This window comes from Dermacentor variabilis, chromosome 7 (assembly GCF_050947875.1).
Source record: "Dermacentor variabilis isolate Ectoservices chromosome 7, ASM5094787v1, whole genome shotgun sequence".
Taxonomy (NCBI): Eukaryota; Metazoa; Arthropoda; class Arachnida; order Ixodida; family Ixodidae; genus Dermacentor; species Dermacentor variabilis.
The window spans coordinates 121,269,067-121,413,245 of record NC_134574.1 but is presented as its reverse complement, the minus strand read 5'-3'; the positions used below and the strand labels follow the sequence as shown (position 1 = coordinate 121,413,245).

Here is a 144,179-nt window from a genome sequence, read left to right as displayed (position 1 = left end):
CCGTCAAACACGCATTTAACATTTTCCAGCGCTTCTATCCCCACTAACGGCTTTGCTGTGAGACATCACTGTACCATGCCTAATGAATGATGAAGTTCGACACACCAATGCAAATTACACTTTTTGATAAATTTCGAACTTCCATAGCGCTCTTGCTCTTACCACATCCACAGGAGCAGTTTGTGTGGCTTTGGAAACAGCAAACAGTATATCCTTGAGAGCAATGAATAGGTTGGCACACACCGCGATCTGAAACACCAATTTGAATTGATAAGTCACTTATTCTTACAGAAAGCTATATTTGGTGCAGATTTCATAATTGAACAAGGAAAAACATATTTTTTCTCGAGATTTCATAAACTAAGATGTACGTAAATTTTTTATACTGACTTAAATATTCGAAGTGTTGGAAATCAGTACTGCAAGGCTTTCAAAATGTTTGTAGTAATGTAAAAGCTCTCTTCTCTTTTAAGTCGGAGTTTACAAACTTCTCTCCTGAAACCAAAACAATGCTTTTAATTCGTTATAACGCCAAATTAGTTTCATTCTAAGAGCACACTAGCTCACCAAAGGGTAGAAAAATGCGTTCCCATAACTAAGGGAGCTTTCATCATGTCACACGAAGAAATTACTGACGCCTCCTCATCGGAGACGAGATGAGGAGGCAGACTAGATATTGCAGCTAACTGCATTTGCATCGCTTGTTTCAGACCATCCCAGAGGGTCCCTGTTGGATTTATTTCTCGTGGTAATATGTCCTCCGTAGTTTTTTAAATGTTTGTTTAACAGTAAATAAATATAGAACGCCAAAAATTTCCCGCAATTTCCATGCTGAGTGCTTTTATTGGAGCCTACTGAAGCGTCCGGCACAATAACCAATTTGAGATTAGGTCACAATGCTCACTACTGCGTGAGCTGTTATACGTGGCCAACATTCGTTATTGCTTATCACGATCAGGCACATGTATTTCAATTCTTAAGCTGAGAAATTATATGTTTCAAAAATTTCTCATCAACGTTGCCCTTCGCCGCCGCCCCTCCCCCTCCCCCAAAAACATTATGCAAGAAAGGAGGCCCGGGTTGCCGCAGTGTCTAGTGCAGGGCAACTTCATGTTCCTGGTAGTACTATGGATTCACTATTTAATTACAATGGACAACGAATTGAGCCTCATTAATGTAGCAACCACCATATGACGGCATTGAATGAGAGTTTAACAGCTGTTTTTATGACATCTTCAGTTAAACAAATTTGCAGTATTGCCCGAAAAGTGAAGCATTGACAGCGATAACAAGGTTTATGGTTGTGCTTGGCTCTTCGGACAGTGTTTTAAATAGGTACGGCAGCGAGGGTTGAGCCCTGGCCGCTGCCAGGCGTCTCACGAAGCTCGCGTTATGGGGACAGTCACTGGTGTTGCAGGCATCGCGCTTCGAGCTACAGGAAACGATCAGCCTTAGTCGGCGCCCCATAAATTACTACATAACGTAAGCTTGACGTGTATTTCCCGTCCCGCTCGGAGCAGTGTTTACACGCAGCAGCTCAGCAGGAACGCTGGTGTTTTCATGCACGGTGATATCATGTTCACGTCGTCCACGGAGGTATATATATATTTTCAAGATTTCCGCTATCGGCAACAATGAATTGCAGCACCTGATATTCGATAATATGTAATTTGAACCAAAATGAACAAAACAAATAAACAATCACAAAGAAAGAAATGTTTCAATGTCACCTGTATGAAGTTGTATACTTACATTTTGAAACCGGTGATCCGTATACGCAATAAAGAGAGGCAAACAGGATACCAGCGCAAGAAATGTGAATTCCTCTCATAGCAACCTGTGAAATGCTTTTATAACTTAAATGAACTCAGCGTTCATTTAAAAGCAATTTTTAATATGTCATAGATTGAATTTGCAACATTACGAGTGTGCATACTTATGCAAACGAAAGGTTTATGGAAACACGTGTAGTTATGCTGCTAGATATTTACCCTCCCCACCATATTCGGTCATTACTAATGCAAATGTCCGCATACCAGATACCTCTTGGAGATACGTATTTTCGGGAAGTCACTTAGCCGACTATGTCGGATAATTTTTATTCAAGGCTGAAAGCTTAGTTAGAACCATCCGAACTCAAAACTACATTATTCAGACGTTAGCATTTTCTGGGAAGAAGAGCATGCGTGCAGAAACCTGCCAAATACCTGATATATTCAGAACGCCTCATCACGTGGTTCTGGAATTCAGAGGAATGTGACTGCACTTTTCGTTTATGTCAATAAAGCAGTCTGAAATACATTGTTTTTACCATTTTTCAGGTTATCTACCGATAACTTGAAAAATGGTAAAAACAATGTAATAAATTAATAACGAATATTTAGATAGAGCTAAAGCACAGCCAGACATGTATTTTTCATATTGAGTTACCTCTCCGCATAAATATGAACCCTGTCATGCATACGGGCCTCATATGAAGACATATTTATCCTGCTATAGAAGTCGTCCAGTTGCTTGCAGCGAGTCACTAGCCGCGCGGTGTCCTCATTTGGGGACATGCCATGGTTTCTAAACTGTTACACAGATGGCGTTTGCTGTCCATGTTTTTTGAAGCGCCAGGCTCTAAAGGGGAGTAGGCTTGTTCGAGGTCACTGAATGTTCATAGAAAAGAAAAAATAATTGCTCGGCAGGTTCTGGTGCTCTTGGACTTTAAAAAATATCTGCGCAAAGAACAACTTTTGATCCATATGATGTGCTTTTGTTGCTGTTTTTTCTTGGCTATGAGTTCGGTACAAGGAAAAGAACAAGTGTCCTCAATTGGGGACATTATGCGTGAAAAGTGTAGCCTTATCTGCAGCGCCACCAAACAAAAATGTACCCGCAAAAAGCCATACCTGGGCTGAAAGCGCGTGTATTTTGCCGCGCTTTTCGTGTGCGGTGGAAGCGGCTTTTGCGGCAGTTTTTGGGTGTGTATAAGTTCCGCATTTCCTTAGACCGTGGGAAAAACGATACTTTTCCTAGATGTCTTCAAAGCGAGGACTGTCCGGAGAGGAAACCGATGCTCTTTTGGACCTCTCATCTGAATCTGGTGACGATTCCGTGGCGGATGATTGGGAGCAACTACTCACCGACCTTGACACTTCAAGCAGCTCAGAAGAAGGGAGTGATGATTAAAGCACTTGTTTGGCACGTTAACCTGAGAAACAATTTACAAACTACTCAATTCTGGTTTTAACCCACTTCTGGCAGTCGCAATTTCAGTGACAATTTACCTGTGCAAAAACGGAATCGTCGCTCTTCGCGAAGCTGTGTAACCGCTCATAGGTACCTTTCCGCAGTTTTCTGCAAACCACCTGCACTTATCGATATATATAAAACAAATACTTAATAAATGCCTTACCACATTGTAAATGATGAGCAAAAGGAGAACACTGTGAAACCGGGATCCAATGTTTTGACAAATGGACTTGTATTTTTGAAGGCGGCATATGCTTTACAAAAAAGCATAAGTCGCCTTGAAGAAGACAAGCCCCATTGTCGAATCATTTGCTCTCACTTTTATCTGGTTCTCGTTTCGCTCATTGTCTTAAATTTCTGTCTCCTGCTTTCCCCGTGTTTACCCACAATGTAGATGGTGATTTATCAATAAATTACAGCCTCTTTCTAACTACGAGGGCGATATTAAGTATATATATATATATATATATATATATATATATATATATATATATATATATATATATATATATATATATATATATATAAACCACATTTGTTTAACCGCTGGTGCAAGACATGAGAGGGCTTACGACAACAGCAGAAAAAGAAACACTCCTTTCTGGAGCTATCGCATTCGAATGCAACGAGAAGAACGAACGCAGATGTTGCCGTTGTTCATAAAGCAGCGGTTCCGCATTGAAAATAGACAACAACGTGTCTAGATTTTCTCCTTTTAGACAAAGAGCTGCAATACTTATAGCGCTAGGCTTTATAGCGCGAGCGAAGGTGTAACGACAGTTCTTGCTAGAAAATTGTTACAAAACAATCTAAAGATCGAGTCTAGTTGTAGTTCGCCACCACTTGCACCAAGGAATTCCAAAGACGAAGCTTTTGGCGCACTTCATTAGGTAGTCGAATCCTTTAGGAAGGAATATTTTGCAAGTATTCAGCTTCCGTGTTCGATCGACTAAATTAAGGAACCGTTCTTTTATGAAACTAGAACACCATTCTTAGAAATGGTTTTCGGTGCAATCCTTATAAGCTAAACCTAATCTTTCGGAATATCTTTGTCCCGCTTCGATACATTGTACTTTTAAAGCCATTCGCCTTTCATGGAGTGATAGCTTCACAAAATAAAATTCGTGGAGATCCTTTCTCTATAGTCTAGTAAAAATTATTTTTATTCTAGTATTTGAACAAACATTTCCGCCTAAATTACCACCTATAATGCGGCAACGTATAAAAACTTCACGAGATAGTCAAACTCTCACAGGTTTATTCACAGTGGCCTGCGCAGAAATGGTACAAACACTTATTTTCCATTAAATGAAAACTGGGTTGTCATTTGGACCTAAATTGGCGCCAGTAGCTAGACTGGGCCCGAAAGACCTTATATAGCACCGTGAGCGTAATATATAGTATACATATTTTACGTGACAATGCAATAGTATACAATACAAAATACATATTGTTACGTCACGAAAGAAACGGGGTTTATTTAAGATGAATCAAGGCGAGCCGACACTTCTTCCAGTCATGCGCTCAACTTACCGTAATATTTATTTCCTTCTACATGAAGTATGCCGGGCGAGTCTGTTAAGTTCTCGGAGTAAACGGCTGGAGACGAGCGGCATGTACAACCTCAATCTTGGCGGCGTGTCGTTCAGTTATGGTGTGACGCTCCCGCCGATAATTTACCCCACTGAGCTGGTCAACAACAACGTACGGGCTTTTATAGCTCCCGAGGAGAAATCACTGACACAGGCCACGTTTACGCACTGGACACCCCAGCAAGATTAGATCTCCTGGAGAATAGGTGCTATCCCAATGGTGCCTGTCATACCGTGCTTTGGACCGGTCTTCCGAAGCCAGAGTATGCATGCGGACCAAGCGTCGATCTTCTTCAGCGAGACAAGGATTCTCGCCGATGGAGAGAGCGTCGTGGCTTTTGAGAAAGAAAATATGCTGTCAAGTGTGTGGTGTAGAGGATGAGCGTAGATGATGAGCGGGTGGTGTGACTGCTCAATCGTTAATCAGCCTTTAATTAACCAGCCCCTAGGCTGGGATAAAGCTGCGTAACTGGTTCGCGGCCTGCAAAGTACTCCGCTATCACACCAGTCAGGTGGCGTAGCGCAAGCAAATTTTCTCGAAGTGTGCTGACGTTACCGCACGCTCACGTACTACAGTAGAACCTTTAAAAAGATTAGTTCTAAGATTTAACGAATATATTTCTTTAAACATTTTAGTCGCACTCCGTCAACAGTCCACCACCGACTTGGATTGAAACTGTTATTTAAAACAAAGGGCTTGATTGCTGAGTATGTCATGTATCAGCATTATTGTGTGATGGAAAAATTTATCGAAAACTCTCAAGTTACTTCCTATTTGGAATATTTTTCCACAAACTGTACGAGCTGTGGACGTTCTGAGGATACATGTCCTTCAGAGCAAGAATATTTTGATGATGTATATTAAAGCATTCTTTACACAAAAGCAACGAGCGTTTTGACGGAGTGCTAAAGTTGTTATTTACACAAAAGCTATGAAGTTATGTTGACGGGGCACTTAAAATATCTTGAAGGGGCAGCGCGAAAAAACGACGACAGAAGGCAGGAACACACAGGACGCGTTTGGGTAGACATCGCATTTTCCCTTTATTAATTACTTCTCTCCACCTTGCGGGATTCCGCAGAACTATTACGTCAAACTTTTACCTTTGCTTCGACTTGTTGATAAATTCGACTTCGCCTTCGTTTTTTCGCGCTGCCCCTTCAAGATGTTGAACCAGTACCAACTCGCCCAAATGTCGATCCTTCTACACTTAAAATATTGTGTGCAAAAAAGTAGGAAGGAAGTCTTTTTACTGTGCACTTAAAATATTCTTTATACAAAAGGGAGAAGGAAGTCTTTTAGCGGCGTAATAAAAAGATTATTTATACAATAGTAAAGAGGAAGTCTTTTAAGGGTGCATTTAAAATATTCTTTATGCAAAAGTAAAAGAGAAGTTTTTTAACGGTGTACTTAAAACATGCTTTACCCAAAAGTAAGAAGGACGTCTTTTAACGGTGTATTTAAGATATTCTTTATGCAAAAGTAAAAAGAAAGTTTTTTTAACGGTGTATTTAAAATATGCTTTACCCAAAAGTAAGAAGGACGTCTTTTAACGGTGTACTTAAAACATTCTTTACACAAAAGTAAGAAGAAAGTCTGTTAACGGTGTATTGAAAATATTCTTTACACAAAACCAAGAAAAAAGTATTTTGACCGTGTATAAACAAATGTTACTACAATGTAAATACACTCTCTGTAGAGTAAAAAGAAAGTCTGTCGGGGTTCTAAAGAACGTTAATGGGCATTTTTGTAAGGGATGTTAAACACACAATATATTGCGTTCTGCCTATATGAGGAGCAGCTAGTAATTTTCCAATAATATCTTCCGTCGTTTTTCTCCGAAACAACCAATCAAATAAGTGAAGGCAACATCAACGGGAAATTCTCAATCACCTCCACCTGTGCACGTCACTCTCCCACATTTCATTTCTTGTGCTTGTGTGTTCTTGAGAGTTTTTGAAAGGAAGAAAAAGCACGCCATATCGTACAACATTTCGCTCTTAATAACGCAGTCCTTATTTTTTATGTTATAATTTAGGATACACAAAAAATTTAGCACTTCGTTTATTATACAAGGAATGCGCAGTTTTTTTCTTTCAAGAAGTGCCCAGGTTCTACTGAGATGGCAGAGCGGCTGCCGCGGAAAGGCGGTGGTGCCGGCCTTAAGCGCTGGACCAGCATGAATTCTTTTTTTTCAACATCTAGGCTTTTCTTTCGAGGAACCCATATGGGATTCCTTTGTAGCACTTAGATGCGTTTGGGTAGACATCGCATTTTCCCTTTATTAATTACTTCTCTCCACCTTGCGGGATTCCGCAGAACTATTACGTCAAACTTTTACCTTTGCTTCGACTTGTTGATAAATTCGACTTCGCCCTGCCATCTGAAAGCCGCCTGGTAGCTGAGATGGCAGAGCGGCTGCCCCGGAAAGGTGGTGGTCCCGGGTTCGAGTCTTGGACCAGGAGAAATTTTTGTTCTGCTGCGAGGCTTTTCTTTCGAAGAACCCGCATGGCTGTCCTGTGTAGCACTTAGCTATGTTTGAGTTGACTTTCTCCTAATAAAAATATAAATTCTTGTGAAACATTTCCTTTTCTCTTATATTCATATGAAAATGCTATTTGATATAAACATTTGTGAAACCTGAATACCAATAAATGTAAGCAGGTGTTCACCACGCTGCTTTAGACTAAACTTAGGATAATCTTAGTATTATGCCCAAGAACGAACACTTTCGCATCAAGATCGTGCCGAGGATGAATGTCATGCCTCTCTTGCAAGGAGCTGTAGGATAGTTCTCGTATGACGCGTGTAGGATACATCTAGTCACGTGACTCGTATTTCCAGCAGACAAGCCACTCTGAGAACATCAACTCATAATCCACAAAAGAAATAGACCCTTCTTCTCAGCCTTTGTCTCTGGTACCATGCTCATCGAGTAGTTGCAACTTCTACATTTGGGGAGTGTAGAAATAATGCTTACGAATGTGTTGCAGAAATTGTGAGTCTGCACGGTACAAGGCAGCTTCCCGATGCAGGTGCGCCGCCTTGAGAAATTCGGTTACTCTGCCGCGCTCATAGTATCTATCGTGGAGCCGCTACCACAAGCCATCAAGCGTGCTGCGCGCAATATTATGCCGACAAATAGCCGATAGCAGCAAAAGGCAGAGACATAAGAAGGCTGTCATCGCGTGCTATCAACGCATTTCCCACCATCTATAAATGATTGGCAAACGCGCTGAAGTGTTGATGGTTTTGCAGTGTCTCACACATGGTATCACTATGCAAGGCATGCAGTGAAGTTGGTTAAGAAGTTCTGGAGTAAGCAAAAAAGAAAAGCCCAAAACATTCTGCACATGAGCATCTTATTATGGGGCAAAAGGTGCATGCGTCACACAGAGAAACGACATCTAAATGATAGGCTTCGCGAGCATGGCTATAAGATTCGTAGGACAATGGCACGGCCCAAGGCAATTCATTGCCAGCATTGTGGTATGTAAACTGCTTTCGAAGATAACGCGACGATCATCAAGAACGCCAACCAAGCTACAAGAGAAATACTTGAGGCTGCAGAGCTTGTTCGCATGGGACTGAACTACGTCAGAGCACCCTCAGTTCGGTTCACAAAAGAAGAATTAGTCGATCCATCGCCAGATCCGTGGCCATACTAGCTTATCTCTGCCCTTCGTGCTTGGCAAGACAACGTTTTTTTTAAATATGCGAATCTTACCGACACACGCAATCTTTATTTTCATGCCACTCACCGGGCCTACGGCTTCTGATGTCTGTGTAACTCCACTCAGCCCAGCAACGAAATTCACTTTCAAGTTCGCGCTTGCGTATGTCTTGTCATCTATCGTGTCCACTGTTTTGTGCTCCAAATCTGGCCTCATACAATGCGTATTCTAACTCGCCTAAAGCAATACCCTATGCCGAGGCAAAATACGTATGTGAAACCAAACGCATGGTACTCTCAAGATAAATGAAGACATCAGCGAACAGCATCGTCATAAGGCTTGTTCTTGCTAGTTTGCTCTTACTGAACCCTCTAGTCCTTGAAGTCCCAAGCAATGGTGCCTTAAAATGTGCTATAATCTTGGAGTTGTGCCAACATAACCGGTCTTAGGGTAACCGAAGCTGAACAATAGGTTTTCAGTCTGCATCGTCGAAATTTCCACCAGATGTCCGTTGTGGAGTTCATTGTGTACTCGTGTAACTTGAGTATCCATGCCTCCACAATGTTGTTACAGGAGCATTTCCGCAAAGGTATTTACTTACCACAAAAGGCATTTCAGGGAACACTTTAAATTTTTTTAAATTGCTTATAGCAGATAGCACAATTCAAGCTTGTGACCTGGTCTACACGCAGAAGCGGCCATTACTTGCTCAAGAAATTGAAATGCGTAGTAGATTAATTAACAAAGATTCACTAAATAAGTTTTAACTAATTCCATTATGGCACATATTGCACTGTACAAATTACATATATACAAGGCATATACATTTGAAGATAACTGCGTGGACGACACGATTTAGCAGATATGTGTCGTCAAACTTGCGGTAAAAATGCACCTGCCGTTCTACTTACTTTCTTAAGAAAACGTTGTTTTATATATTGGAGTGCAAAAGTAAATGGAACGCGAAAGCATTCCAGAAGGTCTGTCTGAATGACCATAAGAATTAATGTCTCGAACTTGACCTAATTTTGAAAATTCCTTCCAAGCGGATCCACCTTATGAATGCCCAGGCTAGAATTTTTATATTGAAATAAGTGACATAAGGCACTAAGTTAAAAACTTAATGCTTTTTGCTAAATATTCCAATATGCATTTTAACTTCTTCTGCAACTAAAGTACGCCTAGTGAAGTAAACCATTTCATGGGCTAGAATGCCACAGGCAATTTTAAACATTTTCGAAAGTGTTCGCTGAAACACTTGCTACATACATTAAAGTAAAACGCGGGGAAGCAGCAACAAACGTCGCGGTACAAGAGACCCTTTCCTTCCCCTTCCGCTGTATCTGAATGATTTTTTTACGTGCGCAGAATAACTACATAAAAATATTTGTTTGATTTTCTAGATGATTTTATTGATACATTTTTGCCGCTTTATATTTATATATGCGGAAACTGTTATTGTTATTATTCGGGTCAGCCATAGGTTAAACAGCGCAACCCGCAAAATCCAGCCAAACAGGGGAAAGGCGGGAGATTTAAATTGAATACGGTGAGCAACACGAAAACAAGCTATAAGCGGCAGCCAACATTTCGAATAGTGGACTTGTCTTTTTCAAGGGGGAAAAAGACAAGTTCACTTGTCGAAGCGCTGGCACCTGCTTTTACCTTGTCCTCGTTTTTCTGAAAAAGAAATCATTTATACGGATTGTGTGCAAAGATGTTTCATGTTATACCTGTCGCAGATTCATTTTTTATAGTGCCTGTAGAGCAACAGTAAAAAAATGGATGAAGGCTTAGCTTGGTTAAGCCAGGAAGATTACGAAAGCAATAACCTTGGCTGCGCCTTGGTTCGGCTGATGGTGTGGACATGGTTGCCCTTTGTTAAACTTATGGCTATACATCATCCGACATAGCGCAAGGCAGCGCGCCGACCACTGCGAGGAGCCGAGTTGCAGCCCCATTTATCCTTCTAGCGTGACGTGACACCAGCGAGCGCCCTCTCTCGGTAGCGCCGCAGCAGCAGCGCGCAAGGCTTCGCCTCCACCATCGATGCCGCGAGCTGGGGCCCGGTCTCTCGGTCTGGCGTGACGTCACACCAGCGAGCGCTCTCTCTCGGTAGCGCCGCAGCCGCGGCGCGCAAGGCTTCGCCTCCACCAACGATGCCGCGAGCTCGGGCCCCGTCTCTCGGTCTGGCGTGACGTCACACCAGCGAGCGTCCTGTCTTGGTAGCGCAGCAGCAGCGGCGCGCAAGGCTTCGCCTCCACCATCGATGCCACGAGCTGGGGCCCGGTCTCTCGGTCTGATGTGACGTCACACAGTCACGTGACGCGCAGCTGTGTAAGGAGGCGCCACGACCACCGATGGGCCGAAAGTGCGAGCAGTATTGCTTTCGCGATAAAAGTACTTTTGTTTGCGGTTCAGTAAGAAGGCCTCTTGGTGCATTTTGAAATTATAGTGTTCGTATATTCGTACTAGGGCATAAATCTGCAATACAATCGGCAATATGGAGGCATAGAAATGCTAATCCATAGGGTATTGCAACGCTGAAAAGATAACATCGATGTTCAACGTGCTATTGTTTTGATTTAAAAATTTGATACACGGGTGTAAATAACGGCTCGAAACACTCCCACGGGAATATTGAATATCGTATATTACAGCCCTTTGAGAACAAAAAAAAATGTTTCAGGTTTCACTTTTGCTATTGTCGAGTTACTGCTAAATAAATAAAAATATTTTACCGAGTTAAAAAAACATGACAAAGCCAAAGCCAGAAGGTTTATTTAGCGTTTTATCAACCTTTGTGCATACATTCAAACCTAATGGAATGTTGCCAGTTCGATTCAACCGCATAGACGCGTCATTCTATTTGGATAAGCCCAGCACTGCATGGAATCCGGCAAAGTCTGCAAATTTAAAGGGGAAGAAAGCACATCAAGGACGAAATATATATAAAAAGGCAAAATGTGTGCACATGACTTTCCGCTTGTTAAGTGCACTAAATACCATCACAGTTTTGTCTCGTATAATTTGTATGCGCGCTCCTAGGCGACATGACGATGTAATCACTATTGTAGTGTACCTCAAGGGCCACCAACTATAGCACCAAATTACATTCTTGAGACCGCGCTGTGCAGTTGCTTGCGACACACCGCCCAGTGCTTTACTGAATAATTATGTAGTTTTATCATGTGCACGGCAGTTTTCCAGTTGTCATAAAGTTACAAAGATAAGAGCCAATGCAGCCAAAGTAAGGTAGATGGAACACATAACTCATAAAGCGGCTAGTTTGTGTGTCCTTGTCATGAATTAAGTGCTCATGCTTCGCAAGGCTTCCACGTTAAGGAGCGTGAGTATAATTATAAATCATATTTTTGGAGACTGCTCATGTCCTGACGCAGATATCACCAACGTTTAGTGACGACGCTGGAAGTGGGGAACCGTTCGTAAGGTTGCCGTGATCATGCACCTTACAGCTACGCGATCCAAAAATCCAACAAAAAGGTATTCAAAAACTGAATGAACCTGGCCGCTCAGGTTTTTATGGAGGGCCAGCCTGCCATTCCACGAAGCTTGAGCACATGTCAAATTCAAGGAATGTGCTTTCCGGTATCGCTAATAAAAAATAAGACACTTACCATATGCAGTGAATAAGCAAGATATCATACAACGTACTCAGACATAATGGAAGGTCTGACAAGATTTTACTCAGTAGTCTTCTGTGAATGATGCCTAAGTCTAAAGTTTCACACGACGAGAGCCGTTCTTGTGCATTTTGCATACATTGGTAGAATACGCAACAATCCCTAAGACGTGCTGCATGAAATGGAAATAGTAGCCTATATTATCTCAACAGGAAAATCGAGGCACCACACACTCGAGACCTGCTTGTAGCTCGTGAAACACAATCTCTGAGAATAAGAAATATGGCAACCCGCTGTTTTCTAAGCAGTTTAAAGCTACTAGTTTCAAGCTAAAAGTCAGAACTGACAGCGCAGCGCTGTCATTTCTGAACGGGAATGCTTTTCGTCAGACGGGACGCGTGCACCACATATATGCATATATATATATATATATATATATATATATATATATATATATATACAGGAGCTCCGAGATTGCCTCATATATGTTGCACAGCTCACACACCAAGCATTCTCGCCAAGCTGTTCCGTGATCGCAAGATGTCCCTCATATCTTGCACAATCCAGTGTGTACTCACCGCAGTGGCAGAGGTCTTCTGCGTCTGTATGCGCACAGTTAGGGCGATGTGGCAACGGGCATTCATCTTCCCATGCATAGCTGCAGTGGTGGAGCATTGGCACTGAAATTAAAAGCAAAAAAATAACTTAGGCTCTTGAGTATTCAAAGAACTTTTTGAAAAAAGACAGGCATGCTTTATTACTTAACGCGTCATTAGGAACGTTAGGTTCCTCAAATTACCAGGGATGGCATGAGTTAATAAAGATCACACGTTATGCAGGGTAATATCTCACATCTTCTTTGTAGAAATTTCTGAAATACTTGGTGTGATATCTGGTACTGAGGCGTTATGTACCTCTCCCATTTTGCATCCTGAAGCATCCCCCTGATATGACTACCGCATTAAGACATGGAAGACAATGTTGCGCGTAATAGACAAATTTTTGGACGTCGCGCTTGCTGAGCGTGCTTACCGTCGTTGCGGTATACGAAGGAAACGAAGCGCTGACTGCGGTGTTTAGGTTCCGCCGGTCAAGCTTCCGTGCTGCATTGACTCGTTAGGAGAAACGAGGACAATTGTGAAACGTAATGAGGCTAGGCGGCCAAGGAGGGCGTTAGATTTTTAGAGGTTTATTCTCCAATCCGCATTCTTGAAATCGCAGCTTCAGTACCTTTATCGCATGGAAGTAATCCATTCACCTACCATGGTCAAGGCTCTGTACCTTACACGAACGCATTTAGGCTTTATTTCGCCATTGTGTATACATACTTGCGCTCATTTCCATAAATCTAAGACTCCAGGGAATTGACTTACGTCTACTTGCATCAGGGCTTTAACAGTAGGCTAACTGGAGACGCATTTCCATGCCAAACAAGCGCATCGTTTACCATGAAATGAGGCGATGTCACACAAGTCTAGAAGAATATCAGGGATCTAAGACAATTTATAAAGATTTGGTTATCTAAAACTTGGAAGACACCCAAGCTTCGCATTTACGAGTGGAACGCGATACCTTTCAAAGACTGCTTCTAACGCTTCCCGGCAACTGAAGTTTAAGTGACCATAATGTTTTCTTGGAGACGCAGGTGGTGAACGCTATGCACGTAGGCGAGCTTTCTGATTCTTTCTTCTAACACTGCCTCCCCCCCTCCCTCGCTGGGCACCGCCGCGCTCGCGGACTGGCGAGAGGCGAGCGCATCTGGATGATGCTGCGGCAAGAAACCGAGTGAGGGCGCCACTCCTGCTACGACAGGCCCCAAACGGCAGCTCGAAAAGTTGTTTGCGTTTGAGTTTCCGCGTCATTGATTTATGTTCTTTCGTATATTTAAATTACAAACCGACAGCATCATCTCTGTAGTTTCTGTTTAAGTCGTACTGAACAAATTTTCTAACGCATTTTAATTTGAGCAATTCAGTTAGTTTAGTAAAGCCTCTGCGCCACCAGGAGGGCCTGTCAGGTTCGAGATCCATGGTTCGGGATTATTTTCTCTAACAGACAACACCCGACGCCGACACCGTATGTTCCGTAACACGGGGCTCTCAACGCTATCGCATTAAATATTGTGCACATCCCTCGCGCTCTTGTAATCTATGTTGTGAGGAGTATTTAGGAAGTACCTGGCCATCCAGCATTGTTTGCAGTTCTTCAAACAAAACCAGGTGGGCCAACGTGTTCCTGTGAATTGAGTAGTTTCTTGCGTAGGTCACAAGCGTGTATGTGTTTGTGACGACACCAGCACGACGAGAAGCTCGTTGTAAGCGATCGTATGACGGCAATGGCATGATTTTTACGCCGCCTTCTACATACGCCGCCGGCATGAATGTTATTGGGTCCTAGATAGGTGGTGGATCTGCTAGCCGCCTGATTAGCGCAGATGGTAGAGCGGCTGCCCCGGAAATGCAGTGGTACCGTGTTCGATTCCCTGACCAGGTGGAATTTTTCTTCAACTGCAAGGCCTTTCTTCCGAGGAAACCGTATGGGTTTCCTTTGTAGCAATTCCTACGAATGGTTGGATATCTCATTTTCTCTTTAATAATTGATTTTCTGTACCTTGCGGGTTTCCGCAGAACAATTACGTCAGATGTCATTTGTATTTCGGAGAAGAAATGCAAATACTCGTTAGCTTTGATGATCATAAAGGATGATGAAGTCTGCACAACATTGAACAGTTTTTACATAGCATAATTTGCAACGATGAAATTACTGTGCAAATTGGGTTGTTCCGCAAGATGGCGCGGTCTAACACGGTGCTTAAAGGTGCAAGCTGTCGCAAGCAAGAAGAAAGACAAAAAATTGGCGCGAGGTCCACAGGTCGAGTGTTCCGAAGAGTTGGCTGGTTTGGAACGACGGAAGCGTTGGTGTGAAACTAGAAGGTACTTCTTAGCTCTTTTCTTTGTTTGTTTTCCGCAAGAGTCATGCTGGCCTCAAACAAACACCGGCATAAAGAAAGTGGCCTAATGGGCAGCAGCAACCGACTACATTGCTTGACGGTAGAAGCTCGATTCAAACATTGATTTCTTTTTTTAGAAAGAGAGGGAAAACAAGAAGCTACCTACCTACGTCATACCAAAGTACGAATCAAAAGGAAAAGAAAACTTCGCCTTAAAAATAAAAATGTTGAAGAAAGCTTTTTTATTACTGTAATGTTACTGCTTTGCTGACATCCCGCGCGATATACGGAGCGTGCTGTTATGACCTGCATGCTCGGCACTGGACACAGCTTGAGGTACTCCATTGATCAGCTCTCCGTGTTATCACAGGGTTCCCGAAACACACACGTGTCGAGGACGTACATCGATACGCGAAGTTGCCTACCCTCCCTGCAACCATCGAATCGTCGAAGGCAGGACACGAGGAACGCCTGAAGCACACCAGACAAGGCAGGACTTTACTGGCCTACATGGGAAAGGATATATCAACTTTGCCGCAACTGCCATCCGACATCTCACCGTGGGATGACATTGCTGTCGTCGACACTACACCAACGCCTCGAAACATGGGCGCCCAACATGCTCACCGCCGGGCAGCATTCGCTGCGCGTCAAGTGCAGACATTGGCAGACGCACCCCCAAGCCATGAAGAAGCGTACACTGACGCAGCTTACGACCCACGCACGAGCGAGGGAGCAGTCGCCTACCAGTGCGTTCTTGTGAGACATTCTACTTTTACAACTGCTGATGCCCACGACCCAACGGAACTTGAACTTCGCGTAATAGTATGGGCCTTAGATTGAGTTTCAAGCACCGCGCAAGCAAAACACATCGATATGTACACCGACTCTCAGTATGCGCTGCATGTCTGCAAGTCGCGCCACACAGCATCATCGGAAGTACTCCTAGTCAAGCAGGGCTTCAGTCGCGCCGAGGCCCACAGGGTCACTGCAACACTTCATTGGATCCTTGGTCACCAGGGCATGGAGGGAAATGAGAGAGTCCACGAGGCGGCGCGCGCCCTTCTTTCCAACCGCGTAGTCTCCCCCGATCCTTGAGAAACCCTCGCAACCAGAACAAGTAGCACGACAAATGGAGCCCCGTATGACCCAGGCAGAGCTATGAGAGCAGCAGCAAACCGACGCAAGAGGGAGCTCCGTGCGAGTGTGCCCTCAGACACACTCACTTCCCGCGAGTCTTCCCAGGTCGGGGTAGGTGCTGCTGCACAGGCTCCGTTCCTGCTTTGTCCTCACACCGGATGTGCTGGAGCGGTGGCGGCAGTACTGGCCACGCCAGGAAAGACACCCTCCATCTCCCTCTCCGAACTCCCTTCAATCGCAGGAACACGGCGCTCCCACAGCCTCCGCGGACCAAGAAGCACTCCAGGCGCTACACAGGTGCCCTGACTGCGACATGGCCACGCGGCCATCCGCAGCCCCTTTGTTTTGGGAGTGCCAGCGACACGCTCAGCAGCACAACCACCACCTGAGGGCGGTGCGAGTGTCGTCCTACGAGGAGTGGATTAGACCGGCAACTGGCTCGATGGATTCCGACAGGGTCATTCTCGACTCGCTCTTATAGAAGCTTATAGAACGGCTCTGAATACGCCTCCCCCTTCCTCTTCCTATTCCCCATTATAGGCCTTCGAGCCACCCCTTAATAAATATATTTGTCATCGACATCATTACTGTATTGTATATTCATTGCGCCAAATAATTGATAAAGCATCTTTCGTTTCCCTTTTCGTTATCAATTCTACATTTCAAAAATTACAAGTAAATTTTCCAGTTCTCTCCTCAGCTTTATTTTGTGGTTGTTTAATGTGACTTCACATGAATTTTCGCGAGAATATTTTGTTGAACGTAGCGCATCGTGGGGGCGGACGCGTGGTTTTTGTTCTGATCTGCTTCCGCTTAGCATTATTCACTTATTGTTATGGAACGTTTTGGAAGTTGGCCAACATTCCCACATTGTCGAAGAGATATTTCATGCCTCCAACGCGGTAGATGTCTGCCTCTAACGATATCCCATTGGAAGTTACCAACGCGACGTATTATGCATTGAGAGTTCAATAGGGGGAAGGTGTGCGTCTTCGCGTTTGGGAATGTAACATGTGAGCAATATTTTTGTATTGCTTGCTTCCGACATCTAAATTTTTGTGCCCAATATGCGACGATGATACCAAGACTAGCTTGCTATGCGGCCGGACAGATTGCAACTCAGCTAACGCCTGCAGCTTCCGCGTTGGTGTGCCTGCGTGTTGGTGTCTATTGTGATTTTTTTCTCGTCCTTTTAAACAATATTGCGTGCACTGTTCAATGCAATTTCTATTGCGATGCATGAAAATTCCAGTTGTCTTAAAAATAACACGAGTATATATATTTTTTTTTCATAAGGAATGCACTGACTAGTAAAACATCACTTTTTCTAGTGGAACATTTCCGTGCTCTGACTTCAGCTTTTAAATTATTCCTTGTCGTGTACAGTCATTGATGAGTGAAGCCAACGAGGTATCGCTGGAATTGCCACTCTCTTCCACAAGCCATCTGCACTGAAAAAGGGGCTAAAATATGAGAAGCCCATCTGCATAAATTGCAGAATTTTTAATGGTGCCAGTAGGCAACCGTTGCTTGAAAAGCGAGCACTTCCCTACCATAACAAACGTAAGAAATCGGTACACATTACTGCCGGAAGCACGGAAAGCTCCACTGAGAAAGCTTGAGTCAATAGCTGGCTGTATTAGTTCCCCATTTGAGCGTCATTTTGTACCCACAACTTCGCTCTCAATGAAGTTTGAAGTGTCGATATTGTTTAAACATATCTGTTTGTACGTCAAAATCTACTTATGTCAAACGGTATAAACAATAATAAGGTACATTTACAAAACTACGATGTACTTACCACATTTGCACCCGCAATTGCCCCCGATTAAGAGGCAGCATATCTTATACCCTACCGGGCACTCAGCTGATTCACAGGCGTGGTGGAATAAAGGGTGGAGAGGGTAGTCTCGAAGGTGCGTGGGCACGCCATGTTGAAGAGGATGGTCCACGAAAGGAGGAAAGTCTGGCACTGTAGAATATACGAATTGACCATGCGTAAAGAAGTCAGAATTATTAAATACCTATGGGGCATAAATGATTTTTGCATTCTAGAAGAGTTGAATGTTGGGCTAGTTGGTTTTCCATAATGGAACAAACTAACTTAGCGCAATAAAAACCGGAGATGCAAGAAAAGTGGACATAGACTAGCGCTCGGCTTCGTCCACCTTTTTTGAGTCTGTAGTTTTTATTACGCTAAATTACTAGTTCCATCAATTTATACATGTATTTTATAAACATACAAAAATACAGGATGTGTTTTTGAACTTATTGCGCTCAAAAAAAAGCATATCGAAAAAATATTTGTTCTTTGCTATTTATGTTCATGGTATCTAAGAAATTTGCTCGTTTAAATACACTAATAACATTATAAAATACGAAATATGAATTTCTTAATAAAAAAGCCAAGAAGCAATTGACGGTCTAGCCGGGTGCGCGAAACTTGGTGTAAGCATTTCGTACTCCTATATATATTCTGTGGCTGAGATCTACACGGCCTCGTGGCGTTGACAGAACGATTAGCGTATTACGAACTCTACTCGTGAAAATACATCCGTCAGCTTAAACCGTACTCAAAGTCCTGGCTACCTTTTAAACATATGTCAAAAATTTTCAGCATGACTGTGACTTTTCGTGTATAGCAGATACGACGCTGAAGAATCACGTTGAACACTGGCATATTATTATTTCCAAATACTGTTGGCCGTCTTGGCCGTAACAGGGTGGGTACAGCTGGTTTGCACATAGCGTAAAAAAAATGAAAACACTTTACAAACGTAAATTGGACATGAAGCAATGAATGTTGGAAATACAATGCGAAACAAATAATGAAATACAAAAACGATAGTTTGGCTAAGAAATAGATGTTTCTAACATTGTGACAGTGATATTGGAAGCAGCACGAAAGAAAGACTATTGTATGTATTTCTAGAATAGTGTGACAATGTTTGCACGGCACCACTAAGATTAAAATTCATAAAAGGTTTTTAACGTTTTCCTCAAAGATTTCAATGCTACTCGACTGCAAAACAGACGCTGGCAAACTGTTCCATTCCTTAATCGTTCGCGGAAAAAATGAGTAAGCCTACATGTCCAGATATGCTTTTGGAATGGAGAACATGCAATGATTGCTTGATCTGACGTTTCTAGCCTGCCCGGGAGCAAGATAGGACGTGGTTTGAATATTGAAGTGGCCTTTCGACAGCAAAAAAAGAAATTTAAGTCTAGCTAACTTCCGCCGTTGAGCCAGCGGAGGCAAAGCAAGCAACCGAAGCATTTCGGAAACAGAGTCAGTACGATAATACCGGGAAAGAATGAACCTTGCAGATTTTCTCTGTATCTTCTCAATGCGGTTTATAATTCCGGATTGAAACGGATCCCAAATGACACTGGCATACTCTAACGTTGGTCTAATGTAAGTTAAATATGCAAGTAGTTTGACGGGTGTCGTTGCTAGTTTTAATTTTCGGCGAAGGAACCATAACTTTTTTTCTGCAGCTCCACAAATTCTGTCTATGTGCGATTTCCAACTTAAGTCTTTCAAAATTGTTAAACCTAGGTATTTTGTCGTTTCAGCTTCGGTAAGAATTGTTGAGTTCATCTCATAATTACACTCAATAACATGCTTTGTTTTGTTTGTAACTCTGAGCATGACTGATTTAGATTCGTTAATCTTCATTTTATTTTTTGCGCCCAGACTTCTACAGCTTTAAGGGCTTGACTAAGTGACGCCTGATCGCTTTGGTTATTGATTTCACGATATAATAAACAATCGTCTGCAAATAGCCGGATGGTTATGTCTTTACTTATGTTATGAGCAATATAATTTATGTAAACTAGAAAAAGAAGTGGTCCTAAAACGGATCCCTGTGGAACGCCTGAAGTTATTTTTAATTGGTTAGATTTGTTACCATTTACTTGAACGTATTGTGTCCGATGTTTACATATGCTTACATATGTAAACATATGTAAGCATATGTAAGCATATGTAAACAAATATTTGCTGAAGTCGCGCTATCGTTAATTTTTTTAGGACGCAGGCTTAGCTAAACAAAAGATCATCGTTTCCATACCCGTTTCTTTTCTCGTTTGTGTTTTCATTAAGAAATATGTCTCACGAATTCTCACTCTGAACTTGCACAATGCCTTGCGGGGATATATTTCTCAATTCTGTGTTGCCTCAAGTACATTTTATGATAAATATATTGTAACCCCATTTCTGTGCATTACTAGAAATGTATTGTTTACTTACCATTGTGTCCTTTCTGAGACGTGGCCGTACTGGCAAAATATCCAAGAAGCACGATGAAAATGTAACTCAAAGTCATTGCTGTGTACCTGCGCAAGGACCCAGAACATTGTTATCTTTTAATGAATACTGTGCTATCTAAACTAAAGATACCTGACAAAATATTAAGCTTCTCGGTAAACGAGTAAATTTCCAAAATAACATGAATATAAATAATAAAAAACTAATCTTCTTTTGAACTGCTTCTTTTGAGTGCGAGAAGTTCGAAATCACATCCTGTATTCTTTTTCCTGCTTTACTAAGACATTATAGAATAGTGTGGCACATGTCGCTGCAAGATATCTGGCTTTATGCTTGGAATGAGTTTTGGTGCATATCTGCCTGTTAGAAAGACCAGGTCCACAATAAAAGTTCAAGCCTTCTCATCATGCACGGTTGTGCTCTTTAGTGATTATAGCCTGTTCAGTACTAGATTGAACATTTCCGTGTTAAATATGCTTGAAACGTGGCCACGGCTCTTTGCTGTTTGTGAAAAGTCAACGTTGTCCACTATTGCGCCCCAAATGTCTTAAAAGCTTTCAATAAATATCGCGGCAACAAATTTAGCACCATTGGCTGGCTATACACCAAAAATTTCATTCTTACCTCAGATATCGTCGGAGTAACTAAAATTCTGAAACACGTACTCGAGCCAGTCAAGCCAGGTGGTTTTTCTTTCAAATTCAGTTAAAATGTGTCATAGGAGAAAGACACTCGTTTACATGTTCATTGTGTTTTCAGCCAAGAACAGAAGATGGCGCGTGTTTGTCCAGACGCACTTTGTGACCTTGCCAGAAATTCAGGTGTTCAGGGCATGTTTTCTTTGTTCTCGACATTTCTGGACATCCATCTTCCATTCTCTTCAGGATCTATCGAGTACGATGCCTTTTTTTCTTCGTGTACTGATGAGAGCGGAGTTTGACGAGCAGATGTCGTCGCAGAAAAGCTGGTAGCAATGGGTTAACGACACAAATATATTGGGTTTCTTTTGTTCCACACAGACAATAGTGCGAAGGGGCCCAAGCATGTCCGAAAGCCCGATTATTTCGTAACCACACAGATTTTGGAGGGGAATTTCGGTGTTGCCGTGCACATTGCCAACTTTACTACCCTGCTCCAAGATCTCCGTTTGCTTGCGACTTGCTTATTACTTTTGTCTTATCGATAGTGTTTTTCGTGAAAGCGGCCTGCCGTTTCTGTGTTTCTTTTTTGTTTACTTTCGTTCGTGCCTATATTGTAGTTGATGTTGCCTCACCTACGCATGCCTAAGGCATTTGTCCACAAGCCAAGTACCACCATCAGGACCAGCAACCAATATAGCTTTTCCTTAATTTCATTTAAAACGATGCTCGACGCGCATCTGTGCCGTTGCCACTGGTGCCAATGTCAGCACCGTCGTGCTATTCTGCTATTCTCGGCACCCACGCGGCCCATATGCGCAGGGTCTTAACGGCACGCCCCCAGACGTACTGAGTGTTTGTATACAAAGCCGACGAAGCTAAGAAGATGCACCGTCATTATCCGCTGAATTGGCGGTATCTCCCCAGGGGCACTATTCTTGCTACAACTGCTTACATGAGTGCGCGGTAGATACACGGGCCTTAGTGAAACCGACAGCAGATGTCTAGCTAGACCTATGTATTTTTCTATTTGGCCGCTTAAAAATGCATACGGTTTTCCTTTATTCTCTAAATCTCCCACACAAGTCAATGGTGACGCCTGCAACGCCGTTCGCATAACGTATTGTTTATTTTCATATTTTTCATAATTTGTAACCGATGTTCCTAATTTTGTGTTATATTGAAGCCAAGACCAATTTTCTTGATTTATTTATGAGTGCTAAATTTGAATATTGACCTGAATTGTGAGGCTTGCAATCTGCCCATCAATTCGACTTTGGTTGTGGTTAGAGTTTCGTTCTGCATTATTGTGACCCGTGCGTAACAGTAGACAACACGCGAAAATATGACAAAGAACTTTGGTAGACATAAACACGCTTCACTTGCAAAAACTAAGGAAATTGTTGATAATTTCTACAGTTTTTTCAAGTAGGCATTGAAAGATACTCAAAGACATAAGTGATACGACTATTCTTTGCCCCATGATGAAAGATTGCGGTGAGTATAGGACATTATCGACTTACTTAATCAGTGTCTGTCGCTAACTTCCTACAAAAACTGTTCCTTCTTTTTGCTCTACTCCTCTGCGCATGGAATGGGAAAGTATTTATCAAAATCAAACGTGCTTGCGTAAGCGCTTGCATTGCAGCTCCTTGCTGTATGTAGATCTCTTTATAGTCTAGTCATACTGAAAACCAGCTAAAAAATCCTTGGACGCGATGTATCGCTCTTGTTGAAACTTTATCGCATAGGTGTAAAACTTCAAGCGCCCCCTCCCCACCACCAAACAATTCATGATAATAAATGAATGAGGTTCCAAGACCTCAAGACTTGCTCGTCGATCACGTCTTGACAATGTGAACCCTGGGACAAGCCCACTAAGCCATTTTAATACGCTCAAAGTTGGAAAAAAGGGCTATAGAAAACCCTTTCCGTATAAGTGCCTTAACAAATCCTGCAGTCTAGGTTTTCCTGACCTCTTCGAAAGGTCTTATGACTTGCATTGAAAAGTTGGAAGGCGTGTAAACCCCCCTCTAAAGTCGATCAATCAAGAGTCTTACTAAAGGACTTAGAGGTGAGATAGGGATGAAGTGACAGCGCACCTCATTTTATCGCGTCACACTTCGTATAAAGATAATGCGAGGAGCGCCCAAGCATGGCAGTGCGAAGCTATGGACGTAGTACTTCCCTTCAGAAACCTCGCAACAACAGGTATCACGTGTTGGAAAACGATGGAACAAGCGGGCAGGGTCTGCCTGGCTGTATCACATTTGTTTACAACAAACAAAAGCTGTGTGTAACCTGACCTCATAAATACAGCTGCTTCTGTGAACCAGTCAGTGCGATTGAACCACCAGTATGAATGGATGGATGATATAAGCGTCCCCATTGGAACGGGGCGGTGGGTTACGCCACCTAGCTCTTGCTAATATGCTGCCTAATCTCCTACCTACGTTAAAAAAGAAAAAAAAAGAAAAAGAACATTACGAACTGCCACAGCCAAATTTTCTGACCCCCTATTTGCGAACTTTGTTTTTGTACGTCTCCGCTTTTTGCCGTTTCCCTACTTTTCTTCCTCCAATCTCCCAATCACCTCCTAATAATCTCTATTATGGGCATCTTTGGTTATCCACTGCTCTCCTTGAACACAAAGGCTTCAAGGAGGCTAGAGATGGCTAAATCCACTGCTGGGCAGACATCTTCACACTCTAATAAAACATGCTCCGTCGTCGTTTCCCTAGCTTTAACGAAGCAAGCACATTCTTCTTCTTCCTTCTTATATCTTGCTTTATGGGTGCGTCTTCTAAGGCATCCCAGTCTCGCCTCGAAAAGCAATGAGCTTCCCTTTGAATTATCATAAATTGTTTATTTCCTGATTTCGTTTTTAACTCTTAATTAGTTACTCATGACAGGTTTCTTTTCCATTGCCGCCATCCAGCAGATTATTTCAGCCTCTCTGACATTCCGCTTGGTGTTCTTTGTTGCTGTGTTGCCCACCTTACAGGCCACATACTTCCTTGGATACATCTCGCCTCCCTAGAGGGTGAAGGGTGCGAAGGTGAAGCGTAGATTCCACCACACCACCAACGCGACTGGCGATATAAGGACACAGGCTTCGAGTTTTGCTACAGTATTGCTGTCATGTCGCCCGCTTATGTCCTCTAAGTGAAATTACGTGGTGTTGTGAGCCAGCATTTAGCTTCCGAGTTTGTTACCAATCTCGCATCTGCGAGCCGCTCGTTCACGCGAATTCGATTATTTGTAATAGTCGTTACTATCGTCGTCTAATCTTGCTGCAGTCATCACACACATGCACTTGCATTAATTCTAGTTCACTGTACTCATGTCACACATATACATAGTGAATTTACACAAACACAATAGCAAAAGAAGCTTACAGACAACGGTTACGGCGCTAAGCAGACGAGGACGAAGTGAAACAAAAACGACATATACGGGCGTTAACTTCCAACACTTCATTCACCAGAAACCACGCAGTGTTACACACGAAACGTAAGTGCAAAGTAATCACAGTGGAGATAGAATAACAGGGGTGATAAGAGATGACAATGCTCGTAGGCCAGTGAAACAAAATGTTATCGCATGTATAGGGGCATGAGTGCATTACAGGCGTAATCCGAGTATCCAACCAAGTTTGGCCGCTGCGGGTTCCAGTCTGGGCGGTGATTATAGCTATCAATAGTGAGCGACATTTTTTTTCTCACTAAAGTCTATGCTGTTGTAAAAAGACCGTAAAATTACTGGAGCATCCTACGAGACCGCAGCCGAACGAACGCCCTAGCTGCCGCGTCCTGTAAGGGGCTTCAACGGCTCCGAACCCGTTTCACAATGGAATCTTATTTTGGGGTATCATAAAAAGTTATGTTCAGTGTGACTGATGTGGTGAGCACCGCTATTGTCTTCAAGTGCCAGGAAGCACATTCTATATTTGTTTAGCTAATGGAGCAATACAACTTCAATCGAACTAACTTTCTTTTTGCTCGGAAGTAGCGCGACCTGAGCCTGAGAACACGCCACCACGCTGAAGAACACTGCCAGACACACGTAGACCTGCATACTGCGGTGCCCTCGCATGGGCGAGCAACGGTAGCTTCGTACCAAGTTTCATCAGTTTCCGAGGTTTTAGCTGCCGAAAGGCGCAACCGCGCAGCGTTGTGGATTCTGTGGCTCCTGTCAGAAGATTGCACGACAAGTTTGAATGAACGTGAATTGTTCATTGAGATGGAAAACTTTTCATCTGCGAATCAACGATCCACCACCTGGCCGTGCGCCTGCCTTTCTATATGACCCACTTCCTTGCTATAGGTGATTATTCTAGGCTTCATGCGATAGCTTTTGTGAAGTTCAGCCGTCGGCATTCTTTCTGGACATGCGAGTGAGCGGCGTAGATTGCTCTATCGCCCATAAGAATATAAAATGTGTCGCCGGACCGTGGACCCGTGCTTGCTTCTCACTACGTCTCACCGCTCACAGAGCCGGCATATCTAGTTGTTTTGCCTGTGCGGTGGTGATTTGCATAGTGTATCGCTGCATGAGTTTCTTTCGGCATTGGCGGCGTGCTTATGTCTCCTGCATATGCCTCACAACTGCTAAAAATAACGCGCGAAAGTGAGGCCACAGATGCCACTCGCGCCTTGCACTGGCGTTAGATTACGCACCGCTGCTCAGGACGCGTTCGACTAATGCTGCAAAAAAGAAAGTCGCAAGTCAGCTGCGCTTATCACATCACGATTATCTTTTGTTGCGGCTTCGCACATCGTTTTCAACGCTGGCTGCAAACGAGGCGCGGGTAAGACTGCGCTACTTCAGCAAAAACACCATAGTTGTCACGCGTCAGCCAGTACGAATCAGACATCTTGTTTGTTTGCTTTTGTTTATTGTGATAATCTTTTTTATGCCATACGCCTACGGGCGTCGTTGAGCGCAAGGCAAAGCAAGGCGGTGCAAGGCGTAAGGGAGGAGCGACCGAAGGGCATGGCACGCATGGACGTTGTATAGGAGCACGGGTGAGTTTCATGACGTCGCGCTCGAGCTGTCACAAAGAAAGACGAGGAAGTGACATGGGTGCGCACGCCGACCATTTCAGATAGCTTGCTTGCCTTCCAAGGAGAAAAGTATGCACGAAATCGTGGCCTATGGTGCCAGCACCGGGCTGCTGTGCTCGACGGCCAATGCTCCATTCCACTGTGGGTCCCACATTATTTTCCGTTTGCGCGGGAACGTATAGCGAGGCTTCATCCAGACAGATGCTGAATCCAGGTTGATAGGCTAGTAGCGCTTCCGCACTAAAATGAGCAAGGAAGCTCACTGCGTTCTTGATCACTTGCGTCGTTTCTTGGTACTCGTAACACTTTATTTATTGTATTTTGTTTATTTAAGTACTCTGAGGGCCACTAGGGCATTATAGAGAGGAGCGGTTAGCACTTCAATAAACTTAGAAATGGTGAACATGAATGAAGTTTGTCGGAATTTAAGGTGGTGAGGTGGTTCCAGTCGGAGGCTGTCTTCGGCATGAAGGAATTTGCGCATTGATGTGTGCGGTAGCTAAACACATGAACTTTCAGATTTATTTATGTATTTATTTATTTATTTATTTATTTATTTATTTATTTATTTATTTATTTATTTATTTATTTATTTATACCCAATGCCATTGTGACGTTACAGAGAAAAGTGGTGTTACAAGTTCAAAATGGCAGTCTTGAATGATGCATACTCAAGGTCGCTGGGGAAGGAGGTGGGGAGGCAATTGCTTTCGGATGATGTCTTCGGCACGCAGGAGTGGAAGTACGGACCGGTCTGGGAGAACGGCACTTGAACTTTAATGTTATGATCAACGCGTGATGAAAGGTAACAAAGTGGCGAAAACAATCTGCGTTTCAATTCATAATTCGTAAAGAAGATTTTATGAAAGAGACGCAGGCGGGCCTGCTTCCTTCTGATAGAAAGGTTAGGAAGGTAAAGATAAATTTTTATTCCACGATCATCGGTGGTGCTAGAATAATTAGAAAAAATGAACAGCTGCATTCATTCATAGCGAGTATTTCTACTTTGCTGCTACTGTACCGTGTGATCCAGGCGAGCGGAATGGTTGTAAATAAGGGTAAAGAGAAGGCTGGCCGTATGTTGTGAGGCTTTCTTGCTTGACAAGCGAAACAGCTTTGCATAAGGGGTTTTCAGTGGCGCGTGCCTACCGCAATGATACCCGTGCCTACCCCGATATGATAAAGGCGCACCGCTGACGACAGTGGCCGATTCTACCCTGCACGAGGACCAGTAATCAGGGCCAGAAACAAGCGCCGCGCTTACGACCTTGGTCGTCCGCTACCCACGGTTCCAAAGATCTTCCAGCGGCACGGGTTCACGAATGATCGAGGGGGTCAAACGCATCACCGGTGGCCAGATGCGCCTTCGAACCAGCTTGCGCCGTGTATGCGCGTGTTGGGGAAGAGGGGGAGCATGCCCATATTAAAATTATTAGTGCGCACAATTGACAAGGACAGAGTGAAGGGGGACACAGGAGCGCTACTCGCAACTATTTTATTTTCGGAAAGATACAGAACATATATACCCCAGCTATCAGCGCTGAGCATGTGCGACAAGAGTGGTCGACAACAACTATCCGAACTATCAGTTCTGCGGGAGCGTGTCGTTGCGATCGGCCCCAGACCGTGGGACCTATGGAGAACCCCTGTGGGAACTAAGAGGAGCCGAGGAGATGTGGACCGCCAGGAAGTGGTTTACTCGCCATTCCGACACGCGATATACACGCGTGATGAATGGGCTCCACTAGCAGCATTTGGGGACGCATGACTAGCAATCGCAACACCTGCGGAGGATCCAATGGCCTTGCCTGTGCTCGTTCTTGAGACGTGGCGGCACAGCATTTATTTTATCCGGCCGCCTCAGTTTACAAGTGTTTCTAGCTTGTTACCGTTTTATTGCACCTGCTGCGTTGGCCCTCCGATGCTTTGCGCTCCGTTCGTATGGCATTTTTGCGCAACGTACGGTTACTTTAAGCTTGATACCCTCTCCGCATTTTTTTCATGTTTATTCAGGAAGAGGAGTACATACATGTGGCCGTTATAGAGGAAAGGGAGCTGGATGGTTTAATATTCAGTGGGCCACTCCCGCGGCGTTCCTCGTACAGGTTGGCTGATTGGTGTGCTGGTGGACCATCCTCAAAGCCACTCAGTAGCAACTCGATCGATTTAGGGCGAGGCAGCGAGGGAGAAGAAACATTGTCCCGCTGCCACGACCCGTTATTCTAGATGAAACTTAAGGTTCTGTGCACCGCCAGCTCTTCCATGACAGGGTCGCCCTATCGGTATTCCAGTTCCACCTTGCATGATATACATTATTCATAGCAAATTATCTTGGTAAATACAAATTGCCTTCAAGCTTCAAGTGTGGCTGCTTCCTTCCATCCGAATCTTCCAGCGAACTCGTCACCGCCAATCTTAGCAGCAGTACTCGTACCTTTCGTGGGCCATCTCTAGGAGTGCGTCTCCGACGCCCAAGTGGGAAAGTGATGCCTTTGTCAGACGAGCATGCGAAAATTCTTTTAAGTAAGCGGTCTTTTATCAAGTTGAAATACTTTTTAATGGAGAACCGTTGCGCAGCTGACTCACGGTACCAACGAGCTCTCTTTAGCGTTTCCTTCTAGACAAGCCACCGAAAGCGTGGCGCTGGCGTTCGAAACAAAGGCGGGCAAATAAAAGTGATCTATCTCGAAATATATATGCGAAAACCTATTGTATTACACTTTTTTTTCAAATAAGAAACGTTATAGGAAACATTTATTCCCGTACTTTAAAGAGCGCTTACGGGACTACCGAATTGTACAAGTTTGTCTCGCAAAATTGGGCTTGTTTTACCGCGTGGGCTGCAGCGTTCCCACCGTAGGGTGCGCACAAGTACAGGTTGTCTTCCCACACTTTGATAAGCGTCCACGTATTCCTCTCCGACCATTATAGCCGCGGTTTTTTGCGTGCGCCCAGGGCTGTTCTGTCAGCGCGATGGTCGTCGATGCTCCAAATGCCACGCGCGGTTTTCGTCGTCTTATTGACGAACACCTGTTAGCTTCATCATGTGACATCCAAGACCCGTTCGAACTGCTTACGAGAGCACTGAGGGAAATGAGCATTACTGGGCTTACTGCACCTTCTGTAGGACATAAAATATTTTTTACGATGAGCCTAGGTGACGTAAAAAATATGCATTTGCCTATTTATTCAATATATAATTCCTGGCGCCCACTGATTTCGAGGCTACTCCTTTTAGGCTGTAAAATAGATCGACCAACTCTGTTTCCCGAAAAGACCGCTGCTGAAAAAGAGATCGTTCCTTGTCGTATGTCTGCGTGCGAAACTCCTTTTCGGGAAAAGTCTTTCTGTTCAAAAAATATTCGTGTGCCCGTGTGACAGCGGTATAATGTTTAAACCCTCGAGAAGGAGGTATAGGAATCTGATTTTACTCAGTCTGTGTATTCTGATATAAAGATATAAGTTTGCGAGGACTCTAAATGTTACGTCAGCTTGATATACAACACTGCTGACTTGACAGCAATTTAAGCACAACTATGGAGGGGTAATTTTCTCAAATATGTCATCTATTTCACCTTAAGAATGAGCATTCATTGAGTGGAGGAAACTGGAGTGAAAAGAAGTGCAAATACTCAATCCATCCAAGTAACAAATATGAAATAATACAAACATTTTACTAAAAAAATCATTTAACAGATTTTTTCACGAAGACACCCCACCGAGAAGGTAGCTTTAGTGTTCTAGAGAGGGTGCTACCGATATTTCGCACCAACATCACTTTAGGATGCAGTGACTCAAGAATATTGTATCACTTGTATCGTGTAGAAATGCAAGTAAGTTAGGAGAAATGTCATTCATGTTCAAATTAAGTGTTTATTTTCAGTGACTGTGTGCAGCCCAAGACTTGCGCGCACCAAGAACTTTCCCTATCAGCCAGTCATCCTGAGGTCGATGATGCTGCAGAGAGTGAAAAAACGCATGTCAGATTGTTGGTGGAATATATCTGGTGTATTTCTATAAAACATCTGTGTATATGACGCTCAGTATCAGTATCTGAATGAAACCACTTTTTGTCCCACTATGTCAAAAAGCATGCATATGTGTATATCACAATGTTGGCAGAGTGAAAGGATAATTGGGCGTGAACATGCCGTAGAGTGCGTGGAAGGTTTACTCGGGAAACGGTGGCATGCGGAATAATGCGTGCCGCTTCGTATTGTAACACGCCATGTGACCGCTTCTCACCACTTTGGTCAGTATATTCAGCATAGACTATCATCTTTGACGCTGGCAATAGTGTCATATATGAGAACAGCGCTTATGAGGTGATGAGCACTAGCCTAATAAAAAAATTTCGCTGAAGCCAACATTTCGACAAGCGGCAACTTTTCTTCGTCAGGTCACCAACTGTTTTCCATAGCAAACACAAAATAATGTCGATGAAAATTACGTCATAGGAAAATTTTTTCCGCTGACGTAAAAGACGCTTTCTCTCAACTAGTGTCCTCAAAAAACATAATCACTCTCAGTGGCTCTTTATACAGACAATATAGTTCTTATGTCTGTGTTTACTTTTAGTCGAATTTAACATAAATAATTTATAAGGGTTTTAGAGCTTAACTACTGCAACAGAGAAATACATCGCGAATGGGTAAATCATAAACACGCAGCATATCTTAAGTAGCTTTTGCAAGCACACATGTTGCAGTCATTATGAAATATTCTAGATTCAACGATTTCGCGTTCTGGTCTCTTAGTGATGCGTTGAAAATCTGTCTATACAACTGCAAGCTCCGAAAACACTATGCTTACCACAACGACACACTCGTTGCCCAGCATCCTTGTCGCAATCCATAATGCGTGGCGCTTTGCACTTCTCTCCCCACGACATTGAGCACGCTGTCTGATGTGGCACTGTACGAAAATAAAAAAAAACTCATTTGTTACTGACCACACTGCCAAAAAAACTGAGATGTGTAGACATTTACCAGTCATCATAATAATTTTCTGAAGCTCTCTAATGCCTTCAAAAAAGGTGGTTTCGATGTGCTGCCTTCTGTAAGCTCCTATCATTAGCCGCATGAAATAAGCGCACTCCTGCAATTAAATATATCGAATTACCAGAGCTTTACCCTACCTTTACATTCTTGTCCAATAATTGTACCTGCTCATTTTAAGAATCATCACATCTTTCTTTTTTACCTGATATACCAATATTCTCTATTTCCGAGATAAACGTAGCATTGAGTATGATATTTTGGTAAATCTAGTACATGCTGCGCGAGTGCGAATAGAAAAAGTGAACTCTGGAAGATTGTCTAGTTCTATAGAGAAGACATGGGTACCAGGGTGCCATTTCCTAACTATACTCGTGTAAGAATATTAATTTTCGAGGTTTTATGGGCCTCTCAAGGTCTCAAAGTCTCAGGACTCCCCTACCACGCATACGCGTAGCCATACCAGCAACGCTAGTGTCCTGCCATTTACCAGGAGAACCACAATATTGAAGCGCAACAATTTCTGGTGTCTAAATTGCAAGAAGACTCAAGTTGTTTAGAGTATATGAATAAATACACAATGCAATGAATGGTAGTGCTTACCTGTATCGCAATAGAATAGTTGAGGGCATTTCCCTTATAGGCACTTGCCATTATTATTTATTGGTTTTTATTTGGCAAATTTACAAGCATTCCGAATGTTTCCCAGTTGACGTAGTTCTCCAACAATTTATTTATGACTTGCTACCCTTTTAGTAATGCTCCTTTTTAGATACGAGATTTACACTTGGTGATACGAGACGATTTCGCACCGCAGCTTTACTGAAGTATCTACAGCTTGAGCTTCATAAGTGCTCTGAAATGCTTACCACACTTGCACTGGCACTCAGGGTACATCACCAGGCAGCACAACTTCGTAGTACTGACGTCACATGGAGTTGACGGCAACGAACACGAACGACCAGTCATTCCTCCTGGTTGAAATGGTGGTGCAAATGCAAGAATCACAAATTATGTTCCCCACTATTTTTGTGCACATAACAGGGAAGCGTAGGAAGAATAAATTCGTCTGCTCCTGTACCCTCCAAGCCGGCACAAACAGCAGGGTAAATATTCACCCATAGACTTTGGTGGACGCCTAAAAGGCTTCCTTCCATTTTGGCTCCCTGTGTTGCGATACAATTTTAGAAAATATACCATAATTTAAAGTGTAGCAAACTCAGACAGTACCACTACTTTAAGCCGCCGAGAAACACGAGGCATACTAGAAAAGACAGCGGGAGAGAGAGCCAGAGGATGAGATGGTATAAGAAAATACTACTGAAAATCTGTCTGTCACAAAATACTGGGCAAAAGATAACGGCACTTGCCCGCTGAAATCTCCGTTCCTCTTTGCCCTCCGGAACTAGTGGTCGGTGGCAGGCCTTCCACTTGTGGGCGTTGAACTGCTGTATAAATTGGTGAGACAAGGTTACATACGTAGGTGGAGCCCCAAAAATAAAAGTAACATTCCCAAAACCCAGAAATGTGATTTCTCTATAGGTTCGATGATTTAGTAGTATGAAAAGTACTCGCGAAGCTGTAGCCCTGTAGTTAGTAAGTAGTTCCAATCGTAAACTTGACGAAACTTTTACAATAAATGTTTCCCTCCCTCTTTTTTATCGCAGTTGAAAAAGCGTTTTTGGAAGACGCTCAGACCTCGCCTTTAGGAGTGGAACGCGATGCCATTTGACGATTCCTGACTGTTTATCGTGCTTCATGGTAACTATAGCTCGTGTAACCATGTTTTATGGGAAACACTTGTGGCGAACACAAAGCATTAAGGAAAGCTATCTGGTAGAAACGCAGCCTCTTGCGTGGGCTTAGCGTGAGCTATTGTTTCGCGCTTCAGTCTGAGAAAATTAAACATAAAACGCGTGCGCTGTCGTTGTTTTGTTTCATGACTTTTGTTTTTGAGTTGTGATCCTCAAAATTCTGAGCAATCACTTTGTAAATAATGTAACACAAGGTATGAGCAACTTTACTGAGAGAAGAAGAAATTCAGTTTGGTATATATACACGGCAATTTTCGCTCACAGGACACCCGACACCAAACACCGATCGCCGACAGTGGATTTTCGGCTACACGGGACCTTTAACGCTACCGCTTCGAAAAATTGTCCAGGTTGATAAATACAACCTAGGACCAACACCTTGCTAGGGCAGTAGCATTGCAAAGTAAAAGAGGTTAGGAAGATCGCAAGGCCTTGTCGCTATAATCCTCAACTCTATTTAAAGGGACACTCTGGATCTGTATAGTAAATCTGAATCAGTATCCTTCTGAATTTGCCAAAACAGTCCTGTAAAACCCCCAAAGAGGGTGAAAGTTCATGAAATTCACATTTTTTAACCACCTATCTGGACCACGAAGCAACAAAGAAAGCCCCTTTTTCTCTTTTTCACTCCCTCATACACAGAAGTTTCATAACTAACCGAGGGATATTATCGGGTGACTTCAAGCGAATCGTCTGAAGTACACGCAGACATTAACAAAAACTTTTGCGTTCGTTATTGGTTTCTTCTGTAGCAGTGACCATTAAAAGAAAACACCAAAGACAAATGCTTTCGTGTTATCTCAATGACTCCGTTTGTGGATTGTGCCTAATGAGAAAAGCACCACAAAAGTACACAAAATTAGCAAGAACGGCTGTTATAAAAATACTCATAGTTCATAACACCTAAACCTGCATTAATATTTGCTCAGCAAGTAATTTCAGTGCCCGAATTTACACAGCAATGAATACGTCTAGCTCAATATAACAATCAAACTAAAGCACTTTACCTATAGGAAGCGCAGCTAAATTACAAGTTTGTTTTAAGGTTTAATGAGAATACAGAAAGTAAACGAATTGCAGCCGACACAAAAACCAGAAAAGTGACGACTAGCACACCGATATTTGCAGCATCAGTGTCAAACCCTCTCATAGTAAGAGCTGGCAGAGAAGGAACGTGCAGCCTTTGGGCCGAAGGGCCTAAAGGAAATCGTCCACGCGTCACCTATAGGTTTCTCTGCATGCTAGGGTGAATAGTGCTCGTGACAGCTTGTTTCTTTTGCTCGTATTTCTCCATAGAAATACATTACATAATAATAACTTGCATTGTACTCTCTCTAGTACTCGGCATCCCTCATGCTTTGCACTTGAGCTGTATTATTCTATTTCTGTAGTTAGTGTTCATGCCTCTTGATAGTAGTTACTGAAATCCAACCATCTTGGAAAGAAATATGATAGGAAAGAAATATGATATCTATATTACCCCTTTACGTGGTACTCCAACGTGCAAAGATCTCATGCTCGTGTTTGCTGTGCCAGCTATTCCAGGTCGAAAAATTACAACTGTTTTCGAAATGTAGTGACGCTACCAAGAAATACTGGCACGTAGAAATGCAAGTAGAATAAATAAAAAATCTCGCAGGAGCGGTATTGGCGATTGCAGCTAGTGGGGTGACCACGAATTCACCAGAGTTGGATCTTTTCGCAATTTTTTTCTTCTATTGCTAGGTTTAATGACTAATTCCACGGTAAGACAAATTGTGCTCTTTTGAGACACTATAATCTACATCTAAAGCGCCTTTTTAACGGTGTCAATTTCTTTTATTCTTGCGCTTGATACCCTGAAACGTGCATGGTATTCACAGGATAATATTTAGTCGAGTAATTACCAAAATTTTCTATACAACATTGAAATTGATTTGATTGATGGTTTTTATTTAGGAAAAGTAACAGTTCAATTCTCGTCGCATTCAACTGAAACAAACTTCAAGAATGACACTGATTTAGAGATGTGCGGCCCGACAGGGAGCACCCAGACACGACTCTAATGTTGAAGGTAGTCGACTCTTTGTTGCCTCTTTGTTTTATTTGAGTTCTCACATATGAAATTAAAGCTTTCATTTTAAAACTTGCTATTTTTATCATTTAATCCATGTAGACATGCCTTCTGAAATCACTTGGCTAATTTTTTTTAAGTGCAATGTGCGCACTAAAGTAATGAAAAATTTATTGCTGACATATTTTAAAAATCTGTCATGGATCCTTCCTGTCAGGCTAATATTCACCTCTTCGAGTGATACAAATCCTTAATTAGATTTAACTGCATACGGCAAAGGCAATGTTCTTTTTTAACTTCCAGTGAGGAAACATTAAAGTGAAAGCGATTCCCGCTGCATTAGTCAAACATCGTTCTACAATGCCGAAAGGGCCGATCTTAGCGAGAGGCGAGGCTTGATAAGCCAGAAAAGGTATCAAAACAAAAGAAGTGTGTGTCGACGTCGCTTGGCAGTTTCCACACTAGTCAGCCACGACGTCATAGATTTTGATGGCTGCTGCTAAAGTTTACTTAACGATTTGTCGATGAGGATCGACTACATTGTATCTTAAAAGACGCAAAGATGCAGTTTAAAAGCTGTAACTGACGTTTGCGCCCCCAGAATGACTAAAATGCGAGAGAGCGCACTGAAATCTCGACCTTCACACTGGGGCGAAATTGTTTTTTTTTTTTTGTGCGACCTTCAAAGCAATGGGATTCTGAACTTCATTTCACGTTTCAAATATTCAAACTGTTATACACAAACAAGGCAAAACAATTTTTTTGAAGGAATACTTTATCGATGAAAGCTATATTCTTATATCTCATTAGTGTCTCTTTACCGTTAAAAAGAGTCAGCCTAGGTTCCGATGGGATTGCGCTTACCACAGCGACACACTCGCTGCCCAGCTGTCTTCTCGCAGTCGATGACACGTGGTGCTTGACATTTATCTGCCCAGGACGCTAAGCAGGTTGTCTCATGAGGCACTGTAAGGATGGAAAAACAACTGAATATATCTGCGATGAAATTCATAGGTTCGTACTTATGCGCGAAACCAGAAATATTTCTATTTAGGAAAGCTTTCGCCACCACAAACTCAGTGAAGAACTCCATAACCAACGTACCCTGAATTCACCGGTACATCATCTAGGCTTATGTTGTAGCTATCGCATTAAAATAAATTCTCAAGTATGACGTACTAAACTTATCATATATATATATATATATATATATATATATATATATATATATATATATATATATATATATATGTGTGTGTGTGTGTGTGTGTGTGTGTGTGTGTGTGTGTGTGTGTGTGTGTGTGTGTGTGTGTGTGAGGCCGCCCGCAACGGGGGCAATGAGGCGCCGGAATAATTTGTACATCCATGAGTGCTTTAACGACGATCTAAAAATTGAATAACTCAACCTTTTGCATTTCACCCCCTTGGAAAAGAGACCGATGGCGCCGGAATCCTGCCGACGAGGTCGAGCTGAGCAAGACATTGCAATGGGCACTCGTCTACAGAGAGGCTACTGGCGTCCTGTCAGATTGCTAAACATTATCTAGTGATCCAATTATTTGTCAAGTTAAACGTTGTAATTTATTTTTTATAACACACTACAAACATTCGCAATTGTGTCTATACGTGATGCTGTAAAGCACAGATGTGACAGTGCTAAAGTGATGGAAATGTCTTAAAAGCACATATTTCATGCACTCGCGTCCTACACTATTTGAAACTGTAAAGCGAACAAAACGTTAATGAATGCTGAACTGGATGAGTCGGTATGGAGCCATGAGAAGAAAACCATGAGTACTAAATGCCGACAAGAGAGTATTAGGCCAGCGATTCGTCCTCTATTCTATGGTTGTCCCTCACGCTTCGCGCGGTCATAAGCGTCACAAAAAATGAAGGTCTAGCTCTTTCCAAGAAGGAATTCGACCTCGTCAATGAAACCGTTAGCTCGTAATTCGTCACTTTGCTTCTCACCGTCACGTGCGGAGAATTAAGGTGAATTTTCGGCAATGACTCCGGAAAATCTTGGCGTAGCAGAACCCGTTGCGCTGATTTAGCCAAGAAAACTCATCGCGCATCATAGGCAGACGGAACGATGAATTGCCCTCCGTTAAGCTGAAACCCTTTATATTTGTAAAACTTATGTTACTATTCATAAAAAAAACTTAATATATTACCGGCGCAGGTCACAGCTCTTCTATAGCACACGTCTACTCTTCGACAATGGACACACCGCCAACTGCACATTGTCGGCAGTGGTGTACGACTGAAAACATCCTTGCATCTTCAGCGGCGTGCATTACAGAAACCCTGCTTTACTTTGATACATCTAGTGCATGCTGCTGGATTGTGGGCATCCAGCGTCAATACGTAGGAGTCCCAAGTTCTACAAATGGGACAGCGAATGTTCGATCGAAAGCTCGTAAGATTATATCTAGAAGTTCACTTTTCAAGCTCTTATCCGTAAGTTTGCCCTTAGCAGTTCTCACGTGTAGATATTGTATTGTAAATTACGTTAATGTCTTTAACATAAACACACTAGTAATAGAACCTAACTCGATTTAATTTACCTTCATTTATGGGGTTTCATGTGGCAGGTGTCCCCGGCAAAGAACTTTTTACGTTGAAATTAACCCTCCACCATGAGATGCTGCAGAAATATTCCCACAGCGCTTAACGTTTAGTGGCCTTAGAGTAAATACGGATCTTTATTTTTCTAAAAACAACTGCTCCAATTGATAATGCTTGGCGTTAGTAATCACAAATTTTGTTCTTTTTGGTTACCTTGCGAGGATGGTACTATCGAGTTAGAATATGTTTTCGGCAGACACAAGAAGCGCCAGTCGAAGGCGCTCCGCAAAATAAACCGCAGTTTGAGACTAACAAGACTTGTGAAAGCCCTACCACATTTGCAGTGGCACTCGGGGTACATCACCAAGCAGCACAATTTGGTCGTCTTCACGTCGCATGGTGCTGGCGGCACGGAACACGATGGACGACTGGTTCCCACTATAATTGAAATTGTGGCAAAAATGCAACAATCGTAATTATTTTTACTTTATTGCGTTCGTTCACGCAAAAAGATAGCGTTGGAAGAGTAAATGGATCTATCAAGTTGAAAATAAAACTTCTATAAAATATTTCGGCATATGATCATCACCAGGCACAAAAGGCTTCATAGTCCTTTTACCTGAGTGTGTTATGACGCATATCGTTTTATAATACCATGCAATAATCTGACATCCTCAATTATGAAAACGCTGAACAACTTATTCTGCAAGAAACGGGACAAGAAAAAAATGTGGCACTTGCCCTGTGAATTCGCTGCTCCTGCTGGTGCTCCGGAAGCAGTACTTGGTGGTAGATTTTGCAGTGGTTGTCCTCGAACTGGCGGCACTATTAATTTAGACAGAGATATTGTTGCAGCTGGAGTTGTCAAAGTGAAAGTACCATGGCTAAGAAATTGTTTTCCAAAATGTCATAATTCTACATCTTCATCAACACTGGTATTGTGCCATGTATTTTTGAATCCATGGACTTGTTACAAGTATTTGCAATCGGGTCATAAGATGAGCTCTTTTGCACTCATGCAGTTAAAGAGGAAAAGATGAACTACCGAGAAATGTGGTAAAAGTATACAATAGACACACTATGAAATACCTATAATACAAATGTCCCCGGCAAAATCAGGATAAGGAGCTTCAGTGGAAGCGAAAGGAAAACGATATTACCAGCATTTTACGGTGGTTCGTGCTTCTAATTCCTATTTTCTCTGTCAGCGCGGCTATGGACGTCTTTAAACTCATAGTCGTTTGATTTTTAACCCGCTTGCGTAGTTGAATTGAAACAAGGCGTATTAGGGCAGTACCATACCAACACATTTGAACGATGAAGAGGAATATTAAAGCGAGACTGCTTACGGCTTAGGTTCCATGCATTCTTACTATGCGTCAACAAATCTGTCTGGCCAAAACCTACCATTATGAGCAATGGCTCGTGCCAGTGGTCTCGCGTTCGTTTTCTTCCACAGCTGGCTCCGTTGCCGCTCATCATGCCAGCATTCTATACTCACCCTCCTTCTGCGAAGGTGCTGACGACACTGGTCCAGTGCCAGTCGGTGCGGTGATTTCAAATTCTTTGCCTCAATGCATCGCGAAATGAAGACACGCATGTATATAACGATCGTATAACATGTTTGATAGCGGATGTAAATAAATATGTGTGCGTGCATACATATCGTCCCGATGAACACCGATCAAGACAATGAATGTGGTCGTACCTTTGTTCACAATTCTGTGTTACCTCTTTGTCGTCTGCTAGATAGCCTGGCTGGTCATCCACCTTCCCAGAGTGGAATGGCTCGTGATGTTATTATGGCTTAAGTGTCTAAAGTATGTTGTTTAGATCGAAGCTTTCTTTGACGCTTGTCCCGACTTTCCGGGCGATGCTGCTGCGCTCTTGCTCACGCACACCGCTAGGTTTCCTTTAACACCACCAGATGGCGGTCGCCTTCGCGGCAGCGTTTCATAGTCGGTGCGTATGACACGCTTTGTGCATGCCTTCCTATGCGACCAAAAGGCAGGTACTGTGCTTAGGAGGTTCAGTGGTCGGTTGTGATAGTGAAAACGTTACCACCGTACATAGCCTGAAAAGAGCGCTATGCGGTGGTGTCTCAACAGCATACTGGTCGTGTATGCAGAAGAAGTGCATAAACATGCGCCAGCAAAATATCTCTAAATCGTGTACTCAGCTACGAGGACTCCCAGACCGGAAAGGAACGTCGCGCGGAATGGGAGCGTCTTCGCTATGCAGCGAAACGGGGTGCAGACCTCTGCTTCCACGATGCGATGTCCCTTGTGAGGCAATGATAACGTGCAAACCTCACATAGATTATAAACAACGACACAAACAACGCCTCAAGCAAACAAATCTCCCCGTGTGTTGTATGGACTGCGCCGGCAGAGAGCAGTGATGCACGTGTGCTAACGCTTACCAGCAGCTCACCACTCTCGTATTGGACTAAACGCTGAATAAATTGCACTTTCGCTGCCATCATCATCGCTGATTCTTGTCAGTACGCACAAACGACATACAAAGCTTCGCTTACATGATTGCCACAGTGCGTGGAATCCGCAGGTTTCTTTTTTTTATTGTTCTACAACTGTCAAGTGGAAGTAATGGATTATTTTCACTATGATTTCGCGGTTACATTGCCTCTGGGCTCCTGATTCATTTAACTAACATAGCTCCCAGTATATTTGGTCATGCGGTATTAGTTATCTTGCATGAATGGGAAGAGACTCAAAATGATGAAGTGAAATGAATGTTTGAGAATTTGCGTTGGAAATTTTGTATTATAAGCTACGGCTCTGATTAGCGTTCTTATATGGCGAAAACTGCGTAACTCAACACAAGCTTCAGATAAAAGTTGTACAAGGTCGATGAGGGAATAGTCACAAAATGGAGTCAGAGGGTTTCGGACTAGCTGCATAAATACAAAACTTCTGCAGAAAAAAAAAGAATAATGCGTTCTAAACGCCAACAGGTAAATGTGCAAACAAATTCTTTGTCTGAGCTTACGCACAGGTACTCGTAGCTTTTGAAATGTTCAGTGTTGTTTATATTATCTTGCAGATCTCGGTTAAGTACCCGGGTAATAGTTACGGTGCACTTGAGTATCAACAGCCCATTTTACAAAATACATCAGAAATTTCCCAGAGTTTAGGAGATATGCGAGCCAGAGAAAGTACAGTTGAAGCATCTGCTTCGCCAGTGCGTCCGACCAGTGCTCTTTTGTGATGCGACCCCTTAGCACGTGCTGTTTTATTTAACAACCACAATGTGTAATGGATTACACTTTCGAAGCCCATGAGGCGCCACTAGAAAAAAAATGCGCAAATAATATACGCGGTCACGCAGACAATCTACCTCCGTAACAGGTCCCACGCAAAAATAACAGCAGCAAACCTGTTCTGACTACGCGAACAAAGCTTCGCCTTTGTATAAAACTGCGCCTTAAAGAGCCTTGAGGCCGGCATCTTTTATTTAATGCCGTGAGCTTTCGCTAGTAATTGACCACCCCCCCCCCATTCCGTATATATTCAAAATATTCATTTTCTCGGCGCGGTGAAACTTCGTCGTCGATACGAACGCCTTCCTGAAACATGCACCTTGCCGAGCTTTTTTGCTGCAAACGAAGATATAGTTAAAGCAGTTCTGAAATTCGTACTTCATTTGGGCGATTACCAAAGTATACCATGCGCTCCGCATTTTTCTCGCACTAATGGGCCTACTCGTTCTGACCTGCGCAATTCACTGTGGCTAATTGCAAAATAAGATACAAATGAATTGAACTTCTGAGCCCACGACCCGCCGTGGTTGCTCAGTGGCTATGGTGTTGGACTGCTGAGCATGAGGTCGCGGGATCGAATCCCGGGCATGGCGGCCGCATTGGGATGGAGGCGCAATGCGAAAACACCCGTGTGCTTAGATTTAGGTGCACGTTAAAGAACCCCAGGTGGTCAAAATTTCCGGAGTCCTCCACTACGGCGTGCCGCATAATCAGAAAGTGGTTTTGGCACGTAAAATCCCAAATATTATTATTATTCTGAGCCCTCAAATTTCCGGAAGCGCAAGCGAAAGCCTGGAACATTCTTGACGAGTAATTTTTACACATTTTTGTCTCAACGACACTCATCGAAAAACTCACGTACCTTCTAGCCCCTATATTTATTTGTCCATGCGGCTCTAGTAATTCAGTGGCAGCTGTAGTCGAGTGGTGCAACATGCGCAGGTCGCTTTCCTTAGCCCTGGCTTTTAATGTGAATTTGAGTGGCTTCATTAAACAAGACCATGGACCTACCAAGTGCTATGCATAAGCTGCTATGCTTACTATATAGTATATGCGCCACGAAAGCACGTGCATATTCTTCTTTCAATATGACCTGAAAAAAAATATTTGTTCTACTTTCAACCGCGAAATACCTCGCTACTATAAAAGCTTTAAGCAGCAGTCGTCATGGATGACACTCTATATTTGGTTTAAAATGCAGCTATGCTGGCGTTCCATGCTAGCAGTGCAAGCTGTTAGTGCAATGGAAAGCAAGATGTTACTTAGTCTTCTCGCGCAGTGGCTGCCTGTTACTTCGACGCTTCAGAAAATACACTTATTCAAGAAAATGTTCGCCTCCTTTCTAAGCTTCGTCATAGGCGCCATTTTTGTAGCAGCCTTTCACAACATTTGCGACGCGCAAACATTCCTTTGCCCAAATATTGCCAGCGAGCGAAGACACATGTAGAATGTCAACAAAAACAATCATGATTCCTTGCCTTACCTGAAGTTTGTGGCTTCACGGGAGACTGTGGTGGCTTGCCCTGCCCTCGAGTCGCTGTATGATAACGTGCGCGAGATGTAGGTCAAAATGTAAACGAAGGGCGGGGCCCTTTTCTATCAAAATGATTACTACGGTATTTTTCATACAAGTAAGCCAATGACGCCTCTTTTCTAAACTGCCTGCGCCAAGATGGCTACTACTATTTCTGTGCTATAAAGCACGGCAATTTACACGGGCTATTTACACTAATTGCTGTGCTCTAAGCACGGCACGGGCTATTTACACTAATTATTAATTAAGTGTCACCAGCGTCTCCTATAGGATAGGTCTCCTAACATTCTGGTGTGATTGAAGACCAGGACTATATTCACGTAGAAAATCATAATCTGCTACCGATACGTGTAATCGATGATAGGTCTTTTTGAGCAAGGTTTGTAAAACACGCGGCACCATAGGACTAAGCTAAGTGGGCTAAATACATGAAAAAGGGCAGTCGTCAGGAGAGCAGCTTTTTTTTTCTGGGTACAAATAAATTGGGACACTTTATGGTCATTTGTGTAGAGTTACAGGGAGCGGCCACAGGTTCAATCAGCGCCCGGAATTCATTTCACGACATTGCCATAGCATGAATCTTATTGTTTGTCATTCACTTCTAGAAGGTCCGAGCATGGACTGGTCTTGTCATACCAAAACCCCTAAGTCCCAAAATGACCTTGTGTCCCCCAAAAAAAGTATCCTTGTATTTAGCTTGGCGTTCACTTATTCAGATGCATGCAAAGGAAACACTTGCACATATTTACTTGAGTAATTACTAAGCTTTAAAAGCTAGGATACTAATGCCTTATCGGCGTTCGTGACGTCATATCACTTCAGCGACGCTCAAGTATATGGATTCTTAAAACGTCTTTCTTCCACCAAAGACAGGACAACTTGGAGAAACGCAGGCCACCACATATATCCTGTAGACTTTCTTTTCAGGTCAAATACTCCTGATAGTGATCGCGGACATGCTGAATTCTGAAACTTGAGCTCAGTGAAGGAGAGGACCTTCTCATTTGAAGAGGAGGCTTCATGGTCGACTGCGCCCAAGGCCGTTGTAGAATAAAGACAGCAAGTCTTTTTAGCTGTAGCTCTCGCACAAATGATCTGATTCCAGTTCTCTCACATATGATGCCTGGCCTCAGCACACTTGCTTCTTCATTTTGCTTTTCAGCCAATAATATAGCGGACGACACTTTCTTGAAACATGGGTTCCAATAAACGCGAAGGAAAGGGGTTAACCGAGAGGCACGATTTTTATTACTCAGGGTTTATTGACCGGTTTCCTTCACCCAAGAAGACCACGTTCTCGTGACGCGTGAGGCAGAAAGGATGTTTCACATCCGCTGCCAAGGTCTTCGAGTTTAGGACCTGGCTAACGCTCCCAGGGTGGGTACTACTAGAAAACATAAATACCCAAGAAAGTTGATGAGGAAACATCGCCTCGGTAGCTCAACTGATGGAACATTGCACGCGAAGTGCGAAGGTTGTGGGATCGTACCCCGCCTTCGGCAACTTGCTTTTTTCATCCACTTTGATTTCCAATTATTTATTGTTTCTTCATTTCATTTATTAAGCACAAGTAATTTCCCCTATGTTGTCCCTGGTTTCAGTGTTTGTTGGCTTCATAGGATATGGGTTTCAATAGGCAATTCGAAGGTATGGAATTGCTATTATCATTCAACCGACTTCTGACTACGAAATGAACCACACTGCGATAAAGAGAAACATATTAGTCCGGTGTACCACTGATTGATATATTCTTATCTCCGCTTTCGACATTTGTCCGTCAGGATGAAGGTCGTGTCACATTTCCTATGTTCTTTTAGATAAACTAGACTACGCTTCTTGCCCTTCTTCGGTATTCTGAATGATGGTCAATAGATGCCTTTGCATGGCATATATAGACACGATATTTCATTTCCGAATATTCTGATAGCCGTCTCAATGACCTGCTTTAAAAATCTTCAAACTTGCATTTTTTATTTTTTTTTGCTGACTGTGCACGTGCCACTATTTTGTTCCACATATCTATGGTGCCTGTAGAATTATTACCGGCTCTCTCTATTGTTCAGAGCAAACGGAAAAATTTTCCTATAATAGTGATACCTTTTTTTGCATCTTCAGGTTTGCCATTGCATCAACCTCGAATAGAATAAAAGGTCAAATTAAAACACAATAAAAATATAATTTTTTTACTTTTTTGCGGTGCATTCTTACGTGTTTTCTGCATATCGTTAATGCCAAGTTAGGATGCTCCTGCCCGTCTCGGGATTTGCACATCCTATGGAATATATAGCTTGATGATGCTTACAGCCCATTAATAAATATCGCTAGAGATGCCGCCGTGGCATACTGAAAATAACCAGTAAATTACGGTAATACCTATCATAGTCTATCTAGGCGGCTAACTAAAATGCAAGGTGTTTATTTTTTAAATAATGATGCAAAAACGTTTAATGCTTATATGCAAGAAAAGTACTGCAGGTGACCTAGTGACGAATAAGCAGCGCATGAATTTATTAAAATTTTGTCATATTTATGAAAATGTTCACTTACCACAATGGCATGTCGTATTACCATGCTTGTTGGAGCAAATGGGTATATGTTGCAGTCCACAATGTTGAGTTGATTCGGCTGAGCACTGACTTTGGCTATGAACTGCAGGACAATAAAAATCTTAACGTTAGGGTCACTATTCCAAGCATATTTATTCATTCTGTCAAATTCTAATAACATTGGTAATAATAGTCACTATTGTCGCTTATAGTCACTATGCTAATCGAGTAACTATTGCCAATTTTTTTTCCTGGTAGGCATCACCGCGAAATGGTATCCAAAAGTGCTGAGTCCCATCGTGAGCATTCTTCTTCTAAAATTTGTGGCGGTCGGTGAACGATCCTGATTTGTGCATGAAGTACGCAGATCAGGCTCGGATAATGTGCCCACTGGGACGCGAGGCTGTTTCTGCAGACTAGCGATGCTGTAGGCACTTCGGCTTGGGATATCAATTCAAAGTTCGTGTTTGCGTTCTTTTTTTTGAGCGATTGTTTAGTACGTCCTTACGTCTGCTTATGATGGAAGCAGGCAGTGTTCCCGATGATGTAAAATTATAGTAGGTGACCAGTGGGCGTACGCCTGCTGTTCGCATTACCCTGAGACGACGCTTGAACTCAGCGACGACGCCTGAACTTAGAAGCATGATCGTGTCCCCAATTACTAGTCCCAGAATATGCGCGCACATTATTTAGTTAACTTTTAGTGTTACGTTTCTTCAAAAGCTTACGGTTATTGTTGGCAAAACACTCACCACAGTGGCAGTTGCATTGTTCATGTTTTATGATGCAGCATACTTCATCGTTTGGAGCATTCAGACACCGCACTGCAGGACAATTGCGGTGGCCTAAAGAAGAAATGACATCAACAATATGGCGGCGTTTGCATATATATATATATATATATATATATATATATATATATATATATTAGTAGCACAATATTCTTAAATATTGCTTGTTCTAGCACATTCGAAGCAAAATAGCATTTTATAATTGTTATAAACACGACACAGTTACAGAAAACACATAGCATCACAGCAACTAAATAAGAGTTAACTGGAGAATATCTCTATTTTGTGAGCTTGTACAAGAGAAAGGAAAAGTGAGTAGAAAAGGTGAGAGAAAGAAAATTAAAAAACACGCAATATGCGCACTTAGGTTGACATAGGTTAACAGAGACTACTGCTTTTTATTGAAAGGCAACCCTACGTAAATAAATAATAGCAAGAACGGTAAGCGTCAGCCTTGTTACAACTTATTAAAGCTGATGACAATAAGATTGCTCAGGTGAGCAAGAGTAAGGTAAGTGCACCATAGGAGACATGAAAAAAGAAGACAAATGGCCTGGAATAACGTATATTGCTTTTAATGTCTGAAACTTGCGAATCAAGTATCGTAACAAGATCCTTCAAATCAAAGCGTGGGATAGAGGCTTTTATGCAAAAAATCACACATTGGGAATGGTACACTTAGCGTGAGTTACTTCAAAAAGAAAACAATTTCAAGATATGGAGACAAGAAAATTTTGAAGGGAAAACAAACCACATGGCTCTATTTTACTGTTAAATGAGAAGCCGAAAGCGGCGAATAGGCAATGTGTTATTCTTTCAACTAAATCGAATAAACACGATAGAGTATTGGCAGAGAGATAACGAACAGAGGGTTGAACATCCAACAGCGAGCACGTTCTGCTCTTAAAATTCAGGCATGTCGCCTCGATGATTGAAATATTAGACTTTTTTAAGTGTTCTTGGAGGCCCGCGAGAGATTGCAATGCAATTTAGTTTCCTGGAGGGGTAGAACCTAAGGCTGCGGGCATTAGTCGCTTAATAAATCGTCATATCTTGATAACTTACAAGAATGAAATAGCGTACGTTTATTACTTATTTATAGCACGTGTCGCAGTTGGAAAATGAAACTTAATGCTTGTTGAGCCATTTCTCTTTCGACTATCGCAGATCTCCATATATATTGCCTTTACCGCTAACATATACTAAAACGCAATAGAAGATCCCACTATATTGCCCTAAATTCGTAAAAGGAGGTTTTCGGAAGCTGATCACAGTAAGGCCAGTGTGTTTTGTAGTAGTCGTTTCAGACCACTTTCTAAAAAGGGGGAAAATACTTAGGATTTCTGGACTAAATAAATATGAATACTCTACTTTTGAATTCCATATGGCAAATGCAGGATGCGTAACTCATGCAAATTTTAAAAGGCATTTGTTCAATGTTTTGTAGCCTAAATAAAACTTTGCAACTTCTTTTGCTGGCGATTTCCGCCTCTGCTACAAATCCGCCTGCCAAAGCGGTACAGAACTCTTTCTTACAGGTTAAATAGAAAGCAATTATTTTAAGCTAACAAAACAAGAACTTTCTGAAAATTATAATATGAGAACCTCGTTTGTTAACACTTATCACAAGTGTCACAACAGCTTTTGACATTTGCGGTAATTTATCTCTCCACACACAGAAAACATGGCATTGTCAATATTTGTACATTGGAGAAAACGCAAGCTGAGGTCATATAAGCAAAGCAGAGACGACGCGATTTTAGTGCAAATGGCATAGGCGACTTAGGAACAGGGGTCTCATGATAACAAACCTAACCTCTGATGAGAATTTCAACATACAAGTTTTGGCCAGATCAATCACGCACAAGTTTTTTACTTAGTTTATAGAAATATATGTAAGCAATACTTAAATATCAACTATATTTTAGTATCTGATATTGCAATAAAGAAGAGTGATTGAGAGACGACACTCCTAATAAATTCATATATGTGTTTCTTCGAGTTGTGCACAGTGTGTGAGGACAACCAAACTCGAATCAGCTCATTTTTCGCAAAGTAAGTCATTATGACATGAACGCATAAGAAGATATGTATGGAAAATGCATACCTCCTTTGCTTCGGTTAGAACGCAGACATATGCGCCTAATATATTGAAACGCCCAAAGGCCCTTGTAGTATGGAAGCAAAAACCCTGTTCACGCATGTCTTACCTGAAATTTCTGGCTTCTTCGGAGGAAGTGTTGGTTTGTGCGGCTTTCGACTGACTGTAAAATAATTCAGGCAAGGCATTGAGAAAGAGGTAGCAAAACAGCTTCATCCATTGCTAGGAATCAATTAATGAAACTAGGGCCTGTAATGTGCGCAAAAAATTTTTATTACCATCCTTGACAGCAATATGCATATTTATCCGCTATGATTCCTGTTTAGAGTTAGTGTATTTCCTGCCGATACACACCTGTATATATAAGCCGCGCTAATATAATCTGGTTCTTCAACAGTAGCCGTGTCAGGTAAATATGGCCAAAACAGTTTGCGAGAACAGCAATGGGTTGTTGTTCGGAGGTAAAAAAAGATACCAACCGTATGAGTGAAGCGCACCGCACTTTACAGTCATCTTCTAAGCAAGAAGAGCAGCATTCACAAAGGAAATACCTTTTTTGAGTAAGAAGTCTACCTGCGAAACTTCAACCATTAGGTATCAGTGACCGGCAGGACCAACAGCACCAAAAAAAAACCTATTACTATTTGAAAACAATGCTATAGCGTGATTTGCATTCCGCATCAACCTTTTGTGTGAACGTAGGCTGGCATTTATCATTAAGTAACCCTTATTTTTATGCCAATTAAATGCCGAAAGGTCCAATCTGGTAATAATCGTTCCTACTAGGCATATAAATGAGATCTGATGTTTCCTTTGTTATGATTTCGCCTTTAATCACATTTCAACGTTTACCTCACGAAAATGGTTGCCCACACACTTAAGAAAGTATCCTGCGCCAAAGGAAAATAACGGTGAAAGGGTATCCACACGGACAAGTATAATTGGTATCGACAGTTCTATGACCTATTTATATAATGCCATGTTAAATGAGCTCTGCAAGATTCAATGAGATAGATTAAAAAAACACTTTTAGCGTTCCTAAAGAAGGAAACATGTATAATTTTGAAGCTTGGGTATGATTTTGAGTACATTATTTAGCCAAAATATTATACGCCGCTCACGAGGAAAACGTCCTTTTCAATTCACGTCCTTACAAAGTATGTTATTTTTCTTTAACTCATCTCGTGTAGAAGTAGAACACAGTCAAATAAAAGAGTTGTTGCTTTTGTTGAGCTGCCAAATATTCTAAACGTGACCACGAACCAAGCAGCTCTTTCAAATTAAATGTTTTCTTCAGATAAAGTAGTCCATTCGCACTTACATTTCTCAGCAAAACGCACAATATATTCCGCTTGTCAAGCCGTTATACGTCATAACATGGCATTTCACAAATTATGGTAGCATTTTCAATGCCTTATTCTCAAAAGAACCAACTGACTTTCTTTCTCGCCTTCACATATGCATTTTTGCTGGTTCCACTGACATGCTTCCAGCAGAAGTGTTCTCCTTGTTCATATTTTCTTATTTCATCGATGTAATCATTTTTTCGTCAACTGTTGTTGTTTCCTACAAGCGACTAAAAGACCAAAAGAAACCTTCAACTATGGGACCTTGCTGACACGAGTTCACGCACTTCAGCGACGTTAAATCCTGCAGACGCCATTTTTTCAGAAATCTCTGGTATATGAATATTCTGCATGTAACATATTAATTACACAACTGGGAAACTAACTGATGCATCAACGCTTGATGAAAATAGATTTTGCGAGCGTGAATTTTCTGTTGATTAACGAACGTTATCATTGCAGGACATCCTTGTTAGTGAACTCAATGCCTGAAGAATGTGTGGTCCCGACTCCTGCTAAAAATGCGTATAATAACGGGCACTTGCGCACTGGTGCATTAATTCATCAACGCAAAGCATCCATAAAAACCTTTTTTTTACAAGAGTTTTTCACACCACTCAAAAAGGCATGCGAATTGTTCCTTTCACTGAGTTAATTTCTGATAAATACCAGCTTTGAAGCTAATCTTCAGGCATATCGTCGTGCTAATGGTACGCTATTGCTGCACATTCTAATGACTTAGAGAAACATACATAAACTCCTTCGAAATTTTATCCTTTCGGCCAAAGGTGACAGAAACAAAAGAAATACTCGAAACATAGTCGGTACTTGTTTTTATGGCTCTTTGGTGGGAGACTGCTATGAAACATTCTCTAACGGCATCAATAAACTCCCTCGAAATGTTATCCTTACTGCCAAAGGGGACAGAAACAAAAGAAATACTCGAAACATAGTCGGTAGTTGTTTTTATGGCTCTTTGGTGGGAGACTGCTATGACACATTCTCTAACGGCATCCTAGGGCAAAATAGAACGAATGTGTAAGCACGCACCATCACTGGCTGCAATAAGTTCTGCGGCGCGCAGGAATAGATAGTGTGCATAACTTACGCTAATAGGCGGCTCATTTAGGCGGCTCGAGTAAACGATTTGCGGGTTTATTTCGTAGAGAACGTATAATGAAAACGTTTCGTGTTAAAAAGTCCAATAGGATATCTTCCGCAAAAAGCTGGTGACAACAGGCAGAGCATGTATTACAGTTTCTCGGATAGTTTGAACCAGTTTTACTTACCACATCGGCACGTCGTGGTGCCATATCTGTTACCGCAAACAGCGACACCTTCCAGCCCACAACGCTGGGTTGATTGAACAGAGCAATGCCTTTGACTCGGAACTGCATCACCATAAAAATAATATTTCTAATTGGCGACGCATTGTATTCAGTTTGCTTCGTCCCATTAAATACGCCGGCTGGCTAACCTAGAAACGTAGGAGCGCTTAGCGCTCTTTGATTACATCTGGCTTTCTTTTCAGCGCTCTTTTCATCAAGTATGCAAAACCAACTCGCCCACATCAAGCTTCTGCTGCTACATCTGGCCTCTGGCCTTTGCACCAATAAACACCGATAGTGATCACAATCAAGTTTAAATGAGCTGCAGTCAACCTATGTATAGATGAAAGGTGTTTTGTACTTCTACAGCAGAGCAAAACTAAAATCATCAATTCAAATAAGAATACAATGCCATTTTGCAGCGGGCAGAATAAAATTTTCTAGTCCCACCAGACCCAAGGGCAGAGTGTCTTCCAATCGTAAGTCATGTGTTTAGAAACGGGATCTGAATGATTTTCCAAAGCTAGCAGTTGTAGGCTCGAGCAGTTTGTGGTCCCTTTGATAGATAACGGAACGCTATTTTTACTAGATGCTTGGCAAATGCGTACATGGGCATTTCATTACTAGTTTGGTGACATGGCTTATGAAACTTTTAAGGTATTGCTTTTGGGAAGTAACCATACAAAGCTACGGAAAGGAAAGCATAAGCGGAAAAGTGGCTGCCCTAATTGTAGTTGTATGCAGAGAAAAAAACGCCAAGCAAGGCAGAATGAATAGATTCCCTATGTTTACTGTACATCACATTATTTCGGTGGGAGCATGCTGTATTTTGAATTTGCTTTTAAACGAAGCTTTCTTTGACTGCTTTCCCCCGTTTCACATGGCTGCCCAGCTGCTGCGTTGGAAAGAGAAGCCTAATAAAGTTATCAGAACATATGAAATCAGCAGAAATAATTTACAAAAGTGACGTGACCAATGACGTGAGAACAGTTCTGAAAAGCTGCTTCTTGAAAGGAACATACTACATACAGTCCATGTTGCAGAACACGGTTCGAGGGGTAGTCTAGAAATAAAATTCCGAAATGTACAAACAGTATATTCATGAACGCTCAACCAAGAAAGCTGTCGCAAACAAAAAAATGACATGCAATGCACCGGTCGGACAAGTACAGCTGCATCTAACAACATCACACGACTGTTCCCAATTCTCACAAAGCGTGTTGGCCAACGCTGAAAAAAATCCTCTTACACGAAATACGCAAGTTGGCTGTTCATATATTGAATCACATGCAGACGTAGCGGCCACAGCAAGGAGTACATGGCCCTTTATGACCTTCCGCTTAAATCTGCACAACCACGCTTTCTTCAAATTGCAAATGTCCCCACGCACAAGACTACATTAATAAACTGTTTCGGCTCCCTGTTACGTGCGCTTATATAAACAGAGGACATACTGCTCAGGAGATGCTACAAAGCTGTTGCGACCACGCAGCTCTGTCGTCTGATATATTTATTGACATATATACGAAGGACATATGTAACTTTCACCGAAGTATCTTCATTACCATACAGTGATAGTGTTACATTACATTACATTGTGATTACATTACAGTGATTGTATATGTCGGTGTGTAAAATATACATTGTTTTTATATTAGCTTGTCAATAAAATCCTGAACATTTAATGTCGGATGAAAGCCCCATTTCTAGCAGACAACCACCTTTTTAGTGCTATGGATAAATATATTTAACGAGTTCGTGGAGTTCTTTTAGTTTCTTCGATTAAGTCACTCAGTATGTCCCGTAGGTCAATGCTCCTCCTTGGCCAATCCTCAAGAAGTGGCATGCTGCACTACGATCCCTACACAAAACTTGAACTTTCATTGTTGGCAGACAAATTTACGGAAGAAGCTCGCTTGGTCATAGAATTGTGACTCATAATGCCTAAATAATTTACGTAGAAGATTTATCAAGCCATTTCCTGTATATACTTCCAGCAATTTGTTCGTTCTTTGTCATTTCTGCTAAATGCGCATTACCTAGTCTGACACCAAAGGGAGAGATTTCTTAAATGCTGCTTCATACGTGTGGTGCATTAATGTGCATGATCCTTTCTCTACCCTTTTTCCCTCAAGAACCATCATATGATGCTATCATTCTTCTTGCATAGCCACGTATATATTTCACGCTATTCATCCACCTAAATGAGAGTTTGCATTGCTGTGTAGATTCAAAACAATGCTCTGTGTAAGCATAACATTACATGAAATCACTCGTTACATTGGTTGAAAGTCAACAAAACTGAACACATTACCGTTACGTGCATAGCACTTTAATAAACTTTTCACTAAAGCATCTTTTCACCTTAGATTGAGACATACACGTTGAATATGCGTATTCTTGTTTTGTCGAGACATTTATGATAACATAATCACAGAAATAGTGGTTTATTCCATTTGACACGCTGTGGCTTTGTATTGGCATGCGAGCTTGCATGGTAGTTTAAAAAGAAAATAGCACCGCCCAGACTTCACCGAATATACAAAAATACAGGCTGGGAATCTGAAGATATATAGTGAACTAATAGAGGAGGGCCATGCAAGTCATATTGTCCACCTTTTCACAAGGTTCCATGAAATATTTACCGCCGATTTGGGCAAACAGCATGGGGACCAATAAATGCTATATGCGATATGAACTGCCAGCCATATTGTACAGCAGCGAGTTCATATAAATGCCATTCAGGTTTATATTGAAATGCTCTTAATTTATTCATGTCATGATACCACACTCGGAATTTTAGTTATCATGCGCACATGCGAGTGATAGCTTTGTTTGGCTTTCTCTCTATATAAGAGAACTTCTTGCATCAATGATGAAAAAGTTTGAGTCACGGCAGTTGGAAGAGTCGTAACAATGGGCACAAGGAGTTTCAAGGACAAGCAGTGGGCATCACGCCGTTCTTGTTTACGCACAATTTCAGCACAAGCTTCCTGCGTCAAGTAACTGTCCCTAACCTGAGGGTCAATGTGCAGTTGTGCTTTATACTTATCCTAATACTTTTTTTTTCAAAAAGTGGGTCTTAATATTTATAAGACACCTACCACAGTCGCAAACACATTTATGTTGCTGTATGAGGCAGCAAATGTCATCTTTTGCTGCATTCCGGCAAGGTCTAGGATGACAAGTGGGCTGTCCTGGAAAATACGAATACGTTAAAAAATGGCACAGATTGTTCATATACAAATCCAAGCGTAGTTGAAAACCCCGGAAATGGTCCTTTCGGCAAAAGCGATGTCAGCCTAACTAAAGGTTCCTAACTGGTAAAATATGAAGGCAGAAAACAATGTTATGAGGAATCGACGATTTAAACTTTTGCAACTGCGTCTTAAAAAGTAGCTATTTGGGAGATATGCGCCATCACACTCGCCATAAAAATGCACTGTTCCACTTAGTTTTTCAACAGAATGCTCTTTTATGCATTGAAGCACCACTTTTTGAATTGGAACGCCAATTTGTTTTGCCACACACTTTGGGGAATAATATCTCGAAACTACTGTGATCCTGGAAATCTATATATAGTGAAAACCTTATGCTAACCCACCACCTAGAATATGTAAATTGCAATATGAGACATAAAGTAAACATTGACAAGATCACTTGAGAATTTTCGTTACTTAGTTTATATGTGCTTCCACGTATTGTGCTAGTAATGTCCGTGTTTTTGAACTATGCGGATCAAGGACAAGAAATATCCCATCTGCCATTACAACATTTAAAATTTCGTAAGACTAAAACATGATCACCCCGTATAGCTCCTTTCCCCTGGGACGATGAGCATCATCGAGCAAAGAAGAGTAATGCAAGCTCTTCGTAAAACCAAGTGAAAGAAAGCACTGGTTATTAGTTTCGGGTGAGAAGTCCGTCACTTCTCATGCATTCCTCTGCATTACACATGTTTGAACGAAGTACGAAGATAATAATTTTCGAATACAAGCTGTGTAACCTGTTCTATGCTGATGACGTCAATAGCAACTTCTGCTATATACTTGGTCGTGCGTGGGGACAGAATAGAGCTGACAATAATGATTTACCAGAATATAAGATTTTTATTCATTTTATGCGTAATGCGTCATTTGGGCCTGGATTCGGTTCCTGTACGATTTTAACCATTGAAGTGATAGTTCTCATTCAATGAATCTTTACTAAAGAAAGCATTAGTTCTCATTTGTCTTTTTTACTAGTGGCGCTACCTTTTATTCGGTTTAATAATTTTTTTCGTAACAATTTTGCACTTCTGCAAGGCCTCTTACTCCCAAACTGTATTTTCCTGGTAGGTCTATGAAATCATATTTCATTCATGTGATACGTGAACCATTGTTATAGATTTAGCTGTTAGGCTATCAATTTGCCTATCAAATTTAGCTAGTTACCCATTAAGCTAATTAGCTCTTTAATTCTATGAATGGTATATGCACTAATAAAAATAAAATTTATAAACTCTTGCTTAGACTGAAACAGTTATCACTTGAGATGAGCAGTAAGCGTGATTATTTGTAATGTGTCTTATAAAACTAGTTTTAAGGTAGACTTAGGGGCTTTCCTATCAGTCTATGTGGTCATACAGCACGCCCGCCTATTTAATTGTTTATAACCTTGTTGTGCATAAGGTGTAGTATTGTAGTCACGGAATAGTTATTGCTCTCCTATGCTGCACGTTAATTAGGTAATGAAATATTATTCGACGTTGCCCTTATTTCTTATTTTCTTATTTCTCATTTATTTTCTTAATGTGCTCGAGAAGAGCTTTACGCCTTAGTATTGGTGCACTCGTATTACAAGCACTGGAGCAGTTTCAGGGCAAGTAGAATTTCTGTAAACTATAGCAAACAATGCCTTCTGAAATTGTATTCTTTCCATGGTTCTGTAGGTGCAAGAAATATGATCAATAAAGCTTGAATGGCACAATTTCTGGCACCCCAAGTGCATGTTCATGGTTACTGCTTGCAAACCATGACACTTATTTTTGGGGGAATTCACTGCCACTGCTTTGCTTTCTTGTCTCAGTTTTCTAAACTATTTTCATACAATGTATTCCCCTTTTCTTTATCATTTCGGTCATTCCTAACCAGTCTTGACATTAGTGGTATTACACGGTGCTACTGTTTTTTTATTGTATAATTAATATTGCGCGAAAAAAAACGGACTTCAAGATAAACAAATAAAGAAGACGAGCTTCAACAGTCGGCGCTCGTCCAGTTTATCTACTTCCCGTCGTCTTCATTTTCTCGCCCCTTTTAATTTAAACCAGCATGTCTGACCCAATAGCTCGAACGAAAGCTCTCCTCTTTAACGAAGGAGACGAAAGTAATACAAAACGTGCCAATGAAATCTGCTCTTTTAGTCAGAAGAACATGCTCCTTTTTGAAAGGTTCGCTCCTCTCTTAGAATGCCAGCATTTGCGCTTTGTAGATCAATACAAGCCCAAATATCTTTACAGCATAATAATCCCTTAAGCATTCTTAGCACCCTTCAATATTTATGCTGTGTCCATCCTCGTGCTAATCTTGAATGGCAAAAAAAGAAACATGAAACGTTTTCATGCTGCAGGGTGAAACGAGCTCCCGTCATAGAGTCTGGCAAGCTTATCGATTTTATATTCCCGCACGCGTCACGAGCAGCACTCGTGGCCGCATGATTAGGTTGCGTAGTGTGCCCTGCAAAAAGCATGACAGAGGAGCCCGGTTGCATGTGCACCTCATACATGACACGTTTCGGCGGTGGCATCGCGGCGTTTCTTTGTGCATCTTCCATGCTAGGCGCATTGAAGTGGACATTTATGAAAAATGAGTTCTGCAAAAGTTCCTGCCTTAACGATATCCTAAAATTTTATCGACAGTTTTTGCTAATGCATAGTTCTAACTCTGTGAACTGACTGGGACATCTTTTCACAGTGTGAATAAATCAAAGACGTCGCTCCTTTCCCCTGTCTGGAGGGCCAAGATCCGGGACGGAGACGAAATTTTCCTCAACTACGACGAAGCTTTCTATCCGAGAAATCTGTATGAGTTTCCCTCGTAAATTCGTGCTGCACTCGGTTCGGGGACTATATTCCCGTATATGGCACTTCCATCACCTTGCGTAACTGCGCAGAAGTTATTTGTGGTTTAGCCAATTGATTGAATAGGTACTAGCCCGCTAACAATCATTCGTATATTTCAAAGGTGACTATACTTATTAAATTTCTTTCGCTTTCTTTGTGTGTATTGCTCTAAAGAAACATATCCTTTGACATTTTTTTCTTTTCTCTGCTGTAGTGTAATTTGACCTGGCTCACGCATTCTATCCTACAATTCTTGTTTTTATTTGGCCCATTATTAGGTGGAAACCTAGAAACCTAGAATCGTGGGAACTCGATCAATGTTCTGTGTTATGATTATTTTCAGTTACCACCTCACTTTAATTTTCCAACTGAAGCTTTCTAACTGTTCAGATATCTTGTACTATAAACCCAGAAACTAGGAAATGTTAATGTGGAGATTTCACCATCCCCATCATTTCTAGGTATCACCCACACATGTACATGTAAGGAGAATAAGCAGATGTTTTGCATATACATACCCCTCTGACTGTTTTGACAGGTTACAATACTTGTAACGAAACCAAGCAGCACAACACTTAAGAACAATATATTCCGTGCCATTGTTTTCTGCAGAGAACAAGAGAACCACTTATTCTTTGCATATTGTCACTCGTAACGCTGAAGTCAAAAAGTGAATTCAAGCAAGATAGTATACCGGGTGTTTCAGCGAACACTTTCGAAAATCTTTAAAGGTTGCCTTTGCGAGATAGCAAAATCCTAGTTCATGAGTTGGTCTACTCTAAGAGGCAGGCATTACTTGTGCAAAAAGAAGTGAAATGCATAATCGACTAATTAACAAAATTTTACTAATTCAGTTTTCAACTAATTTGCTCATGGCCCATGTTCGAATTTACAAGTTCTAGCCGTGGAGTTGCAAGGCGGATGTACTTTGAACGAATTCTCAAGATGACACCATTTTTGAGACATTAATTCCGCAACATTGCGGAGAAATGCTTTGGCGTTCCAGTTACTTTCTTAAGAAAACGTCGTTTTATAAATTTAAGCATAAAACGACTTTATGGATTTCTCTTCAAAGTTCGCAAATAAATATCTCGAAACTGGCTTCCTTCTGAGAAATCATTCCAAGTGGATCCGCCTTGCAAACTCCACGGCTAGATTTTGTAAACTGTCATATGGGCAAATAGTTATAAAGTTAATAGGTTAAATGTTGATAATTCGTTTATTATGCATTTCAATTTTATGTGCAAGTAGCGTGCGCCGCTTCGAGTAGGCCACCTCCTTACCAATAATTGTGCTCTCACAGGCAACTTTCAAGAATTTTTTTAAATGTTCGCTGAAATACCCTGTATTTAAGAGCACAGGTTTTACGTCATACTGTTGGAGCACTACCAACTAATACTTTCCATGGCATAACAGGTTGCCATACTATCCTAATTGCGGTCAGGATGCCTTGAGTTCCTTCATAACATGGTGTACAACAAAGATTTTACAGGTTATCGTCTCAGGCTGTAGCCCTAGCTTGAAATTTAGCATTTCATCAAAATTCTTACGCATACATTATATAAATAACCGCTTCACATACCACCAAGCGAGTGCTAAATGCTGAACTTTGAGCTCTTAAAAGACTGAACAAGGGTCCCTGTAGCATGTAAAATATAATTAAATCCATCGGAGCATTGCTGTGTCACTGTTGCCGATCCTCTTCATCAAGGTTGCAAATATTGCATGCAAGATTAAACAATGAATGTTATAGTGGCTGTTGCACTTTCAGAAACAAGAAAAAATTTTGTGGCCCTAGTGTTTTCTTTAGTATCTACATTTTTCTGATTTTAACTCGGTAGCATACTATTCTCCTGCTTCTGTTGAATTGCAAATGTAATCAGCTAATAGCTGTGATAACAAAGGTTCATTTGTTGCAAATGTTAAGAACAAAAATGACAAACAAAACTCAGGTGTGTTCATGCTTATAGACCGCTCAACTATAATGTATACCCTATGAAGAATTTTAAAGCCCAACCATGTCCATCACTTCAGTGATTTCTATTCATTCATAACAGCTTTCAGAGTCTCACTCCAACTGAACCAAAGGAAACCTGTCAACTTCTCAACCCGCAAAAATAAATCACGACGAAAATAAAAGAAACAAAACATCGTTTTTACTAAACAAAAGGATCTCCTGCGCTTGGTGAATTGGTTGTCGTTGAACATTAGGAAGAGGTAAGTCAACGGGAAAAAGTTGTACCAGCTGGACGGATACGCTGTCTAACAACATAGTTTCTAAAGTTATGCATGAGACACACGCGATGAAAAAAAGTACGCCGATCGAAAGCACCATCTTGGAATCTACTTGAAGTGAAGGATTCCTGAACCGGGCAACGAAGTAATATAAATAATCCCGTTTTAGTCATGTCTCACTGGGGTAAAGAAAGCTTGCGCACTCGTGTGCAATATCGCACTCCTGATACGCAGTGAGACAAATGTTATATTCACTTGTGCTGCTTCACTCTTCATTATTCATTTGAAATGTACCGGCCTCCTCACAACCGATGGCCTGTCGTGAGTGCATGTGGCATTAAAACACCGCCATCATCACCCTTAATATGAGGTGATTATATGAAAGAGCGATTTGGCGGCACAGTAATACCTTTCCCTTTTGGATCGATCCCTGGTCGTAGTTACGCGCCATAATATGGCGTTATTCATCGTTATCAGCAACCGCGCATACCATTCTTTTGCGTAAATCCGTTGTGGGCATATGCCACACTGCGGTAAGCATATTCAGCAAGGAGCAGTAATCATATCAAATAGCGTGTTAGCAGGAATATATGTAATATCTGCGGCTTGGCCAATTGTCCCTTATGGATAGGTCTCATAGCATGGAAATCACGATCCTAGTCAACATGCGGGCGCGCTTCATTGTGTCATGTGCCATACTATGACAATAATATCCATATCCGACGCACGGACACCCTTCTAAGCGCCTCCCGCGTTGTGGGTGAAATAATCGGCCTAATCAACACACTGACAGGTGTCCTGGCCATTCCTCGGTTGTGGGAATGTGCCATAGTATCGAAATCAAAATGAACATGTGGCGGTCATCTCAAAGAGGTAGTTGGCGTCGGCACGAACCATCGATTCCCTTTTGTTGGCTTCCACCAGGTTTTCATACAATTTTGTGTGTGTGCTATGGTTTGCAAATCACCATCATCATTATCTACCTGATCACATGCCTGTTTGCTAATGCCCCGCTGGAGGTGCCCACAATATGGAATAAATCCTGATCATCCACATCATGCGGTGTTCATCACAAAGAAGTCTACATGGTGGCAGCGCGATATCTATCGCCCTTTGCTCGGTCAGTGTGCCGTTGTGGGCATGTTCCATTGTATAAAAATTATCACAATATTCAACACGTCGACACGCTTCTTGGTGAAGCTCCTAAATCATCTCCATCAATATGCAGGGTTCATCTCAAAGAGCTAGTTGTTTGCATGCTATGTACAGCTCAGTTCCTAGCCTATCCCACGTTGTGGATATGTGACATACTATGACATCTCTATCATTAACACTTTGCGACCGTGTGAAAAATTTAGTTAGTGTTGTCACGAAAGAAAGTAGCGTACGTTTGTCTTCCCAATACCTGGAGGATGCTGCTACTGCACTGGCTGCCTCAGGTTCTAATCGCGCCGCCGTACACACGTCTCACCCTTTTCTTTCTTTTTCTTTCTTTTTCATTTTCTAGCGTGAGGGAAATAACTAGACCAGCAACCAGTCGACATAATTGAAACCAAGGGATGGCAAGCGAAGAATGCTTCGTTTTAAAACTTACCGATCTCACACACCATCGGTAATTAGCAAGGTAGCATCAGCGGATGACGAGAACACAGCCACGTCGCCTGTAGCTGTAGGCGTGTTTATCGAGGAAGAAGGTGACGTACGTGTATCTCGGCTTCAGATGGAGGGTTATTGATTTGAAACAGAACAGCGCGGTATTCACGGGGACAAGCAGGAAGAAACGACACGGACGACATGGACGAGCGCTGTCCGTGTCGTTTCTCCCTGCTTGTCCTCGTGAATACCGCGCTGTTCTGTTTCAAATACGTCTTACCAACTCGCCCAGACGTCTGTTTTAACAGGGTTATTGATGAGAGCTGAAACCACGAAGAACTACAACGCAGACGTACATACATTTAAGACTTCGTCCCCTTTGTATCCGAGTCGTACATGCCCACTTTAGCGAATTAGTCGGAAATCCACGCATGCGTAGTGGCTAATAGACACTCGCAGGTAAACAGTGGGCTATTGCATGTTCATCTATTCAGTACACTTCTCGCTATTACATGTGGAAGAAAAGAACGTATAAAATTTTTGATCATAACATGGCTACGCGTTGGGGGCTAAATCGACCAGTTCATGCATCATACCTGTGTTTGAGTCAATTCTGTTTGCAGGTTACTTCTCCAACGTGGAAGAAGCGATGACGAAGGTCTGTTCTAGCCTGAGTTCCAGTTTTCTGGACTGGTAGTGTTTGAACTTTTCACGTGTTGAGGCAATGAGAAAGCAGTCCTGAAGTCAAGCCAAATAGCTTTTGCTCATGAAGGTCCGTAATCGCTTTCTTTAAGCGAAGAATAAAATCCTGGATGAGCGCGTTCAACTACGAGCACGCTATATATATTTTTAAATACAATAAATGAAAATGCGCCGCTTTAACACACCGGTCTGCGTCTGTTCTTTCTTTTTATTCTCGGAACGAACAATGTGAAATGCATCAACTGACATGCTTTTCTTGAGAAATCTCAGGTGGCGTTTCGTAGCCCATTTTCTGTCCAGCTTTGGCTGTCCTATAAGCGATGTGCCTCGGAGACTATGGTATTAGTGCAGAAGCGAATAGAAATATTTATCGGCAGAATATTGCTTTGTATTTATTTCTTGATATTTATATTTTTATTTTGTACCCACAGCGCGAATAGGCCTTACAGGGGTGGGGGTGGGGTGCAAGTGAAAAATGCAATATTCAAATACAGCGAACTTTAATCAACAAGGCAGCACAGCAGAGTTGCACAAAAGAAAGACACAGGGAGGAAACTCTTGGAGCAAAAGAAAGAAAAATTATGCGTGCCGTCATCAGAAAATGCCTTAGCACTGCCATTGCATTAGCGCAATCATGCGCGCAATATCACCTCCATATTCAAGTCCCAAAAATTTGAAGGCTTTTTGCTGATTTGTTAATTTCATATCTGTGTGCACTTATTAAATAAATAAAGCGGTTGTCATCTGGAATGGAATACATTGTTGTTTTCTAGCTTTGAAGTCGACAAATATTCAATATACAATTCAAGGCCGTATATTTAGCTCCTCATGTGAACGTACTAACGGCTGCGGGAGACCTACTGTATCTGGTGGGCAGTGCATGTGGTCAACGTGCAAAACAAGGCCCTTTCTGTATTTACCCTTGAAGATATTTGTTTCACAGGCTAACTTATGGAGCATCATGGGCTATGTGGCTTTTCCGTAATGAAATATCATCGAACAGTTGCTATTAACGTTGAAAAATTGAGTGCACTGGCGCAGCGGACATATTCATGGCAATTTGTTCCCGTATTGTGACTCAATTTTAACTTCTTACTGGCACTCCTCCGGCTGGAAAGCTCAAGGAAAACTGGCGACAGCGCTCATGCAGCGCGGCATATGTGCCCGTGTTATTTGATGCTGTCGTTCCAATGTATAAGACGTTGATTGAAAGTATGTGACGTCACTGTTCACCTGATTGTTCGTCCTTTTTAGGTATCGCGCAACCAATAGAGAGGTCTATGCCCACCAACCAAGTGTGCACTCTGTTCTTTTCGTTGCCCCGTCAGACTGCAGCTCAGCATGCGGCCAGGAACGTCATGCAGTATAAATATTTCCTAGGTTGTGTATGTGATAATCGGTGTCTGTATCAGATTTTTAGTAGACATAGAATAAAATTTACTGCTTATAATCACGTTTACTTCGTTAAACTTCTCATTGAGATCAGTTATCAGTTACTGTCCCACAAAAGTAATTGCGTAATTACTCAAAAGTAAGCGATTACTTCTAGCTTATTTTCCAAAAAATTCTTGTTACCATAACATAGATACAGTGATCCGAAGCAGCGGTCCTCGCAATTTCAGTGCGTCCTCTGCAATCCATTACGCATTGTTTACCTATACTGACAGTCGTTTAAAAATAGAATGTCTGTAATCATACCTATGTTTTTTTTATTTTGGGAAAACGTTAGCGATACAGGAAACTCACGCGAGGGAAACAAAAGAGAGGAGAGACCGGGGATTTAGCCAGTTTGCTCGATGCTGCTTTGTGGGGTAAAACGATGATGTACTACATGAATTATTGCACACAATAGTGGGGCTCCTCAGCATCGGGGCGATGTGACCAGATTTCTCGGGCGCCTGAGCGGGCCGAGGGGAGGTTGCGTGGGGATGGCGTTAGGATAGAAATGAAAATAAACATTTAAGAGATATTTTGTTTACACGAAGATTGCAGTTTTAAAGTTATCAATAAATTTGCACTCATGCTTAGCAATTATTCTAAGCGCTTCCAACATGACATGCATTATGGGCAATAGGACATCAAGACCTTGAGCTGAGTGTGCTTTGGCTAGACTATAGACCGTTACCCAACGCATTTAGAAGTGCATTTCAGCTGAATCGAGAACACGTGCGAACCGTTAGGGGTTGTGTGTAACTCGCTGGGTACGATCTCACAACACTTCCAAAAGGGCATTGTTGCATTGCTTTGTCGTGATCGATCAGCAAGAGCTAATCCAAGCGAACTATTTTCTTTAGGAATCTGTATAACAGCTACCTCTCGTGTCTTTCTTGTGGTTGGTGCCACAACAGCGGAGAAAGTGAACAGCTGATACAATTCCACTGGGCAGGCATTTAGGAGAAACATGGAGTGCTATGAAGACGAAGCAAAAACTCACCGCCCCGCGTACGCCGTGAGACAGCTGGATCATGGCGGTAAAGTGACCACTAGTCCCACCTAAAATTGGGACGTCTCGTCCCCTTACTTCTGGGTTCTGTATAAAATGCAAGGCTTGAATGATGTTGTGCCTTTGAGAAGATGCTCTTGGCTGCGGGAAGAAATACGTCCTCAAATTAACCGCATCTAATTTCCAGACAATAACGGCCTAACTGGCCTTTCCTATTGAGACATACAAGCACTGGTTCAATTCGTCGGCCTGCATCTGATTCAGCCTTAAGATGAGCAAACAAATACTGGTCCCGGCGGGTTTCCGTGCAAGAACATGCGCATTCATGAGGCTTCTCCGTTGCCCAATCTCGGCCGCAATGCTGTTCTTTCTCGCCAAATTCAGGTTCTGTAAACTGCGTCGTCTGCTTTAGCTTGTCTTGTAATAAAACAACTGATCACATGAAGTTCGCTACAAAAATATTTTGCACGTACCATGACTCTATGAAGAACAAACATCATGCGAAGCACTTGGCGGGCAGGTGGCTTTGAGCATCGTTTGGGGTTGTGCAAAGCGATACGTGGTTGACAAATGTGTTTGTGTATATTCTGTGTTTTTCTATGCGAGGCCCGCAGAGAGAACAACAATTAAGGTCAGAGGTGCGTGTCTGTAACGAGAGTAGCAAGACGGCAATAAGAAGTTACGAAGATTCCATGATGTTTTTACGAATGGTCGAGTTCATGTAAATAAGCGGCATAAAGGTGGGAGATAGGTAAGAAAGGCACAAAATAAATGCGTAGTGACAGCCGCACTAGGCATAAGTTGGAGGACACAAACGTGTAACTTGCGGTTAAACAGCGGCAAAACCTGAAGGTGAATGTTCTTGTATACCCATTCGGACGAGTGCCATTGTGCAATGTCTGCATTGGCGAAGCCGGGATCGCGCTGCCATGCTTGGATCCGGTGCGGCGTTGTCGCATCATAAAAACAGAACGCGTAGATACTTGGTTAAAGTACCTGTTGATGATGAGGAGTGCTGTGAAAATACGCTACGAGCTTCGGGAGGAATAAGGACGCGGTGTATTGCTTTACGGCGCTCGGAAATGAACGCTCGTGTTAAAACTTTGTTTTCAATTGCTGTTTGAAATTGTGCTACCACGCACCCAGTCTTGTACTCCTAAAATGGCGGGAGGTTCATATAAGTGCCGCCTGGCCCGAGCGCAGGTAGCGCGCGAAAATCAGCGTAGAGATTAGGATTGGGAAGCTGTCATGACAATGCAATATGACTTACCTTCTCAGAGTAACAATCGCAAGCATAATAAAACCGACCCCATTTACGACAATTTGGTCCACTAGGTTGGCATACGTTCTCATATTAATAATGGCGTACCGTGCCTGCATGCATGTGATGAATTTATGTCGTTCTTGCCATCCAAGTCCGCAGAATCCCAAAAATTATGTCATGGCTCGACATGGCCCCAGTTGCCTACATGGCAATAATGCCAGGCATTGTATGACCTGCATGTCTTGACAAATCAATCATGTCAGAAATGCGTGGCATAATTGCAATATCTAGCATACATCTATTTAAATGAATACATGTTATGTCATTCAATTAATTAATGACATGCCATCTCACTTCAGACCTTCATGTCATGACATGCTTGCCAGTTATGTCAGATTCATTTCTTAACGCGTTATCCTTGACATCATTGAAATGACATGACATGCATCACAAAAATTGGAGGATATGCATATCATGATGAGATTGTCACGAATGACATAAAGGAAACGAGGTGATCGCACCGTGGTTGTTTCTTTACCTGCACATCTAACAGGATTTGTGGTACCGGACATGTTTGCATGGAATGACGAAAATGCAGTGAGATACTCACGCATGTCTAATCATCAATGTAATGTCCGGACATACATGACAAGCACTGCAATTAATTGTATTGATGTCAAGCCAGCCATACCTTTCATTCTACTTAGGAAATCACGTACATGCGATAACAATATTATTATTTCAATAGATGACATGTTCATACATGTTCAATCGATCATGTCTTGATCCACAAGACAGGCATGCCAATCATGCCACTACAAATATGTCATCTTATTTATGTCAGGTAATGCAGGCATGGCATTATTGGCTAATATATATTGAGTTAAAAAAAACGATTGCCTCGGCATCATGTCATTCGTGTCAAATATTTTGTGACGCGACAATATGTTACGTCATTGAAGTCATGAAATGTCATTTTTATGTTACGTGTATACGTGCATGTCATGCCCCCAATGCCTGGTATGATATGTACCCAGTAAAAAAATTGCCGTGACGGCATGACAGCGTGAGAGGCTAGACAGAGAGACAGACAGGCAGACATACAGACAGACAGACAGACAGACAGACAGACAGACAGACAGACAGACACACAAACAGATAGACACACAGATGGACGGACGGACGGACGTACGGACGGACGTACAGACAGACAAGCAGACAGGCAGGCAGACAGACACAGAACGAATAAGTTGCCCAACACCCCCCCCCCCGAAGAATGCTTCACCTCGAAAAAAAAATAACTGAGAAAGAGTGTACGTTACTCATTCAGCAAAGTAATCGCTGAATAACAAACAATCTGAGAATGTTATTGATTACAAGTGATAATTTACATGTAATTTTTTACTTATCAGCATGGTATCAAAGAAACTATTCTAAATATGTTTCCGCATATGTTGTGCAAGCTCTAGACACTCTATACATGAGCAACATTTAGGACAGTACAATTTCTACAAAAACTCTGAACCACTTACTATTTGCACAAGACGAAGGGGAGGCTATGACAGCTGATAGACGTTTGTTCTAGCCTCGCTATACTGAGTACATTTTGATTCAATAAGCGATTTGATTCTTCAGCAAGGGATGTCGCTTGTAATTCCCATGTTGCACATGAAGCGTTTCACAAAATTTGTAATTGAGTTCGCTTTTCACTTCTATGGTACTGACATTCCAGGCGTCCTATGAAAGCCTAGTCTACAGCTCCGTTTAACGAGAGTGAGAGGTGCATGCCTTTTCAGCACAGTAATAAAATATTCATGATCTTGAAATGAAAAAAATCTTACTTGTGCTCAAAAAAAGCAGGTTTTGTATACAATCAGTACTTTAGTCCTAAGTTGGGAGTACAGTGACTGACCAACATGGAAGAGGCCATTTAAAGAGATACCCCATTATACGATATGTCTCAAATAATATTGTCATAGCTGTTCAACTAAAAAATAGTTACTAAACACGCTGCAAGATAAAAATATACCGCTTACGTTGTTGAGGTGTCTGCCTTCAGGCGACGGAACACTGCAGCTCTTGCAATCATATCTCGCTCTTTTTTTATCTTTTTTTGTTGAGTAGCTTGGCTAGCGTTATCGGACACCCTATCTACATTGCCGATTTGTTGCACAGTAGTGTTGTTTCTTGGTTAGTGTGGTTCAATTTCTTTGGTTTACATTACACTTTTTCCTACGGAAACGGGGCGGAAATTCACAAATGTTTCCTTTGTAACTGATGCTTGTCGTTCACCATCCACCTTGGCTAAGGGTGTGTCCAGCTGTAGGACTGGTTGAAATTTCGCCTTACGGAGATTTCAAGTGTTGTGTTTGTCGGTCTTCGTGGCGTGTGGTTGCAGGGGTGGTTACGCGAAAATGAGGATGCCATTACATGGCGTCGCGGTGACTTCAGCTGCGGTGATGATCCGGAAGTAATACCACTTCTGGTAATAGCCGGCAGATGACGACTGATGGAACACCGGAATTCAGCCGTCGTGTCTGGTTTCTGGTCAGACAAGAGCAGAAAAGTTTAAGCTGTGCGTTCGCGCGTGGTCGGTGCCGTCGCCGCGCTGGCGTTGTTCAGCAGAAATTTTTTTATTAACTTCACATCAAGCTTGAGAAACTCATTGTGAATATTGGCCCCGGTATTCGCTTGGCGTGTGCTCTCCCCAAATTGTGAAAACGCGGTAACAAGCATGTTAGCTCAGGCAGTCTATGTTTACGAACAGCCGAAGCAACTCCATAATAAATAAATCCATAATAAAATAATTCTTGTATCATTGTACTATCTCAATGTGAAATACCGATTGCACGGGCACTCGGATAGCAGTTATGCGCATGAGTAGCAAACAGGGATAGTTATTGCACCGATAGCATTTATGCGGGCGCTCGAAGTACAGCAGGCCATCGGCGCCATGCCGCTTCCTCCGTTGACTAGCAGCTCACTGACGGTGCATGCGCGGCTCAAGCACGTAGTTTTGCAGGATTTCTAGAGACGCGGATTCCTTTGGCTGCAAGGACTACCACACTTGTGAACCCACCATCAACGCACGGTTCAATCACATTCACAATCAGATATATTAAAATATGCGGATCCCAGGCACTGTGGGAGTCGATCTAAGCGAAGCTTTTGTGTTCTTTGCTTTGATTGACGATAATTAGCGGTAAGGTTGACGGCTAATGTTTTATTTATTCAACGTTTCGCAGGACACGAGAGTAGTGAGTTGATGTTAACTGTTACCGCGCTTGCGCCACTGCTGTTTGTCTGCGTGGTACGCAGAACATACAGAGGGAGGTGTTTGCTTGAGCCATGATTGAACGCGATGCTTAATAAGCTCTGAGGGGTTTGAGCGTTGTCATTTCCTCACATGGCACATGGCATCGTGACAGAAGTATCCAGTTTTAATTTATTGAGGGGGCCGTACGTACCAAACTCCATTAGGAATACGAAGCCCACCGTAGGGGCGGGGTCAGTATTAATTAATGACGCTGTGGTGTTTTTATTGTGTCTCTAAATCTAAGCGCACGAGCCCGTTTCTTTTTTTTCATTTCACCTCCGCCTAAATGCGGCTGCCGTGATCGGGACCAAACCCACATATGCGAGCAATGCCATAGCCGCAAAGCTACCTCGGCGGGCACAGAAGCGTTTATTTGACGTGTGACCACTTCCATAGTTTCGCCTATAGACTATGCGGTGTGCTTCAATGCAGCTGCGCTTCTGCACGCAAAGCGTAAGTTGTCCGCTTGACAAATTTACACGGTGTATATTTTTAGAAACAACAGAAACGTACCGTGCCTTGTACTTAAATTTATACCGCTTGCCTGCAACCGCTGTCGTGTCCTCACGTCACCTTCAAGCCCCCCCCCCTCCCCAACTTTGTATGCGAACTGCGAGCGAAGAGTGGCAACGCTGTTATTCACTTCTTTCGCGACTCCATCGGTTCTCCCCATTCTCTGCCTCCTCTGCACCCTCTTCCCAGCCATTCTATCTAGCTTCCCTCTGGGCTTGGAAGTTAGTAGTAAAAAAGTGAGCGCTGCAATTTCTGCGATGCTTTTGTGGCAGGTCAAGCGTAATGACAGCTTTCAAGAAGCTAATGCGGCGATGCCCACGGACCGCCAGCAGGCATTGTGCGCATTTGAAGCGGCGCAATGATCCAAACGAGTTACTCGCGTCGTCCTTCCTGTCTGCCTCAATCATGTCGGGTGTACACAAACACTGGGCCAGCCCCCGACGCCGCAAGTTGCCCGACAGCAGCAGTAGCAGCAGCAGCAGCACTGGAAAAGTCGAAGGAAGAGGCAAAAAAAAAAAGCTTCTCTTCAGAAATTGGAGGATGCTTAAGCTTCCAATATAAGAGTAGATCGCGATAGCATTCAAAGATCCCTGACTACTTGTAACGATTACCGGGAACTGCAGCTTACGTAGCCGCAGTGTATGCCGAGAAACGCTGGTGGCGATCATTGTGCACGAAGGCTAGTTTCCTGGTAGAAAAGCGGCCTCTTGCTTAGGCTGATCCCGGAAGTTGTGCAAAGCCGCACAACAAAAAGTACATCATTTTCAGGCTTCAGTTAGTGTTCCGCACTTTTAATACTTAAGTCTCAGAAGATTTACTATAAAAGGCAGGACCTAGCTGTTGGCCTTTTGTTTCATGACATTTGTTTGTGGGCTATCATTCTCAAAATTCCGAGGAATAACTTTGTCAAGGTTGTAAGACAAGGTACGAGCAGCTTTATTGATAGAACGTTGTGGCAATATAACCCCCCTATACCGCATATCATACAGCAAGGCGTGGCACATACATGTACCTTAATATGTACGGAAGTTTTCGCTCACACACAACTCCACCGACGTCGACACTGACACCGAATTTTCAGCGATACGTGGCTCTTAACGAAACAGTGCAACTCATTCCACTTTCTTGGTACCGCATCCAGAAATTGTAGCATGTTCGACAGGCACTATTTGTCGCACAGTTGCCTATTGTATTTTCCTGCTACCTCATAAAAGCGATCCTCATTTTTAGTTAATCACAAAGCACGTAAATGATTTCTCGCCGTGAGGATTCCACTCGTTTCACCTATGGCGTACACCACACAGGAGAGTGTACAACATGACAGTATGCTGCTATAATTGTCGCTGTTCATCAATACAACCGGAAAAACTATGAATTTTTCAACATAAATCTAACAGTCTGTTGAGTATCAGTTGATAACTAACGCCTACCCACCGTGGCTGCTTAGTGACTATCGCGTTGGGCTGCTCAGCACGAGGTCGTGGGGTGACATCCCGGCCACGGTGGCGTCATTTCGACTGGGGCAAAAAGCGAATACGCCAATGTACTTAGATTTCGGTGCACGCCAAAGAAGTCCAGTTGGTCTAAATTATTCCTGAGTCCCACGTTACGGTGCGCCTCCTAATCTTAGCGTTGTTTCGGCACGTAAAACTCCTTAATTAAAGAAAAAACTAATCTCATGTGATATTCACGTACGCATAGCATACAATAACAAGCACTGCTGAAGACACAGAACCTTCATACAGCAATAGGTCAATTAGCTCACCTCTTTCTGTTTTGATAGGGCGGTCAACCACCGGATCACCATGTTCATGTAGTCCATCAAAACCAGTCGGTTGTTGCTTCTCTCCACGAAAAAGGCAGCGAAAATTTCGTTCACACGTTGGCTGTTCCAAAAGTATGTAATAGGCCCACGCATAATAAATATATGAATGAAGCGTCATGTCGCCATTCGTAATTTTATAGTCTCCTCCCAACCGTGTCTTTGTCGTCACCTTCAGGAAGCAACCGTAAGAATGGAAACGAAGAAAAGAAACGGGCACCGTGTAACTTAAAGTATTATCATTTTATTTAGCACTTCCGAACCGGGAAAGTGTTTAGGTATTCCAGGAATGCTGGGAAGTATGTTTGTAATTACTGAGAATGCTTTCTTGATCTGTTCTGGATTTGCAGGCTGCACTTTTGATGGCTCTGCGTGTTAAAAGAAAAGGTTGTCAATGTGATCATTTTCTTCAGAAATTTCCCGTTAAAAGAAAGCGCGTATAAGAAGTTCCGAGAAACCATCTCTCCCGTATCTCTGATACTGCTTTCACTTCTTGAGGTGAAACGAAGTACCAATTCACCGCTCATGATGTCCACCCGAAAGCGAAGGCAAAAACGTAATATCAACGTGTGAACAAAAATTTTGCGTGGCCCTGCTATCGCACACATCAGAGACCAGCGAAGCTGGGGGAAGACCGTAAAAGTAGTGCCGAACCGCACGATTATTCTAACTTCTGCTGGGCTTCCCCCAGGTCTGCTAGTCTCTGGTGTTTGCGATAACAGAGCCACGCATTTTTTTTTGCACTGCGAGAAGGAGGACAGCCGAAGCGAGCGCACGTGTTTCTATTGGAGGAAAAGGACGTCACACCACTTGTGTCCCCGCCGCGCTGCTCCATGTCTCCCGCTTGGCTCTACCCCCAATTGCCTCGTCGTTAAGCTGCGCGATGCTATTTTTAGACTCTGGTTTCATTATCTGTCAGCTCTGTCCCCCAGGTCGGCGAAGCTGCGGACGTGAAGAGAAACCCAGCGAGGTTCTAACAGCTCCATTGTAAAAAAAGAAGACTCGACTGGAAACTTTTGCAGGCATGTTCAGCTTTTATGTGAAACGGGAAACGTCATTTATTTCGGTCAGCATGGTCGCTTTCTAACGCCACATGTAACAAAAATATGTATTACTAAGATCGTTTATATATTTCCTACTATACTACCCACGCGTCTTATTTTGTAATTGTTGTGTTGTAAAATTAGTCCTTATACTATCGGGTCGCGCACACTAATGGCGTCGTTATCGAGCCATGTTTGATGCAATCGGAGTCATATTTAACGTCTCACTCGGAGTTTACAGTTCATAGCTTGGCTTCCCAAATGGCAGCTTGACTCTTTTTCACATGCAGGACCTATAATTCTGCCGCTGCAAGCTTCGATGCAGCGTCTGTTGACCTACGCAGCATGATACGGTCCTCCCTACTTAGCAAAAACACAACAGTGTTGTTAAAGGGCTTGATTAGGGTGTTCACTTTGTGTGCCGATACCCTAGTTGCGCAATACATTCGCAAACCTGGTATTCAACTGCTACTTCATTCTTCATAGAGGCAGTAAAACTAAGTAACATACTAAATGGCCGCTTGATGTAGAGTTTTCTATATTTCTCATTCTGCGTTTGCTGTGTCACTGCCTTTAAGAATTTATTGGAGTGTATTTGAGGTGTGTTCCTAAAAGTTGATGTGGAGTAGACAGTAAGGTAGAAGAAAAGCTTCATCTCATATTTAATAAGCTACAACGGCTAAGCACAGCCTCATCAATGTTTAATAATATAGTGCGAGCGTCGGCCACGTGGAATGTCCGCGACCTTCTAACAACGAAAAGCGGCAAGATCGGCAATAGTTCGCGCAAGCGCACAAAGTACTCTCCTGTGAGCGTCTCCTGCTATGCTGCTAACTTCAAGATTGCACATGCATGTGACCTTTGTAGTCCGTGAAACAGCATCATTCATATTATGAAAGGTGTATGCCCTGAAAGATATTTTTGCTCCTTTTAAATATATGGCTCATGAGCAAGTTTAAAATAATGACAAATAAGTACAAGCTCATCGCGAATTACAGGTCTTGGTCGTGCACTTGCTGTACTTTTTACCGCTTTCTTGTAAAAACGGGATCGACTAGATAACCCTGATAGGGTGTGCGTTTTTCTTAGGCGCAAACTGCAGTAAATGACACTCGCATGGCACTGTACTTTTTGGGCATGCGTGTAAAATCGCCGATATCGCAACATCTTGCTCTCACAAGGCGCCGAAATGTCGGGCGGTCGACCTTCGCGTGATAATATTAGAGTTCCGGGAGCTCGGAGTAACATAAAAACGAGCGCTGGCTTTCGCGTCTTGCATTAATTTTGGCGCTGAAAATTAAAGTTTCAGGGATAAAAGGCTCCCAGCAATCCGCCGTGCTCTAAGCAACCGCTCACTTCCTCTGTTATGAGTCGCCTTTCAAAGGCACTCTCCTTTCTTGGTTCCTTCGCTATGTTTTGGCAGAAAATGTACGTACGACATGGCGGTCAAGTCATAAGATAAACCGGCACGATTCCTTTCGGACATCAGAATAATAAACGACCACCGCGCATGCTTGAGCCGGCGTGGCCGCATGAAAGGGATATGGATGCGGCTGTTATTTTATGGTAATAGCAAACGGTAAGAAGCTATCAGCCTATTTTGAAGAGTGAAAAAGTCGTGAGTCCAAGAAGTTACCCATAGCAGCTTCTGTATAATCTATGATACGCACCACAAAGCGTCTGGCTGGTAGAGACACTAGTGGGAACACCTTATATGGAGATTCAGTGCTCCTGTCTATCTTAATCTGTGTGTGTGAGTCTGTACCTTCGGACCGTACTGTATCGCCTCCGGTTCGTTTATTGGAGACAAGCTATTCTTTGTGGTCCTCACACGGGTTTAGCACGCGTGGGGTTTTGGTATCTATATGAGCTCTGGTTTTAAAGAAAAGATGGCCCTTTTAAACTTCCTTAATGTCGTGTTGAGCCTCAAACGATATATAGGTCTTAACCAGACAAGGGGGAGGATTTAGTTGCATGGTAGCCAACATAATGGTATGGGCAGAATTTGCGTCAGTGTAGCAAAACAACCACAGTCGACCGTAAAATGTGTGGTATCACGGACCGGCCCGCCTTATGTTAAGTCATAACAAGGGTGCGTTAACCAAAGCCGATGCGAAACAACGCAACTTTGACCTCCAAGAGCTCAATATATATATATATATATATATATATATATATATATATATATATATATATATATATATATATATATATATATATATATATATATATATATATATATATATATATAACAAACTCGGCATAATTAAAAACAATTGATGGTCCACAAAATATGTGCTCATAGAATGTAACGAAAAAATAATGCGCGCATTGCAAAAATATCATGAAAATATGGCACATTAAATCGTATTCATTTCTGGCTGTGGCTATGCAAAGGTGCAACTTATCTTGCTCTCTTTTTTACTGTAATGTTATTCAGTGCTACGGGCATCAAGTCTGTCATGATGGCTCACTTCTCAGAGCATGCGCAGAGGGAATCATGCAAACTAACGTCTGCTCCACAGGTAGATTGCACCAATACAAGCCAGAGCACCGCACTACTGCCTATAGTGGAAAGGGGCATTGGTAGCCATAGTGTCGGCATATGTTGAAAATAAGGGCAAGCCCGGCCTCTTTTAACCACTGGTTGAATACTCCTAATAGCATAAGAATATTTTGATTAACATAAAATTACACTAAAGAAGTGTTCAAATCCTCTGAAAAACATATTACATGGACGTTTATGAGCTATTCTGCTTGCGCTCCCTTCACGTAGAAAGCAGACGTAAAAATGTAGGTTGTGTAACGTAATGAATTTTAGACACATGGAAATAACACCCTAGGCAACCCTCATCATGGGATAGTAATCAATAGGAATGCTATTTCACTTACTGCAACGGCACCTTTCCATTCTGCCTTTGTCCCTGCATCGGGCAATAAAAGGCAGGGGACATTCCATTGGCCATACGGATTGGCACAGCAAACCGGCCAAAACTGCAAAAAAGCAAAAACGTCATGTTCCAAATCAAGATCGTACTTACAGCATCAACGCGAGGGTTCTGTTCCAATAATAAAGCGCTATATTTAGAAACCAGTTATTGTTATTCCTATTCAGAAGTAGCGCACTAGAGGGTAGCTGCTAATATACAAGCTACGTCCTTTTTTTTTCAAGTAAACGTGTTTTGCGGTTTCCTCAATTATAACGCTTTGGTTTCAGATTTAAGACTAATTTAAGACTAATCATACAAGATGTAGACGTACTCGGCAAGGTACGCTGCAGTGACCATAGGATGGTAAGAACTCGAATTAGCCTAGACTTGGGGAGGGAACGGAAGAAACTGGTACACAAGAAGCCAATCAATGAGTTAGCGGTAAGAGGGAAACTAGAGGAATTCCGGATCAAGCTACAGAACAGGTATTCGGCTTTAGCTCAGGAAGAGGACCTTAGTGTTGAAGCAATGAACGACTATCTCATGGGAACCATTAAGGAGTGCGCAATAGAAGTCGGTGGTAACTCCGTTAGACAGGAAACCAGTAAGCTATCGCAGGAGACGAAAGATCTGATCAAGAAACGCCAATGTATGAAAGCCTCTAACCCTACAGCTAGAATAGAACTGGCAGAACTTTCTAAGTTAATCAACAAGCGTAAGACAGCGGACATCAGGAACTATAATATGGATAGAATTGAACAGGCTCTCAGGAACGGAGGAAGCCTAAAAACAGTGAAGAAGAAACTAGGAATAGGCAAGAATCAGATGTGTGCGTTAAGAGACAAAGCCGGCAATATCGTTACTAATATGGATGAGATAGTTCAAGTGGCTGAGGAGTTCTATAGAGATTTATACAGTACCAGTGGCACCCACGACGATAGTGGAAGAGAGAATAGCCTAGAGGAATTCGAAATCCCACAGGTAACGCCAGAAGAAGTAAAGAAAGCCTTAGGAGCTATGCAAAGGGGGAAGGCAGCTGGGGAGGATCAGGTAACAGCAGATTTGTTGAAGGATGGTGGTCAGATTGTTCTAGAGAAACTGGCCACCCTGTATACGCAATGCCTCATAACCTCGAGCGTACCGGAATCTTGGAAGAACGCTAACATAATCCTAATCCATAAGAAAGGGGACGCCAAAGACTTGAAAAATTATAGACCGATCAGCTTACTGTCCGTTGCCTACAAAGTATTTACTAAGGTAATCGCAAATAGAATCAGGAACACCTTAGACTTCTGTCAACGAAAGGACCAGGCAGGATTCCGTAAAGGCTACTCAACAATAGACCATATTCACACTATCAATCAAGTGATAGAGAAATGTGCAGAATATAACCAACCGTTATATATAGCTTTCATTGATTACGAGAAAGCGTTTGATTCAGTCGAAACCTCAGCAGTCATGGAGGCATTACGGAATCAGGGTGTAGATGAGCCATATGTAAAGATACTGGAAGATATCTATAGCGGCTCCACAGCCACCGTAGTCCTCCACAAAGAAAGTAACAAAATCCCTATAAAGAAAGGCGTCAGACAGGGAGATACGATATCTCCAATGCTATTCACAGCATGTTTACAGGAGGTATTCAGAGGCCTGGAGTGGGAAGAATTGGGGATAAAGGTTGATGGAGAATACCTTAGCAACTTGCGATTCGCTGATGATATTGCCTTGCTTAGTAACTCAGGAGACCAATTGCAATGCATGCTCACTGACCTGGAGAGGCAAAGCAGAAGGGTGGGTCTGAAAATTAATCTGCAGAAAACTAAAGTAATGTTTAACAGGCTCGGAAGAGAACAGCAGTTTACGATAGGTAGCGAAGCACTGGAAGGGGTAAGGGACTACATCTACTTAGGGCAGGTAGTGACCACGGATCCGGATCATGAGACTAAAATAACCAGAAGAATAAGAATGGGCTGGGGTGCGTTTGGCAGGCATTCTCAAATAATGAACAGCAGGATGCCACTATCCCTCAAAAGGAAAGTGTATAACAGCTGTGTGTTACCAGTACTCACATATGGGGCAGAAACCTGGAGACTTACGAAAAGGGTTCTGCTGAAATTGAGGACGACGCAACGAGCTATGGAAAGAAGAATGATAGGTGTGACATTAAGGGATAAGAAAAGAGCAGATTGGGTGAGGCAACAAACGCGGGTAAACGACATCTTAGTTGAAATCAAGAAAAAGAAATGGGCATGGGCCGGACATGTAATGAGGAGGGAACATAACCGATGGTCACTAAGGGTTACGGACTGGATTCCAAGGGAAGGGATGCGTAGCAGGGGGCGGCAGAAATTTAGGTGGGCGGATGACATTAAGACGTTTGCAGGGACAACATGGCCACAATTAGTACATGACCGGGGTTGTTGGAGAAGTATGGGAGAGGCCTTTGCCCTGCAGTGGCCGTAACTAGGCTGATGATGATGATGATGACTTCACTTAGGCTTCCCTACAGGACCTTTGTGCTGGAGCCATGGTATGTAAAGCGTGATATGTAATAATTATATTTGCATACTGAAACTTATGCCTACAGAAAGGTGGTGCCACTTTTCTAAAAGTTCTTTCAAGCAATACCGTTTATATAAATTAATCATATAAGCGTGATCTATTAAGGCGAAAGCAATGAATGCCTCATAAGGCGGAAAGTCCGACGTTGGCGGCATGACCACACGGTGGCACAAAAAGACTACGAACCCTCAACACTTGGTGGGAGTCAAGCCCGCGACCTTTGATGTTAGTTAGGGCAAATTAAAACAAAGATAATTAATAAATATTTCATTAGGACACACCAACTCACGACATTGGGTCTTTATTAAGGCACACTGAATTAACGCAGAGTTAATCAAGGCACTCGAACCCAGGCCCTTTATTGGGAGTCGAACTCACGACTTTCCGTTGTGGCTGAAGTTCTGAGCATCGCGCGGTGATCGCAATGATTTCGCATTCATCCATGTAGGGATAGCTAAATGCGCCTTGCATTTTCTTGTTCATACAATATAAGAAAATCATAATTAGGTAAATGCAGTGGAAGCCTTATGGGAAAAAACTAGCCAGAATAAAAAAAAATTCGCTCGCTTCGAGGAAGTACGCTTAAAGGAAGGTCAATTTAGCTAATGATGAGGACTGAAATGAAGTACCTTTTTTTGGATTACACAAAACAAGCTTGAACATCTGCAGCGCAGTCAGACCCCCATAGAATGGAGTTTTCCGCTTTGTATAAGATGGTTGAATGCATGATAAGAAATAGCGAGTGCTTGTGGTTGCCCAATTACAGGCGCATCCATTTATGAAAGATGTCAGAGATGCTTAAATAGTGTTAGGTGGCCCAACTACACAGTATGGTTGCATGGAAGTTTTGAGATTTAAAGCTTGCCTAAAAATTTGACACTCAGTAATCAAGATGAATCAAAGTCACCGTATCGACTGATTACCCAATTGCTTTTCAGGCACAGTTCATACTTTTAAAAGTTCCGAAGGTAGCGCATGTACATTAGAAATTAATAAAAATTTAGTTAACTCGGAAACACAAGGTGTTAACTCCCTGCACCAGAGTATTATCTGAACAAAGTTGAAAAGGAAATGAAGTTTAAGCGAAAGGATGATTGTGTCGCACCAGCGGTTCTTGACCATTTATAAGTAGATTTAAAAAAATGTACAAAGAATCTGGTTCTGCGCCCTACGTAGAAGATTATGTTTCAGGCGAGTAACAAGAATGCCAATAAATCATATTATAACGTGCGGAAAGGAAGCACGACGGAAAGTGGACACTGCACCCTTTATTATGCAGCTATCTTCTCTCTGGCTGTCACACACTGTGTAACAAAACTTTACTTCTAGGCAAATTGAATAAAGTGAATACAAGTGCATTTGCCCAAAAGGTTTGTACATCCCCAAATGTTTGGCCGTATAACAAAAACTCCAAATGACAAATTGAAGAAAGCCACAACAATAACTATTCTATTTCCGCTTTGAACCATTGTTCCTTGAAACTCTGGTCTAAGTTATTTCTTTACAACACGGAAAAAAAACGTCTCATAACTAGATTACAATTATAGAATATCGGTAATAACAAAGCAAACCACGAGCGTCTACACAAGCCCACAGACTCATTGCAGATTTTCAGGGTTTTTTATGCACTCTCGCAGATAAGGCGCAAGTACCCACCGCATTTACAGACGCATTTTTGATCCATCTTCATGCAACAAGTCTTGTGGCCTTGTCTGCATGGAAGTACTTCACATCCGATATATTTGTTGTTGTTCACATTTTTGCTTCCGTCGTCGTTGTGGCCGTCCTTCTTGTCATCGCTGCCTTCGTCTTTGTTGCTGTTGTCATTGTTGCTGTTCTTTCTGTCACTTTTGTCGCCGCCATCGCCGGGGTCGTCATTGCCTGATAGAAGAACTATCCGTCACTCAGGAAATCAAGAAAATTTTATCTAGAACACCTGAAATGCCATCATTCCCACTTCTGGCAAAACCTCAATTGTACATTGTGTATTTTCTTAGAACACAATTACGTGGGATAAAGAAAAAGTCCACCTCAAAAACTTCCTCAATAGTTTCGATAGCACACAAAAATTTTCAAACCTCTCGTTTTACAATGTCCAAATGAAGCACAAAGTGACATGCGCCAATCCGACTAGATTCAATCGATATTCAATGAGGTATTTTCAAAGCGAGAAAACTGAGAAAGTGGCTGCAACGAATGAGAATTCAGACAATGGCTGAAGCCCTGTGCAAGATTAAATTACAGAACGTGCAAACTAGGTGAAATTGAAATTATTATTATTCGTCTTATTTTGGTTGTATGTTGCCAAATGGCTGTCGTAGCATTGGTGCTTTTCTCTGCGGCTATTATCTGCTAGGAGTTAAAGACGAACAGAGCAAAATGCAAGATTTTCAACAAAAGCAGGAGGTATAAACATGATGCACGTTGTAGGCACATGACCGGTACGTGGCCCTAAATGGTATTTGCCACAAAACCCCACGCTTAAGGCATAGCTTGCGCTCATGGCTCGGTACCCATGGATATTTGATCCCCTCTACACAACTGCAGCGTTGTTATTTTACGTAATGTGGACGCCACGCACATTATGCACCTTCCTACTCCTGCAGCGTATCCGATTTCAGCATGAAAAAAGAACTAGCGTATTGTATTGTTTCTTTACTGACTAAAGATATATGTATATCTATCTGTTCAGCATTAAACCATTAACTTCATAATAGTCCATGCACGCAATAAATGTCTCGTAACATTTGCACAACCAGATGGTGAGAATGGCCCTGTCACTTACAGGTTTCACTTCCACATACAGGCTTCAGTGAACACCTTCGAAAATTCTTAAATGTTGCCTGTGGCAGATCTTAGAAATCTATTTCATGAGGTGGTCTACTCGAAGTGGCGGACATAACTTGCACAAAAATTGAAATGCGTAAGCGACTAATTAAGAAAAATTACCTGATTTAGCTTTTAATGAGTTACCTTATGGCCCATATTGCAACATGCACTTGTTAGGCATGTAGTTTGCAAAGGGGATACACTTGGAACAAATTCTCAGGATGATGCCACTTTCAAATTATTCATTCCCGAACTTTGCGGAGGAATGCATTGGGGTTCCAATTCCTTTCTTATGAAAACGTCGTTTTATGCATTCAAGCACAAAAAATCTGTAACTCTTGTTACCCTAAACGGACTATTCCTAGAGACAGACACTAATTCCTATTAAATGGCTTGTCAACTACGGTCAACGAGCTACATAGGCAACTTTATAAATATAACTTTCTTTCCTGTAGTAAAAGAACTGCTGCTTTCTAATAACATTTAAAATATAGTGATATCATCTTCCCCTTGAATACAATTAAGATGTGCTTTCAATAATGCATTAATTAAAAATAAATCTAATGTTAGAACAACGAAAAATAAATGCTTCCGCATGCTGCAAGTATCAGAAAACTCTTTGTTTCATTTGCATTAAAGCGTTTTTAAGCCCTGTGCGTGGCAATGACTGCGTCATTTATTCAAAAGAGACATTATTATTAAAGTAAAGTACATGCTTACCTGCGCTATTGGAGGATATGGCCACGACAAGGTAGACAAGCAAGAGCAAGCAAACGCAAAAATTCTTGCGGGTCATTGTTTCCTGCAAGGCGACCAAATTTAAGCAACTGGCATTAGGTGAATTTCCAAGCAAACTTACTTTAGAAAAATAATATCAGCAAATTCTACAACCTAAGTCAAAGAGAAAGAGAGAGAGAGATTTCTTGGATCATGGAGTGGTTTGCCTAGATGCTTACCTAGCATGCTACTTCTTAGTTATGAAGGTGCACGACAATTAGTGCACGACAATATTTTTTTTAATTACGACCCGCATAATATCATTTCAACATCTTCTAAACGTATTTAGGAGACCTTGGGCCCCATAACTTACAACTATTCCACTACGTTTTATTCCAATCTCCTGACGTCAAATTTGTCTCACCGCCGACGCTAGCACCGGGCGGTCACCCGCCGGGTTGTATGAACAGACCAATCAAACGCTCTCCTCGTTCGTAGGAGGTCACTATTGTTTGCTGGAAAAACAAATAACATTGACTACCCTAAGCGGCTTCTCTTATCCAATTGGCTGACAGGAGGCGAGGAGCACGCTCAAGTGGAGAGGGATTTGATAGGGCCAAGTAACTGCACTGAAAGTCGATGACCGGATGAAGAAGGTGGTGCCAGCGTCAGCGATTGGTCCGCTTTTCCTTATTTAGCTTGCGGTGGCTGGTCGAAAATCGCGTCTCCACGCAACGGAAGCTTAAGAATGACGCTAAAAGGGATCCTCAGCAATAAAGGGTTCGCAGAATGAGGTCATAAATGTGCCGAAAGTGCACAAGAACATTACACGGCCACGCCAGAAGTTTTATTCTACGCAAATAAACCCCTGCTCACGGGCAGGTGTGAGTAGCCTGCGCCTGAGCGATCGGCGGTAGGCGTGTTTTATTCCTGCGGCTATTCAGAAGAAAATTCAGTCTTGTTTGGCATAATCATGGATCTTAAAGGCGTACATGTCCCTTTGACGCGATGAGTTCTTGCTGCTTTGTGACGTCGCGTGACAGGCAGGTGAAGTGCGTGCAGCCCGAAAACATTTGACCAATAGGCGGGGGGCTAATGGCGACAACGCGTCGAATCATAAATAACTATTTTTTTTTCAGTCAAATCATGCATAATCAGCGTGTACACGTCATATTACATGGGAAGCTATCGCGGTTTTCATGACGTCGCGTGACACACAGGAGAAGTGGGGGTGGTCCGAAACACGTTTTTGACCAATCGCGGAGGGCAGATTGCAGAAATGAAATAGAAAAGTTTGGAATTGTTACGTTATAGCAGTCCTTATCTCACAATTATATTTCACATGTTCAACGAATTAGCGTGAGCGAATTTTCACTTCTGCTTATCCTCCTGCCTTCTAAGTGCCCAAATCAGACTGCTAGAATAAATTCGTTTTTTTTATAAATCCCTGAAACTCTCTTACTATTTATCAAAATATCAGATCAAGCACACACTAAATGCTAGGTGCAATGTATTTCAATTGGAAGTTTCTACAGTTTTTTTTTTGTTTATTGCAAGCAGTGTTCTCTCCTAGAAACTTGCGTGGTATTAGCGGTAAATCAAACTATATTTTAGCCAGATATCAAGAACATTACAGATCTAGAGAAAGTAACTGAGCTTGTTCCATTAGCGGCGTTATTCAAGCCGTTTTACACAAACATATTATACACAAACCTACCTTTATATATAGCTTTCATTGATTACGATAAAGCGTTTGATTCAGTCGAAACCTCAGCAATCATGGAGGTATTGCGGAATCAGCGTGTAGACGAGCCGCATGTAAAAATGCTGAAAGATATCTACAGCGGCTACACAGCCACCGTAGTCCTCCATAAAGAAAGCAACAACATCCTAATAAAGAAAGGCGTCAGGCAGGGACATACGCTCTCCGATGCTATTCACAGCGTGTTTACAGGAGGTATTCAGAGACTTGGATTGGGAAGAATTGGGGATAAAAGTTAACGGAGAATAATTTAGTAACTTGCGATTCGCTGATGATATTGCCTTGCTCAGTAACTCGGGGGACCAACTGCAATGCATGCTCACTGACCTGGAGAGGCAAAGCCGAAGGGTTGGTGTAAAAATTAATTTGAAGAAAACTAAAGTATTGTTTAACAGTCTCGGAAGAGAACAGGAGTTTACGATAGGTAGTGAGGCACTTGAAATGGTAAGAGAATACATCTACTTAGGACAGGTAGTGACTGCGGATCCGGATCATGAGCCTGAAATAATAAGAAGAATAAGAGTGGGCTGGGGTGCGTTTGGCAGGCATTCTCAGATCATGAACAGCAGGTTGCCATTATCCCTCAAAAGAAAAGTTTATAACAACTGTGTCTTATTAGGACTCACGTACGGGGCAGAAACCTGGAGGCTTACGAAAAGGGTTCTACTGAAATTGAGGACGACGCAACGAGCTATGGAAAGAAGAATGATAGGTGTAACGTTAAGGGATAAGAAAAGAGCTGATTGGGTAGGGAACAAACGAGAGTTAATGATATCTTAGTTGAAATGAAGAAAAAGAAATGGGGGGGCATGGGCAGGACACGTAATGAGGAGGGAAGATAACCGATGGTCATTAAGAGTTACAGAATTGATTCCAAGGGAAGGGAAGCGTAGGAGAGGGCGGCAGAAATTTAGGTGGGCGGATGAGATAAAGAAGTTTGCAGGGACAACATGGCCACAATTAGTAAATGACCGGGGTAGTTGGAGAAGTATCGTAGAGGACTTTGCCCTGCAGTGGGCGTAACCAGGCTGATAATGATGATGACACAAACATATTACATGAGAACTTGCGCGTCGAAGAGCTTGGATGCCAACAGGGGCTGTTACGGGTTAGTGGCACCGCTGTACTGATGTCATAACAAGTAACAATCATGAACGATAACTACAGATGAAAGCATGAAGCCTCTTCATGTGGCAGCTGCCTTCGTCCACATTTAAAACAATAATGCTGCCATCGAAAGTCTATAAATCATTGATCAGACCTGGCAACATTTCCTGCCGAAATCTGCTACCCGTAACACTTTATCTGGCTATGTTCGTTATTCCCCAACATTAGTTTCCCTGCGGATTCTGAGAAAGTTTGACCTTTGTAACGTTCACCACGCACCGCTTTTGTAACACAACCTATTAATACACGTTCAGTCTTTTGCCCGTTTAAGTTGCCGATCACTCACAAGATTATTTTGCTTTTTGAGAGGTGACTATGACAGCATAAGTTGCAGAAAAATGCCAGTGCATACCGGTTAAGATTTTCTGATGTCGTTTCGCTCGATGGACCCGAATTATATAGTTAGGTGCGTCACATTTGTGCTCTCCTATAAAGTTTAAGGGCAAACATATGGTTTGTTCAATAAAAATGATACTGCTGCTGCTTTGAAACATTTCATTCTGTAAATTATCCGGCACATTTGTGCCTTTTTATATGCTATTCAGTAAGTAGAAGACTTCAGTAAGTAGAACACTTCTACCACAACGATATATTATGCGAGAACGTATCTTTTTCCACCCGCATAAAGATCACCTCCTATGTGTTAACTGCGCTTATATAGTTTCATTACTTGCTCCATGTCAGAGAAATGCATTTTTGAACCATTACCCGGTGCATCGCAAGAATCCCCTCAGCCGTCTTGAAGCCCACATGTGGTATTCTCCCAGTTCTTTGTGTACTTCATGGTAAAAGTGAACATTGCTTTGACATGAAACAGCACATATTGAGGACATTCGAGGCAATGTTGAAGCAGCAATAACTTTAAAAAATCTGCTTTGTTAAAATGCGGCTGAGAACTTCCATTGTATAACCGAAATTTCCGACCTGGCCAATTAAGGTCCCCTTAATTGCACCACTGGTCGTTGTTTCTCTCTGCGTGTTACATCACCTGTCAAAAGCGACTGACTGATAATGTCACCAGAAATGTCACCTATAGGCACTCGCTAGTTTAGAGCAGTGGCCTCCGGACTCTCATCGCAGTGCCTATTATGACAATGCAAGTCGAACTCATAAACAGAATGCACCTGGCTGTAATTGTAGCAATTAAAATGCAGTTACCTGAGTGACTGTACAACCAAGGTAATGAATATCTTAACCAACGCTTACTAAATTATATTTAGTACTTACAACGACGTTTTTACTGTAAGTGTGGCTCTCAGAGCTTTTTCTTAGCTTCAGGAGGTGGTGAATCTTGCTAACTCGAAGTTTCCGACTTTCACTTAACACGAGAGCAATGCTTTTTTTTTTGGAAAAAGAGCCCGGTTATTGTTAGATAGTGAATGGGGGCTACCATTGATTTATTTGCGAAGGGTGCATGTTTATCTGAGAAGGTGGCGACAACTTATGTTTACTGGTATTATAACTTTTACAAATAAATTAAAATACGAATGCCGCATACTATGCTACGTATGTTACTGTTCTACGAACAATCGCATCAATCGTCCAATGTGTTCTCAGGAGACATTTTCAAGAAACATTTCGCAAGAATTATTCAACACCGCGATAGTATGATTTATAATGCAACTTTCTGGTTTTAATTGTTGACTCATATTGTGTGTCCATCGCCCTCCCTAGCAAATCGAGGATTTGTCAAAAAGAGAAAGAAATCATGTGTAAGCTAGGAATATATCACTGTGCCTATTGCACGCTAGCAAAGCTTTAAACAATTCTTTGTTTCCATAACTACACTTTGGCAAATCACGAATAGACGACCATTGCGTGAAGGCAGCCTCACTCCGAAGGCAATGTTTCGACTATAAGACTAGCCTTCTCAAAGTTTAGCAGTTTGTTTTAGATCCTTTATATTTCATAAAAATCAGCTATCCCTATTTCTTCTTTCTGCACTCAGCCTAACTGACAATAATAATAATCGATTTCCAGCTCCATGCAGGTCTACAATGTGGCATTTTACCTACTGATTATTTTCTTCAATTACAAAGCTAATTCTATGGAATTTGTTACTAGTTAATGCTCCACAATGTGCTCTATTTAAAGTTCAGAGTTCAGGAGACGTACAAAATAAGCTGGACGGCTCTGTCCACATTGGCCGATGCTAAGCAATGCAAGTTTCTCTACAAATTACCATGGGACTCGTAAACACACCAGAAGTCAAGGTATCTGATTTTGTAAGGATAAATGGCAACACATTTCACACACCCTGTTCGTACTGCTTTTAGTTCCTCTTAAATGAATATTCATTGCTGAGTGGACTTGTCCTGCCATCTTTCGAGTGATAGCGAAACCTGCCTTTTACCCTGTTCACCAGATGGCGCCACCGCTTCGACACTGGGAGCGAGCACTACATGCTTACAAACTATATTCACTTTGCTGTGATTTCGCGCGGAACTCCGGTTACTGCGTACTGTGTGTTACTCCCTGATGTTTCTTTTGATTGCTCTTTCATGGGCACACGATATATCGTAGTGAATTTCTTGTTGAGCATTAAAACGTCCGCTCACATTACGAGTACACCTTCGTCTCTCCATGTGCGAGGTAGCAAACCGCAGTTTGTTCTCGTGAATGTTTGATCTTTTCATTGTTTCTCTGCTTAGCTTGTCAGTTTGGTGAAGAAAGTGCGACACTGTGGATGTGAAGGAAGAATTGGCAGTATACATTATCAATTTATTGCGTAAAACCTGCAGCACCATAAAACCATATTGCAAGACAGGGATTACAAGTAATCAATAAATGAACAGAGGAAGCCTATGCTTTGCCTGAAGATGTAGTATATGATTTATCAGAGGCCAGAATAAAAACATAGAAATGTGCAATCCCAGATCAACTAACAAAATTATACCATATGTAGGCCCACGCTTGCACTTGCTAGAAAAATAACATAACGTACTGAACTGAAAAAAAAATTTTTGAGAGAACTTGTATACCATGCCCTCAGCACATGCGGCAACTTACTCAACAGTGTATTTGCGTGTGGAAAAAAAGAAATTTTAGACAAATCGTCCCGATACAAGTACTCTCGAACCTTAAGCGCAAGGCCTCAATGGGTTCACGCTGATTGCCACTGCAACAGATAAATGTTTTCATGTATACTTGTTTGATCCGGCGTAAACCTGAAAAAATAAATAGAACAGTCTTCTACGACCTTGTTGTATCACGGCCCAATTTACAGCGCCACTGTTTCTGAGAAGTGTTGGCAAATATAATATTAGCTGTCTGTAAGCCAATCGCACATTTTAGAATGTTTCCCCATAGAATTTAGCACTGGCTTGGTTTAAACGTTGGCCACATATACCACTACATCGGCCTTGTTAAGAAACTTTATCATCGGCAGCAATTCAATCACGAAAACGTTTTCTTCACTAGAACGTTGGCTGTGGCTACCGCCCTTCCCCCCTTTCGCTTCCTCATTTCCGCTAAACTTGATTCCGCCTGCGTTCACAGTCCTCCCAGGGCAGCGGGATAAATTATGCGTTGTCCAGAAAACAACAGCTGAAACGCTACGCATCGCTTCTATAACTGCTTTACTATAAAGTATGTATAATAGGCCACACACTTTGAACTTCATATACACATTTCATTTCATATTCATTTTATTACCTTAAGTACGCCATTAGGGGTATTACATAAATTGTGGTTAACATGTGGACACAAGAAAAAGCCGGTGTTACATCAAAATACAAATTTGAACACTTTCTAGAAATTGTGAATGACGTATGATGGCAGCGACATTGAAGGGTAGGTCGTTCCAGTCCTTGGCAGCGCTAGGAAAAAATGAAGGTTGAAAAGTGACAGTTCGGTGTTCGAGGACGACAAACTTGGAGTTGATCGCCTGTGCTCTGAGTCATACGTGAAGATGATGGCGCGACGTAAGGTGGGCGTCTTAGTGAGCTGTAAAAAACAGTCCTATAAGTTGGTCCAAATAAATAAGCATAAACAGGGTGCCTTTTTTACTTCACCAAGTATACAGGGAAGCCTACTGCGATCTTCGTGAAGCGCATAAACAGAGAAAAACAAATTTTCTGTAATCCCTTGCAACAATTATGATTACTCAAGGAACGCTAATGTTTTTGCAAACAAAACGCTTAATTGACCCTCTTTTTCACGAAATATAAACTCAGTTTTACGTATGTCGGGACATTAGCACACCCAGCTGTAAACGGCTGTGCGACACTTTTGAACATTTGATCATTTTGGTTTGATAAATGCTGCAGTTCGTCCACACACATTTGCCGTAGCGTTTCCCAATTTTGGATAATGTTTTATTGCAGTTCCATTTGTAGTTATGCAGGGAAACCAGCTAAAGCCTGTGCCGTTCTGGAAACACAGTTATTACGCGCCGGAGTGCATGCTTGAACTATTTATTCCAAAGGCCATAATCCATCCACACTTCTTTGAACTTTTGCTACACATAATCCATTAACTGGTCCTTCCATTAACTAAACATAAACGAAATACTACATTTGTACATCGAGGACACCTGGAGAAGGTCGCATAAGGCCTGGAAAACCTAGTGTAAATGAGGGTTAAATTATTGTTTGTAGTGCTCATATTTAAGCCTCAGATTGCATATGTCTAGCGACAGATTGCACCTTTAGTGGCCTCCAGTTCTACTGAACCTAATGTTTTTGTAACGCAGAAGTCCTGTAGTACATTTGTAAACGTAGATAAATATGGCCGCGCGACACTTCTTTAAGGAAACTTGTTTAAGGAAACCAGTAACACTTGTTTAGGGAATTTTTGCACATGATTTATTCGACCCACACGCACTTACCTTCCCACACATATTTACCATAGTAGTGAACCCTATTTCGCTTAGTTAGATCTTTGTGGAGTTTTAGATAGACCGTGCAGGGCACAGTGATCAATTTCGCGGTGCTTTCAAAGTACAATCACAGACTCCCCAGCACTTGTAGACGCAAATTATTTCAACAGCCCCAATTCGCTCGCAGATTTCACAGTTTGCCTGCGCTTTCATCATGATATCCTGCTTATATTCGTGAAATATACCAAACTGCCTCATTTAGTTCACTGAATACGCAGGAGAAACCAACTGCGAACGCCTTACGACACACGAGAATATGCAAGGAAATGAAGCTTCAGTAAATACCTGCAATACTTCTAATTAAACCAGGAAAGTTAACGGTTGGCCACAGAACATGAATAAGGTCACCCATTTGGTTATTAAATTTGATGTAATGGCGTGTCTTGTGCAATTGTTTATATTATGGAGGGAAATACATCGAATAACTGCAATATGATGCTTTCCCACAGTTGAGTAGTAATTAATTTTCAGAGGCAGTATTTCGTGTACACGTATTTAGGTTTCCACGGAAATTGAGTAGAAATGCCTTCCCCCCCCCCCGCCATTTCTTGTAAAATTCGGGTTTTCGTACGATTGTATACCCATGCCAGGGATGCACACGCGGAGAGCATTTTGCGTCCCTCCTAAAACTCAACTGCCATGCTTAACAGTGCCTAAAAGCTAAACTTATTGCACAATTCATAAAGGTCCCGACAACCTTGTATTTCTCTCCGCCACAATCCACAACGTCTACCTTACTTTCGCAAAATATGAATTTTGGGCAACACTGAGAAGCATAGTGTACAATTCTCATATACTGCTTCCGGACACCTTTTTAAAAATTCGTTCTACAAAGGCTGTTTTTTTTTATTCAGATGCATTTCAATTCGCACGTAACTTTGCCAGAGTGTTCACTAAGCAGGATCTCAAGTACACTTGTAGTTACTCCAGAGCAGCGAGATAAATGGCGCGTCGCCTGCAAAGCGCTCTCTTAACCCTTACAAAAATGACTTTAGACTGTCTATAGAAAGTCTATAGACTTTTAATAGACGACCTTTCCTTTCTATAGATTTGGACTTTTGTTGATATAAAGTCTATAGACTGTCTATAGACGAAAGTCGATAAAGTTTCTATTTCTTTTTGTCTATTCGCAGTCTATAGACGGTCTATAGAAAAAAGTCGATATGGTGTTTGTTTCCTTTTTGTCTGCTTCCCCTCTATAGAATACCTACAGACGAAAGTCGACACAGTCTCTATCTATTTTTGTCCATACTTTGTCTTTAGACTTTCTATAGACGAAAGTCGATAGGGTTTCTATTTCTTTTTGTCTATTCGCAGTCTATAGACGGTCTATAGAAAAAAGTCGATAAGGTGTTTGTTTCCTTTTTATCTGCTTCCCCTCTATAGAATACCTACAGACGAAAGTGGATACAGTCTCTATCTATTTTTGTCCATACTTTGTCTATAGACTTTCTATAGACGAAAGTCGATAGGGTTTCTATTTCTTTTTGTCTACTCGCAGTCTATAGACGGTCTATAGAAAAAAGTCGATAAGGTGTTTGTGTCTTTTTTGCCTACTTCCCCTCTATGGACTACCTATAGACGAAAGTGGATACAGTCTCTATCTATTTTTGTCCATACTTTGTCTATAGACTTTCTATAGACGAAAGTCGATAAGGTTTCTATTTCCTTTTGTCTACTGGCTGTCTATAGACGGTCTATAGAAGAAGTCGATAAGGTGTTTTTTTTGTCTATTTCCCCTCTATGGACTACTTTTAGACGAACGTCGATACAGTGTCTATTTATTTTTGTCCATATACTTTGTATATAGACTTTCTGTAGACGAAAGTCGATAAGATTTCTATTTCTTTTTGTATACTCGCAGTCTATAGACGGTCTATAGAAAAAATTCGATAAGGAGTTTGTTTCTTCTTTGTCTACTTCCCCTGTATATGGACTACCTGTAGACGAAAGCCGATACAGTTTCTATTTATTTTTGTCCATACTTTGTCTGTTGACTCTCTATATTATGGACAATAGTCGACAAGGTTTCTATTTTTTTCTATACTCCTGGTGTATTGAATGTCTATAGAAGAAAGTCGATAATATGTAATTCCGAGTTCCCATACCCCCCGCCCTCTGCGAACGCGATGATATGGCACTGTTTCATGCACGACGGCACCGCAACCCCGGCGCGGCGGGCAAACCGTGCAGACTGCTAGTCTGCGTTCGGTGCAGCTGCACCGAACGAGGATCGCGGCGGAGCAGGCACCGTCCGAGTCACCAAGGTCTTCCAGGCACCCGAAGGCCCTAAACCTGGCTGCTTCCCGGACGTACACTTCGCGAAGACCAGGTGGTGAAGGTCAGATGGCGAAGATGTGGCAAAGGGGGTGAATAAGTGGCGAAAGCCCGCAGACCAGGTGGAATTCACCACCTCTGAGTTGTCGTGGTCTTGCATGTCTATAGATTAACAATAGACAAACATCGTTAATCTGGGCCCAACCCGTGTACGCTGTATAACCAAGCGCAGGTACCGGTGAATAATACATAGCTGCATTTGATATAAGCCACTAAAGTTGTAAACTGCTGAGATTGCTGTAGAGCCTATTTGTAGACGTTAGTATACACATAGTGTATACCTCCGCATTTGTTGACCACATATGATCTACGTAGTCGCTCTCGGCAATCCCAAGACAGTCTTCACAGTTGTCGCATCACTTTTGCGGCAGTAGAATAACGGAAGCAAAACGCCGATCCAATTGTTAAAATATATGTTATGAACGCCAGCTTCAGATACAAGTGGATTCGAAACAGGCATCAAGCTAACAGCAAATACACTCGTAATGTTTGTAGCTGACAACGTGGACTTTGTGAATGTGCCATGAACCGATGTCGCGCATGTGGTGTTCGCGTTGTGTGTCGTCCGATTCTCGGATACTTTTCACATTGTCTTCATATCTCGGCTGCGTCACTAACATCGGGCGACTTTTGTTGCCTAATATCCTGCACTATAAGCTCATCAAAGTTTCTTATTCACTTAAAATAGGTGCCAAATTCTCTGAGCCCACCCAGTATTTCGCCGGCGGTATGCCTGCGCAGCCACGCATATGAGTACCTCAATGCTGTACTGATTGCTTTGACCTGTCGTCGGAACAGAAAATTAGCACTAACATACGTGCGGGCATCACATTTGGCGGTACGTTGGAAGATATGCTACAAATACGCTGTATTACTCATCGACGCTGGCAATAATGCGTCTAAAACGTCTGAAGGGCCCCGTAACGGCTTTTACAAACAGCGCATTCATGTTAGCGTTCCAGTCTCATACGATAGCCCACAGCGTTTGTCATACAACCTGCCAGCGCATATCCTTCGTCCACGAAAAAAATGCATAACGGAAAAGAAAAGCCACCCGTTCCGGCGCGCATGGCGCGCAGAGAGAGAGAAAGAGACAAAGAAAAAAATGAAGGAGGAAAACGCGCTCACACTCCTCCGAGCGCGCACGCCCTCCCGCGCGGAGCTCCTGCGCATGCTCGGAGCTCTTGCGCATGCGCGGCGCTGCGCCGTCTCAACGAATGCGCCAGGCACGTAAACGGTTGTGCCGGTGTGCGGTGTCTCCCTGAACGTTGGTGTCTGGGTATGCGTGTCTTCTTTGTGGCATCACACGTCAACTACACTGAATGGTAAGCTTTATCAAAGACGTTTTGCGTCAATACCTCATGATTATGTGAGCGCATTTCGTAGCGCGAGCCGGCTGCATGTAGCGCAGGCGACTCGGGTATAGTGTCGGTTTGTCGTTGACATGGTTTGATAACGCGCTCTTGTTCTCGCTTCTACTATACCGAATGTTTTACGGCGAGCGATCGCTCGTGCTTGTTGATTTTATCATTATAGCTTAGGTGCGTAAAAAAGGAAGTACACCATGTTTTAACTTGATACTGAGCTACCACTAAGCGGATTGTGTGTGTTGGGCAGCCAGTGTGGTAGATCTCATTTAGTGGCGCTTGATCCGGCCGCGATGAATGCTGCACCGTATGTGTAGTGAAATTCTCGTGACACGCATTACGTGTATATCTCGAAATTGTGTTAGCATCAAGAATTTTCAAACAGACAGGCATAGTTGAATAACTGCTAGCGTACTCGGATGAAAGGCCGTGTTTGCGGGGCATGCATCAGCAGTGTGTGCGCTGCCGTTCTCGCATAGTTTAAATGTAGCAGTATTTTTAAGGTTCCTGGCAACCAATCTAAATAATTTTGGGAAGTTACAGCAAGCAAAACACGAGACTTGAAGAAATATCTAGTAGAAATCTCTAGATTCACCCAATCTATTTATATGCAACCACAAACGCTTTTGGAGCATCAAACCTGCGATAAGCTCAGTCACTTGCAGCTTCGCAACTTAGCCGAAAAAATTACAGAACAATAAATTAGTCGCTCCGGGAACACCTTTACACGTTTCAAACTGAAGGCATTGCGTTTGACGGTAGTTGGAAGATTTGTTTTTTGTCTCTTTTTTAAACAATTCAGCAGCAGAAGTTATATTTCGTGCTATATGAAAAGCGTTTAGCGGCTTCCGATGCTTCGGCGTTCTGCAGTTTACGTGCTCTTAATCACAAGGCAGCTGCTGGCGCAGATTCGCATTGTGCTAATCGTGCATGGTATGAAGCCATTGTCGTGCGTAATAAGTGTTCCGGTTTTCATCACTGTTGCATGTAGTGCCGTCGTCTTGGACAGACTGCATACAAAATGCGCTGTACAAAAAGAAAAAAGAGCCAGATTATCAATTTGGTGGTCTTTTCTAAGTAGATAACGCACAGATTATTCAAATAATTCAGTGGGCATTGCATTTGTTCTACCCTTATCAACACACCTAAGACATCGTAACATGTTTTAGTTGATAAGTAACCTGATCAGTACGCCCCCATTCATGTGCATTCTACTGAAAGTGTGGCAAATGTATTCATCTCTAAGTGTGAGAAAAGAGACATTGCAGACTGTTCTAAGCGGAAATAAATTGCAAATCTTAACGTGATTGTTCAAAACTGCAGTCAGTATGCTGAGCATGTTCGTTCGGCACGGGCATATTGCATTAACACCTGAAAAATATGCACAGTCCAGCCGGGTATCTTTGTTTCAACAAGTATTATTGTAGGAATCGTTTGGGATTCTCGCATTTCTTTTATTTTTATAAGTACACTGTGTGTCACATGAACCTGTCTTAAAACGAAACGTACCGTTGCTGGCACCGGCGACCATTACGGTTGTCTAACTGCTTATCATACTGTAGTATAACGAAACATCATAATGGTACTGATTAATATTGCCATGTAGTCTTTAGTCAGAGGTAAACAAAGTTAACTAGAGGCATAAGTGATGAGAGCAAATTATATTTGAAAACTACTATTGAACCGTAAAAATAACTAATTGTATAACTCATTGTATAGTTTTTGCTCACATTGTTGCATTTGCTTTACGTGTGTCTCTGTGTCTTCCGTGCTGTACTCGTGTGGCCATCAATTACGAACTCGCCGAAGCCCTTGTCAGCTTTATTAATCAAGGGATTCAAGTCAGTTGAATCTAATACTGCTTGTCAAGTGACTGACGTGTTATTCGTTTTATCTAAATATTATGGACTGGCAGTACTTGGCAAGCATTAAACCACAATATTTTTTTTATTACACTTAAGCTGCAGGCGTCATAGATTGCCAGAAAATTTTCATGAAAACAGCCAGGGAAGGCTTGGAAAAAGATCGGGAAATCTTAAAATGGCCACATAGGTATGCTGTCTTGTTATACGTCATACAAAGTTTCCAGAGAATCTCTGAGTTAAATATATTTTTAAAACGTTTCACCTGATAAAAATTGAAGGAAATTGGTTCCATTTATTGAAAAATAAAAGAAAGTCAAGCTTACTGACAAGGCATTTCTTACTCAATATGTGTTTTTTTGCGTTAACTAAACGTCCTGAACCTCGATAGCCTAGAAAAAATTTTCGTCTTTCAAAGCACCTTAAATAATTTACTGTAATAGAATTCATTCGAACTATACTATCAGTTCTGTTTCCTAGGAGGTGCATATCTGTCGTGCCATGACACAAAGTGCTCGTGTGGTATTTCGGGTGCTCATGTGGTATACCTAACTTGGAAACCTGTTAGCACGCCCAAGAGGCCTCATTACCTGTAACAAATTAAGTGACCATATCGATGCAATCAGCCCATCTGCCTTCCGTTGAAGTTATGGCCAATCACCCATTCATTTAAAAGTATGAGAAAGACATTTAAATGTGCATTAAGCAAAATAAATTACAATCTTAGGCATGATACTGTGAATATTCCAGTCACGTCTTCTGAAAATATCCCTCTGCACGGGCATACTTAACTATCAGCCAAAAAAAAATGTACAGACAGCCCAACTGGGTAACGTTTCAGTAATAAATATAGAGACCATTTGGGATAAGTACAATAATGCATCATATATGAACTTGTCATAAAAGGGAACATACTGTTGCTGGCACGAGCAGCAGTTGTGACTGTTTAATTGTTCACCATACCATGCAATAAAACATTGTATAAAGGTGCTGATTTGTATTGACAAGCAGCCATTAGTCATAGTTAAACCGCATTAAGTATTGACTTAGATGGTTTGAGCAAATATATTAAGCTGCTTAATGAGCACACAAAGAATATACACTTGTTATTTTTGCCTCATATTGCTGCATCTACTTATTTGCAGCATACACCTGCAGCACCTTTGGGACTAATGACAAAAAGGTCAAGGCCAGCCTGGCGACCATGCTTGCCAAGGAGTAGTGTAAATATTTAATCTGTTTCCATAATAGCATACGACATGAATTTAAGGAATTCATCTATTATATCGAGCAATAAAAACGGTGAATGCATTGCTGGTGCATTTGTTTTATTTTTCGCACTGCATGATTCAGCACTATATAAATTCTTTCTGTTTATGCAACGTATATGAAAGTACAGCTGGTTCAGAAGCATTATTAATCTACTAACGGTAATGCATAAGTGCAGATGTAAAGGAACAGGTGCACATGCATAAATACATTCAAAACTTTTTGCTACCGCATGTAAACAAAAATGTAAACTAACTTGTAGATAGCCGCTGTGGAGTTATGGCCTTATACACTCTTTGTAGACTTTTCTATAAGATGTCTGTGTATATAGAGTTCCTATAGATTTAAAAAATCTCATATCTGTTAACAAATGTCTGCAGAATGTCATAGAAAAAAGTGTATCGGACTATAAAGTTCTGTTTTTGTAGACTGAAGTCTATAGAATGTCTATAGACTATCTATATACATTTGTATATAGACATTCCATAGACTTCAGTCTACAAAAGTACAACTGTATATATAGTTCTACTTTTGTAGACTGAAGTGTATAAAATGTCTACGGACAAATCTCATCTGTAGACATTCTATAGACTTCAGTCTACAAAAGTAGAACTGTAAGCCTATACACTTGTCCATAGACAGTCTATAGACAGTCTATAGACTCAGACTTCTTATAGACTAGTCTATAAAAAGTGTATGGCCATAAGTCTCTAGACTGTCTATAGGCAGTGTATAGACAGTCTATAGACTCAGACTTTTTATAGACTAGTCTATAAAAAGTGTATGGCCATAAGTCTATAGACCGTCTATAGACAGTCTATAGACTCAGACTTCTTATAGACTAGTCTATAAAAAGTGTATGGCCATAAGTCTATAGACAATCTATAGACTCAGACTTTTTAGACTAGTCTATAGAAAGTATGGCCATAAGTTTATAGATTGTCTATAGACTGTGTATAGACAGTCTATAGACTCAGACTTTTTATAGACTAGTCTATAAAAAGTGTATGGCCATAAGTCTATAGACTGTCTATAGACTAGTCTAAAGAAACGTCTATAGACAGTCTATAGACTCAGACTTTTTATAGACTAGTCTATAAAAAGTGTATGGCCATAAGTCTATAGACTGTCTATAGACTAGTCTAAAGAAATGTCTATAGACAGTCTATAGACTTCATAGACAAATGCCTATAGACTGTCTATGGACTTTCTATAAAAATTTTTGTAAGGGAACTCTTCCGATCAGTTGCGTACGTAATCTCTTGCGAAGGCCGCATTGACCCTGCACATGCGAACTTAGGCAGCCACATTACTCATAGCGTCTTCCCTATTTTCGCCAAATGCAAGGTCTCTTGTCAGAAATATCATTTCTACTTCTGAAGCACTCCTTCCATTCTTCAACACCAAGCACAACCGCGTGTATGATAATGCCATGGAGTGGTTCAGGAACGAAAACAGTACGATTCCGATATATCTTATCCTACAGGCACTGCAGTTCCATGATGACGCAAGTGTTCGACGCTGAATATGTGCGGTGTATGATATTCCTGGAAAAGAAGTTTCAGTCGTTCGCAAGCCAATAGAGCAGATGTTTCCGGCATTCTGCAGCTATGTCCACGACGAAGTATCATTGTGTTACTGTGCGTTTCTTATTCCCCTCCAACGAATTAAAAACAAGAGAAGAATGAATGCAAATACAAGAACTGACAAAGAATGCATTTTACAGCGAAGCTGTATACCTCTACCGTCCAAGGAAATTTTCGTGTCGTTGTGGTAAGCAAAGAACTTCCCATACGTGGGCCGATCCCGCAATGTCGGGCCGATTCACGGCGGATGCGCAGTTCGCAATTAAGGGGCCCACATAAATAGCTTCGCTGGTCATCCTTCTTCACAGAGTGGTAGGGCACTGAGCTTTTTTCATCTCCGCTGAACGCCATAATCGAGAACAGTGCCTTATCTCTTCCTACTCTTATACCCATTTTTTTTCTGCAACAGAATTCCCTTCGCAAGTACTGCTGGCTCTAGGAATAATGGAAACTTGCTTGCTGCGTCAGCCAAATAGCTACTACTTCCTCGGTGCACCAATTCCATAGTTCGTGTGTTAGAATTGGGTTAATACGTCAGTATTCCCGTGTTTAGTTCTGGTCCCTTTGCACGAATGTATTGGAACAGAAATAAGAAATGGAAGGAAACATATATAAGTTATCTTTTACCACGGGTTTTCCTTGCCCTTCCGAATGTTTGAGTTACGCCATTTCATTATCAAAATTGAATGTTCTTTCGCATTGAATGCCTAACTTTTAGAGCCCATGTATGTACATAAACTGCGTTTTGCCGGCGCCTGCGCACAAACACCACTACTATTGCATCTAAGAAGTTAGAATGTATAGTCTGATTTCAACATTAGGAAAACTCCAGCCAAAGATTATTTTAGAAACAGGATGTTTCGGAACCCGAACGGCTCATTCTTCAGGGGTGAGATCATGTCAGGTGTGGCAGGCCTTATATGCGTTTTTCGACCGTTTACAGGCGCGCAGACACTTTTCGTAGACGTTGAGCGTGAAGGGCGGAAGGTGTTTTTGACAGACGAGTGATGTTACCCGGCGTCTTTTGAATTTGCCAAGATGCTGAAAGGAACCGCCGCCCGTGTTTGTTTTTCTCTCTCCAAGATGACAGCGCCGTCACGGATAATCCGGTAATCAAGAAGCAAGCATTGCTCTATCACAGCAGAGCGTTCTATGTTTAGGTGTCGAAGGTTATTCTTCTGTTGTCAAATTATTTCCAGGGAGTATTTATGCTGTCCACTATAGGACATGGGGCATTCGTCGAAGGTACTCTTGTATACAGTGCCCCGCGCCTTTTCCACTGGAACACGGTATTTCGAAAGATGGAGGAGGCTACCCTTCGTAAAGAGAGGCTTGTGAGCTAACTTGCACCCCTGCCCTTCGCAGCACACGGGCTACTGTCTCGCTGACCCGTCGAACATATGGTATCGAGACACGACGCCGTTGCCTCTGTTGTGGAGCAGCCGCAGTCTTCCTTTCATTCTCGTTTCGTCGTCGGAGAGCGCGGTGAATAAACACCTTTGTGTAACCGTTCCTCCGGAGGTTACGAATTACTGTTATTTTCCTTCTTCTGTAGATAAGGGGACGAGTGAATTCCTTAGGCTTTCTTGGCGAGGTTTCGGACTTCTTTTTAATTCCGTTATCCCCAATCAGGCAGGTATCTTCTGAATAGTTACCTTTGGTATCTCGACTTGCAAGTTGCATTGCGCAGTTTTTTACAAGGTAAATAGTGACTATCTTTATCACAGGCAGCTGATGGTTATATTTGAACATCTAAACATCAAGTCTTCTCTGGTATACTTCTACAGGTAAGTGTATATTATCGTCAAATTGCGAGTGACTTATAGACTCAGAAATTGTCTTCAATCCATATACGTCCGGCTATTGTTAAAGAATATGCATTTCCATTGTGTTTTGTAAGAGCCGCACACAAAATTAAGTGATCAGTGAGGATAGTACAAAGTCACCTGTCACAACAAGCACAATTTTTAGTTTGAAGGTATACATCAATTTTAAAGCAAGCGTAGATCCACTACATCCAATAATTTATATATATATATATATATATATATATATATATATATATATATATATATATATATATATATATATATATATCCAATATTTCAATATAATATATATCCTATATCCGATAATAGAGGTATTCGCGTTCGTTTGAATCTTTCTCGCCTGACTTCCGTAACAATTACTGTTGGCCCCCAAAATATGCTGGACCAGTTTCCATAATACTTTATTCTCTGTCCACCCAGAACATGTCTACAATAATTTGAGTTCTCATGTAAAATAACAGCAAAAAATATTTCCCTTTTCCTTTAGGTATTTTTCGGATCCTTTGTCTATATTTCAACATAAAGTGCTTGTGTGAGAAACGTATACGCACTAGAAATTTCAGCAGACCGCCCTTGCGGTTAAAGAACGCCGCAGCGTTGACCCAAGGATGAATTAGTGACAGCGACGACAAGGTATTAAAGTATTGCGTGGAGTAAAGCTCGTAGTTTTAAGGGCAATATGCATTGGGCAAAACATGCACTTGCTCGCTAGCAATGGCGTGGCGTCATGCGTCTAAAGCCCCACAACTGAGTTCATTTCACTGCGGCGAGCACTCACGGTCATGACGCTGCCGTTAGGGCGTGCATTCTCGTCCGAAAGCGAATGGTTCGTACTAAGGCTCCTTTGACCATATCGCCGTGCCCTGCCTTCAAAGCTCAGTGAATAACGTGGGTTATGTCATAGGGCTCGCGCGGAAAGGCAGTGTGCACTAAGGCATTCTCGTCTTCACTGCTCGACAACGCTGTAACTCTCGCATACTTGTCCTGGAATACGCAGGAGCGCACGTCACCTCCAGTGCACCGCGATCAAGCAGTACTAGCGTGGTCGTGCACGAGTCAGCTGGCCGGCTGGAACGGCGGACGGAGGAGTGGGCCTAGAGTGCCCAGATAATAGGTATTCGAATAAAACGTACCCGACAAGGTGGCACCGTCCCAATCTTGCGCGAGGAACGGTTGCTCGTTTGAACAGCTTGGATCGCCTGTTCTTAAGGCACACGCATTTCAAGCTGAATTTTTAAAAATGCATGTTATTTTGGTCGTGAAATTCGTAGCGCTGTTTTGATATTGATTATTCTGCCTATTGTCCATGCACACGAAGCTCTGTTATATATGTACCTATTGTCTGTGTATGTGCAGCAGAAATGCCTACTGCTTATCCTACAGCTGCCTAAGCAAGAAGGTGTTATTTTTCTACGTATAAGGTATTCTAGCGAAATATTTGTGACGTGATGATGGGGAAATGGGGCACATTTCCATATTTCACAGTACCACTTAATGATTACACAATGTTATTGAGACCAGATGCAGTTGTTAACGTAGTGGCTAACGCAGACCAGTAAACGTAAACGAAACACGTAGGAACACAGACACCTCAGCAGAAACGCGCGTCTATCTGAAGAACGAAAGCTCCAGCGAACTGAAAGTTGCAGCATTCTGCATGTTTTTGAGACTCGGGGTAGCGATTAGACAGGGAATCCTTCGTGTCATGTGGATGATACGTCCGGAGGTAGGAGTGAAAGATGAGGGGTGTAGTCTACATTATTTACATAATAAAACTAGTCTGACTCTATAGTCAGAACTCACGCATGTCTGCAGACGTCAGGAGATCACAGCACTTCTTCTCCCGGCACCAGAGGTCCGCTTTCGAAACGTTATTCTTCCCTATTTTCTTACACAAGGTATTTGGATGACCTTGTTGCGGCCAATCAAATGTGTCTTAAGGTTCACAGAACTCCGCCTCTGATATACAACCTTCGAAACAAGGAGAAGGTAATCCGGAAACAGATATCGTTTGCGCTCGTTCCACGAAATAGGCCACACTCTCTCCATGAAAGTCGTCGACGGTGTTCCTTGCCGTAGGTGACCGTCATTTTGTAAGGGTCAGGAGATTAGTGTTCACGTCCGTTACCGCTTCCACGAAGGCGGCGGATGCTGTTGATTCTAAGTGAGTCTCTTTGTTCTCACGTCGCAGTCGGTGTCGGGCACTATCGCCGTCGTGGAGGTGCTGATGAAAGGGGCTGCCTTGGGGGAAACCCCCAGAGAATGTGCATTGCCGATTTTGGGCTTAGCAGTGTGCAGTTGATAAAAGCAATATGTTTGCTATCGTACAAGCGCGGGAGCAGGTTATAAAGCGTCTGAGATATCACTTGCTGTAAATGTTGGGCGCCGAGACAAATACCGTCTTGGTCGCCTGCGGAAACTGACCTCGTATATTATGTGCTTTCGAGAATGTGAATAGATTTGAAACTGTTAGGTGCAAATGAGAGAGCAGTCAGACAATTTCAGAGTTCTATTAATTATTATTTGCCTCGTGGCTTGCCTAGATACCAGAACATTTACCATAAACGAAATACTTAAGGAATTTTGACGAATTGTAGGAAGCGTGTGCTAAGATGTACATGCTGCTGCAGTGCCCCCCTATGAGTCGACTTGTGGATCACCATTAAGAAATTAGGTTGAAAGTTGCGAAAAGGCAATTTCAAATGGAGATATTTTCATATAGAAATTAGCTGCTTTAAAAGAACCCGTTCATATTGGAAGGCAAAAACTTATACATGATCAAGGCGCTCTACAAATTTAAGCGCTACGTAAAGATTTCGTTGCAGAGTCCAAAATAATGTTGCAGCCGTGTTTCTAGAAAGCAGGTGCACTTTGAACGCTTCTATATAATGTCTGAAAAGCACCATTGGGGTTGCTACACATATTGACGTTTCTGATCAGCCTCGCAGGCAGTAATGAAAGATGCAACAAAAAGAGTGCAACATGAGGACCACGTTCCTCGCTATCTCAGTGCGGGGCTAACTTCAGCATGAAAAAGAAATACGAGTCACCTGGCTCCGCGCAAGTGTGTTGAGTCCGCGAGATCGCTACAATAATTTCTGCGCTACCAAAGTGCGCGCCTGGTGTCGCTTGTAGAGCAAGGTCTTAAACAAAAATTCTTCTAGAAAACGAATATATAACGCGTACGCATAGTTCTGCTTCTGAAATATGGTGAAACATTAGCAACTTCAGGAGAGCGTGATGAGTAGTGTGTTGCAGCAGAACGAAGACAAAAACAAAGGAAAAATGAGAAAGCAACGATGTCTTTGACCGGAACGCGAACGTAACCGAAACGTTATTTACTATTTTGAAGCGGAGTGAAACTGACATATTTTTGATCGGATTTTGGTTGAAGGGGAATGCCGGCAATGCGTAAGAACAGACGCACCCACCTCAGGCAAGGCCAGAATTAACGCGTACCTCAGGGCTTCGCGTTTAAGGCGCATCCTTGTCAGGGATAGTGCTAGCGAATGCCTGCCGAGCACTCCACTCATCTAAACCTTCTTCTCGGTGCAATAACAGGTCGGCATTGCAAGAAAATCGAGGACTTGTTCACTGAGTCACTTATTGTTTCGTTTTCGACAGGTACAGTGCTTTGTTACCGATGTTTTATCGTTCATTTATGGCTGGTGTAAGTTCGTCTGATCAAACAACGGTCTCGTGGTTCGGCGAGTACACTAGACGAGTGCAGCTTCTGAGATCATGCTCAGTACATTGACTCAAGGCGCGAACCATGATCTCAGAACTAGTATTTTAGTTATTGAGAAAAATAAATATTACGTTGTTATCTTTAATTTGTTTCAAAAATTTTAGAGACATAGTCCTATACTCCAGGTACATATCCCAGAAAACGCCTGGTTTCGTAAATGTGACCTCCAAGCTCATTCAAGGCCAAACTGGGACATAGCCTGCCACAACCGGCGGCGGCTTTGTACGCCCAGTGGGCCCCGATATTTTAAAAGCAATCTGTGATGTGGATAAAGTGCGCCGGATCCTGATAGCTTCGTATGCGCTGTGCTTTCGATGCTTAGTTCGCGTTGAAGCGAGACACAGCATGAAGGTCAATGCACCCGCTGCTGCTGCCGTGCCGTGCAGCGTTTTTGTGTTGCCTTGTGGTGCGGTAGTTGCTGACGGCGCCTATAGCAGCGTCTGTGTTCTTTCCCAAACCAAGCGAAACCAAGGTATTGCTCGACAAACTTGGTTTACCTGCGTTCGTCGACGGCAACATTTTCATTGCACGCGAACCAAGACCGTTGAACCGTTACGGATCACGTTTTGTTGTACCGCAGCAGCACCGGAACTGAACTTTATTCAGTGGAATGAAACTAAAACCAGAACGACAAACATTTCGTTCGGACACCTCGGCGAAGAGTATGCCCTTCTTCCGATTTTACTATGGTGTATCAGTTCTAACTGGGTTCCTTCACGTCTCATGAAACAGCGCGCAATAGAGACATGTTGAATGAGGTCCATAACGCTGGGGCCCTATAACATAAAACTATTCCAATATGTTTTTATTCCAATCTCCTCAAGTCAAATTTCCGCAATCGCCGTCGTAAGCATCGGACGGTGACCCGCAGGGTTGTCTGAATAATCAAATAAAACGCTCTCTTCGTTTATAGGAGGTCACTTTTGTTTGCTTTAAAAACGAATAACATTGCCTACATTGAGCGGCTTGTCTTATATAATTGGCTGACAAGAGGCGAGGAGCACCCTCAAGGGGAGAGGGATTCGATAGGACCAAGCCAGTGCACTGAAAATTGATAACCGGATGACGAGTGTGGTGACGGCGTCTGTGATTGGTCCGCTTTCTCTTACTTATTTTACGGCAGCTGGTCGAAAATCGCGACTGCATGCAGCGGAAGGTTTAGAATGCCGCTAAAACAGATCCTCAGCAAAGAATAGTTGGAAGAACGAGGTTGAAAACATGCCGAAAGTGCTTGAAAACGTTACACGGCCACGCGAAAAGCTTTATTGTATGCAAATAAACCCATGCTCTCCAGCTGGTGCGAGTAGCCAGAGCCTGAGCCGTCGGCGGTGGCCATCTTTTATTCCTTTCGTAATGGGGCAACCTGCGGCTATTAAGAAGAAAACTCAGTTTTGCTCAGCATATTAATGCATTTTTAACGCGTATACGTCACTTCGAGGCGGTGAGCTCTTGAGATTTTGTGACATCGCGTGACAGGCAGGTGAAGTCAGTGTCGCCTGAAAACTTTTGAACACTAGCCGGGGGGCTAATGGCGAAAACGCGTCAAATTATAAATACCTATTTTTTCTTTTGTTCTTTCCAGTCATGCATAATCAGTGTGTGCACGTCATATCAAATGGGGAGCTATCGCGGTTTTCGTGACGTCCGGTGACAGACAGGCAAAGTGGGCGTGGTTCAAAAAAGTTTTTGAACAAAGGCCGTGGGCTCATTGCAGAATTGGAAAAGAAAAGTTCGGTATACCTTTACGTTATAGCGCCCCCTGCTTTACAGAACATTGCAAAATAAGCACGTCCTCCCACAAAGTCGCTCATGCGCACGAGTACGCCGATGTCGTGGCTAGCTCTACATGAACGGCTTAAAGAAAACTCCGCTCCTGTTGTAGCATCACTTCTTGCTGGTAAGCTTAACGACGTCCAAGATCATTTGGCGACGAAACAAGAGAGTAACCAGGAGCATTTGCAAAAAACTTGTCAGTATAACACTCAGGCAATTATAAATGGGCATACTAATTTGTGTCAGCAATCAGGCACGTTTGCACCCGACAATGCCTATATGCAACTGGAAAACGCTCAAATAACCTGAAACACTTAAAATGCCGCCTATTTTAGACGGCAAGACAGTCACACGGAGATGGAGATGGACCAATCAAAGATGTGAGGAAAATGGCTTGTAGTTTTCGCACGTAAAACCTCAGGAATAATTTTTAAGACGCTCCCATGCCGATGCCTTGGGCACGCTCATAAAAAAATCCTTCTCAGGAAAACAACATGGAGTTTTCCACTTATTGCGTTTTCTTAACTTCCCTTTTTTCATAAATGTTAAGTATACAATCATTGATCAATGCAGAAGGTTGAACACCCATTAGGAATTTACGGAACATTCAAGGGAACTTCTTCATTATCATCATCATAAGTCTATTTTATGTCCACTGCAGGACGAAGGCCTCTTCCTGCGATCGCCGATTACCGTGTCCTGTGCCAACTCATTCCTGCGAATTTCTTAATTTCATCGCCTACCTACTCTTCAGCCGTCCTTGACTGTGCTTCCCTGTCTCTGACCTACTTCCCTAACTGTGATTCTGTAACACAAATGGTTTACGTGTTATCTAGCCTACGCATTACATGACTTGCCCAGCTCCATTTTTCTTTTCTCTTAACCCCAAATCGAATATCGGCTATCCCCTTTGCTATCTGATTCCCACCGCTCTCTTTCTGTCTCTTAACGTTACACCCAGCATTCTCCATTATATCGCGCTTTGCGCGGTCCTTAACTTCTGCGCGAGGTTCTTCGTCACAATCCAAGTTACTACCCCATACATCAAGGTAACTTCTCTTGATAAAATATTTCTCTAATATGAGACGCCAGAACAAATTACTGGCAATGCTGATGTTACAAATTGTCTTCTATATACTGACATTTATCAGAATAACTAACGTATGAATGATGCTAATTCTGATTCACGTTATTCAAGTCACAGCTAAGCTACGCGTACTACTAAGGGGATCAGAGTCATAGAATCAACCAATAAAGTTATTCCTTTTATTTTTCTTATCAACGAAAAATTCACTGTTCACAATCAGAAGCTATGCTGAACTCATGAAAATAATAATAATTGCATGGGAGAATTGAGTTGAATGCTGTCACTGGTCTTTTTAATTAACATTTTAACGGCGGTTAACAGTTTGTCGTATCTTTTTTTCTTATTCCACAACTGTTAATCACGCTACCTTTATTTTTTTAAACTGCGTTTAAAAATGAATGTAGATGAATTCTTATCAAGGGATTCCCATGTAGCCCCATACCGTATTATGTGCCTAATTGTGGTGTTATCTGAAACGTGTCTTCAGTAATATGCCAGACTGCGTGACGTATTTATTTCCACAAGCACGGACTTGGACGATTGGTTGAAACGTTCACAATCTTTCACGAATTCGATCATTTTAACTGAGCAGCGAAAACTACTCTGACGTTACCGCGCCGATGCGTATTTTTGAGCCGACTGAAAATAGTCATTATATATGGGAGCACTGCAGCCAGTTATTTTAAATATTCGCACTCCTTAGCTGTATATTTTTGCTGTATTTTAATATGATTATGGCCGCTTTTAAACTACAACTCATTCCTAATAACTTAGGACCATTAGCTGATGGAACGCGGTCGTCCTGTATCTAAAAAGAACGTACCACAAAGTGCACGAAGTACCTCCTGATACCAGTGGCAATACAAGTGTTGAGAATGCTTTCTTCTTTCACGCCTATTGAGTGCATCATATGTAAAGGCAAGAATATAACACTTCTAGAATTGGACTATCAGTTCATAAGCCTACTGGAAACGCACATACTGTTTCGGTAACCTAAGTAATGTAGCTTTTTCGGCAGTTAGTTACAACAGCAGTCAACGTGGTAACAGTAACTGCAAATAGAAATATGTGAAATCTGTTTAGGACGATGACCGTTACAGGGTGCTTTAGTATGATTTATATTTTTGTCTCTGCGTGTGTGTTTGTGTGTGTGTTTGTGTGTGTGTGTGTGTGTGTGTGTGTGTGTGAGTGTGAGTGTGTGTGTGTGTGTGTGTGTGTGTGTGTGTGTGTGTGTGTGTGTGTGTGTGTGTGTGTGTGTGTGTGTGTGTGTGTGTGGCTATCAATGGAGAGCGAAGTAATATTGAGATGCTTGAAAGATTACCTGAACTAGGTCAGCAGTAACAGGCTAAGAAGCCCTATAATATTAATAAATATATGTAATACGTCGCAAAGGACGCGTTTTAAATAGCGATTTTAACAACTATCTTGTTGCTGGACTGAACTAAACTTGGAAACGACCAATGATGAGCGAGTTGCCGCATCCAGCTTTATTCGAATAAGGACTAACGTGCGCAATGCCAAAAATGCGCGTGCGAAAAGCATACCTTTATTGGACGGTTGGTATCGAGTATTTCTTCGGCTGAAGATAGAGTAGGCAAAACACCGCTATAGGAGGATTACCAAATTTCCTCATTAATGAATGCCGGCGACAAGTCTTACCAAAAGCGCAGGCTTCAGAAATTCTAGGGGTTAACTATACCCGAAGCCGCGCATAAGAAATCGTGTTTGCTGGTTCAGGTTGACTTTCTAATAATAGAAGTTTAGAGTTTCCTAACGAAGGGCTGAAAGCCTGGTGGACAACGTCATTGGCATTCCGCATCTAGCTATCTGAATGGGGTGTTTGAGGCCGTAGTTGAACTGGCGTCATTGTGCCGAGGAAAAGAGTACAACATCTAATAGTATGTGACTGCGATTGCTAATAACAAGATATGTTTATTCGCTACACCCCCCCCCCCCCCGAACCCCAACTGCAATTGATGTCAGCTACGAGAGACGAATCGCAAGAACGTGTATTGGACACAGAAGCAAGTGTAAAAATGAAATCGATTTGTGCAAGCGTCCGTTTTCTACGCCACCAGCACATAAATATTAGTGGCTAAGAAAGTACAGCGCGAGTCATTGCAACAAGGAAAGCCCTAGAGTTGTCGTCAACGATATAAGTCATTAAAAGCGTGCGGAGGTGCTTCGAGTTTCTTTTTTTTTGATAATTAATAATACGACATTAGACGAACGGTCGCGAAAATGCTTTCTTGAAGAGATATATGTGATGATTCGAAAACAAGGACGGTATCAGGACATGCCTGCTGCTAGACTATCGTTTCCAGCCGAAAATACCCCTTGACATTTTCGTCGACAGGGGGCAGCAGAGTTGCACGAACGATGCACTAAGCAGTCGAACTCGGATTATGAGCAATCAAGCCGTTTACAAGGGAAAACTATTGGATGGTTGTTAGTGGGTTTTAAGCATAGGGTTGAAGGATTTCCAACTGCGGCGTAGAATTTTTGTGTGGGGTAAGAAAAGTCTTCCCTATTCCTGCTGTTTCTTTTTTTTTTTTCTTGCTCGCTGCACCAATTGCGAGGTTCTAGCATGGTTTATTTAGGCAAATCAGTACCTTCACGGACTTCTAATAATACTCTCAATTTTACCATTATATGCCCAAATTTCCCCTTTATTATTATTATAAATCCTTTATTATTAGGTTTTATAATATGACTCGCGGTATTCCTAAGAGCCTATTACTGCTCGAAAACTCTTATATGTCTTTCTTGGTGCTCGCAGAAGTAGCACTCACTTTTCTTTCATTTCATTTCTGTTTGAATGTGTAATACGGCCTCACTTTCAGCATTCTCACATCGCCGCACGCTGTTCTGTCATTGCTGTCATATGCTTCTAGAAAGCTTGGTTGTTAAGGCTACTGGATGCAACTACGATATAGAAAATCAGGATATGCTGTCATGCAGCAAGTTTCATGATCTACAAAATTGTTGAACTTGATATTCGCTGAAAAAAAAATCTAAAATACCGTGAGCTTGATAAAAAAATGGCCCGCTAATAACCAGCACCTCTAACTTATTTGAATTGGTTATATAGGAGTATTTTCGGAATGTTTCTTGTGTGTTATAATTTGACACTGCACAGGGAAGTAACCTTCCCTGGCCACCGGTCCATATATCTGTATAATCATGATTATGTGAAGAAAAATAGTTGCCCTTGCACTTGCAAAAAAAGAAAGCTCGTGAAGAAGAACCAAGAAAAATGTTTTCACCGATGCAAGAATCGAAGATACGGATGGAAGAACGTACACAACTGCGTGTCAAATGTTTGGAAAATAAAGCCGAAAGCTTTGAATTTAAGTATTAGCATTGCGTACGATAGAGCTTTTACGAGAAGGTAACGCGATCAACCAAGGCTGTACATGGATGCAGTGTTAGTGTAATTACCATGTGGCCCTAAGCAATGATGCAAATGCTTGCATGTAACTGCATAAGGTACAGAAATTCGAACTTGTTTGAGTGACCGAAAGATTAGCTGTAGCAGGTGCAACAGTTTGCTATTGGGGAAGCTTATCGTTCGTTTTTTTTATTTTCATGTTCTTCATTCTATTAAAGCAATAATTTTTTGTTATACCAAAAGCGACACATGGGGCAACATATAGATTACGTTGTACGAAATCAAGTTCACTTTAGGTGGTTCCCACTAAGACTTATTTTGAAAAATTTCTCAACGCTCGGAAAGCAAAATTCAAAAAAGAAAAGAAAAAAAGGCGGAGTCATGGGCACTTCGTCGAGTCGGTTTATAGCACATCGGGAGTCCTCGTTGCACTGATTTTCACAATACGACCTAGTAGCATTTTGCAGTATTCCCCGTTCGACGTAACGCCCAGACGCTACAGTCACGGTGATTGTCGTGGCTACTTACTATTGTGATTATTATTACTTATTATCCTGGGTATTCCGTATACCAACATCAAGCCACACGAGCGAGCCACGTGTACCTACATCTAAATATACGGGAGCCTTGCGTAGTTGGAATGTACGAAATGCCCTTCGTAATACGGGAACCCGGGTTCGATAATCAGACCAACCATCTCGTACTCAACAGATGAAAAGCACAGCCAGTGGAACACAGTGACGGACTTCACCCAATCTGTTCCCGCGACTCGGCATTCTCTCTCGGGGGGGGGGGGGGGGGGGACATTTTAGCGAGCGAAAAAGTGGTTGCTCGTACGAATGGTAAAACAGAAGTAGCTGACTTCTGTTCCTGCCCAGTCCCACCGTTCATCTACCACTGAGTTACCGCGACACCCCGCCCTAGCCTACGTACGTATTATCTACATATTTACTTCAGCTTGCAGGATGTACTAGTGAAATTAGAAATACAATGGCATACAAAAGTGAGTCCAGAGAAACAATACCAAAATACAAAACGTTTTCTTATTAACAGAGCCTTTATTGAACCATTATATTTACTTTACCGCAATCCAGGGAGGAATATCAAAGAAGGCGACTCGAATGTAGTGGCACTTGTCGTGCATACTTCAGCCATCAGCTGTCGGGTGTCCTTCATTTCAAAACTGCAAAAACAAGCATTTATTGCACGCTTATTTTAGCAAACCGAGAAGTAGGCTCCGAGCGAATAGCTACGAGCTGCAACTATATTGCAGACGTCACCTACTGCAACGCATATTTACGGAGAGCAGAATAACGTCTCGTTTAGCAACATTTAGCTGCGTATCAAGTGAGCGAAGAAAATTGCAAATTTCAAACTAAACAATTTAGTTATCATGTAAGCAAGACGCCAGGTTGTTTTAAGTCTCTGCTAGAAAGCACATATCATATAGATGGTTTAATCGTAATCGCTTACGTATTTTGAAAAGATTGTATGGGCGCTTTACCTCTTTTTCTTTAACTTTAGTTAGCAACATTCTTTTACCGAAATATTCAGCCCGTGTTCAAGAATAAACTTCAAAAAAAGGTGTAATATATTGCTCGATTTCTAGATTAGACGGATTTCGTGCATCGCGGCTATGGCTGTGAAAACACGTTCACGGTGAGCGCTGTCAAAGTTTTTGGAAATAAAAAAAATGGCGCAGTACAATTGTCCCTGAGTTCTGAAAACAAAATACAAAGCGCTTATTGAAGCTCGCAGCTATAGTACCAAACGTAGGGTAGTGCCGAATAACAACAACTTTCTCGCAGGCATAATTGCATGTATGAAATTCTGGCTCGTCCAAAATTCGAAGATTGTATACTTGCTATCCATACTTTCTACTTTGGTGTAACGAAATTATTACGCACCGCATCGGCACTTGCAGGTGATGGCCTGGCTTATACAGCTGAGTGTATAAGCCTCAAGGCAGGAGTGGTTGATCAAGGACGCACAAGGGTCGCTGTCAGAGACTGCAAGAAATTACAAAAAAGAACGAATGAGCCACATAATAATTCAAGCATCCAGTGCGTATCCATACGTGGAACAGTGCGTTTTATTACTGAAAGATACTTGGACGCACTTTTGACAGCATTTCCACTGCGTAATCTTAGGCTAGCTTTAAAAGAAGCATGTGACGTTTCCTTGCGCAGCAGTAGGTAAGTTATATTCCCTCCACATGTTGAAAATGAGCCCAATGTCAACCAATCAAGGGTCTGCAAAGGTTCAATATGGTCTTCTCAAGCCCGCTCCACATTTCCATCCAGTTCGATTTTCTTAGTAGTAATATGATTTGTTTTAGCCATAACACTATTGCTAAATTGTCTAAACGATACTTTTTATCGAGGCTGAGTAAGAAAGTTGATGTACAAGTGTGGAGTTGTTGCACTATTTTCTTATACACGGTGTCTTGAAGTGCCACAACAGATACACAGACGACAGAGCGAAGGAAGCGACTGGGCGAGCAATTCCGTTTCATTCATTAATATTGAAGAACCAAGGCCTGACTTTAGCTGTTTAATTCATGTACCGTAGTTTAAATTTATGAATTTATGAATTCGAAACATATCCAGCACGAGCAAGCGCGCACGCGAAAATTCAAGAGCCTCACTCTCCATGCAACGTCGTTCAAACTTTTTTTTTAGTTTCGTTTGTGTATGCAAGGCACGTTTATGGAATTTAGGTTGCGAATTAAAATGTTCATCTTACCACATCGACAGTGACAACTCTCTTCATCGATGAAACAGGCCACTTTATTACCTGAACTACACTTCAGTAGTGGGCACTCAGGTTCGACTGAAAAAAAAAACAGGAATAACATTTGGAACAAATTGGCACCTTTCTAAGGAACCTGAGATGAAGGCCTATTTGTTTTTATGTACTTGAACCACCTACAAGTTCACTTGAGTCGGCTAGATTTAAATATAATAAATGTAAACAGTGCTTGAGAAAAATTACAACATCGATTATTTTTGCTTAGTTATAACACCAATCCATTTTGTGAGGGGTTCCGCAGAGGTGTTGAGTTCTTATCAATGGCGCTTGTAATGAAGCGTGATGCCACTCATAAAATGTTTACCACAAATTATGTGCTCATGTGACATTTAAAGGTCGCAACATTTTGTAAATATGTGATGGTTAGATGCACTATGTTTAATTCCTGCCAATATATATACCAACTGATGATTCTAAACATATCGTTTTGCGTATGAATTACTACACGATATTGATTGGTTTCTGCAGCGAATGCGTTTTATTGTAACCAAAATTCCCAACTGCAAAAAGGAGACATCGCTTGAACACTATACGCTTCTCAGAACCCATCAATGTGATGTTAGCATGGATAACGGTGTAAGCGGGCAGTTGAGCATCTATTATTCTTAAAAGCTGTGCTACCTAATCATAATGCACTGGTATATGTTACAGTATACGTAAAAGGGCAGCGTACGATTTTTTAAAGAGAAGCGTTGCGCGAAATTCGTTTTGGTTCGTTTTAACACACAAATAAGCTCTATTCCGCTAAGAGCGGCGGGGATATAACATAGCCATAGTTAACACAGGGCAAGTAATCTTATAAAACTTTAATTGCAGAAGAATCGCGCCCGGTTGTTCTGACTCGACAGTGGCAAATTTATGTACTGTGTTCCCTTAAGCAGCTGCCTCGTCTCAAAGTAATATCATGGGGCGAGCTTTGTCGCAAAAACAGCTGTCACTTGCTGGAGGGACCTTCCCGGCATCATTTATAACTAGATAATAACTTTAAAACACGAAAGGTAAACCTGTGTACTGTACCCAGCAGTGCGCTGCGGGGGCCCCGCTTCTAACGCCATATAAGACGGAGTTCAGTACCGATGCATTTCCAATATTGCATCTCCAATTACACTCCAATTGCATCTTCTTTGCATAGTCATTTGTACGACCTCTTTCAGGTCACGAGCAACAAAATCGTTCGAATATTTTCAACGTGTGCGGATTTAGAACAACTTTAGAAAAGCTGACGAGTAATTCAAAACCTCCTTATCTTACCGGAGAAGGCAACGGCCAGGAATGAGAGCAGCAAGAACACGAGGGCTATGAGCCTGTTTGCCATGACCGAGCTGAAACGAGAACATTTGTTGGCTAACTATCATGTAGTAGACAAAAGTGTTTTCAAATCCGGGTGACATATCATCCAGGTAACATGGCGACTACAAAACAAAAAAACACGGGCAGCACATTTCCTCAATGAAAATGAACAGCGTCGCATGTGTCCTAACTAGTTCACGTACGCTAGCAGGCCACAAAAAAAAAAAAAGAAAGGAGCAAAACAATATTACTAAGCCATATACATGGCTGATTTGTTCTGTCGCTGCAATAAAGGGTAAATGAGTTCAATGTACAGGATACTAGCCTTATGCTTTCTACTTCAGTACCTTTACCGTGGGATCCTTTTTTACTATACGTGTACACACACACACACACGCACACACACACACACACATATATATATATATATATATATATATATATATATATATATATATATATATATATATATATATATATATATATATATATATATATATTACGCGGGATTTGATTCATTCCATGATGCCTTCCCCCATTTCATGACATGCAACACGGCGGACACTATGCGGTTGCATAGCCGACACAGAGTTTGCGAATACAAAAAATGTATTAAAATATTTTTTTTAATTACTCGTCTTAAAACTAACGATGCCATCGCTGTATTGGAGGTGTGCAACATTGCGTGAAGCTTGGATCAGGAAACTTTCATCGCTACAGCCATTGGCTACAACTCGGGTGTACAGCAAGCACTTTCTCGAGGAAAATTTCTGGTACGGCGACGGGGATGCGATGTTCAATGAGTAGCAGAAAGCGCTCACTGAGACACTCGCCAGCACGCACTGCCTGGCTAATGTCATGAAGCTTGTGTCAATTAACTTGTTGATGCTAGTTGCTTGCATGTTCAATAGAATAGAAACGGAATGGTAAGAAGCACGTTAAAATAAAAAGGGGGGGGGGATATACTTGTGGTTGCGTTAGCACGAAACAAGGAATATATTGGATTCGTAAAAGGAAGCAGCGGGGAAGTTGCTCACTGAGAAGACCGACAAATGTGTACCTTACATTCTTGCGATATCGTGCCTTTGCAAACAGTAACCTTTTTGTAACTATAGTGTACTTGTGTCATGTTAAACTTTCTTTTATTTATTAATAAAGGGAAAATCAGACATCCACCCGTTCGTAGCAATTGCTACAAAGGAAACCCATACGGCTTCTTCGAAAGAAAAGCCTCAGAGTTGAAGAAAAATTCGTCCTAGTCCAGGACTCGAACCCGGGACCACCGCCTTTTTGGGGCAGCCGCTCTATCATCTGAGCTAACCAGGAGGCTAGCAGATGGCAGGGCGAAGTCGAATTTGTCGACAACACGCGAAGCAAAGGCAAATGTTTGACGTACTAGTTCTGTGGAAACCCGCAAAGTGGAGAGAAGTAATTAATAAAGGGAAAATCAGTCTGATTTTCTCTTTATTATTTACTTCTCTCCACCTTGCGGGTTTCCGCAGAACTACTACGTCTTTTATTTATTTGTACTATGTAACCACATTGTATTGTTTGATCTGCGTTGCTTGTGTTAAGCTTGTGTTTGATTCAATCGCCCCCCTTAGTCAATGTTCCTGACAGAACTTGTAAGGAAACTTGAATAAATAAATAAATAAACATTCATTGTGACGCAACGTGAAATATACTGATATTGAAACGTCCATGAATACAGATGAAAAAGAAAAAGAAAGATTGAATCGTTACAACGGTATGATCACATGTCGCTGTAGGCGTCAAAGTCCCTAGCTATAACGAATTTGTTTCTGAACGGCGGTCACAGCGTCCACGCAACAATGGTTGCGTGTGTACGGTCAAAAGCTCATATGCTGCGGCTTAAACATCACGGCACGGTGCAAAAACGCGTTCGCAGCGAAAGCGAAAAATTGTGCGTGGACAAGCATACAGACGCGTAGTCGATCACTGGGATCCCGTGCAATCGCTGCATTGCGGCTTTATTCGTTGTGCTCGATTTGGTTAAATTACTGCCCACTATCAGCACGCATTTCCCATAGTTTTTTCTTAGCGAGACCGGACGCAAGAGACCGGTTCGGGGGACACCATCGCGGCGACTGCATGCGCGCGGTGGGCGTTCACTGTACGTATTCGGTAAAGAGATAGCGTCTGTAAGCCATTCTGTGTTTTCTGTTTGCCGAATGTCATCATTTCGACAGTACAAAACTGCCGTCGTTTTGACAGTACTTGCAGAAACGTTTAGGAGGGCTCCCACGTGGTGCTGTTATTGAGCGCCGACAGCCAAACCTCTGAGAAGCGCGCCGCGTTATCCCTCACACTGCGCACGCCAGGCGCTTCCGACAGATGGCGACACCGTAAGTCCTCGCCCCCAATGTATCGAACACTGTCGTGCCGTCAGCTATGGCGCGTACGTGGCTGATCGGCAGAGCTCTGCGTGTGCGTACACCAACGAACGCACATCTACCTTGCCGAGGTGGAGTTGTCTTAATGAGATAGTAATTTTGTTTGCACATTGCGTGGTATAGTGAATTTGTGCATTATTAATCACATTATAGTGAGAATGTTCTCCTGTAATAAACGTTACCGTGCGAAGAGCGTACTCCGGGGCTCCGCGGCGCCCAGCCATTGCCGTTGAGCGGCGATAATTAAACTTAGGCTCAGCTTCGTTCGAGCGCGCAAGAAGAGCCAAAAGAAGAAAAAAAAATAGTCGAATCGTCTGGCTACTCCTACGACATAAAGGCGTTTGTGCAAAAGCAGGTCCGTGTCGTGCAAAACCACAGAAAGCAGAAAATCAACCTACCGTTTCTTTTACTGGCTACGGCCCCTTTGCGTACTTGTTCCTCTCTGTTACCGGTCGTCCAAGCGCTACTGCGTGTTGTGGCTGCCAGCTGTCTCGTTCCGAAACTAAAAAAGAGAAATCGCAGCCACTTCATGTGGCGTTGACTGCACGCCAAAGATAAGCCTAATGCTCCTCTCACGTGCGCCTGTCTGGCCGCCACTGCGGGAATTTTCGCAACGGATGCAGCCTTTGAAAGCGGACGTGGTAGGGGCGGGAATACGATATTGTTTTTCCTGGAAACCGAAGGTCGCTCGACGATACAGCAAACCAAGGTTTTGCACAGAACAGTAAGTCTAGCTCCTTCATGGTGGCAGACATGTTCGTTTACTAATTTTTCGTCGTGGATGCACGCTTAACTTCAGCGTCCCTGTTTCTTGCACGTGCTTAGGTCAGGGGGAAAGTTAGCTAGGGCCGAGCGAGTGTTTCTGCACGAGCATGTGTTCAAGAAAATTGTCTCCGTGAGTAAATTGTCTGTTAGCGTGTCCATTTGTTACATCATCTTGTTAATTTAACTATATCTACCTGCGTTTTTGATTAGTGCACAGATTGCAGTTGTGGACCGAATAATGTTTCTTCCCACTATCATAGATCGTCTGGCAAGGCTTTAATACATAATCAAATTTGTTAGGCCTGGCAAGCTATTACGGCATCATAAACAAACAGCACATGAAGCAATTTTCGATGAACTGCGTGAAAAAATATCCAATAAAACTTTTAAATTTACGAAAATATAAGCACGATATCATTTTATTCATCCTTGGACTGCCCTTTCAGGACTCTCCATTAAGTTTGTGGATATATGGTCAGTGTTAAAAGAGAAAATGATGGACAAAATTTTATTTGTGTAATATAGGGCTGAAACCACAGAGCTCATACGTCACTGCGACGTCAGGTGTTTCGATCTATTTTCTTGCATTGTTCCATCGTGGCTCAGTAATATTCCTAAAATATTGCTAAATTCAGCCTGTCTTCCTTAGAATACAATGCAGTCAATCTTTACCAATGAAAAGTTATCTAAGCCCAAACAGACGCATCCAAAATCCATGACACCTTGACTAGCTTGCGCGGAAACTTCAAGGGCGTCACCACTGTAGTTTTTTTCGTTCTCGCGTTTTGTATCGTTTACGATGCCTTTTATCGAACTAGAAGGGTATCGTTATTTGTGTTGCAAAAAGATTATCTACTACTACAGAGCAGGTAATTTCTCTTCAGTGTCTCTCTAAAGAGCATGTAGCAAAGTTAAGCATGTCGTAGATTCTTTATATCACGAAGCGCGTCTAAGTTTTGTTAACATCACTCCTTTGAGCAGCCTAGCTTGGCTAGACGTCAAATAAAAATTGTCTAAGTAAAATTGGTAAAAGAACCCTACGAAGATGCCTGGTGCTGCTATAAACGGGTCGTGCGCCACTTGCGCCACGTGAGAGGTTTGTAACACTGCACACAAACTTACATTTGATCGCCGTGCCCTCTTGTAGTCATTACAAATGTGCACAAACAATAACAGAACTAAACACTGAGGCAGATAACACTGATAACAATATTAGATTCAAGCATGGAAATCGAACGCATTAGCTGTAAAACTTAAATGGAGCCCACTAGATATGCCTGTTTATATGGGGTGTCTGAGTCTACATGGACAACTAAAAAAAGAATTTTAGTCTTGCTTAATTATTTGGCTCATGTCAGATTTCAATGCAGTTTTTGTAGAGCGTACCTAAAAAAAGATATTAATTATTTCGCGCGCGTTATTGTTAGCGTACGTGTTTTCTTTTTCTGTGCTTGAAGGATAGTATACCGTGGAGTGAAAGTGGTGGCAGGAGGTATGTCTTGAAATGCTTTCGTTGATCTACTCTGAAGAATGGAAAAGAGCTACGCAAACGGTAAAACCGTGACCACGCTATACTCGCGGACAACTTTCTGTGGCTATGAAGGAACAACTACGGAGGCAAAATGCGCACAAGGGTGCGCGTTTCTGAAAAGATTCCCGCGTTTTAATCCACGTTAGGTTAGGCTGGAGAACAGAAAATATAAACACCTTACTAGCGACAGTTAAGTAACATAGGACACACGACCTAGTGCAAAAGTTTACTTGTTTTGAGGCTTTTACCTTCCGCGTTTGGGCAAACACAAACCCTCGCACATGGATGCTGCTTCGATTCGGCGTCTGTTTCGACCAACCAAAAGTACTGTCAAGCGCAGCCGGACTACTTGGTGCTGTAACACATGCACAGCAGCGACTCGCCCGTAGCTTTCACTTCATAGCCACCGAAAGATTACCGCGAGTATAGCGGAAAACAATGCAGGGAAATCCGCCCGAAGAAAAACGTGCTAGCATTGGTATCGCTATCCTTGTGGCCGTCCGTATACCCCCGCGTCGAGGACTTTCTAGGTTGCAGCTGAGGTGCAAGTGCTGCGACGATGATCAGCAATCCTGAGACCGTGATAGCACCACATGGCATTTGCGTGCGTGAATGAATGGGCCGCTGCTCAGTTTTGTTCGTGGTCAGCAGCAGAGAGACATGCCGCTAAAAATGGCTTTCGAGACCGAACCACTCGGCAGCAGAAAAACATGGCCGCTCGCATGTTTTCCCGGTACGCCGAGGGCCACATGTGGCAAGCCGCAGGTGTCTGACAACTTGCCGCACAGAACGTTTTGCTTTTAATATAGTTGAGTATGGCTATAGCCCGCGTGTTAAATGGTTTCGAAGATATATAGGCCAGGAACTTGTTCTACCGCATAGTCCTCTTTTCAGGTCCCCTACTCAGTCGTCTACTAATTCTACCCAATAGACTTTGCTCAGCTCTTAGGCTTTGAGTAACCTTACCGTAATCTGTAAGTTACATAGCAAGTTTAGAACGAGCTGAACTTATTTAAAAGTACCACAAGTGCCCCGTTTACAATTACAACGAAGTAAAAAACCTTCATTAGCGACTTGATATAAAGAGGACATGGCACTGTAGATAGAAACCAATTGATTGAAACTGCTGACCAAAATAATCTTACACAGCCACGGTTTCATTCGTATAGTACTTTTATTTCTGCAATGTCACATAGTACACGGGGTAGGTTTTAGAACAAGTAGGCGCAACGTAGCACTCCACTGAAGATCTGTGCTGAGAGAGAAACATTGCCAAGGACTCACTCAGGAACTGAAATGAGAATAAATAAGATGATAAATGTGCATACTGCATGAATTTTATGAAGCGCGTCCTGTAAGGTCTCTAAAGCAAGCGATGTTCCCAAGTGAAATTTGAACGATATTGAAAGCATGTGCATGGTGACAATACCGTCCAGACTAGTAAGCGATGTAAATGCCACACATGCGAAGGACATTTGCGATAATGGATAAATCTGGGCTTGAAGATTGCGTTGGGCAGTTGGAAAACACTTTTTCGTTTTCTAGGCACCAAAAATGATTAGTTCGTCGCATCAGAACACGCGTACGCGGAGAAAAAAAAATGCACAGCAGAGACTAATGTATGTGGAAGAAAAAACGGAGGAATGATTCGGGTAGAATATTTGCGCCAACACATGGGAACAGGAAAAATATAAATAAATAAATAGCACTAAAGCTCTTCATGCAACCAGTAGAAGAGGAGGGAGAGGAAGTTTATTTACCCCATAAGTACACTGATGTATACAAAGCGGTGGAGATGGCAGGATAAAACTTGCATAACGGCAGTTTGACTAGTCCCACCTCCTCGTGAACAGGCAGCAACATGGCAAGATATTCGGTGTGCATACTTGTGGCAAGGTTCAGGCACATATGTGTATACACATGCACACACACACACACACACACACACACACACACATATATATATATATATATATATATATATATATATATATATATATATATATATATATATATATATATATATATATATATATATATATATATATATGTGTGTGTGTGTGTGTATATATACATATATATAAAATGTGTATACACACACACAAAAGCACACACACACATATATATATATATATATATATATATGTGTGTGTGTGTGTGTGTGTGTGTGTGTGTGTGTGTGTGTGTGTGTGTGTACATACACACAGGCATACACACATACATATATGCACGAAAACCAGAAATGAGAACCTTGAAATGGCAAAGCAATATTTTTACGCGATAAAATAAAACTTAACATTCGCAGAAGTTTTTGCAATAATGTGTACTTGGATACATGACATATGTTTACATCACTTAGACTGTATTTGTGAAGTGTTGAGGGAATATAGTAAGTAGCAGAGTGCTTGAAGACCATAGTTAGTCCGCTGGCTAGGGACTGCCCAGTGTTAAGTGTATCGATTTAGGTGAAAAGAACCATTCTGCTGTAAGTCCGTGATGTTTATGATATGATTATTACGCTTAATCATGTCAAGTTAAAAAGAACACATAAGTTGATAATCGTAAATGTTGTCTACTAATACAATTTTAAACTTTCCGAATATATCACGCGTATGTGCATCGTAAGGCAAGTCTGAAATGGCACGTAAGTCATTCTTTTGAGGTGAAACTAAATTACCTAATGCGTTCTTAGTACTATTGGACCAGACGAGGTTACAATAGCGCAGGTGAGAAGCAAATAGTGTGGTATAAACCATAAGTTTCTGTGGTATTGGTAGTAGCCTCTGGCATCTGCGCAACATACCTAACGCTTTAGTAAGCTTATTTCGTAAGTAATCGATGTGGTGGTACCACAGCATCAATTCATGAAAGATAACACCCACAGTTTTGTTGTAGTGGAAAGTTCTATTTTTGTGTGGTTGAGTGTGAGGCACCGGGTGAGATCACAAGGCGTGGACTTCGCTCTTAAGAGGACCGCTTTTCTCTTGGAGCAGTTTAACCGGAGATATTTTTTTACTGACCAGTTGTATATTTTGCCAAGTATTTCATTACCAAAATTCATGAGTTCAACCTCCTTAGTTCCTGAGAAGAATGAACTAGTGTCATCTTCGTAAATAACATACTTAATCTAGTCATTAATATTTACAATGTCATTTACATAAATGATAAATAGTAGTAGTCCAAATATGCTACCTTGAGGCACACCTTGCTAAATAAGTTTAAACCAAGATAATTTTCTATTTATTGATACGCATCGCTTTCTATTTGTTTGGTACCTTCTAAATTAATCTAAAACAATTCCGCGTGTACTATAACAGGGGCTCTATAACGTAAAACTATTCAAACTTTTCTATTCTAATTCTGCAATCAGCCCTCCGCGATTAGTGAAAAACTTTTTTGGACCACCCCTATTTCACCTGTCTGTCACGCGACGTCACGAAAACCGCGATAGCTCCCCATCTGATATAACGTGTACACACGAATTATGCATGATTTGACCGAACAAAAGAAAGAATAGTTATTTCTGATTCGACGCCTCTTCGCCATTAGTCCTGGGCTATTGGTCAAAGGTTTTCGGGCTGCGCCCACTTCACCTGCCCCTCACGCGACGTCACAAAACCGCAAAAACTCACGTGTCAAAGTGACATGTACGCGATAAAGATGCAGTGATATGCCGAACAAAACTGAATTTTCTTCTGAATAGCCGCAGGCTGCCCCATTCTGAAAGGAATAAAAGATGGCTGCCAGCGATCGCTCAGGCACTAGCGACTCGCACCTGCCGGAGAGCATGGAGTTAATGCGTATAATGAAACTTTTCCCTTGGCCATGCAAAGTTTTCGAGCACTTTTGACACGTCTACGACCTCGTTTCGCCAACTCTTCTTTGCTGAGGATCCGTTTTAGCGTCATTCTTATGCTTCCGTTGCATGCCGCCGAGATTGTTGACGAGCCACCGCAAGCTAAGTAAGGGAAAGAGGACCAATCGCAGACGCCGGCACCACCCTCTTCATCCGGTTATCGATTTTCAGTGCAGTGGCTCGGCCCTATCGAATACCTCTCCACTTGAGCGTGCTCCTCGCCTCTTGTCAGCCAATCAAATAAGACAAGCCCCTCAGTGTAGGCAATGTTATTTGCTTTTCAAGCAAACAAAAGTGACCTCCTATGAACGAGAAGAGCATTTGATTGGTCTATTCAGACAACCCTGTGGGTGACCGCCCGATGCTTGCGTCGCCCGTTACGCCAGTTTGACGTCAGAAGATAGGAATAAAAACATATTGGAATAATTTTACGTGATAGGGCCCCAGTTAAATTTTTCTAATAGTGTTCCGTGGTCAATTCTGGCAAAAGCTTTTCATATATCAAGGAATACTCCTAATTTTGTTTCCTTGTCTCTATATTTTTAATATTAGCTCTTTTCGTTCTGATAGAGTACGAGAAATTGAACACAGTATTATCCCTTGAAGGGGCGCTAACGTACCGCACCGGCACTTGCAGGTGAAGTGTTCCGTGGAACACTGGAATAACTCGTCAGATGTGCAGTCGTCCAGGAAATTATTGATAAGGTGATGACAGGGAGCTTCGTCCGTGGCTGCGCAAACAAAGAAAGATATTTTCAATTATTTGACTGTAGAGGCCGTATAACGTAAAACTATTCCAACATGTTTTATTCCAATCTCCTGACGTCAAATTTGCGTAACCACCGACGCAAGCATCGGGTGGTCACTCGTAGGTATGTCTCAACAGACCAATCGAACGCTCTCTTGGTTCATAGGAGGACACTTTTCTTTGCTTTGAAAACGAACAACATTGCCTACATTGAGCCGTTTTTGGTCTGTAATTGGCTGCCAGGACACGAGGAGCACGCCCAAGTGGAGAGGCTGTCGATGCGCCCGAGCCAGAGAATTGAAAACAGATACTAGGATGAAGAGGGCGGCGCCGGCATCTGAGATTGGTCTGCTTTCCCTTACTTAGCTTGTGCTGGTTGGTAGAAAATCGCGGCGGTATGCGACGGAAGCTTAAGAGTAACGTTAAAACGAATCCTCAGCAAAGAAGAGTTGGCAGAAGGAGATCGTGAACGTGCCGAAAGTGCTCGAAAACGTTACACAGGCATGCAACAAGCTTTATTAAACGCAAATAAACCCGGGCTCTCCGGCAGGTGCGAGTAGCCAGTGCCTCAGCAAGCGACGGCAGCCATCTTTTATTCCTTTCGGACCGCGCAGCTTGCGGCTATTCAGTAGAAAATTCAGTTTTTTCTCGGCGTAATAATGCATGTTTAACGTGTACACGTCACTTTGACACTTGGATTTTTGCGGTTTTGTGATGTCGCGGGATAGGCAGGTGAAGTGAGTGCAGCCCGAAAACTTTTGGCCAATATGTATGTATGTATGTATGTATGTATGTATGTATGTATGTATGTATGTATGTATGTATGTATGTATGTATGTATGTATGTATGTATGTATGTATGTATGTATGTATGTATGTATGTATGTATGTATGTATGTATGTATGTATGTATGTATGTATGTATGTATGTATGTATGTATGTATGTATGTATGTATGTATGTATGTATGTATGTATGTATGTATGTATGTATGTATGTATGTATGTATGTATGTATGTATGTATGTATGTATGTATGTATGTATGTATGTATGTATGTATGTATGTATGTATGTATGTATGTATGTATGTATGCACGTTAAAGAGGACTGACAGTTTTCCACAAGCGCTCGATGGGCAAGTGAAATCCAACTAACAGTGCTGTGAATGCATTGAGCATATACTGCACGCGGGAACTCGACAAAACTTCAATGTTTTCATTTAATATGAGAGGTCACTCCTGTCAAAGTTGAACTAGAACATTGTACACTCACCACAAAAGCACTGGCACTTGTCCACCTTAATGAAGCACCCGATTTTTGATTTATTGGGGCAATTAACTTGATGGCATTCCGGTTCCTCTGGAGTGGCGAAGTTGAAAGCAGAGACATATATTGAATATTTTGGATAATCTTTCTGAAGGGTTTAGCTAGGTGGCATTATTCACAACCCTGCTTCATAAAAAGCAGAAATAATGACCAACCGTTGAAAGTTTCTTGGCATCATGCAGCTGACAGCCATTGTATGTTCACTCAGAAGCCGGAAATTACCTCTATTTTAGCCCACAGACATTATAGTTATAGCCACAAAGTTAAGTACAACCGTGAACTCTTTCTCTTTTACGAAAGCCATAGAGTACTTTCACTTCACCACTGGCAGGCAGTATGGCAGTGTAGCATGACGGACGATTGAGACAATAAATTGAAAGCAAGGAAAAATAGCAATTGTGTGCAACGTTGAGCGTTTGTTTGTGCGAAAGAAATAAATTCCAGGTCACCGAAAATCAATAGGAACTTACCTGAGACAACGGAGACAGCGAGGCCACAGAGAAGGAAACTGATCACGGTGAACTTCATCGTACTGCAGCCCGGCAATAGAACGAGGAGTACGTCTGTACTTTTTGCCACCAATGCAACCGTTATATCAAGTCGTGGTTGCTCTGAAAGGCTGTACCTAATGAACGAAGCAAGAAGCATAGAATTTGTGAAAGGTCGAGCACCAGAGGATAGGATTGCGAAGCAATAGTAGAACAAATGCACGAGCTACCGCGACACTTGTAAGTGGCGAAATAGATGGCCGGAAGGCGGTAGTAGAGGAACGATCTGTGTATTTGTAGAGCGAGTACAATGTTTCCGCTGTTGATTCACCGAACGGATACAGGAAGCGTGCTAGACATGGGCTGCGTCTTCCGATCGTGTAGGACCGAAGCAGCAAAGAAAACTGGCGCTCATGATTTCTAGCACTTTTTAGCACACGTCGGGCGCTCTGCTGGTAGCGATCGTATTGCGAAGCAGTCAGTTATTGTGAAGCAGTCAATCACAACGTAAGCTGTCAGTTAACGGCGTCAGAAAAGGACCTGCGGAAATGTTGCAAAGAGTTATTTCGGCGCTCTGGGAAGCTGCGTTTACTCTCTTAATAAGCAAAAAACAAATTTAGGGCAAAAGAAAAGTATAAAATGGGACCTATCGTATTCGTTAGCTTCTGTAATGGTCTCGTGTACAGGGAACTGCCGGTATCCGCGAGTAATTGATAGAATAAAAACTACACATCTAAGTACGATAGTTCAAGTAGGTTTTGCTTCTCTGTTTTTAAAAGCCTTTGATAAGCGCCTAAACATGAAGTTATGAATTGCAAAACTGAGGGAAACAGATCTGATTGAAATAAAACATTCTAAAGTCATCTTTATATTTAGTCGCGTCCTTTTGTAAAAAAGAGTGGTCCGCACAGCACTTGTAATTCTTTTTCTGTTTCCATTGCACACGTACTTGACGGACGTTCGTCAAGTTACCAGTGTGAAAACTGAGTTACGTTGATTTGTTAGGCGATGGGCATTGAGCTTATTTGGGAGGGACGGAGTGTCATTAGCACGAGTATAATGAAACTGCTATTGAAATTGAGATTAGCCAATGTGAAGGAATTACACCTTCAAAATCCCTCGTTTGTGGAACGCGAATGAGGAGAGAGAGAACCAAATGGAGATTGCATAGCATGGCTGTGTGCTGGCCAGATTTATAAGTGCCTGCTTAAAGAGCATAGTTCTTTTTTGTAGTATACAGATTTATTTATAAAAAGGTTATTACCATTATGGACGCGCGTTTTGCATGGACGTTCTTTTGGCGGTGGCCATACTAGGGAGCTAGCAATGCGAGTTTCAGTCGACTAATGAACAAACGTTTCTTAAATATCTTTTTAATTGGTGCCTTAGGTAGAGGTAACTTATTTGCAGATTTGGACACAGTCACACACTACAGTTCCCCTGTTTTGTGAAACCTAGAATATCGAACGAAATGCGAGATGTTCACTATCGAACTTTACCTATCACTCTAGGCACTATCGCAGCCGAGCACTTTCTCATGCTACGTGGACTGCAAATGCCCCTTAACGAAGTGTGTGACGAAGTTTGAATGATGGCATGTTGAAGTGAATACTAATAGGGTACATGGAGGCGCATGCTCGCGAGGCGAAGCATGCCCAATCAGTAACTGCCACGACTGGCTGCCGAGTTGAGTTTGTCACGTTGAATTTGTTCGCCAAGTTGAGTTTTTTGAGTTTGAAGTTCTTGACGGCTTTTCGTCGCGGGTCGTAACGGACTGATATGATAGCGAGAATCGTTTGTCAGCACAGCCAGTGCACTCTGTTACGGTAATTCCTGAGATGCGCATTGAAATTTGATTATCTATATCACGGAGTAGGTTCAATTTTCTAGATTAATTGAAAATTGGCCTAAAATAATATTAGACTGGCTCTAAACCTGCCCTTTCAACAACTGCCTTCGAAGCCCTTCTGAAACTTAGGGTATTAAAGTCAAAGTATTACATTGCGAAGCATTAGTCTAGCAACTCATCAGCAAAAAGGCCATGTGCGCTGCGTTCATAGCCTATTCATAAAGAATCTGTATGATAACAAAAAAGTGTCGGAATAAGGGCGCAACACAACGTAAGATCTAGGCCTGATTTTTATACTTGCCTGCTGGCACTCCCATTGGAATGGGACAGGGTTTTACAGGGTTTTATATGCGTTCAAAGTAAAAAAACGCTGGGAGGTCCAATCGAAAATTATCGTGTCTCCCAGTTTTAACGTAAGAAAATATGCGGGCTTTGTAACCTCACATTGGTACGTTGTGGCACCTATTCACATGCAATTTTTAATGCGCGCCGTTCTAATTTCAGTCTAAATTTTAAATCATTTTCTCTTGACAAAATGTTTGTAGGTGACTTGGAAACACCACACACACAGCACCAGGAATGTCAGCGAAAAGCGTCTGTCGTGTATGTTGCTGTATACAGTTTTATTATTAATGAAATTCTTAATCCAGCCAACGTGGCTAATTACATCAATTGTGCCGACGACTCAAGTCTTTTTTCTTGGTGGTCACTCTCCTGTCGATGCCGTGAAACACACCGACAAAGTTTGAGTAGTGACGGAACACTTATCAGGAAACAATCGAAAATAGAATGTCACTAAAGCCAGAGCAGTCGTTTTCCATCCACATCACAATTTTTTCAAGACACTGCCACTGACTCTCAATTATGTATCAGTTGAATACGTGCAATCGTTCAAGCAAATAGGCGTTTATTTTTCAGATACATTGTATCATGATAGTCATGTCGGCTTCCTAGTCAACAAAATGTCTCGAACTGCAGGTTTTATGAGGCGTTACTGCAGAAATTTTTCAATTTAATCAAAGTTGTTTTGTAAAATTCATCATTATTCTCCATTCTTAGAGCCAGTGCGCTTCCCTTGGCGAAGACCAGCCACAAGAAACAGCAACGGCAAACTTTATTAAGCTTTTATTTCGGCGAAGACGGGTAATTCGCAGAGTGTGTAGACTGCGTTATTTGGCCCATACTCCAGAACTGTTCAACAAAACGCACATAGTTATTGTGGCGCTACTTGATGATGTCAACCTATCCCACTTTTATGCAATAAATAAGAAAGGAACAACACATCAAAAAGGCTTGCAAGGCTTCAAATAATGAAATTACGTACACTACACGCAATGGCGAAATGTGGGAGAGCGGATGCTGCGATATCGGCTCGCTACCGTGTTAAATAAATTTCAAAATAAGGGCATTGATTTAACAACAATACCTGTAAAAGTGCTGCGCGACAATTTTGTGCAAACTATTTCCAATGAAAAGTGCATGTGCTTCCTCATTCTTTTCTAGCGACGATTTTGTTAATAGTTCTTTGACGCCAGACGTCTCATGCAAGTTATGTTGTGCACGCGAGAAATTTTCTTTATTTGCCGCTGTCTGCTGTGTGTTTCTGACAAAGCAGACTGAGGCAAGTAAAGAAAATCTGAAACATCTGAGAAAGCTGCATATATTACCTGTACATTACAGTATTTGTTCTTTTTTTATAGTATGTCTTCACCAATGTTCCCTTCTTCAGTATGGCTAAGTAGCGGTCATGTCCGTTGCGGTCTTGTCCAGGGAAAATTTACTTTTTAAGCTAATAAATGTAGCGAGATTTAGTGAATATTTATTTCTTTTGATGTCAAGAAAAAATAAAGCTATTGCTTGAGTTTGTGTGGTTCAAACACACAATGCAAAATTGTAATTTCAGTTCAACCTATTGAAGGAACACTTTGTTTTTTTTAATCCAGTAAATGGAGGATTCTAACCAGCGCCAGGGTAATAAAATGCGCACTGGTCGGGTGTTTGCCCATAAATTACAAAAATCTCAGTTGGCAGTATCAAGTATCTATAGTTTGGGTGCACTATTTGCGTAGCTTTAGGCAGGGTATGACTTCAGCCCTTTATTAGACAGTGCTACTTGCGCCGCCTGAAGCACTTTCTTTCATTTTATTTCACACGGAAGGTAGTTTTAAAGTATCTCTTTGTTCATGCGCGATTCTTGGTTTCAAAATGCAGACGTTATTGAAGCTTCTTGCAGCTCACTAGGATGTGTCAGCGCTATTTCATCAGGGATACATGAGCTTCAGTATGTGCGGGTTTCTCACTTCAAGGGTCAGTCTAGCATGCGGAATGAGGTACATTGGAAATTCGAAGCCTGGTTTATGGTCCGCACTCAATGGTAGGAACTACAAAATTGGACATATTTGTTTCCTTTATATGTCTTTCTCTTTGGGTGTGCTTTCTGAGGGGAATGTTGTATTCGCAGACGTCGCTTCATTGTCACGGCGTAATGTTTTATTATTAAAAAGAAAGAATGCAAAGCGATGGATTCAGCCTTTTTTTTAGGTCCCTGAAAAACAATGTCTTCTTCAGCGAGTTATGGTTGAGACTGTGGCTAAGCCACTGCGTACGGCACTCTATAACGTCGACCCACTAATACGGGGAGATTGAGGAGCTTCGGATGATATCAGTTAGTTGACTCTACTATCTTCGAATCGAAGCACATTTTTGGACATCACGTGCACACGGAAACATCTCACATATTGTTAGGCAATGGTACCTTCGGGATTGGCCTTTATTTTAGACTCTACAAACGCACGAGAATGACTTTAGGCTACACACCGTTCGGGACTGGCCCACATTTTGATGCTGCACAATTTGCGTAATCTCCCAGCGCGACAAATGATAGAAATAGACTGACCCAATGCAGAAAATAGGGAGCGCCCCACCTAAAGAGGATATTTTCTTCAAAGACGGATTATGCTTCGCCTCCCTATATGCACACCTGTCTGAGACGTTGACTGCCTGCACGCCTATGGCTACATCTCCTTGGCAGCCCGCGATAATGTTCAGGGGTGCATTTTTCTTCTGAATTTGGAAATTACATGATTTGTGCACGCGCTGCACTTTCCTCACATATTCCAACCGTTTAGAACACCGTCCACGACTCTCAAGAGAAGTCCTTAAGAGGAAGCTTTAGCTCGGGTGATCCTATCTAAATACACGTAGGAGGAGAATTCGTTTTTGTCGGCAACCACTGCACCGAATTTGGCGATGTTTCTTGCATTTAAAAAAAAACTTAAGCTCTAGTGACTGTTGGTTTCGGTTGTTTATTTATGTAGTCAACTTTTTATTAAAACTGGCGAAAATCGGAAATTTTCTGCAAACCAAGCTATCAAGTTTACAACTCTAACTCAGCAAAGAAGAATGATACCACCATTTTGTGACTTACATCTAATAGCACATCTAAAGCGGACACAATTGACATGTTACACGTGAATCGCACAAAATATGAAAATATGATAAAATAAAATGAAATAAATTATGAAAATACAGCATTTGCAGAACCCTTGTAAACAACGTAACAAATTCACGTTTTATATATATTGACACACAGAATTTGTCCGCTTTGAATAATTTTATGGATGCCGTTTACAAAACCGCGATATCTCTTCTTGATGCAGAGCTATTAATTAGTAAACTTCGTGCTTCTATATTTGGCAGACTTGCAAATTTTTGAAAAAATTTTGAGCAATATTCAAAGCTTGAATAGAAATTCTGCTTGCAACGGTCACTAGAATGTACCTTTCTCTCACAAATGAAAGAAATTTCATTAAAATCAGTCCTGGGGCGATCTCAGATAAAAAGTTTTTTTTGCTTTGTACATGTATTTGAATAGGCCGTATCGGAGTTGGGCCTTCCACTTAAGGAATTGCATGCGAATTGAAGACTGTCGGCATACATGCCTTTTTTTCACATCGTCAGCCCTGACTGTTCACTTGACATAACGGATTCAAATGTTGTTTCTCGTACTTTCGATAGTTGCTACGGATTAGCTTTCCGTGCCTTCTGCACAGAATGTAGACCTTCTTTACCCACAAGCAATGCACACGACGAGGTTATATGTTGAGAAAAACCATCAAAACCATCAAAAACGCGGCGAATAAACTATTCCGCAAACAAACATCTCCACCTTATTAAATGAGTTCGCTTTACTTTAGAAGGTCAAAAAAAAATCACAAGCAGTAAGCGGAGTAAATGGTAGTACCGATACACAATACACGTGTTTTTATTATTCAAAATGCCTTTTATTAGATATGTGTACATTGACTTGGGCGACTCGACTATGGTACACATTTACATGTGCACTTGCTGCCAGCTCTTTTACAGCTGACGGAACGACCCGGCAGGCACTGGTGGTTCAGCAGAGGCGCACAAGGATTTTCATCCCCCACTGCCAATAGTTGTGAGAGAAGGATTAGGTAAAACACTTGACAATGTATTAGAAGAAACATACAAGAACCTTACGTGCTCTGGTAAGAATTGCGAAAGATGTGCGCAAGCAATCTTTTGATACGTCAGGGTCATTTTCTTTTTTTTCATCAGTGAAGATTTACTTCGGTGCTTACTAAAGCGCTTCCATTAAACGAAACTCACCATAAAAGACTGAACTTAAGAGCCCACAAACTAACGCCTATACAACGAACAAAACACATTACGCAAGACTTCTGCGCAAACTTAGCAGTGAAAACGAGCCAAGATCGCAGCCTCGAGAGATATGCAAATAAACTCCGGGGAAACAGAAAATACGGATAGTGCTTAATGAAATAGACTGATAAATGTATGTTTCAGTTTGCGCTATTGTAGTTCGTTGCCTAGAAACTTATTGTGTGACTTATAATGTGTATAATGAACTTATAATGTGTATATGCGTGTAAAGACAAACGCGATGTAAACGTTCTGCGTACATGTTGAGCAGATGTTTCAGTATTGCTGGTGAGTTTGATTCCCCTGTTTTCGTAATAAATAGCAGTCAGTTTACTTATCTGCAAACTCTTGCATAACACGATCTAGTTAGTCCTCTTTATTTATTTCCAGAGAACATCCCTGCAAAAGAAGCTCTTTCCCAAAGCCTGGAAAGAGTACAAATGCAGACCGACAGCATCTAGTGATCACGCTAAAAGCTTCGATACTTTTGTCATTTTGAGCAACTGCGCTGCTTAGCTTTCAGTTAGTGCACAAAGGGGCCAACTAAGAACAAGCCTTCCAGAAAAAAATTTTTTTTTAATATCTGAGAGGATCACGATAGGGTGCAATCACGGAGTGATTTTTTTGCTCAACTCATCCTGATGGTTGATGTACTACCGTGAGCAATATGAGCGGGAACACGCGAACGTGTGGCAAACAGCCTCTAAACCGAGTTAGAGCGATACGTGGATGGCGCTGTCGAAAGCCGAGGGGAAAAGGGGAGGCTCTTGCGTTAACTGTTGGCACTCCCACCGTGCCTGCGTTTGTCGAAACCGGCAGCTAAGGGCACTTCACTGGCCTCCGGTAGCCGGCAAGGCGTTTAAGTGCACAGTGACTTGCAGCGAGTCTTTCTTTTTCCAATCATGTTTCTTTAATAATTTTTTTTGAGAACGCAGCTCTTAGGCGAACGTTCCTGCGTTTAGCGTAAGGTATTTTTGGGTATACCCCCAAAGGACCTGATGTATATATTCAGGAACGCATCGTTTCACGCGTTCCAGAAAGACGGGTAGATTTCACAGGGAAGTAGCTATCGAATGTTTACGCTTCACAACAGTGCTGCTATTCGCCGCGCTTCGGTGCACAAATTGATCAGGAACCGCAATATCAAACAGCTTTATCTGTGTTTGCTGGTGATGCGAAGTTTCGCACTTTGTATAAAGAGACACACGGTGGGAGTGCCAGCAGTTATTAGAACAGCGTCCTCCTTTACACTTTCTTTCCGACGGCGGCCGCTACGTGTCGCCCATAGCAGGGTTCGAGGCTATCTGACACGTGCTGCTGTGTTGCCGCTCATATTGCTAACGATAGTACATAAGTTATCCGTGCTTCCTAAACGAAATGCCGCGGTACAAATTAAGACAGATGCATGAGTAAAGCGAGAGCAAAAGGCCCACAGAAGTGTTTGTGCTCTCACCTCCTTATTTATTGCGCTTATTTCGTAGAGCTGCGTCTAACTTGTCATGTTTTACGAACTCGTCCAGCAGTCTATCGTAGTAGAGGGGCGCTATAACGTAAAACTATTCCAAACTTTTCTATTCCAATTCTGCTATCAGCCCTCCACGATTGGTCAAAAACTTTTTTCGACCACCCCCACTTTACCTGTCTGTCACGCGACGTCGCGGAAACCGCGATACCTCCCCATCTGATATGATGTTTACACACTTATTATGCCTGATTCGACAGAAAAAAGAAAAACAGTTATTTCTGATTCGACCCCTTTTCGCCATTAGCCCTTGCCTATTGTTAAAACATTTTCGGCCTGCACCCACTTCACCTGCCTGTCACGCGACGTCACAAAACCGCAAGAACTCACCCCGTCAAAGTGACGTGCACGAGATAAAGATGCATTAATATGCCGAACAAAACTGAATTTTCTTCGGAATAGTCGCAGGCTGCCCCGTTCCGAAAGGAATAAGAGATGGCTGCCACCGATCGCTCAGACGCTGGCTACTCGCACCTGCCGGAGAGCATGGGTGTATTTGCGTAAAATTAAACTTCTTGCATCGCCGTGTAACGTTTTCGACCACTTTCAGCACGTTTACCCCCTCATTCTGCCAACTCTTCTTTGCTGAGTGTCCGTTTTAGCGTCATTTTTGAGCTTCCGTTGCATGCCGCCGCGATTTTCGACCAGCCACCACAAGCTAAGTAAGGGAAAGCCGATCAATCGTAGACGCCGACACCACTCTCTTCATCCGGTTATTGACTTTAAGTGCAGTGGGTCGGCCCCATCGAATCCCTCTCCACTTGAGCGTTCTCTTCGCCTCTTGTCAGCCAATTAGATACGACAAGCCGCTCAGTGAAGGCAATGTTATTAGTTTTTCAAGCAAACAAAAGTAACCTCCTATGAACGAGGAGAGCGTTTGATTGGTCTGTTCAGACAAGACTGTGGGTGACCGCCCGGTGGTTGCGTTGGTGGTAACGCAAATCTGACGCCAAGAGAATGGAATAGAAACATATTGCAATAGTTGTACGTTATAGGGCCCCAGCTTCACGTTTACATTCGGATCGACTTCTTTCTTTTTGTGAAAGCACGATATGCATGTTGTGGCTCTCTCCTTGGAAAAAAAGAACTCAGCGATTCTTTGTGGGCAACCACCACAACAGGCCAGTCGATAATTACGCTGCTGAGCTAGATCGCGGGTTCGATGCAGACCGCGGCATCTACATTACTATGAGAGCGAAATGCAAACATCGGCTGCATCGGCTGCAATGAAAGCATCGGCTGCAAGTTAAAGAAACCCAGATGACCAAAATTAATCTTGAGCCATGCTTTTCACATGGCAAATTCAAGGATAATAAAAGACTGATTGGCTCAATGGGCAGGCTTTAAGAGACATGTGGGACTTCTATAAAAAATACGCTTACATTCTAAAATTGCCAAAAAAAGATTAGCGGTCCGCAAATGACTATGCAGGATCCTCACTCACTCACCGCATCTGCACTTGCACAGTTCGTCCCCAACAAAGCACGCGACATTGAACGGTCCACCGCACCTGACTTCCGGGCAAGCTGGTTCCCCTGTGTTGTGAAAAAAAAAAGATGCGAAGTATATGGTCGCAGCCTTCACCATATTGACCGGGAAAACAAAGCCGACTCCTGCTCGTTGCTTTCCTAAAAAATTTGAAGACTAAGTCTGAATTTTCCCTAAACAAATATAGGCACCAGCTGTGGACAAATTTGTGAGGTTCTTATGGATTCTTTGAAAATTTCTACGCTGAATAAGTGAAACTTTATAAATGTACGATGTTCATGGACATATTATGAGCGACTCAATGACATATTATGAGCGACATATTATGAGCGACTTAACTGTAACGACAAATAATAAAATTGTCACGTATTACTTTACCACAACTAAGTATTGCTGCGTATTTTGAGTTTGCGCAACCTTGACGGCGTTTATGAAGATGAAAAATAAATATTGGGCTTTGTACAAGACTTCTTTAAAGATACCACGATATTTATCGCCTTATTCATTGTTGTATAGTTATGACGAAAGTAACATCGTTTTAAGCGTTGCTATGTGATACAGTTCAGTGAGACCGCGCAAGGTCTATGTAATCTACATAACTTTCATTGTGTTTTTGATGTACGGGAATTTGTTTATCAGAAACTCTCGGAATAGGTATTATTAACAATTGTGGGAATTCAGTCGTAGGACTTAGGGTATTCTCGATGAAAAGCGCTGCTTTTCACTCAGACAGAAGCACACTTCACGGAAACAACTGCCTCCGTCTTACCTTTATTGTTCTCAAGCGTGCACTTTTAGGTGACGTGTTAACAGCACACTTCCACCGTATAATTTTCTGTAGGTACCCGTGTTACATGCTACTGTGCTCCTTCGATACGATGACTATCCTGCGGATAGTTGCCTCAAGTTGCCGCCTTCCTATGCCATTCCCACGAAAGCTAGGCGGAATAAAGAATGAAAAATAAACTGCCAACAAAAATGTATCGGCTGTGGCCAGCACAGCCTGAAGACGTCAGCCGTACGTTGAGGACACTCATTTAGACAAGAGGATCTTCTTTCCGGCAATCTGTTGTTTCAAGCTTGCCACGCATTGCAATGTCAGGTGAAACAAAACAAGCTGGTTTACGCGCTTCACACTCTGCTAACTACGATGACGTTGTAGAAGTGAAAGAACAATAAAAGAATAATCTGTGTCATTAGCCACTTTTTTTTCACTGCGAAAGGTTTCCATCGGACGTACTAGACATCTCCACGCAACTGTGAAAAGGACTTCATGGGTAGATGCACAAGTCTGTTTTTATTCATATAACTATATTGAGTGCCAGGCGGTTTGGTGGGGTGGGCCTTGACCCCGCCTAGGCTTCGGCCTAGGAGTGTTGGCCCTCAGCGGCTTCCTCGACTCGCTAGACTGCCCAGAGTTTGCGCTGCAGGTCCGAGCTGAGCAAGGCAGAGTCCCAGCGCACGCGGAGGCTTTCGCTGTTTGAGGCTGCATCACCATTATTGTGTATTATACCCATACATTACCTTAGGATATACTCTAAGGTGGCTATAGAGTCGGAATGTCTGCACTTGTCAGTCGTGTATAAATCTGAGTGTATTAGGTGCATTATTGCTGCACTCGGATAGGATCTGGTTTGTAACTGCTGTCATTCGACAGACTGATTTGTGCTTAATTTTGGGTGCGTGCGCCTCTGCAATCTACTGTGTTGTGTAATTTCGTGATGTTTGGTCATTCGATCTGCTCACTCCCACTAGTCGGCAGTCGGTGAGGTGGGGCTAACCGAGGTTCGGTCCGTAAGCTCTCAAGCCATGCCGTGCGCCGCCTCAATGCTACCGTCTGGCAGGGTATGAGCGGGTGTACAGATGAGATGGACCCTTTTGTCATGGTTATTGCCTAATTTTAGGAGTCTTACTGCCTCTGGGGAGATTCGACCATTGGCATGTTTCGTATCGCCGTCTGGGAATCCCTGATTATGTCCGCGTGTGTTTGTGCTATGGCTAACGTGGTAGCTATTTCCTTAGCGGTTTCAAGGTGTAGCGTGTTGGCTGTAGCACTCGTCTTGTATTTTCCCTCGTAATTTGTCACCACTGCTGTGTAAGCGCACTTGTGTCTGTATCTAGCTGCGTCCACAAATGTGGTGTAAATGCTGTTACCGAATTTCTTCTGTATATCGCCTGCTCTGCATTTCCGCCTACCCTGATTGTGGGTGGAAGGCATATTCTTGGGTATTTGAGGGATGGTTATGTCTCTGATGTATCTGGGTATACCTACTTTCACGCCATGTTGAGTATGATACCCTATACCCAGGCGATCCACTATCTTACCACCTGTTTTAGCTTTGGACAGGCGTTCGCATTGTATTATGCATTGTGCCTACATTAGCTCATCCAGTGTATTGTGTGGACCTAGTTGCAAAAGTCTGCCATTGCTGCTGGTGATAGAGAATCCAATTCCTTGCAAGTACATTGTTCGCATTAAGCAGTCTAATTTGTATCATCCTGACGAGTAACATCGTAGGTACGATGTAACGTATCATATTCTGCTTATTACGAATGCTTGGAATAGTCTAAGCAGACTGGCTTCTTTCATTCGACTGTGTTTGTTGGCTATCCGTTTAAGTAGCCGCATAATTTGAGATGTCATATTGTGTAATTTGCGTATAGCCTCTTCATTCTAGCGATTACCTTCAATCATGAGGCCAAATACTCTGATATTGTGAACCGTTGTTAAGGGTGTAACATCCGCCGTAGTTAGGTAAATTTTAGGATTTTTTTCGTTCCTCGTAAATGCATGGTTTACAGCCATGTCGCGATGGTAGATGAATGAGGAACTCTGATTTCTTTGCCTAACACGCCAGGCCGGTTCTTACTATTTATTCCTCAAGTGCTTCTATTGTACGTTGTCATGTGTTTTTATCGTTGGCATCGCTCACTCATGGGTTCGTACCGTCAGCGTAGATGGTATGATTGAGGCCATCGATTTTCTGTAGCTGTCCTGGTAATCTATTCAGAGCCAGATTAACACAACCTTGGGACGTGCCAGCGCTTCCGATCTGTAGCTCTTCGGAGTTAAGATCTCCGATCTTAATGTGTGCTTCTCCGTTAGTAAGGAAGTCTGGCATATAATTGTATACTCGCTGGCCTAAGCCTAGCTGTTTTATTGTTTAATATTGTTTCGTGGGTAACACTGTCAAAAGCTTCTTTTGCGTCCAATCCTAGGATAGCTTTGGCGTTCCGACTTGAGTTATCCATAATTTGATGCTTAAGTTGGAGCATTTCATCTTGCGTAGAGAAATTTCCCCGGAAGCCCAGCATTGTAGGCGCGAGAACGTCGCTGTCCTCGAGATAGTTGTTCAGTCTCATTAGGACAACGTGCTCCATGAGTTTACCCACACATCACGTGAGTGAACTTGGTCACAGGTTCTCCAGCTGTAGCCACTTGCCTGGTTCAGGTATTGGAATAATCGGGGGCGTTTTGCCTTGTTTTGTTATTGCAGGGTAGGGTAGGCTATAGTAACGTAAGGTAGAGTAGGGTATTGTTGTAGTAGGGCCTCTGCTACGGCCTCTACTGCTACCCCAGAAAAGTCAGTGATGTTTTTTTTTAGGGTAGAGCGCCGTAAGGGGCAAGAAAAGTTTAATCCGGCATGACTGACTCAGCACCGCACCGCGCTAGAAAGTATGTTCGACGTAGTACTTTCAGACACAGCGATCACCGAATGGGGCGTCCGTGCCCACTGCCTCACTGCGCGGGCAGCCAGCGTCGGAGCGTAAACAAACTCGACCCCACTCCGCAATGCCGGCCTGTCTAGAGCCAAACGCATACACCACGAACAAAGAAACTTCTCCTACGTAGTGCCTAGGCAAAGTCAGATATTCAAGGGGCAAACACCCCCAGATTTTCTCCCTCGCAACCACTTTTACTCGCACCTGCTCAGAAACGTCGGTCGGCCCCTGAAGTACCATGCCTTGCTTTACATACCAGCAATTCTAAAAATGCATTCGGGCCGCGTTCCTCACTTGCGCAAGCGAGATCGAACCACTTTCGCCGGCTTCCTCTAATACGCTTTCACTGATACGCTACCTCACGGCGACGGCGGAAATGCGCCTGTAGTGTCAATATTTATACTATCACAAAAAAATATTACCCTTCCATGTACGGCTCTGCAACAGACCGCCAGCTACGTGGCCTCAGGAATTGAGCCGCCACGCTATATTTTTTCCGCTTCAAAGACGAGTAGTACTTTGGTCCCATTTGCAAATTAAGTACTGCAGACGCGCCTTGTCGTCGGTACAAATTGACATTGTGCTGAAACGCGTGCATCGAGATTGCAATGGAAAAACGCTGGATTCCTTCAAGTCGACGAACGGTCACCGTAGACTTTCGGTGGTGCGGATAATCATTAGTGTGACAGTAGTTGGACGTTTGTTGTAGTTTATGGAATCCGACAAATGGGAGCGGGAATAAGATTACGGATTTTTTGACGAACAGCTGTGCGCTGGGTCTTTTGCTAAACGTATATTTGGAGAACTGATTGGTGCCCGAAGAGGGCGTCGAATCTCTGTATCACTCTTGCACTTTCCAGTTTGATGTGATGTAGGAGAGAATTGTCTGTTCTTTGGAAACACAAAACGAGAACGACAGGATCGCAAACGCTGATTTGCTATCAGTGTTTAAATCCAAGAAAGAATGCGGGCATAGTAACCTCCGTTTGGTGAACACTTACGTCTACGTATATCCAACACGCCCATGCGCCCCGATGAAGTATCTGTTATTAGATATCTTATATTACCATCTATTCATCAAATTTTTATCTTACCTTTCATCTGGAGGCAGCGCTTCAGGAATGCACCGGTTACACTGGTTGTTGAACGATCAATTACATTACCTTCATCTACATCAACACGAATAGCACCATGAGTGCCCGCGCCATGCTTAGGCCAATCATGCGCACGAATTACAGCAAGCAATGACAAAAGAATCAAGTTGCTAGACTATTAGCTAAGTTTCTTTAAACTTAGCAACATTTCTCACAAAAATATTTGGAACCCACCAAGAAAACACCTATTTCAGCAAACTGAATAAGATATTTATATACACCCCCCATTATTTTTTGCGATATTTCAAATGGTTTTATCTTGCATGCAATGGTGTTACCTATGAACGATTGTACTGTGTGAAATGACAGGCATTCTTTTTTTACAACTGTAAAAGAAATGCATCTCTAATTTCTTACTTTCATGCAGGAAGTGCGTAGGCGTTTTCGTTCTTTACACTTCTTATATTGCAGAATAGATGCAGGTTGTTCGACCTTTGTACCCTGTTTATGTGCTTGTGTAATGCCTTGTAAAGTTGTTGTGAAGTGCTTGTGCACAGTACCGACAGTTCTAAGGGTGCCCCTGGCGATTTGACGCTCTTACCCATTTTCTCTTGGCACCCTCATTTCTATAAAAGCAATGTAACTTTCACTTTGAGAGTATGTGCCAATAACCTTGATGCACTAGTTGATGCTTGCATCATGGACCTAATGTATAATGGTAGTTTCAGTTTAACTTAGTTTCTGAAACACTGTGGTACTTCAAGTCAGTGACCTTAGCATTCTAAGCTCTGTAAATGTACTATTGTAAGCACTGCTAGGCGTATGAACGCACATCGCACAGGCCTCAGGTGGTATTGGTAGATATCTTCAATATATGACTGCACGATTTGCATAAACTCGATGCGGACAATACTTCGGTCCTTATTATGAAATGCATATTCTTGTACTCTGCGCCAAATTATTTCATTTTACTCCGTGCGGAAGGTCATTTTGCATACGATACATGTTCTCGTACGCTTCTAGGTTAGGATGTGTACGCGGGGCGAAGTTCATGGTAAGAGAGGAGTAGGGCAGCGTTTCTTGATGAGGGACGCATAGGCTGCCATATATGCGGCTTTCCCACGGCAAGGATTGGTCTAGCAGGCATGAAGAGGTACCATATAAGTTGGTGAAAGGCCTACTTTTCACTACCCACTGGTGAAAAGCCCAAGCGTGTCATTTTCACTCCGAATTAATGTCGTTTTATTTGAATGTGTTCTTCTAAGGAAAACATCGAATTCCCAAATGCCGTACTATTTCCGCCACCATGTATTTGATTTAAAAGAAAAACGAAATATCCGGCTGTCCATATGTGCGCAAAGGTGGAAAAATGTGTGCCCACAATTGCAAGTATACGTGGCAGCCAGCTGCTTGCGATAACGTGCCATCTCTTGAGTGAAACATCACTTTACACTTACGCCACCGAGCTATAGTGCAAGGCTTGCCACTTCGACATTAAAATGTCTCTCACCAATTTCTCCAACAGAGAGCCCATGGACGCTTACAATGACAACACAACTAACAGTGACCGAATAAGAAATATTACGAGAGATCTAAAGTCTTGAGTGCCTATGTCGTCAGTGCCAGTACAAGAATGCCTATGTGTTCTCAACGTCAGCGGAAATTAGATAACCTAGATAAGCAGATTCACCTAGCTTGGTTATGTGGCTCTTCGATGAATTAACACAATGCTGTTAAGCACCAGGAAAATGTATTTCCAGTGGAAGTAGCGACACTCACCACTCTTGAAGAAGCACAAGCAGTGTGTGGGCTAGGACTGATCAAATTCGGCTCGTACCATGCACGGCGGGCGCACTAGGACTTGTCTCGTTTACGACGTCGTCATTGACGTCAGCAACGAAGGGTTTCAAGCGATCCTGCCTTCAACATTGAAAGTCATCAATTTTCCTCGCTTCGACCACTCGACGAGCGTCAAACTTCTCTTCAACAAAAACAGACTCCACGATCGTGTCAAAGTGGGCTGCGTGAGACATCCGGCGTGTCCTCATGTTATCCGACTCCTGCTATTTCAGAAGTTCTAAAAGCTAGGCCGCGCCAGGACTGTCTGCATAGTGCAGATTCTATGGCTCCTCTGAGCAGGCAGACGCGACTAATTATTATGCAGAGTGACGGAAATAAAGTGCTCGCCTTGCGACTGACCACACCAAGTGAATATTAGTGATGGTTCAAACTAAAAAAAATTTGGTAAAGATACTCGACCGAATAAGTGAGATCTGTCTATTATACAACGAAGCCGTAGCGTCCGTGTAGCATCAGAGGAGGCAATCGTGCGTCGATATGGACAAGCTACAGGACCAAACATAGCTACCTGGCTCAAATTGTCAAGGACGAGCAGGAGCTGGCTAAATAGCAGTCGATTGGCCTTTCCCAGCCATTTGATCAGGCGAGCAACGCGAGTCCGGAATGAAATGCGTGACCCCGACTGCCGGGCGATCATGCAACAATCGATCACTGGGACATCCTGATCTGAATTTATCAAGGCCATGCTGCGGCGAATAAGCCACGCCCTGGAGCTGCTACTCTAAGGCGCAAATACTCCAGTGGCGCTTTCATCTGGCAAAAATATTAAAGCTGTTGAAAACCTTATGGCTACACAGTAGTCACCTCTAGATATGCCTGCGAAGATGCAGCTGCTGAGAAGTTTGAATGACTGCTTTGCTCAGAAACTTTATACTGTGCAGCTCTCATCCCCTATCTACTTCACCATCAAATCATCCCTTTCCTTTTCTCATCTTATCTTTATTGTTCCCCTAAACCTATTCGCCAGCGTGTAGTTGAAGGCCAGAGGCAGTGCAGTCAGACGTACCTCTTCCCACGTTTATGCCACTAATGACCCCTGTGGGTATTGCAGAAAAGTCTCGTTGGGCTCAGCGGAAGGAGTGTGCCTACACTGTGCGTACATTTAGCACCGCCCATGGCTCTGTCGAGAAGTGGTTCAAATATTGCAACTGAACTAAAGAGGTACACTAGATGCTTTGTGTTGGCTCTTCGGTGTGATCGCGAATTTCAAAGTATTTTGTCGCACTTCGGACACTTTCTGCCAGAAAAAGTTTTGGACACTTGCTACGGGCTGATCATCTTGTTGCTTCACAAAGAAATGTAGCTCTTCACCGATGAAACATTCAGAAGATCTAGGTATGCGCTTGAGCATATTTTGGCATCACTGCGAATTGATGCAAGATCTTCTAGGCAGCATCGCCACGCGTCTTCTTTTTTTGCTCATTTTCACTGGCACACTAAGGCTTTCCTTACAATAATAATTGCAGATTTTCACTTTTAGTTTCTTTTTTTAGCACTAGTATCAGTTACCTTTATTGGGCCTAGACAGAGACATAGACAGCGGTACTTTCCTATTCAAAAGCATCTGCACGGGATAAAATTTGCGTTACTCAGGAATCCACGTAAGATACCGTAGAAGAAAGGTCCGCAAATCGCTGCATTGACAAATTGCACGCTTGTTCTTTTTTATTTCAATACGCCTTTTATTAGACATGTGTACACGGTCTTGGGCGAGTCATTTAGAAAACACATCTGCACGTGCATCGGCCGTGGCTTCTGGTACAGCTGATGGAGCGGCCCTGCGTGCACGGGATGCTTAGGAAAGCCCCACAAGGGTGTCTGTCCCCCACTGGCGAAAGGAATAAACAAAGGCAGTATTAGGGACATGACAAGACTTTAGTGCGGTATACAGGAAGCACAAGTAATTTGTCGGTGCGGTGAGCACAACAGAGGCCGACACGTTGTATAACTTCTTGCTTTAAAGCAAAGAAAACATGGTTACCGGCGTTTTGGGGGTTTTGTAGCCTGCACCAAAGAATGAGCTTAAAAGACTGGCAACTAAATCGTGTACACTGAAAAAAATAGGAGCACACGACTACAACGGCCTAACACTTTGACCACTAAAAACAGGTTGGGTTGTTTTATTTGAGAGCCTGGCAAATAAACTTAGGGGGATGTGCAAGACGGGTGATGCTTCAGTATTGTCCCGTCCTAATATATTTATAGCCTTATCTACAATATTGCGCAAAATATGTTGTATTGCATTGTTTCTCTTTCGTCCCCTCGTATACCAAGGCAGTATACTTTTTTACCATTCATGCTCTGCAATGTTTTCCGCATTAGGCCAAGATTTCATTTCGTTCCAAGTTTTCCTGCTGTATATCTGGTAGTTACATTATTCGTTAGCTGTATCCATTTCATCGTAAAATTAGTGCGGTTTTATTCATTTACCTCCAATACGCTTCGACAAGAAGCAGCTTCTCGAAAGCTAGAATGCGCACAGGCATTCAATAAAAACTTAATGATCACGCTAAAAGATACGAAATGTCCGCAATATTGAGCGACTACACAAGTAAGCGTTCAATTACTGGCCTAAATGGCTGCGACAAAGAAAGCGGCCTTAGTTATTTTTATATGAGGCCGGATCACATCTTTGCTGCGTCGTCGCGGAGGGCTTCTAGCTGAACTCTTCCCGATGCTTCTTCAACGTACCCTTTCCATGCTTTATGAACGAAGTTCAGCGCTACAATGCCTGTACAAGTACAAATATAAATAGCGCGAGAGCATAAGCCCCCCACAAAAGTACTTGTGCTCTCATATCTTTCTTTTTTTTTACTTTTTTTGTAGCACTGCATTTACTTTTCCATGTATTAGGCACTCATGCAGCAACCTACCATGTAACAGTTTTTTTAGCATGCAGCGGGGGGCGACATTGTTGTTGCTGTCTGAGCACACTGCAAGTGGCCACCACTCTCTTTAGAATACTTGCGGAATTTACTGGTCGGACGCACAAGATCGACGATATACGTGTGATCTCTGGATGCGGAACACCCACTACAGGCGCGGCCAATAATACGCGACGTACCGAAATAACTGCGAGAGCCTTACTTACCGCATGAGCAAATGCAGCGCTCTTGCCCAATAAAGCAAGCGACGTTGTTCGAGCAGTCGATATCCGGACAAGTTGGGTCCTCTGTGGCGCGAAACAAAGAAAACATATTCTCATAACTCCGGGTATGCGGTTTTGATTAAGAAACGAATGAAAGAAAGTCAAATTAGGCTTAAAAATAATTCAGTGATCTTACGAGCGAAAGGTATGATCTGATTACGAGGTAAGGCGTAATGGGGCACTCAAGAATAATTTTGACCGCCTGGGGATCTTTAACGTGTACCCAACGCACGGAACGCAGGAGTTCTAGTATTTTCTCCCAATCGATATGAGGCTGCCGCGGGCCGGATTTCATCCCATGATCTCGTGCTTAGCAACACAACGCCATAGGCGCTAAGCCAGTACAGCGAGTTCGAATTGACCTCCTTTCAATTCTACAAAGAATGATGCAATGTTGTCCCTGTTTGTTTGCGCACAATAAGTTTTAAAAAGAATGATGAACTAATTTTGACTGCTGTTAAAATATGTGGGCATTTGAGGTGCATCGCAAAGCAGACAACTGTATGTAAAATGGTTGAGAAATCGGGCAGGTATCAGAATGCATTGTTTAGTACGCGATGAGTTGCGACGCAGAGGATTGCTACACTACTAGTGAAGCTGCCGTTATGCAGCTTTTATCCTGCCATCCCCACCGCTTTGTATACATCAGTGTAATCATGTGGTAAATAAACTTCTTCTTCAGGTAATGTGAATGGTATTTCCAGTTCAAGGACCGTATTATAGATTTTTTTAATTAGACGCCTACTAGACGTAACGACCTCAGGGTACGTTCAAAATCATGGTTAGAAGTTGTTCGAATGAATCAACATAAATATGTTGAGAACTCAAACACCACCAACAGGGAAGAGTTGAGCTCCCATGATTTCTTGTATTTTCATCATTT

General features: G+C 42.3%; 2 protein-coding genes and 4 long non-coding RNA genes across 9 annotated transcripts in view; all 6 read right to left on the bottom strand.

Moving 5' to 3' along the window:
• Nucleotides 1–3,353, bottom strand: part of LOC142587087 (uncharacterized) — a 13,663-nt gene extending 10,310 nt beyond the window's left edge. Inside the window, exons 1-4 of the long non-coding RNA XR_012829352.1 lie at nucleotides 3,273–3,353; nucleotides 3,129–3,196; nucleotides 1,753–1,837; nucleotides 163–249 (exon numbers count right to left, since the gene is read on the bottom strand). This is a non-coding gene — a long non-coding RNA (uncharacterized LOC142587087). The remainder of the gene's footprint in view (nucleotides 1–162; nucleotides 250–1,752; nucleotides 1,838–3,128; nucleotides 3,197–3,272) is intronic.
• A 7,914-nt stretch (nucleotides 3,354–11,267) lies between these two features.
• Nucleotides 11,268–21,285, bottom strand: LOC142587086 (uncharacterized). The gene is made up of 5 exons (XM_075697975.1): nucleotides 21,133–21,285; nucleotides 20,491–20,576; nucleotides 18,040–18,210; nucleotides 12,727–12,828; nucleotides 11,268–11,410 (listed from the first exon to the last, which is right to left on the bottom strand). The coding sequence occupies exons 2-5, from the start codon at nucleotides 20,564–20,566 to the stop codon at nucleotides 11,370–11,372; spliced, it is 390 nt and encodes a 129-aa protein (XP_075554090.1). The 5' UTR covers nucleotides 20,567–20,576; nucleotides 21,133–21,285; the 3' UTR covers nucleotides 11,268–11,369.
• An 8,786-nt stretch (nucleotides 21,286–30,071) lies between these two features.
• Nucleotides 30,072–61,358, bottom strand: LOC142587085 (uncharacterized). Of its 4 annotated transcripts, none has more exons than XM_075697973.1 (15): nucleotides 61,098–61,357; nucleotides 57,192–57,279; nucleotides 53,675–53,767; nucleotides 50,532–50,633; nucleotides 48,006–48,059; nucleotides 45,757–45,849; nucleotides 45,006–45,107; nucleotides 42,408–42,461; nucleotides 38,386–38,469; nucleotides 37,978–38,082; nucleotides 35,941–36,042; nucleotides 32,580–32,654; nucleotides 32,079–32,183; nucleotides 31,025–31,126; nucleotides 30,072–30,169 (listed from the first exon to the last, which is right to left on the bottom strand). In XM_075697973.1, exons 2-15 carry the CDS (start codon nucleotides 57,271–57,273, stop codon nucleotides 30,150–30,152), a joined length of 1,173 nt encoding a protein of 390 aa, XP_075554088.1. In that variant the 5' UTR covers nucleotides 57,274–57,279; nucleotides 61,098–61,357; the 3' UTR covers nucleotides 30,072–30,149. The 4 variants fall into 4 exon arrangements, with proteins under 4 accessions (XP_075554088.1, XP_075554086.1, XP_075554087.1 ...); XM_075697971.1 differs by having other exon boundaries at nucleotides 32,580–32,657; nucleotides 61,098–61,355; XM_075697972.1 differs by lacking the exon at nucleotides 61,098–61,357 and adding an exon at nucleotides 60,503–60,670 and having other exon boundaries at nucleotides 32,580–32,657.
• Nucleotides 61,359–74,496: 13,138 nt separating this feature from the next.
• LOC142587084 (uncharacterized) lies at nucleotides 74,497–80,720 on the bottom strand. Its single transcript, XR_012829351.1, has 3 exons — nucleotides 80,646–80,720; nucleotides 78,753–78,977; nucleotides 74,497–74,598 (listed from the first exon to the last, which is right to left on the bottom strand). It is a non-coding gene; the product is annotated as an uncharacterized LOC142587084 (long non-coding RNA).
• Nucleotides 80,721–118,668: 37,948 nt separating this feature from the next.
• Nucleotides 118,669–124,175, bottom strand: LOC142587083 (uncharacterized). Its single transcript, XR_012829350.1, has 3 exons — nucleotides 123,912–124,175; nucleotides 123,388–123,474; nucleotides 118,669–118,801 (listed from the first exon to the last, which is right to left on the bottom strand). It is a non-coding gene; the product is annotated as an uncharacterized LOC142587083 (long non-coding RNA).
• A 5,862-nt stretch (nucleotides 124,176–130,037) lies between these two features.
• LOC142587082 (uncharacterized) lies at nucleotides 130,038–133,521 on the bottom strand. The gene is made up of 2 exons (XR_012829349.1): nucleotides 133,432–133,521; nucleotides 130,038–130,207 (listed from the first exon to the last, which is right to left on the bottom strand). It is a non-coding gene; the product is annotated as an uncharacterized LOC142587082 (long non-coding RNA).
• Between the last annotated feature and the right edge of the window lie 10,658 nt (nucleotides 133,522–144,179).

Excerpts from the sequence above, each read along its gene's own strand:
- LOC142587086 (XM_075697975.1), bottom strand. The coding sequence starts at position 20,566 with ATGACTTTGAGTTACATTTTCATCGTGCTTCTTGGATATTTTGCCAGT. Across the intron at positions 18,211-20,490 it reads GTCTCAGAAAGGACACAATG|TGCCAGACTTTCCTCCTTTC; the intron begins GTAAGTAAACAA and ends TATATTCTACAG. Across the intron at positions 11,411-12,726 it reads AGAAGACCTCTGCCACTGCG|ACTTTGCCGGATTCCATGCA; the intron begins GTGAGTACACAC and ends TTAAATTTGCAG.
- LOC142587085 (XM_075697971.1), bottom strand. The coding sequence starts at position 57,273 with ATGGCACGGAATATATTGTTCTTAAGTGTTGTGCTGCTTGGTTTCGTT. Across the intron at positions 53,768-57,191 it reads CTGTCAAAACAGTCAGAGGG|GACAGCCCACTTGTCATCCT; the intron begins GTATGTATATGC and ends CGTATTTTCCAG. Across the intron at positions 42,462-45,005 it reads TAATACGACATGCCATTGTG|CGACTCGAGGGCAGGGCAAG; the intron begins GTAAGTGAACAT and ends GTTATCATACAG.